The 144,179-nt window shown below is 45.5% G+C and overlaps 2 protein-coding genes and 1 long non-coding RNA gene across 4 annotated transcripts; 1 reads left to right on the top strand and 2 right to left on the bottom strand.

Moving 5' to 3' along the window:
* On the bottom strand, positions 44,334 to 56,586 carry PFDN4 (prefoldin subunit 4). The gene is made up of 4 exons (NM_001123160.1): positions 56,349 to 56,586; positions 48,879 to 48,986; positions 46,903 to 47,043; positions 44,334 to 45,271 (listed from the first exon to the last, which is right to left on the bottom strand). Exons 1-4 carry the CDS (start codon positions 56,370 to 56,372, stop codon positions 45,140 to 45,142), a joined length of 405 nt encoding a protein of 134 aa, NP_001116632.1. The 5' UTR covers positions 56,373 to 56,586; the 3' UTR covers positions 44,334 to 45,139.
* Positions 82,030 to 101,812, top strand: CYP24A1 (cytochrome P450, family 24, subfamily A, polypeptide 1). The gene is given in 12 exon segments (NM_214075.2): positions 82,030 to 82,663; positions 82,898 to 83,088; positions 84,302 to 84,395; positions 86,454 to 86,550; positions 89,138 to 89,229; positions 90,465 to 90,576; positions 91,418 to 91,563; positions 95,448 to 95,614; positions 96,665 to 96,743; positions 97,217 to 97,414; positions 97,512 to 97,632; positions 100,645 to 101,812. Coding segments are annotated over 11 exon segments (1,545 nt in total). The 5' UTR covers positions 82,030 to 82,405; the 3' UTR covers positions 97,623 to 97,632; positions 100,645 to 101,812.
* Positions 114,818 to 140,078, bottom strand: LOC106506724. Of its 2 annotated transcripts, XR_002340132.1 has the most exons (3): positions 139,438 to 140,077; positions 124,925 to 125,075; positions 114,818 to 115,575 (listed from the first exon to the last, which is right to left on the bottom strand). It is a non-coding gene; the product is annotated as an uncharacterized LOC106506724 (long non-coding RNA). The 2 variants fall into 2 exon arrangements; XR_002340131.1 differs by lacking the exon at positions 114,818 to 115,575 and having other exon boundaries at positions 124,680 to 125,075; positions 139,438 to 140,078.

The raw sequence follows: 144,179 nt of genomic DNA, 5'->3' as shown, positions 1-144,179 counted from the left end.
GAAAAAGAATGTATGTATATGCAAACCACTGCTCATGGACTGGATGTACAATGAGATCCTGCTGTGAGGCACTGAAAGCTATGTCTAGATACTTACAACGCAGCACGACAATGGGAGAAAAAATTATGTATACATGTATGTGTAACTGGGGCCCCATGCTGTACAGTGGGGAAAAAAAGGTGTGTTGGGAGAAATAACAATCAAAAATAAATTAAAAAAAAAAGAATGTATGCATATGTGTGACTGGGTCACTTTGCTGTATAGCAGAAATTGACACAACACTGTAAATCAACTGTACTTTAATTTTTAAAATTTAAGAAACAACATATTTATGTAATTTACAACTTTAATATATATCTTGATATATTAATAATATACTAACACTAGTTTTACATACACATAAAATCAGCAAAGATTCAAGGAAACGAAGCAAGATATCAGAATATCCTGGAGATTTTACCAGTCCTGCAACAAGAATTTCCAATTAAAAAGGCTCAAGCTTCAAAGAAACTGAGGTCATGATTCATTGTGAAAGGAGCGAGAGGAAACCTTGTAGCAGCTGTAAAGAACACTTTTGGGGGGATGAGTACAATGTAAAGGATCTTATCGATGATAAATGAGTCTTGTTGACAATTAAAGCTGCCTTGCTAACAGCTGGCTGGGGCATGGTGCCCACACCAGGTAACCGACATCACTGTAAAAGCTACCTGGGTTCAGGGCAGCATAAGGGAACATATAATGGGCCCCAACTTCGGAGAGGTCCTTTCTATTCCCTAGTGATGCCTCTCCATAAATCGTGCAGAGCTCTGCCCAGTTCCACTGCACCTGACTCGTGAGAGAATCAATACCTCGTGGGGATAAATCATTTTCTTAGCAGGACTCCCACTGTACACCCGGTGTTTTTGCAACTGAGGCTGCGGATCCATAACCAGTTTGGAGCTCCTGTGGCAACGTTTCCTATAAATCATTTTTTAGTAGTTACCAATCAAAGAGATAATCTAAGTCCACGCCAAGATAGCAAGAGAAAACCTTGACTTCACCAGGGAGGCAGCGCCGGGTATGGTAAGTCACCCTGTGTCGACCATCAGATCACTTGGAAGTCTCTAGATCTCAACTGTATAAACAAGCCCCAGACCCGATCCTGTGAAAGACACCGAGAAGTAAGAGATCAAACTGAGGTAGCATAACGGGAAGAGAGCCAGCTTTGTCACCTGAAGGGGCTGGCTTCCATTCTGGTCCATGAACTAGCGGAGCACAGCTTTATGAAATGCCTACACTTCTCTTGGATGGGGCTTCTTCATCTATAAAACAGTATGAAAACCAACTACCTTACAGGATGTTTGCAAGGATGAGAAAAGAAGGGAGAGACAGAGCATGTGTTGCATGGAGGCGGTCACAGGCAGGGCTCTCATCATAACCCTTGGACACGCAGCAAATATCTTGGGGGTACAAATTCGGTGCCAGGCAACAAGACAGACATTGGAGAGGATGTACAAGGCAGAGAACATCTATGTTTCAGGTGGAATGAAGCTTATATTCCAGGAAGGGAGCTTTACCTTCCACAGACAGAGATGTCAGTTGGACCCCTTCGCCCCAACCTACAATAGAAAAACTTCTTTTTTGAAACTGAGGGAATAATAAGCAAAAAATTCAGAATGATAAATAAACTAAGCAGAAGAAAAAAGACTAAAGAGGAACATACAAGGAATCTCATGACAAAGGTGGTGCTTTAGTTTTTTTTTCTTTTCTTTTTGGCTGCCTCACAGCCTATGGAAGTTCCCAGGCCAGGGACTGAATCCGAGCCTCAGCTGTGACCCACACTGCGGCAGCGGCAGTGGGTGCCGGATCCTTAACCCACTGTGCCAGCAAGGGATCCAACCCACAGCCTGAGTTGCTGCAGAGACAAGGCAAGGTGGTGCTTTACTTCCTAAGTTGGGTGAGAAGGTCAAGGTTGTCCGTTTTGTCATCATGCTTCAGAATTCAAATATATTTTGCATCTATGTTGTCCTGTGCCGTGTAGCAAAGCCAACAGTTGGCAGACCACCTGGCACATACTGACAGCCAATAAATGATATCGCCGGAGTTGAGAGGTCACCGATCTTTACATATACACGGCATTTTACAATTTATGGTGGAGTCGACTCTTTAAGGAGGGTTCACTTCTTTTTTCCAAGGATGATGATTTGTCTAAGAGCTTAACCTCAACTCTGTTTTCTTCAAATAGCTACAGACCACAGCCTAGAGCGGGGGTGAAGGGAATCCTAATTTTCATCCCATGCCACCCCCATAACTATAAATCCTAACCGCACCCCCCGCCCCCCTCTTCCCTCACTAGTGCCATCTCTCTTGCCACGTATCAGTGTTCACGCTGAACTTGGGGACACCAAGCAGAGTTAGAGAAATGGAAGAGGACACCAACGACACCAAAAAAAGGGAGGCTCCGAGGTTCCCCTGTGGCTCCGAGGGTGAAGGATCCAGCATGGTCACTGCTGTGGTTCAGGTCGATCCCTGGCCCAGGAACTTCCACCTGTGGCCACCGAGGCCAAAAAGAAAAAGAGAAAGTAAATAAAAGTTGATGGGACGATACCAGGAGGAGAGGGGGAAGGGGTTGGTTGGGGATGATTCCTGCCATTTGCTGGGGTATGGCATCTTCAAGGATGCTCAAATGCGATTAACCACCTTAGGTTAGTAAATACTATGTTTCAACTGACTGAAAGCGAAGAGAGAAAACCCTCTTTGTCAGCCGCTACCCACGTGCAGGGATCGGGCAGCAAGTGGCTGCTTGTCGTGATTAAATAAACGAAAGGCGGTGAAATAAAAACACGTGTGTCGCTTTTTATCCTAAAGGCAATCTTTCCCTTTTAGCAAGACGGCATATTCAATTACTTCCCTCAATACATTAAAATGATTTCCACCCTGAAAATAAATATTTGCTTCCGAAGATCACATTCCTGAAAATCACATTACAAGCTTGTTGTTATTATTAACAAGAATAAGTTCCAGAGCCCTTTATGCATTGCACCTGTCACCCTCCGTGGCCTACAATCAAACTCCCCTTTAAATCTCATCAAATACCTCCCAAAGTCATTGAAGAGGCAATAAACGAGGTTATGACACAGTACTCACAGGAACTAAATGTCTTTCATATATCTTTAAGTGGTTATTAATCTCCGAATTAGTTTAGAATACATTAACCTTCAAGGTAAATTAGATCAATCAGGAAAATGACTCACAGCAGCAGTCATGTTTTTGGCGGTATTGTTTTTAGATCCAGCTTATGTGCCATGATGTAGCTGTGGCACTGGTCCTATCAGCCACCATCCACTATGGGGGCCCCAAGTTACAGCAGGCAAGGGTGGGGGCCGTTGTTTGGGGTCTATTTTCCTTCCAGGTCACCCAACTACACTGGGAGACCGGATGCACAAACTTGAACATACCATCACGACCTTATCTAGTCCCCTTTGACCTTGTCAGTAGCCAGGTTGGAGTGCCTGCCCAATCATTGCCCAAGAACAGAAGAAAGCAGGAAGTAACACCTTTTTAAAAATATATCAAAGTAACTCCTCTTTAAAAGTCCCAAGTGAATGTGAAGTCTTCAACTTTTTTAGGGGGGGGGACCATCTCAAGAAAGTCATTAGAACTCTAGAAAAATAGAAATGCATGCCGATTACTTTTCTATATAAAAGGAGCCTAATGACCGGAATAAATCAGTTTTACAATTATTTGGTCTTGAGTTAGCATGGTTGGTTCTTAGGCTGATCATAACTCTGGACTCTCAATGACAGTGCTCACTAAACAAAAAGATACAGAAGTAAAACTGAGACCTGGGGAAGGCACCCTCTGAGCTTTATTTTTTTATTTTTATTTTTATTTGTCTTTGTCTTTTTAGGGCTGCACCTGAGGCATATGGACTTCCCAGGTTGGGGGTCGAATCAGAGTTATACCTGCCGGCCTACACCTCAGCTCATGGCAACGCTGGATCCTTAACCCACTGGGCAAGGCCACGGATCGAACCCGCATCCTCACGATACTATGTCGGTTCTTAACCCGATGAGTCACAACAAGAACCCCTCTTCACTCCTTAAATTATACATTTTGAAGAGACCCGGAGCCCCGAGTCTGGGAGTTGGCCTGACAATTTGTTGGTGGTTTCCTCTCCTAGAGGTCCTATGCCTACATATCATTCAGGGAGATTTAAGTCTAACAAATGTTACTGTCAGGAGCTATGTTGGTGGCTGAATGGGCACCAAACATCTCAAATATGTATTGAGAAGCAAATCACAACATATCTTTCCAAAGATTTTTTTTCTCTCTTTTCCCTAAAATCTCCATGGAGAGAAATAAAATATCAAGGAGACAAAAACTGTGGAAGAATATCTGCGGATGGTTTGGGGGACAGGGAAAAAAAAAAAAACCAACACAACTCTGTGGTCAGTGCCTCAAAGGAACACATGAAGGGATCCATTAATCCTTTGAAAAGATACAAAATGCTGGGAAAATGAGCTCAAGTTCATCGAATTGCATACATTTGCGAAATGTGAATTTTGGAAAGGTGTCTGTGTTCGTACATGATGGGCCCGCAAATAAAAACTGAGATTTAGAGCTTTTAAAAGACAGAAATGTTTAAAAGAAAAAGAGACTCGTCGTTACGGGAACACAGTTCAGGAGACAGGCGAGAGAAGGGGCCCTTCTTACACGCAACACTGATCAGCCTGAAAGAATCCTATAATCACAATATCCAACAGAGAAAAAGGCAGAGGCGCTAAGTCCTAAGTGGGAAGAGAGTGAAGAGGGGCCTTTTGCTCATCTCTTCATGAAATGTTTCTTTTTCTTTTGTAAAAACTGAAGCAGCAGTTCACCCAAAAATGAGAGCGCAATTCAAAGAGCCAGATAGCGATGAACCTCCACTTCTAGAAGATAAGCTCTCCCGTGAGTGTCTTTTCTTCCAGCTCCTCTCAAATTAGCGGCAATCGTGAGTTGGGGCCTTGCCTTATTTAACAACCAAGACGGCAAGTGATCTTGTAAGGATTTTGTTTGCGATCTAAATACAATGACTGACAGAGTGTCCCGTGATTAAAAGCAAACAGGACATTTACTTGATATAAATCATATGTTAATTGAAGGGACTTACATTCAAGGACAGGATATTATCCAAGATTGTCGTCTTTGGGCCAAAGTTCATGCTACCCTTTAACATTTGAGCCAATGAAGATGTTTTTCTATTTGTTTTGCTTCAAAAGTACACCACCTGGGAAATCAAAGCGGGCCCTGCAAGATGAGGAAACAGGCCTTGCTGGATGATTTCCTGTAACTGTTGGATTTTTCACTTTACTGCATTTGAGAAGCTTTTGTTCCAGTCTCTCTGTTTAAGGATGTTTGTACAGCAAAAGGGCTTAGAAGGTAGAGATAGCAGATCCAGGGCAGAGGGCAGATTTATTTCCTGACCAGTATAAGAAAGATAATTTCTCCCTCCAGGAAAAGGTTGGACAGGCTTGCTAGCAGCTGCCTTATAAAAGATTGGGGCTGCCTAAGCTCAGGGGTCCTCAGCTGTAATGCAAAGCCCCTGAGGGCACTCTCTACCGGGCCTGCTTCCCATCACTCCTGCAGAAAGGGAACTTTTTCTTTTGGCTCTGCTTTTTAGGGCTGAACCTGCGGCATATGGAGGTTCCCAGGCTAGGGGTCTAATCAGACCTACAGCTGCCGGCCTACGGCACAGCCACAGCAGTGCAGGATCCAAGTCGCATCTGTGACCTACACCACAGCTCATGGTGATGCCAGATCCTTAACCCACTGAGCGAGGCCAGGGATCAACCTGCAACCTCATGGTTCCTAGTCGGATTCGTTCCCGCTGCACCACGAAGGGAACCCCAGGGAAAGGGAACTTGATATGACCTGAGGGTCCTGGTGTCGGCTGGGCCATGATAATCAAAAGTCTTTTGTCTCTGACCCAGCGGGCTTGTGTTTTCTGCCAGCCTCTAAGAAGCTTCGGCAGGCTCAGTGGTTAGCTTGCGAGGAGAATAAAATCCCAGACTTTGCAGAGTTCTTGACAGCAATGAGAACCATTGCAGGACATAAAAAGGTGGTGGGGGAGGAAGACATTGTTGGCTAACCTGAAAAATGTTACTAGATCAAAAGTCCAATCTTGGGAAGGAGCTGCGAAATCTCCTGAAGGCAGGTAAACGTTCTCGGAGGGAATATCCCTGTGTTTCTCTCTGCTTCTTTCTCTGACGTCTGCAGAGCACACAGCGTAACTCGGCCCGCTCCACTGTCAGCGAGGCTCTGCACCGTGGCGAAAGGGGCTGTGCTTGAGAGAGAAACTCTTGACACCCCAAACTACTTCCTGTTCGGAAACTCGCTGGCCAAGATCAGCCTGCTCATCGGTTCCATACCAGATCTTTCAACCCTGCTCGGAAAATTAGCGCTGATGACAATAGTATCGGAGATGGCAAGGCTGGGTGAGGAGGCTGGGAAGAAGGGGGATGGGGAAATGAAGTGATGGACCGCTCACGTTAAGATGCACGGCTTGGGAGTTCCCATCGTGGTGCACTGGAAACGAATCCGACTGGGAACCATGAGGTTGTGGGTTCGATCCCTGGCCTCACTCAGTGAGTTAAAGATCTGGCATTGCTATGAGCTGTGGTGTAGGTTGCAGACGCTGCTCGTCCCATATTGCTGTGGCTGTGGCGTAGGCCGGCAGCTTCAGCTCCGATTCGACCCCTAGCCTGGGAACCTTCATGTGCCAAGGGTATGGCCCTAAAAAGAAAAAAAAAAAAAAAAGATGCACAGCTTGGTCTCTCACTCAGGGAAGGCAGTTCATGGGTAATAAATGTGCATTTGTCATCACACTGGCTGCTCACTGAGGCATTTTCCAGATTTCTGTGCCACCAGGTCACAGAATCCTAAACCATGAAGTGATACCCTCGATGAGTTTTTCTCCCACTGCAAGACTTTGCCTTTCCTCCAAAAGCCATAAATTCCACAGACGGTCAAGGGAAATGCATTCAGGGAGAGACAAGGTGTTTCTCTTTGCAAACCTGACCACGGTTCAGAAAGAGTTTCACCTTTGGCATGAGACTGATTGACCGATTGACTGACTGACCTATAGCTGATTCGTAATATCGCGTTAGGTTGCTGGTATACAGCAAAGTGTTTCATATTCTTTTCCGCTATAGGTGATGACAGGATATTGAGTGTAGCTCCCTGTGCTCTGCAGCAGGGCCTTGGTGTTTCTTTTACACACAGTAGTGTACATCTGCTAATCCCAAACTCCTAATTTATCCCCCACGCTTTTCCCTTTGGTAACCAAGTTTGAGTCTGTTTCTATTTTGTAAATAAGTTTGTCTGTATCATATTTTAGATTCCACACTAAGTGTCATAATCTCTAGGTCCATCCATGTTTCTGCAAATGGCATTCTTTCATTATTGTCTATGGCTACTATTCCTTTATGGCTGAGTAATATTCCACATGCACCACGGCTTCTTTATCCATTCATCTGTGGGTGAACATTTAGGCTGCTTCCATGTCTTGGCTATTATAGTGCTGCTATGTATCTTTTTGTTTTATTTATTTATTTATTTATTTTGGTCTCTCTCCCTTTTTAGGGCTACACCCGTGGCATGTGGAGGTTCCCAGGCTAGGGATCTGATTTGGAGCTGTAGCTGACAGCCTACGTCAGGGCCGAAGCAACATGGGATCCTAGCCACGTCCGTGACCTACACCACAGCTCACAGCAACACGGGATCCTTAACCACTAGTGAGGCCAGGGATCGAACCTGCATCTTCATGGATGCCAGTCAGGTTCATTAACTGCTGAGCCACAATGGGAACTCCATATCTCTTTGAGTTAAGAGTTTTCTATGGAGTGGGATCGCAGGATCGTATAGTAACTCTATTTTTAGTTTTTTAAGGAACCTTCATGCTGTTCTCCATAGTGGTTGCAGCAACTCATATTCCCACCAAGCGCGTAGGAGGGCTCCCTTTTCTCCACACCCCCTCCGGCATTTGGTATTTGTAGACTTTTGGATGATGGCCATCCTGACTGGTGTGTAGTGATACCTTATTGTAGTTTGGATATGCATCTGACAATTGGCACTGGACTTTGATTCTAGAAGAAACAAATCAGCTCACCCCTCTTTCTGATCCTATGAAAACCACACAGTCTTAGCTGCAGTTTCCCTGTACCCCAAGCCAGCAAATCAGTCCCAGGATTTTAAAGAACCCTTGTCCTACAACAGTTAAGGTGAGTGAAACAGGGTGACGTCTGGTACTTTTCATCTCTGTCCTCAGTCCAATTAGAAGCATGGCTCAGTATTTAAACACATCTCTGCAAAGGGATCCAGTTCATAGCTGTTTATCAAGAAATGTGTTTGAAGATATGTTAAGGAGATGAGGAAGAGGAGTGACTTCACCAAGCACTATGGAAATTTAGCAGAATTTCTGTTCCCCCACTGCCAGGTGCTGCCCGATGCCCCCACCGACCCCACGAGCCTGCTGCCGAACCAACCCATCCGTCTCCTTCCTCCTCTTCCTTCCTTCCACTCATGTCCTGCAAATTAGCTCCATCCCTCAGCTTGTGCGGGTATATCTACGTACACAACGGTACCACCAGGACAAAACCTGGGACAAAGCAGACAGTGGTGACACAGCTGCCATAAGCACACAGGCTCTGGAGGCGCTGTTTGGCATTGCCCTGGTGATACCACTCACAACCAACAAAATCTCTCTGAATGTGGGCTTTCTCGCTTAGAACAGGCAGACGGAGCAGTGCTGACCTCGGGAAGATGGAGGGTGTCTGGGCATGATAAGTGCTGGGCAGGGGCATGGCTCCTGGGACACTTCTGCTCAGGGGTATCCTTTCTGCTTCAAACAAACGATGTGAAGACAGAAGGAAAAGAACTCTGTTTTTCCATCAAGCAAACCAAAGCCTTCCTTTGCCACCGCACTCAAGTTTTGCACCAAATGAAACCATTGCAAGCAGGAGTATAGGAAGGTCTTTTTTTTTTTTTTTTTTTCTTTTTCTACTAAGAAGGAGCGGGATGCCTTCCAGTGAACCTGCTCCTTGTCTGTGTGTGGTGCCACATTCGGAGGGAACCTGCGGCTCTAAACGAACAGAGAGAACCTGCCCACCTTGTGCCTTCAGCTACAGCAGCATCCACCCGCCACCCCACCCTCCGCAGCATGAAATCCTTCAGGCACCCTGTAATTAAGAAATCCGCTAATTATAGCATATGTCTGAGAAGAAAGTGGCTGTGTTTCACGAAGGGAATGTCAACTCCGTTGGCATTTGGAACAATGCAGAACCTGTAGATGCTGACAGGCAGCTTGGCTGGTTCTCCTGGACTCAACCCGCAAGTGGCTGCATCCCAGCATCCTGGTGGAGGGAGAGGATGGCCGTGCAAGGAAAAATTCAAGGGACAGAAACCAGCGTGCTTTATTTCAGAAAATAAAAAGCCTTGGAAAAGGAGCATTATGTTGATGTAGCACAAGTGATTTCAATGAGTAGTCTGCAAGCATTTTTTTTTTTTGCATTCCTTTTTTATTTTTTATTTATTTATTTTTTTTTAGGTCCATACCTGTGACATATGAAAGTTCTGGGCTAGGAGGCAAATCGGAGCTGCTGCTGCCAGCCTACACCACAGCCACAGCAACACCAGATCCTAGCCACATCTGCAACCACACCACAGCTCCCACCCACTGAGCAAGGCCAGGGATGGAACTCGCATCCTGATGGATACTAGTCAGGCTTGTTACCACTGAGCCACAATGGGAACTCCCTAAAATTTATTGAAGTAGAGTTGATTTACAATGATGTGATAATGTCTGCTGTACAACAAAGTGATACAGTTATACACTTATCTATTCTTGGGAGTTCCCTCCATGGCCCAGCGGAAAGGAATCCAACTAGTATCCATGAGGATGCAGATTCAATCCCTGGCCTTGCTCAGTGGGTCAGGGATCTGGTATTGCCATGAGCCGTGGTGTAGGTCGCAGACATGGCTCAGATCCTGCATTGCTGCGGCTGTGGCACAGGCTGGCAGCAGTAGCGCCGATTTGACCCCTAGCCTGGGAAATTTTATATGCTGTGAGTGTGGCCCTAAAAAGCGATATATACACTCCCTTTCAGATTCTTTTCCCACGTAGATGATGGCAGAACACTGGGTAGAGTTCTCTGTGCTGTACAGCAGGTCCCTGTCGCCAGTCAGTCATTCCACATACCTCAGTGTACAGATGCCAATCCCAAACCCCCAGTCCACCCCTCCCCAACCCCACCTGTCCTCTTTGGCAATCATAAATTTTTCAAAGTCTGTGAGTCTGTTTCTGCTCTGCAATAAGTTCATTTGTATCTTCTTAAAGTTTTTTAATTAAATTTTTTTTTTCTTTTATGGCCAAGCCCAAGGCATACAGAAGTTCCCAGGCTAGGGGCAAATTGGAGCTGCAGCTGCAAGCCTACACCACAGCCACAGCCACACCAGATCCAAGCTGCATCTGTGACCAGTGCTGCAGCTTGAGGCAATGCTGGATCCTTAACCACTGAGCAAGGCCAGGCAGGGATGAAACCCACATCCTCACGGAGACTACGTCAGATTCGTAACCCACTGGCCACAATGGGAACTCCTGTATCCTTTCTTTAGACCCACATGTAAGTGATAGTACATGATGTCTGTCTTTCTCTGTCTGCTTCACTTAGTACAATAATCTCTAGGTCCAGTCGTGTTGTTGCAAACGGCATTATTTCGTTCCTTTTATGGCTGAGTAGTATTGCATTGTGTATATGTACCACATCTTCTATATCCATTCCTCTGTTGACAGATGTTTAGGTTGCTTCCATGTCTCGGCTATTGTAAATAGTGCTGCAATGAACATTGGGGTGCATGTATCTTTTCATTTTTTTTTTTACGTGAGAATGGCAACTTTTTAATTGTATTTATTTATTTATTTACTTATTTGCTTTTTAGGGCTGCACCTGGGGCATATGGAGGCTCCCAGGCTAGGGGTCCAATCGGAGCTACAGCTGCCAGCCTGCGCCACAGCCACAGCAATACAGGATCATAGCCGAGTCTGCGACCTACACCACAGCTCACGGCAACGCCAGATCCTTCACCCACTGAGTGAGGCCAGAGACCAAACCCACAACCTCATGGTTCCTTGTTGGATTCGTTTCCATTGCTCCACAAGAGGAACTCCCGTGTATATTTTCAAATCATGGTGTTCTCCACATAGGTCCTGGATCACGCGGTAGTTCTATTTTTAGTTTTTTGAGGCACCTCCCTACTGTTTTCCACAGTGGTTGCACCAACTTACACGAGTGTCAGAGGGTTCCTTTTTGATTGTACATCTACCAGTACGAAAAGTTTGAGCATGCACCCTCAGTGTGAGACCATTTTAATTTTTCAACGATCTACATGTTGTACAATGCTAATATATCATGTGCTTTATAAAGCACATACACACATTCTAAAAAGGTGAGATGAAGGATAAATGCTTTTTGGATAAACCTTGGAACTCTAGGTTTCATGCGTCGTGACAGTAAAATCCCAAGTCTCACTCTAAGTTGATTGTTTCACTACTTGTTTTCATGGCTGTCGTGTGAGCAACAGGTCCAATGATAAAGGTATACGTAATTACACTTAAATCATGAAACATAATTTTCCATCCCATTCTCCAGTTAGGCATAAATTTGTAGTGAAATACTCTTATGCATGCATTGATATTCTCCTTAATCCGTGGTTTTTTGGAAATGATATTTTAAGCCCCTTGCTCACTGTTTCAAGGTTAAAAGAGGAGTTTAACTAGGAATTTTAATTCACACCTCCACTTAAAGAGCTCCTGTAAAGACTTGGATCTGTTTTTTGTTCCTTGCTAGATCTCCTGGTTCTGAACCAGCCAGGAAAATAACAGTTACTGTATCCACATTCCTTAAACAATAAAAGTTTCAAAGTGGTCATTTTGACTTTTGTACAGAGAACGGATTTCGGTGGAGTAGGAATACAAATGCAAGAAAAGGCAGTAGGCAGTGGCTGCTGTTTTGGCAGGAAATGATGGCGTTTGGACCGGGTGGTTAGCATAGATAAAAATGGAAGGAGGCAAGCCACGTTTTGGAAGAAGACCCCGCAGAATTTAGTGATGGGGAATGAGAAAGCGGATGCCGTCAGAGAGGGCTAGCAGATACTGGCCTGAGTAACCGGTTTAGAGAGGTAGCATTCGCTGAGATTTGTAAGGGTAAAGAAAGAGAATTTTTTTTTCTTTCTCTTTCAATCTGTACCCACAGCATAAGGAAATTCCCAGGTTAGGGATCTAATAGGAGGTACAACTGCCGACCTACCCCACAGCCACAGCAACACAGGATCTGAGCCGAGTCTGCGACCTACACCACAGTTCATGGCAACACCAGATCGTTAACCTGCTGTGTGAGACCAGGGATCGAACCCGAATCCTCGTGGATACTAGTCGGGTTCCTTATCACTGAGCCACAACAGGAATTCTAAGAAGAGAATGCATATACAATATATCACAAAATTCCAATGGCTCTAGCTTAAAACTTTACCCAAAACCCATCTGTTTCTCACCAAAGTTTCCGGCACCAACCTAGTTCAAAGCATCACTGTAATCCACCTGAATCTTTACAGCAGCCTCCTAATCGGTCTTCCTACTTTCACTCTGGTCCCTCTCTAACCTACACCGCACTCAGAGGGAGCATTTTTAAAGTCAAGCCTATTGAGTTCCAATTTACATACAGTAAAATTTACCACTTTCAAGGTGTCCATTCTCATAAGGTTTGACACACACAGAGTCATGTCACTACTATGACAATAAGGTACAGGAAATTACAATCACTTCTAAACATACCAGAAGGAGAATTTTAAAACATAAATCAGATCAAGTCACTAAAAACACAAAGCCCTCTACTGGCTTCCTATCCTCCTAGGAATAAAATCCATTTCCTTTCAGGCCCAGAGTACATGGTCTTGCTGCAAGATATTTCTCTGCCCTAGACGCCTATGGTTTTCCTTCTTGAAAACTCTGCTTTAGTCAAACTGGCCTCTTTGTTATTCCTGGACATCTCAAGCCCTTTCCTACCTCAGGGCCTTTGCACTACTTCCACTGATCCTCACCAGGTAATTTCAAGGTTTTCTCCTACTTCATCGTCTTTCTGGTGAAATAGCTTACACACGCACACACACTCCATCAGGCTTTATCCCTTTAGCAGGCTTTATCTTTTTTGGGGGGGATCTTTTGTCTTCTTAGGGCCGCACCCATGGCACATGGAGGTTCTCAGGCTAGGGGTCTATTTGGAGCTGTAGCCGCCGGCCTACGCCAGAGCCACAACAATGCCATATCCGAGCCATGTCTGCAACCGACACCACAACTCGTGGCAATGCCAGATCCTTAACCCACTAAGCGATGCCAGGGATTGAACCTGCAACCTCATGGTTCCTAGATGGATTCATTTCCGCTGTGCCACAATGGGGACTCCATGGCTTTATCTTTCTTCTTGCCATTTATTCCTAATAGATTACATGCTTATTATCTGTTTGTTCCTTCTCTCTCTCCATTCCAACCTCCACTACAATGGAAGCCCCAGGTGAAGAGTGCTTATTTTATTTCCCGCTGTATCTCCAGCACCTACAACAGCACCAGGACACAATAGGAATTCAATAAACATGAATGAAAACAGGGACAGGCGAGAGGATGGATGGATGGATGGATGGACGGACAGATGGGAGCCACAGCCATCATCTGCTGTGTTCATTAACAAGGCCGATTAAGCACCGCCACACTCTTGGATCCAGTGACTGGGTCAGATAACCATTTCGAAACCCTTAGGCTGCTGAACAGCAAGTCTTCGATATTATTAAGAGTCACATCAAGGATAGTAGCTGGGGAGTTCCTGTCATGGCGCAGTGGTCAAAGAATCCGACTAGGAGCCATGAGGCTGCAGGTCCGATCCCTGGCCTTGCTCAGTGAGTTAAGGATCCGGCGTTGCCGTGAGCTGTGGTGTAGGTTGTAGATACGGCTCGGATCCCACGTTGCTATGGCTCCGGCATAGGCCGGTGGCTACAGCTCCGATTAGACCCTTAGCCTGAGAACCTCCATATGCCACGGGAGCGGCTCAAGACATGGCAATAAGACAAAAAAAAAAAAAAGACAGTAGCTAGGTAACAGGTAATCTAAACATAGTGTCTGCACCATGAAAACAGAAAGCTCAACTTCAAGTGTCTGCAAAACCAGATATTGTACCTGTGGGGGGGGGGTTTATCTTTAACACAACATGTGCATACATTTCATTTATCTGCTCTTCACAGTAACCTCTTTTGCTTTTAAATCTATTCTCTTTTAATGCTGTACTACCTGGAATTGGCACCTCCAAAAACAAACAGGCTTCCTTTCCCCAAACTGCCATAATGAGGCTCATTTTATTGAATATTTTGAAATAGCCTCCATAGCAATCCACTTAATTAGGTCATGTGGTATAGTTTGCATTCAGCAGTTCACAGATTATGCCTTTTTATTTTCCCCCAAATTATTTTTGTGGAGCTTTTAAGAAAGACATTCTGTTGGCAAAGGGCCGTTTGCTGACTATAATTACCAAATTTCCCTACCGAGGGGCCCTCTGAGCAAATATGCTCAATTCTGCCGCTGTTATTATCATTGGCCTGGTTGATTACTTCTAGATTCAGAGATGTGTAAAGTTAGGAAGATGTGTTATTTGCACAACTGTCCAAGGCACGACTATTTCAAGGAAAAATAAGCATTTTAAATAAAATAAACAATATGACTAATGACACCTGGGAAAGAAGGAAAAAGAGGAGAGAGATTTCGATCCACTCTTGAGCAGGAAAAAAGCATGTTGTGTATTCCTCGTCCACTAGCATAGATGTTGTCTGGGAGGAAAATGTAAGGAGAAGACAGCTGGGATTCGGGGGGCGTTTAAGTCAGAGCCAAGACTCCTACGGCACCAATTTCCAAACATCTACCTTGAGGCCAAAGCTCTGAGCCGAGGCCAAAGCCTTGAGACCAAAGCTCAAGTTTCTGTTGGGTTGTATTCCAGAATTACAGAAATGGACAGCTGTCACTTTCCCAACCCCCTTAAACCTCGGTGCTCCGGAAGGAAACTGGAAAGGTCCTTATTTCCCCCTTTACGACCGAACATTTACGGAGAAGCCAACAGCCTGAATCGGGCTCCCAGTTGACATAACGACTACATCCAGGTAATTAAGGCTACATCTCTAAAAAGAAAAATCGAGTGATTTATGTGGCATTTTAAAATTGGAATAGGGTCGTTGCATTTTTAGATTTCACGCTGAAATGCAAAAGGGAAAAAGTTGAGGAGAAGAGGAAAAACATGGCAGGTCATTCTGCAGTGACAGGGGAGTTACGTCCAGAACTCTCTTTAAAATGTCCTCTAAAAATTGCTCTCCCACAATCACGTTGTTGGTGAAAGTTTACATTGATAAATTCACTGCATTTCTACAGGTGAAGGTAGAGATGGGCAACTAGTAAAAGTGTGCAGGCACACACTACCGAATGAACACATTTTACTGTGAAGAGGTAGCCTTACACTTAAATTCCCAAAGGCAGTCCCACATGCATACAGTCAAGGATGTCCACTGCAAAACTGTTTGTAACAGCACCATAAACAACTTAAATGTCCATCCGTAGATGACTAGAGGAATAAATTCTGATACATTGAAACAATGTAGCTGAAAAACAGAACAAGAAAATCTCTAAGTGCTCATCTGAAAAGATATCAAAGATATATTATGAAATAAAATGAAGCAAGTGCAATCAGACAGCAAAGTTTAAGCGCCACTAGCTTCAAGTTCTGCAGGTTGACTGGTTTCAAAACCTAGTTCCCTCACTTATTCCTATGAGACCTTGGGCAAGGGGCTTCATCTCTTTCTGACTCAACTTCCTTTCTGTAAAACAGGAGTCATCATATTTACCTCAAAAATACTGACTGCGATTAAATGAGTTAATGTGATCTAAAACATCTGAACACTGGTTTATTAAACACTAAACAAAATCGACTATAATGGAAAAAATTTAAATCTTTAAAAAAAATTTTTAAGAACCACTAAACACACAGAAAACATTGTCCTGTGCGTATGGAGGTTCCTAAGCTAGGGGTCCAATCAGATCTATAGCTACTGGCCTATACCACAGCTCATGGCAACATCAGATCCTTATCCCACTGAGCAAGGCCAGGGACCGAACCCACCTCCTCATGGATACTAGTCCAGTTGACTCTGCTGAGCCACGACGGGAACTCCCAGAACTGCTTCTGGAAGGATCTGACACCTTGCTACTCCAAAGACCCGTTTCGGAATTCCCCAGGAGTGTCTTCGAAAATGCAGACTCTCAGGCCCCACCCCAGACCTGAATCAGAAACCGCATTTTCATAAAATCCCCAGATGCTTTCTGTGCTCATTCCCGTCTGAGAGGCACTGATGGAACGTAGGGACCCGGAGCCAATGACCTTGACTCTTAACCGGATGAGGGACGCGTTTCCTGGAGGTAGGGTCTGGAGCCTGGTGACCAATCCTACACCATTAGAGAAATGACTTTTCTCTTTTCTCTGGCTTGACCACCAGAGTCACAACTCACTGTTGGGCCCATTACAGTGATCTTTAAATGGCTTGTTTACGGCAGCCACTAATTACAACTATGAGCTTGGACCGAGGATAACAACCAAGCCTGGGTCAATGTCTTTGCCTCTATTCAATCGACTGTGACAGGTGCCCTCTTCCCGCATCCCCCACCTGCACTGATTGAAAGCATCGCAGCGGGAAGGCTCCACCTGCACCGGACCTGGGGCGGAGGGACAAAAGAGCACTTCCCCACCCCCACCCCAAAACGATCACTCAGACTCGAGTCAGCCATGAGTAAAGAAAATAAAGCGATTTTTGATACAACCAGGCTTGAAAACCACTTGTCCTTAACTTTGGCTACACAATAGAATCACGTCCAGGGCACACCTTGGACCAAATCAAATTCTCTGGAAGCATCCATCATTGGAGCTCCCACTGTGGCTCAGCGGTTAGGCCTACGCAGGTTCCATCTAGGCTTTGCTTGGTGGGTTAAAGATCCCATATTGCCATGAGTGTGGTGTTGGTCACAGATGTGGCTTGGATCCGGCATTGCTGTGGCTGTGGTGTAGGCTGGCAGCTACAGCTCCGATTTGACCCCTAGCCTGGGAACTTCCATGTGCCGCAGGTGCGGCCCTAAAAAGAAAACAAATAAAAATTATTTAAAAAATAAAAAACAGAACAAAGCTCCCAGGGGAATGTACTTTGCCGCTAAGGTGAAGGACAAAATCAAATAAAGGCATGAGCTCCCTGAAACATGGGCCCTTGGATGGATCAGAAAGATGACTCCCTCGGGTGAAGGGAACAACAAACAGCAAAAATGCCTGATCTCTGGACACAGGACAGAGGTTGCCTGCGCCCAGAAAAATCTCTGGACCCAAACAAAGAAGATGGCATTCATTCCCCTTGGGGTATCAGAGAAGTGTGGAGGATTTTACTTTTGAGTTTGCTTTTCTGTGGACGGTTTAACCACAAGCATGCACACTGTGCTTTAATCATGAAAAGACAAAAGAAAGGTCACCTTGAGCCAAGTGGACTTTCTGGGTGTTCCCTCCACACACCCTGTGGCCACCACCTGCACCTCTGCTCTTTCCCCCAACAAAATCGACACGATTCCCACAACTCTGTCACCTCTTTGACTCCTCCCTTGACCTGAGAGTGTCTTAAACACTCTGTAATTAATGTCACCCCTTAATTCCCACAGGAGATGCTGGCAATTGTCACCTCTCTGGTGAAGACCTCCATCGCAGCTTCCAAGATTGGAAGGTTCTAGAAACAGCCTCCTCCTAGTATAGGAAAGCTGATCTATTGAAACCGTGACCTGACGTGCCGGCGATGAATTCCTAGGCACCATGTTTTCTGTTTTTAACGAAGTCAGTTGGTTTGATCCAGCTTCCTGACTAGTCTCTGCCAGTCTGTTACCTGGGGGCGCTGGGGAAAGGGGCAGGGGTGCTGTCAGCGGCTGTCAGTGGTTCCAAAGAGCCGAACCTCTGAAGCAGTGATCTGGTCTACGCTTTGGGCCTTCACTCATTCTCTCATTTGTACAACTTCATGGAACACGTTCTTTGGGGCTGGCCTTCACTAAGTGCTCAGGCCACAGCGTTAAAACACACAACCTCAAGAGTTTACCAGCCAGTAAGAACTTCAGACAAGCAAACCAACAATTATACTAAAGTGTGATTCACAATGGCAAAAGCAGAGCTCCATCGTGGCACAGTGGTTAACAAATCCGACTAGGAAGCATGAGGTTGTGGGTTCGATACCTGGCCTCACTCAGTGGGATAAGGATCCCGTGAGCTGTGGTGCAGGTCGCAGACGCGACTCGGAGCTGGCATTGCTGTGGCTCTGGCGTAGGCCGGCAGCTATAGCTCCAATTAGACCCCTAGCCTGGGAACTTCCAAGTGCTGCGGGTGCAGCCATAGAAAAGGCAAACAACAACAACAAAAACCCAATGGCAAAAGAAAAGGTAAGCTAAGCATCTTCAACTACTGGCTGTGTAGCCTTGGGAAATCTACTTAACCTCTCTGTGCCTCAATTCTCTTGTCAATAAAATAGGGAACTTTTTTTTTTTCTTTTTAGGGCCCTACCTGTGGCATATGGAAGTTCCCAGGCTAGGGGTCAAATTGGAGCTGTAGTTGCCAGTCTACACAGCCACAACACCACCAGATCCAAGCCAATCTGCGACCTACACGTAGCCTGGGGCAACGTGGGATCCTTAACCTACTGAACGAGGCCATCGCATCCTCATGGACACTATGTCAGGGTTCTTAATCCACTGAACCACCACGGAACTCCCAAAGTAGAACTACTAAAAGCACCTGCCGCTTAGTTGTAATGAATACTAAAAGGGTTATTATTTGTAAAGTGTTTTGAACAGTGTTTGGTACATACAATTGTTTGCACAAGAAAATACATAATTAAAAAGCTGTTATGAGGAGTTCCCATTGTGGCACAGCAGAAACAAATCAACTAGTGATCAAGAGGTTCAGGTTTGATCCCTGGCCTTGCTCAGTGGGTTAAGGATCCGGCATTACTATGAGCTGTGGTGTAGGTCATAGACTAGGCTCGGATCCTGAGTTGCTGTGGCTGTGGTATAGGCTGGCAGCTCTGATTGGACCCCTAGCCTGAGAACCTCCATATGCCACAGGTGGCCCTAAAAAAAAAAAAAAAAAAAAAAAAAACCTAAGTGAAAGTTCCTGCTGTGGTGCAATGGCATCAGGACCTCTCTGCAGCACCAGGATGCACCTTTGATCCCCAGCCTGGCACAGTGGATTAAAGGATCTGGCGTTGCCATAGCCGAGGCATAGGTTACAACCGTGTCTTGGATCTGATCCCTGGCCCAGGAACTCCATACACCATGGGGCAGCCGGAAAAAAAATCTGCTATGAACAGAACAGAGAATACAGAAATAAATCCACACCATACCGGTCAGTTAATTTTTGACAATGGCACAAAAGTAATTCTGCGAAGAAAAGATTGTCTTTTTACAAATGTTGGAAAAAATGGTCATTATATATATTAAAAAACGAGATCTTGACTCACACTTAAAGTGTATTACAGTTCCCAATGTAACATTTAAAATTATTAGGAGAAAAAACATATGACCTTGCAGTTGGCCATCACTTCTTACAGGGGACACAAGAAATACAAAATCTTAAAAGAAAAAATTGATAAATTGGCTTTCATCAGGAGTACAAATGTCTGCCTTTGAAAGACTACAAACAGAATGAAAGAACAGGAGAAACTGCAAAACACACACGGGCAACGCGCGGCCAGAGAGAGGGGCAGCCGCTCCCGACCGGGAGGTGGAGGTTTTAACAAGGAAGGGAACTTTCCTACGAGGCTCGACTTGAGCTCCTCAAGCCACATCTCCACTCCCGCTGCCGGGATCTACCACACGGAAGCCCAAACAGCTCAGTCCCGAGTCCAGGCCCACCGCACTCTCTCAGGCTGCGCCCCTCGAGCAACTCTGAGCTCAGGAAACAGTGCGCAGATCCAGGAACAGGGGAGGCGGGAGGAGCCTCTGAGGGCCCGGGGCCAGCTCAGGAGTCCACCAGGGCTCAGGGCCCCTCCAAACCTCCTCGAACACCCAGAGATACGGATGGCAAATAAGCACACAGAAAATGCTCCGCATCACTGGCTCAGCAGAGAAATGCAAATTAACACAATGCTGCCATCCACACAACACCACCCATCCCACCTACTAAAACGGCTTTTAAAAAAGGGACAAAAAATGGAGCTCCTGTCGTGGCACAGTGGTTAACGAATCCGACTAGGAACCATGAGGTTGCGGGTTCAATCCCTGGCCTTGCTCAGTGGGTTAAGGATACGGCATTGCCGTGAGCTGTGGTGTAGGTTGCAGATGCGGCTCGGATCCCACGTTGCTGTGGCTGTGGTGTAGGCCGGCGGCTACAGCTCTGATTCACCCCTAGCCTGGGAGCCTCCACATGCCGTGGGAGCGGCCCAAGAAATGGCAAGAAGACAAAAAAAAAGGACAAAAAATGGACAAGTTAAGCGTCCAGGACGTGAAGCAGGTGGGCCTGGCCTGCATTGCTAGCAGGAAATAAAATAGCCAAGCACTTTGGAAAACAGTCTGGAAGTTTCTCATGAGATGAAACACTCACTTACCAAGGACCTAGCGATCCCACTCCTAGGATTTACTCAGGAAAAATGAATGTGTGTGTCCACATGAAGCCCTGCATGCAAATGCTTAGAATAGCTTTACTCATAACTTCCAAAACCAGTAAGAAGCCCAAATATCCAACAACTGGTGAATGGATAAAGCAGCTGCGGTCCCCCCCATACAATGGAATCAATGCAGTGAAAATAACAAACTACTGATACATTCAACATGGATAAATCTCAAAAGGATGGCATTCAATGAAAGAAACCAGACACAAAATGCCACTGGCTACTGCACAATTCCATTTACAGGATACTCTGGAAAAATCCAAAGGACAAGGACAGAAACCTTGCCAGGAGATGCCAGCACTGGCTATGGGGGAGGGGGGCAGAGGGCTGCCGGCAAATGGGCACGAGCAGATTTTTAGAGGTGACACGACTGTTCTTTATCATGACTGTGGTGATGACCACGTGACTCCATACGATTTGTCAACCCTGCAAAGGGTAAATCTTACTGCCTGTAAATTATACCTCAACACATCCGACGGAAAATACTAGGTAATACACGCTTCTTGCAAAAAATTAAAATACACATTAAAAAAATGAAAAGGGCACTCGTAACAGTGAGTTGATTTGGTTTTGCTACAGTTACATTTGTTGAAATAAGTAGAGCTATGCACTTTAAAAGGGTGGATGTGGCTGTGTGTAAATTTTACCTCAATAATCTTGACTTTAAAAAAATAAAAGAATGCCCTACTGAGAACTTAAGAAAACAGAAGCCACCTCATGAGATCTGGCAGCTGGAGAGAAGGCCGATATTTCATCAAAAGGTGGAGAACTGCTTATGGTTAGAAACTTACAATTTAAAGTCCATCCTGCTACCGATAGAGCCACGGAAAATCCACAGATAATTTTTTTTTTTTTACTTTGAAATGTATCATATAGTTTTGTAAGGAATATATTTGGCCCCATTGTGTCACCAGTGTTCACTGCAGGGCTGAAGAGCCAAGTGGTGAAAGAGAAAGAGAAGTCAAGCTTACCTCTTGGAATTGCTATTTGGTGGAGGGTCTTGATATATGATTTGAAATGCACACCACAGACTCGTACTGGCCCCCTGCTCTGTGCTAAGCTTTATTTATAGTAGAGCAGAGTTTCTCAGCCGCACCCCTACCGACATTCGGAGCAGACAGTCCTCTGGGTGGGAGCTGTCTTGGGCACTGGAGGATGCTGAGCAGCACTGCTGGCTGCACCCACTAGATGCCAACAGCACCCACACACCCCCGTTGTGACGTCCCCAAACGTCTCCAGACATTGCAAATGTTCCCTGGGGAACAAAATCAATGCCCTTAACCCCCCAGTTCTCTGCACCAGAGCCCTGATGACAAAGATGAGGAGACACCCTGCCTGGAGAAGCCAGTGACCTCACTACAGCCAGAGAGAAGAGGACTACTCCGCATTGGTTCACGTTATAGGGGTGTGGGGGTGTGGGTGTGTACATTTTAAATAAGCTGTGCCTACTTGGGCACACAGTTAGGTATGCAGGATTTAGAGATCCAAAGACAGGCTTCCAGAGTTTCAATCTGAGCTCTACCATCGCTGAGACAACATGAGACTTGAGCATGGGGGAGCACATTTCATTTAACCTGCATATGCTCCAGTTTCCCTGTCTGAAGATCACGGGGGCACAAAACAGAACTTTTATCAGAGGCTTGTCAAAAGCCTTCAATAAAAATTGAAAAGCTCAGCGTCTGAGACAAGGTAAGAACTCAATAAATGAACTCAGTAAATGTTCGTTGTTGTTTTAATTTCTCCCCAGTGAAGGCCAAAAGCTCTTGGAAAGTCTGTAACAGTTGTACATACTGTAGCCTATGTACAATAGATACTTCATCGGCATCTGAGAGGAGGGAGGGACTATATACATTAAAACATCAGCTGGTTACAAGTTACTCTGATCTCTAAATAAGCCTGTGAGTATCTACCTAACAGAGGGGCAGCGAGAATAAAATCTTTGACAAGCACTCAGCACTGTGCGTGATACTCATGGGTTCGACAAATTTTTCACTTGTTATTGTTGTCATTTTTGTGTTATTTTACAATGTCATCAAGAGACGATCCATCCAAGAGATCATAACTGGGTCAGGTTCTTCTGCAAAAGATATGTGATTCTGATATTTTCTTCATAGACGTAATCTTTGGAAGAGTACCAGAAAAGATCCCCAAAGCCAGTCAAGGGGCTGGGGAGGTGCAACGTCCTTCATTTAAGCTGCGGGTGGGGGGACAGGACAGACGGCAGTAGCGTTGGCATGAAGCTAAAACAGTCACCCACTCAGACCGTCTGCTTGTTTTCTGGTTTCACTGAACACCAAAGAGACAAAGAATAAGGTAGCCGGGCAAGAGAGTCTGGCCACAAACCCGGGAAACTTTTCACTCAGTGTAGAGGGCTGTCATTCCACCCAAGCCAACTCAACCCTGGACAGGTCCAGAGGTCCTGGGCTTCCCCATCTGAGGACAGCGATGGAGGCAGGGCACAGGTGGGAAGCCAGGTGGACTTACCCAGAGTGGAAAGGATGGGTGAGGGGGGCTGGCGTCTTTGCCTGTCATCATTTCTGGGTGTGAGTGGCACCTACGAAGCTGGTCTCAGGAAGAGTCAGAGGAGGGTGTTGACGGGGAGAGAGTGGAGCACAGACTTCCTTCTTGGAAAATCCCCTTGGTTCCTATTAGGGGCTGGATGTGTGTGTCCTCCCCCAAGTCATAGACTGAAGCCCCAGCCTCCAATCCCAGTTATTTGGAGGTGGGGCCTTTGGAAGGTAACAGGTTAGATGAAGCCAAGAGGGTGGGACCCTCATGATAGGCTTAGTGCCTCTCTAAGAGGAGGGGCCAGAGAGGTTGCTCTTTCTCTCTCCCCACCACGGGAAGACACAGCAAGAAGAGAGCCATCTGCACACCAGGGAGAGAGTTCTCACCAGAAACCAACCGTGCTGCAGTGCTGGTCTTGCATCTCCAGCCTCCAGAATTGCGAGAAAGTAAATTTCTGCGGTTGAAGCCACGCAGTCGATCATATTTTATCATGGCAGCCTGAGTGACCTCGAAACCTCCTCTAAGCCTCAACCCAGAAAGCTAATTCTTTTTTTATTATTAAAGTATAGTTGATTTCCAAGGTCCTGTCACTTTCTGCTGTATAGCAAAGGGACCCAGTTACACATATACCTACATTCTTTTTCTCACAGTATCTTCCATCATGTTCACAAGTGACTGGATATAGTTCCCTGTGCAAGACCTCCTTGCTCAACCACTCTAAATGTAAGAGTTTGCAACTACCAACCCCAAACTCCCTGTCCATGCCACCCCTTCCCCGCTCCCTCTTGGCAACCATGAGTCTGTTCTCCATGTCTGCAAATCTGTTTCTGCCCTGTGGAAAGGTTCACTTATAAAAAGCTAATTCTTAAGGATTCTTTTCTTAATCCAACAGATGAGAGAAGGGCCCTCAGTTATGTGCCTTGTTGAGCCCCTACTTTTTTCTTCGTAGCCCTATTACCAGTAGTAACAGGTTAATATGACATACATGTGCTTGGGAGACACTGAGGGGCAAAGATGGATACGTTACACCACGAAGGTGAGCAGCCTCGCTTTGCCCTTCCCCAACTCCTGTATCAGATGCTGTTTCCATACTAAACGTCAAATTCTGGGTCAGATTTGCAGTCTTCGGTCTTACTTCCAGAGCTCTTGCCTTGATCCATTTCATCCTGCCTTGCAATTTCCGTGTCACCGCCGTCATTAGAATTCAAACCCCTGTTTCTTTCCTTGTAGTCCTGTCCCTCACCTTTCTTTCCCCTTATCGAGGTGTGGGGAAGTCCTTCTGGCTTACTGTGATTCAGCGCACATTTTATGCTATAACCCGAATGGCCTGTCTCGTGGCCCATCAAACATGCACTGTACCTGTGCTTTCACCACGAAAGAAAACAACGTATTTATAAATTAAAATGGAGTAACTGTGGTTCAGGCATCCAGAGGGCGTGGATGTGGTTTCGGACACATTCCTGCATCACCCATCACCAAGAACCTGAATGTTCTGAACTCTATCAAACTCAAGGACACCACCAGCCTCTCTCAAAACAGCATCTGCCAGCAGCTGCCAGCTGCAACCCAATGGTCTCAAGGTCTCCCCTTGTAACTATGCAACCATTTCGGACCCAACCAACCCTTACTTAACCATCACCCTTACTTCTTACCCGCTGCAATTATAATTCTTGATAAACAGCTCAAGAAACCAGCTGTAATCTTGCCGCATTTGCCTTTATAAGCCTCTCCTGTTTTGTAGTCCAGGGGAACACAATTCAAGGGCTCTTCAATCTGTGTCTCCGGGGCTACAGGCCTTGGTTTGGCTTGAATAAAACTCTTTTCTATTCCTATTATAGATTGTTTATTGATGATCTGTACAGACAGAATGAATCTTCGATTTGATGGAAATTATGAAGAAGGAAAAAGAAATCCATGCTAGTTTTGCTGCTGAACCTCCAACTGGAAAAGTCACAGCCACAGTGAGTGCAAAGCATTTAGTTAAGATGGAAAAGGCATTAACTTTGTACAATAAGAGAGTATGAAAGACCACATTTACATAACTTTTATTACAATGTATTGTTACAATTGTTCCACTTTGTCATTAGTTATTGTTGTTAATCTCTTCCTGTGCCTAATTTATGAATTAAACTTTATCATAGGTATGCAGGCATAGGTAAAAGCATAGCTAAGGATGAGGTTTGGTACTATCTACAGTTTCGGGCATCCGATGAGGGTCTTGGAACAGAAGGAACTCGTGTAATGCCTGGGATTTGGCTCTGTAAGGGGAGCCGACTTTCCACCCAAGTATGCTAAGTGTTTATGCACCTCGTACTAGAGCTTCGGAATACCTGAAGCAAAGCTGATAGCGTTGAGAAGATAGATAAATCTGCAATTATAGTCAGAGATTTCAATACCCCCTCTCAAAAACTGATAGAATAAGCAGACAGAAAATCAGTAAGGATATGGATGACTCGAGTCAATTATCAACACCCCAGCCCTAATTGACATAACAGAACACTCCACCCAAGAGGAACAGAATACACACTCTTTGCAAGGGCGTATGGAACATTTCAAGGACACATGGAACTTCTTGCAGAAGTCAAGGGGAAAAGAAAAACTCCAGACGGTCCAAGCCTGAGCCACTACGGAGACGTGTGGTTTTTTACAGTCCAAATAAGCTCATTTCAAATCCCACTGCAGTCAGGCAGAGATTAACAAAGCAGTGATCACCTTTAATAAAATAAATATCAGATAATGAAGGAGATAATGAAGGAGACTTAAAAGAGAGATGAAGAGGCACCCAAGGAGGAACTCCGCCAGCAAGCTCATCATCCATTCCGAAAGGAGGCAGACAAACCCTCTCATTATAATTACAAATAACTTTTCATTTTTTCTGATTTAATGTATTCTTTAAGAAGTCATTGCATTCCTAGATATCCAATTACACAAATGGCTCTATGAAGCATCTTAAAACCCTTTCAAGGTTTGGAGTGCTTAAGAAAACTCAGTGCAAACATTCAAAAAGAGGCTGGTACACTGGTGCCTGTAATTCTTGGCTCATCATATTTGTTAATAGCTCTATGTTTCTTGTTTATTTTACAGAGGGACTCAGCCCAATGGTATACATACAGACTCTTTGCATGTGCATGTGTATCTGAATTTGAATGAACTCTGCCCTTTGAAGATAACCATTTGGGCAAAATTAAACGTGAAGATAATAAGTTAAATCTCAAAAATAGACATTTATGTGCAGATCACTTTTTGTATATTTTTTCCCACTCTCTCCTAGTCAATTTCCTCTCATCAGCTCACCGTGGTCCTCTGAAAATACGATCAATTTCTGCTTTTTGTCTTACATCAATATGTCTCACACAAAAAAGGTAAATTGGTTTGTCTTATGAACTCTACATCAATAACATTAAGCTGTGCGATATAACACCCTCACATTCTGTTTAAATGTGTCATTTAAAAGATTCTGTTATCAGAGTTCCCATCGTGGTGCAGCGGAAACGAATCCAACTGGGAACCATGAAGTTGCGGGTTCGATCCCTGGCCTCGCTCAGTGGGTTAAGGATCCAGTGTTACGGTGAGCTGTGGTGTAGGTCGCAGACGGAGCTCGGATCCCGCGTTGCTGCGGCTCTGGTGTAGGCCGGCGGCTACAGCTCCGATTCGACCCCTAGCCTGGGAACCTCCATGTGCCTAGGTGCGGTCCTAAAAAGACAAAGAAAGGACCAAAAAAAAAGATTCTGTACCATTGAATCTTGAATAACTAGAAAATATAATAAAAATACAATCGCATTTGTGAGACTGAGCCAATGATGGACAACTGAAAGCACTGGATTAGAAGGTAGATGTGTTTTAAGAACATGACAATCACTGTTGCCTTTCTGAACTTTCGGTGCATTTCTGGGATTGTCTGTGGATGCATCTCAAGGGTGACGGGGAAGCCATACACACCCATCTGTAGGTTCCTCTTCCCTTTCCCCTTCTCCCTGCTTCCCTACAGGCCTCAGCACATCAGCATTTCTAAGCAGACGGTGCCAACTCCTCCCCCTCCTCCTCCGCCCTCCCCCACCTCGTCCTTCTTTTAAATTCACATTTTCGCCCCGGATGACTTTTCATTTCCTACGCTCTTTTTTGGCATTTTAAACTCTGTTAAGGGTTTTCCTTAAACGTTAATGCATTTCATTTGCAGGATAAAATAAAGCAATTTCACCATCTTAATGAATAATTAGTGACTTAGAAACAAGCCTTGAAGTTAGTGAAAAATTCACTGTGAGGCAGTGAAGTGATAAAAGCACACTGAAGCATACACTTTGATGCACTTTAAAGAAATCATCATAGACTAATAATACGGTATCTCCGAGGAACAGATCAGACTGACAGGAAAATTACTTTTCAGGAAACAAAGTAGTTATGACATTTATAGCAACCTTTACAAAGGTTTGTAGCTTAAGAGAAGGAGGAAATTAATTCCATTATTTCCATGTGCCTTATAAGTAACCTCAATCAAAAGGAACGCACGCGTGCACACGCGCACACACACACACACACACGTTTCGAAAGAGGAACACATCTCCCTTTTCTCCTAAAAGCATAAAGAAGAATGAATAATTTTCCAGCAGCTCTTACTCCTTCCTTTCCTAGAAAAGTCAGACTCTGAATAGAATCAAAACCACATTCATGTGCCAAAGTGAAAAATAGTACAGTTGCCATGTATCTGCCCATTTCTGCGGCGTTTTCATCTCTATAACCCGCTTTCTATAAAACTAAACACAACAGTGTCGCTTCCATTCATTGTACAGGCTTTGTTCATCCGTCAGACGTTTCCAAGTTGCTTCCTTTCAATTTCCCTTCAAGATCCTTTATTTGTGCAAAGCTACAAAGTGAATCTTAGGAAATTGGCAGTCATTTCTTCCACGGGTGAACCCACAATTGTTTCATTCTTTTCTCTTCCCAAAGTGTAACTAGAAGGCACCAAATAATAAAAAGTCTTTTCAAATGAAATCAATAATTCAGCTAGTCCTTTAAAAAAAAACACTCAAACTGGGTCAAAATGGTTTGCTAGACAGAAGAGAAAAAAAAAAAAAAGTCAATCCCATTTTGAAAACTAAATGCTCCTACGGTCAACACTGGAATCTTATAGACATACTCATGGTTTAAACTAGGTTCTTCGGTTCCCTTAGAGATTAAACTGTCCCGTAACACAGTCCTCTCAGAAAGAGGGGATGGGCAATGTTCTGAGATGGTCCCCAGAAAGCCCAGCTCAGGATTTTCCAGTATTTCTTCCCGAAGGTAACCCCTCCCCCTTGAGTGTGAGAAGAACTCACCGGTTGCTTCTCATGAACAGAACATGGCAGAAGTGATGAGAGGTCATTTGCTTTTTTCTTTTTTAGGGCCGCTCCCAGCATATGGAGGTTCCCAGGCTAGGGGGACACAATGGAGCTATAGCCACCAACCTATACCAGAGCCACAGCAACGTCAGATCCAAGCCACATCTGCAACCTACACCACCGCTCATGGCAACGCCAGATCCTTAACCCACTGAGTGAGGCCAGAGATCAAACCTGCGTCCTCATGGATGCTAGTCAGATTTGTTTCCACTGAGCCACGACGGGCACCCTTGGAGGTCATTTCTGAGATTCAGTGACAAGAGCCTGTGGCTTCTATGCTGGGTGTCTGTCTGTCCCTCTCTGTCTCTCTCTCTGTCTCTCTCTCTCTCCCTCCCTCCCTCTCTCTCTCTCTCTCTCTCTCTCTCTCTCTCTCTCTCTCTCTCTCTCTCGCACCTTTTGCTCTGGGACAAGCCAGGTGCCATGTTGCAAGGTAGACCAGTGGAGAACCCATGGGAGCGTGTGGACAAGATCTTCTAAGGCCTGACAGTGGCCATCTAAGTGAGCTGGGAAGCAGGTCTGCCCCCAGCAAGCCCTCTGCTGACTATACCCCGGCAGATGACTTGGTAACACTGAGTGAGGCCAGGGATCAAAGTGAGGCCTTTGATCTTGTGGGAGATGCTGAGCCAGAGGCATCCAGCTGAGCCACAGCTGACCCTCAGAAACCATGAGATAATCAACATTTGTTGTTTCCAGCCACTATGTCTTAGTGTGATTTGTTAGCCAGCCATAGATAACTAATACAAGGTGTAACTGAGTCCCTTAAATGACATCCAAGACGGGTCCACCCTGTAAAGGCTTCAACTGAGAAGTGTGTCGTGGAAAGCCAAAGTGTGGTTAGTCACCGAATTGGTTTCCAAAGGCATGCAATTTTGTTAGGGATTCGCTGCCTTCTGATGCCAAGAATTCATCTCTTTTTTTTTTCTCGTTTCAAATGAGATATAAATATGAGGAGAGAGAAAGTTGTGAGGCACTTTAAAAGGTTAAACAAGAAAACTCAGGGATAATTATGAAGACTACATGTCTGCCGTGGGCACAGTCCCAGAAAAAGCAGGCAACTCTTCTTTTGCAGGCATATAAAAAAGGACTTGCTGGAATAGCTTATTTTAAGCGTAGACTTGTATAAGAAAATGATGAGCAAAAGAAAGTACACAGAACAAAAGCAAGGATCAAAGTGAGGCAGGGCTCACATATTTATTCTCCGTCGAAAATGGAGTGGTTGTGGAATTTGTAAGATACTTCGAAGCCTCATTACTTTGAAACGAGCAGCCACCATGGCCTCCCTGACACCAATTCCCACTTCTTCGGATAGCATCTCCCTCCCTGCTCTCAGTTCATGGACCAGGGTGTGGCTCCATCTGCAGCTCCACCCCAAGCCCCTCAAATGACACCCCCAACTCAGGTCAGAGATGGGCGTGTGACCTGAGCTGGTGCCGTCAGCATGAATCTGTTTTTTGGTGAGTGCTCCCAAGGCTTTAATTCTCTCCTTGTGGCAAGAGCCTGGAAAGACAGGAAGATGGAGCCACCGAGGTCATCTCTCCGTGATGACAGAAGAGCTGGGATTGGAGATGCTGGGTACCACGGCCTGGAGTCTTAGAATAAAGCCAGTACAGAAGATGCATGGAGACTAAATCCAAATGACATTGGGTAAGCCCTGAATCCAGCCTGCCTGCAGCCACTCCTGCCCCTCAATGTTCAGTTATTATGCACCAATAAATTTTCTTTTTAGCTTCAACCAGTCGGAGGAGACATTTGGGGCTGATTATTTGGCTTTTTTTTTTTTAAGACCGTATTCAATAGAAAAGTATCTTAATACCTTCAGGTACAAACAGTTAAAAAAAAATATTAGCTTCTTTCATTTGATGGAGATCCTAAAGGGTTGGCGTGCTTTGGGTTCGTTTTCATCAAAAACTCATCAACATCTTCATTATATGCGGGATCTGCTGCTGCCAGCCAATGCAACGATGGAAGTGCATCTTTTACAATCACCGTCATTATCATCATCACCATAACAAGCACAGACCAAGGACTTGACACTGTGCAGGTTCTGTGCTAAGCATTTTACACCTGTTGTCCCATGATTCTCAATTTCTCTAGAAACAGGAGAGTAGTTACAATACAGACTCGAGAACCCAAACGCCTCGGATTGAAGCTTTTTCTTTTCCTGCCAATCTCTACCCGCGTGACCTTGTTTAATATCTCTGTGCCTCAGTTTCCTCATCTGTGAAAACGGGACTGATGCGACGGCCTTCCTCATAAAGCTGTGAGGACAAAATAAGGTCATATCCACAAAGTGCTGAGTGTGATGCTTGGCACATATAAAACACTGCTTCTGAAAAACTTCCGGTTTCCAAAGGAGACAGCTTGGGGGGTGGGGGGATGCACTGGGGGAGTGGGATGGAAATGCTATACAATTGGGTTGTGATCACTGTACAACTCCAAAGGTAATAACGTCATTGAGTAATTTAAAAAACAACGACAACAAAAAACCACTGCTTCCGTTAACTTTCCTCGTTTCTCACCACCATTCAACCATGTAGGCATGGCTATGGTCATTTCCCAACAGAGAAATTGGTCTTTATCAGTCTCTACAGAGGTCTTTTGGGATCCCACCAAGACAGCCATTTGGGAATTTGGTTCTGTATTTACGGAAGCAAAATTCTGCAAGAATAAGGACGCTGACACTCTCACTTTTGTTTCTTGCACATTCCCAAACACAGTCTCCTGCCAGTGATTGACAACAGGACGTGGGCAAAAAAAAATGAAAAAAAAAAACATATACAAAGAATGTAAAGGCAGCCAACTGCACAAGAACTGTGGCCTGAGAGCCAAGTATCCTGGGACACTGTATTAGTTATCGACGGCTGTGTAACGAATATTCCCAAACCTGAGCAGCTGATGCAGTGTACAGAGATCACCTCTCCAGTTGCTATGGCTCAGGGAGTCATCACCTAGCTTGGGGCCTCTGCCTCAGCATCTCTCAGGAGGCTATAACCAAGGTGGTGGCGGGGATGGGGTCTCATCTGAAGGTCCCACTTCATGGACCACTCAAGTTAGCAGGATTTAGTCCCCAGGGAGACTGGCCTGAGGGCCCCAGGTCTTGACTGGTTGCTGATGAGAGGCCTCCCTCAGTTCTTTGCTCAGCTACAGCTGGTTTTATCAGAGCAAGCATGTGAGAAGCACCAGAGGAAAAAAAAAAGAGAGACAGACAGACAGAGCATCAGTAAGAAAGAAGGCAAGCAAGATGGTAGCCGCAGTCTTTAGTAGCCTACACAGAAGGGACATCCTATCACTTCTGCCCTATTCTATTCATCAGAAGCATGTCAATGGGTCCAGCCCATATTCAAAGAGAGAATTACACAAAAGCGTGAATACCAGGAGGCAGGGGGCACTGAGAGTCGATCTGGAAGGCTGCCTAGCACACATATGGAATTGAAGTAGATTTTGTTTTGCTATTTGACCCTGACTGTGTCAGCCATTCTGTGCCTTGATTCTCCTTTCCATAAAAGCTGTATTATAATTCTCCACAATCCCTGTGATTCTAGGAGGTCTTGAAAAGAAAGAGTAAGCACACTTTAAAGGCACATTTAAGTTCAAGACAGCTCTGCAAGCTCACCTGCAAAAAATTTTAAAAAGGTTTTAACCTTTCCCCCCTTTGTTAACACCCCATCTCACAGACTTCTGTGTCAAGGACTGCAGGAAAGAACACACTCGAAAGTGCCACTGGCTCTACTTCCTAAGGCCAGAGGAGATTTGAAGAAAAAAAAAAAAAAAAAACTGGTTGCTGCACTTTTAAGCCTGTCTGCAGCATTTCAGAAAACGGGAACATGAGTCTCCAAAATTTAATTGAAATGGAGAGTTTTATTAGTTTACCCTGAAGTGTCAATAAAAAAATGGTGCATGGCAGATGGTTTTTCTGTGATCGCAACAGCAACCCTGTCTGGAGGTTAATAACCCTTTTGCTTTCTTGACTTTTGGGTGAACACTCTCTAGTGGTCTTCAAGATTGTTTCAGTGTTTTCTTGACCATTATCACAAAAAAAGTCTCTGTCTGTCCACTACTACCTTTTCATCAACTGAAAAAACTTCATACACTTTTCTTTCTTGAGCAATGCATGGAAATCTCCTTTAACCCATCCTATAAACTAAGACCTAAACTAAAAGCACATGTAAACAATTTGTGGATGTTGTAAAAAATATCCCTGCCATATATATTTATTAACTTTTTCTTTGGGTGGAAGTTAGGGAACGCGTCGCTGAAGGGTGTCCAAACTCCGGAGGGAAAAACTCCAAAGGAACGAGGGGATTTTCTTTTCTACTCTTAATTAAAGGGCTTTTGTCACTGCCCCCTGCTAATGCTTCCTTTCCTCTAAGAACTGGCTGGGAACTGGGGTTTGCAGATGTTGGCTGTTTGTGCCCTATTGTTCTGCTCCTAATGGCTGTTGTGTTTTTGAGTAATTGGGCAATATTTAAAATTGGAAGATTTCACACTGAAAGAAATTCAACTTCTGGCTTTCGTTGGACCATCAGAAGCTTCGGCACCTCTTGCCCAAATTCCAACATGGCGACAGCTGGCTGGTGCCAAGGGTCGTTTGTGCCTTTACAAGGGGCACATCATTGTCACTGTCATTGCCCCCTCCCCACCTCCCAAGTGTTCTAACAACTAGAGTGTTCGCCCAAAACGAAAGACGACTAGACATCCCTCTTCCCTAAAAGCCTCGGGGACTTCTAGAGAGTTCTGCCACCTCTCAACAGGGCAGTGGCTCCTCACCCAGCCCACTTTGTGCCTTTACGGCAGCGCCAGAGGAGGGAGACATCTGGGCTAGATCCAGGCATGGCATTTGGGGTCTGAACACCCCTTGGCTGGGGTAAGAGTTATCTCATTCATCATGACAAAGGCCAGAGGCATCAGATGATTGGGTGGTGGCTTAACCCACTCTCTTTGTCTTCACAATGGCTTTGCTGCTGGTCTCACATTCATCTGTTTTCACATCACTTGGTCCTGGGAGCAATGACGCCCGCCACTCTTGATGGAATAGGAAGGTGTGTTGTCTTTGTGCTGTCTTGGTTTTGTGCTAATAGCCGCTATAACACTGAAATTAACCCGTATTTTACACTTAGCCATTGGCCGGCGTGGCACATCGTTGTCGTGAAGAGACAGAATGAAGATGTGTGAGCACCGTATTAAGTGTCATGTAAAATTCAGAACTTGTGCCGGCGTTACCACAGTCCCTCCTGTCCCCAGCTCCTCTTTGTGTGTTTGCTTTTAAAGACCTCCATAAAAGGTTACAAGCACCAGTCACCAGCTAGGAGCTATTCAAATCTCATGGGCAAGCTCCATCTATGTTGCTTGAGGGACTTTTTTTTTTTTTTTTTGCCTTCAGTGCTTTTTCAAAGGCCTTCCAGAATGGCTCAGATTCGATTCAAGGCAAATGGATCATTGACCATCTTCAGGGAAGCATGGATCCTCCGTGAAACTTGCTGCTATCGGTCTCCACACATTTACACTGGCTCCAATAAACTATTATTTCACCTGAAACTAGGATGGTGCATTTTGAAAGCCTGGAAGCGTGACTTTTCATTTACAGCAAGGCCTATTTAAACTCTCACGTTTTGCGGCATTTCATCACTTCCTTTCTTCCCACCCCATCCTAAACCAGATAAAAATGCCACAAAATACCATTTCCGGGAATTGCAGTCTCTCTCTCTTGGATTGCTTTCTGCTTGTTCATTACATCAAAAAGTCTTCACTATCATTTGAACTCAAATGTCATTTCATGCTGATGGCTGAATCTTTTATGGTAACTATGGCAATTTTAAAAAGAAGAACCTCTTGCTGTCAAAAAAGAATTCTGTCTTCAAGTGTGTTTTTCTCCCTCACCCGGTGAAACCTGCCATCTTCGTCACTGGCACTGACAAGCCCACCTGCATTCAGCAGAGCCCACGTCTCTGCTAGGCCCAGTGGGCATGACGCCTGGGGCCCACATGGTAACTTAGGAGCCCATCAAACCTTTTTCATTTCCTTTAAAATCAGAAGGGGAAAAAAAAAAAAAAAAGGATACAAACAACTTAATCAGAAAAAATACTGAATGCACTAATCTACCCTGGGTGGCATTTGTCTTTATGCCAAGGCAGTCATAAAATATACTTTTTAATGTCTGACTTACAGAGGAAGAAGTTCAGAAGGCAAAAGTGCTCAGCGACCGTGAAAATCATTATGCAGCACTGCATTCAGGGTAAGTGCAGAAGTCGCTTAGAATCAATCCCACACAATAGAATTCACGGTCAAAACTGTGCAAATGCAATGTTACTTAGTTATATGGCTTGGAGCAACCACTTTGCGCCTCCATTTTTTCATAGGTCTAATCATACTAGACAATATTTATTGAGTGTCCCAGGCCTGATGGGGAATGCTTAGTGTTGCTATCTAATGCAACCTTTTGGCCCAGCAGCCCCAGGCGACAGTTCTTGTGCAGCAGCTAATATAACTGTCAGGACACAACGATCACATGGAGCTGCCTGCAGTGGCCTCAGCTGGCACTTACCCACAGTGTAGCTTCATGCAAGGCCACCCCCCACCCCCCTGAGCTTTCTCATCTGACAAATGAGGATCAGAAAAGATTCAATGTCACGGGTTTTGCAGAGGGTACGTTAGTTAAGGGGTGTCGCAGGGTGACTGTGGTTTAGTAAATGCTCCCCAGTAGGACTTCTTATTACCCTTCTCTATAAGGTGACCTTCCCCTCCCCCCCACCCCATTGCTAAACTGCATACAAATGGACTCACATAAAAAAGACTCTTCTGTGTCTGGCTTCCTTCACTCAACATTATGTCTGGGAGAGTCATTTTCTCACATCATAGCAATTTGCTCTTTTTTATTGCTGTGTCGTACTTCATGGAATGAATAGACCACAGTTTATGGATTCATTTTCCTGCTGATGGAACCTGGGTTGTTTCCAGGTCTTGGAGATTAAGAATAAAGTCACTATGGGCATTTCTGCATGTGTCTTTTGGCACAAACTCACATGTCCATTGGATCCCTACCCAGGAGTGGAATTGCTGGGCCATAATGAATATGCACCACAAGGGGGCACCAGACTTCATAGCGGGTGGGGCTGAGAACATCAGAGTGAGCACCATGGTCCCTGACTTCGCCTAAGGAGGAAGACACACCGATGCTGCACAGGTAACTCTCCACGTCTTGTCACGAGACATGTTTCCACAATATTGTCTTAGCCTCTTTGCTGAAAACTCCATCTTGTCCTGCTTTACTCTACCCCATCTTCCTGCTTGAAAAATAAGTCTCAGTGATGGTCAATGACTTATGCTTAAGGACAAAGGCATAAGCCATTCATAGGGTCAGCTGAATGAGGACAGAATGCGTTGGTCTAGGCACAACCGACCTGTGCAGATTGGCACGCCGTTTGCACAAGCGTGATATGTCCTCAAAAGAATAAGAGAAAGAGGAACCTCATGGCCAAGTGCTAACGACCAGAATATGCATTAGCAAAGAGAACCAAGGGGCAAACCTAGGCACACAGGGTTGCCACAAATAGGCATGCCATTGGTGGAAGCACAGGGAGGATTCTCTGAAATGCTATGCACAGATAGCTCACTCAAATGCTAATGATTGTTAAATGCCTAAAGGTCAGAGTAAAAGCTTAACCATCTACCAACTAAGTGACTTTTAAAATAATAAAAGACTTATAGAATAATTTTTAAAAAATCCTATATCCTCCACCTATAGCCCCCTCCTCACTTGACGTCATCCCAAAGAGCACAAAAAAAGCAGTGTGGCTTCTTGAGGCGGTGCTCCTGGTCCCTGAGACCTTGAGTCCCCTGGTTCTCACCTTTATCTAAGATAAATGTCTCTGTGTCTTGTTTTAAGTTAACTTTTTTCCTTAAGTTTCACAGCACCCATTCTTCAGCCCCATCCTGCTGAGCTGGTCTCGGCAATGTCTTAGCTGCAGATGCTGCAAAGGAGAGGCGTGTGAGCTGGAAAGGTCCTCTGGGGGGATTTGATCCAGTGAGGGAACAGGTCCAATGATGGCAGGGCCCATGACAAACTTGGGGAACTGGGACAAAGCCGGTGTGGTTAGTGCAGTGTGGTTAGTGGGGGCAGTGAAGAGGGAGGCAGGGCTCAAGCCCAGCCGGCCATGGAAGGTGCGTTCCTTTCCACTACTCTCGCCAAGGATATTAACGGGGGTGGGGATGGAGAATCAGATTTGTAGTTTAAAAAATGTATCTGGCCACTGGGTTTTTTTAAAAAAAAAAAGGATAGAAGGGCATGTGTCAGAAAGAATGAAAGCAGGGAGCCCCATTAGAAGAAACGTGCAGCAGCCTATGTGAGCGACCACGGCCACTGGGCCAAGGTCACAGAGACCAAGATGGAAACATGGACCAAATCAGGAGTCATCCTGGACACAGGTTACATCCTGTTTGGGGGCCGGCTGAATTTAATTATGGTTCTTTTGCCACCGCCAGCTTCTGTAATTTGGACTTGGTGTGTTTTGAGTTAAAAGATTTAAAATCATCATTAACGGATCATTAATTAAATGCAAGGGCTCTTCAGGGCAACCATTGTCCCCCGCCATCACATCCTGAGGACGACCGAATTCGGTTTCTTAGCACATCTGCTCGCCTGCATCTGTGTCATCACCAGCTTTAGGGACATCAAGCAGACAGACTCGACCAGTAACGCCACTGTTACGCCAAACTGCCATCTGACTGTGAATGGTAGATGTGGTAGCACAAAATAAATGAGAAATTACAACTCGTATTCACTGCCCCATTCCAACGGAAATGACCCTTCCCCATGCACCCAATATTATCACGCACAAGATTCCAGATGTTTCTCGGGCACAGCCAGAGACCGTCTCTCATCTCACTGACGTGGGTTCCCGGTGAGAGGGGTCTTTTAAGACGCTTCATAGACCAAGGCCATCCCTATTCTGCTCTCCAGTTCCTACCCATTTTGAGCGGAAATTCTGAATTCGAAGTTACCTACGGGCTGGCCTTGGATCAGGGGATTGCTAGAGGATTCTACACTTGCACATCAGTATGGCGACAACGTGGTCAGGTGCACAGAATGAAGCCCCACCGCCTGGATTTGGGTCTTGCCTCCTCTACCAAAGGCTGGAATCTTGCCCAGGGCACGTCAGTTCTCTGGGCCCCCGGTTCTCCTCCATAGAAAGGAGGCAGGGACAACTACCCTGTGTTCTGCACAGGCTGAAAGGACTACGGTAACGTATGTAAAGTGCCCAGACGCTGCCTGGCTGCTTGGATGTTGACTGGTTATCATCAGCTGCTTTCTGATTTCATTTCATTGGATTGAGGTTACCTATTAAGTTGCTACGAGACTTTCCCCTGTGAATTCGGCTCCTGCATTTGCTCTGAAGCAGGCACTGACGTTGCTACTGCATTGCTCAAAGTCAATGCTCAGTAGGGGAAATTTTTTTTTTCAGGGTTTAATCTTCTGAAAAACATTTCTTTTTCTCTCTCCTGAGATACTGGCATACACAATCTTTCTAACGTGGTATTACTCACCATTTTTCTTTCTTTGCCTTAATTACCAGAAGCTCAGGGCATGTGACAAGTCAATGTGCAGACTCTGGACCAATTTATTGACTTGTGTCTTTTTGACACATTTCTTCTTTCCCTCTTCATTTAATGATTTGTTTGCATTTCACACACACACACACACATACTTTTGAGGGGCTATCTGAAAATCTTTTTCATCAGTAAAAGGACACACATCAAATCAGCAAACAAAAGAAATCTCAGAAGTATGGTTTGTGCATTCATTAACAGCCTATATGCTAAGTGAGCAGTAAGACTTGGGGCAAGTTGCTTAAAGCTCTACAAATCTTTTTCCTCTTTTCCATGAGGGATGATAAGAGAATCTACGCTAAATGGTTACTGTGAGAAAGGAATGAATACTTCAAAAGCATTCAGAATAGCACATAAGCCCTCACTGGTTCTTGGTATCATTAGAATTATTCTCAGACATCAGAAAGCAGGCTTTACAAGAGGACTAGTTATAGGAAATACCTACAGACAAGCCCCACTTACTGTACTCCAAACTTTTTATATCAAACCTTTAAGTCAGATTTTAAGTTCTGTCTGTGCAAATGTGATCTTTAATACAGAACTGTGGTTTTAGCTGGTACAGCTTCTCTACCTTTAAAGATGGAGAGTTGCAATGCTCCATTTCAGGTCAAGTAGCCCCCACAAAAAATGGTGAATGTGATGCAGCTAAGTATCGGTCACAATTTCACGATACGCACTTTTTTTTTCTGGTTTACATTTCTGCCGTAATAGAATCTTATTAAAAAAAAACCAACAACCTTATATTGTGAACGATCCCATGCCATCATGAAGGATGCATGTTGACTATACACCACCCACCATCCTGCCTCGTGCCTGTGCCTTCCCAACACATCTTCCTCCCTCTCGGTAATTCCCACTACTCTTAAGTTTTTCCTATCATTTCCTTCTCAAGGAGGAGCTTTTATAAAATGCACCTTGAATTGTGCATTTTTCTGGCTCTCAGTTCCTATAAACACCATGTCATCCTTTTCCTTCGCATGGACGCTTCCCTTGTTCTGTTTGTTTGTTTGTTGTTTTTTTAGGGCTGCACCCGCGGCACAGGAAGATTCCCAGGCTAGGGGTTGAACCCCAGCTGTAGCCACTGGCCTACACCAGAGCCACAAGCGCTGGATCCGAGCTGCGTCTTCAACCTCCACCACAGCTCACAGCAACGCCAGATCCTTAACCCACTGAGCAAGGCCAGGGATCGAACCTGTGTCTTCATGGATACTAGTCGGGTTCGTTAACCACTGAGCCATGATGGGAACTCCTCCCTTGATTTTTTTTCATCACTTTCTTTCCTGGATTCCTTCCTATCTACTTCTATGGGAATATATATAGTCTTATATATTCCCTGGTCTTAAAAACAAAAACAATCGCCCAAAACACCAAAGGGCATCAAATGACTATCTCCCCCCTCCCACTGTGAACCTTCTTGTAAAGATACTTTTCACTTCTGCCTTCAAATCTCAGTCGCCCACTGCTTACTCTTTCATCATCTGTTTACCACCAGCCAACACACACCTCCAGCTCCCCTCACCCCCAAGTGAGGCAGGAGAGGGGGTGGTCAGTCTTCTTCCAAGATTCCCTATCTTGTTACTCTTGCCCCTGCTATAACTGCACATTAAGAATTCTAAGTTGGTGTCTGGTTTCTTCTCCCACCCCCGCAGGGAGGAAGTTCCTTGAACCAAGCCAGTTCCTCAGCTGAATCAGAATCACCTGGACAGCTTGTTCAACCAGGAGGGTCCACCCCCAGCTTCTATAAATAGTTCTTGAAGGCAACCATTCTATCCCGTCATACCCTCACATCATGCCCCATGGAGGAAACTATTTTTCTGGGTTTAGCCCTGTGAAAAACTCTGCATCTGGCCCTCACAAGGCAGCCTGCCTCCTCTGCTGGTTCCCCTGCCATCCGCCTTCCTTCCCAAGTCCCTTTCTCTCCATGACAAGCCATCTTGGCTGCCCAATGTATAGCTCACGGACTAGCAACACCAGAATAATCTGGAAGCTTGTGACAAATGCTGAATCCCAGGCCCCAGCCCGAACCCAGGGAACCGGAATCTGCATCTTAACAAAATCCCCAAATGATGGGGATGCCCCTTAAACATGAAGAAGCACTTCTCTAAGATGAAAACGGTCCTAAAATATACGTCCCTGGTCATGCACGGAGCGGAGACAGACCGAAGCTCACGCGGAATCTGGGCAGCAGGGACGCAAATGGAGATTCCCGCCTTTCTTCCACGGAGAGGTACTCTCTGGGCCCCGACGGCGCTCCCGAGACCTGGACCCAGGAAGGGTCTCACCGTAGGCCGGGATTCCCAAATCAGCTCTGGTTCCCTGGGCCTGGACCTCGGCTGACCTGTCTTCCAACTTTAGCCGTTTTTTGGCCGCCACCTGGGGGTAGCTCTCCCGGAGGCAGCAGCGCCGCAGGGCTCGCTGCCCTTCTGGTCCCAGAAAACAGAAGTTTCGACCCACCTTTCCAGTAGCCAGTTGCACATCTGCACAGGGTTGGCGACCGAGCAACTCCAAGGGTCCAAACTCCTGCTCTTCTCTCATCCTCTCCTAGCGCGGGGCAAACCAGACACTTGCAACTTTGCTGCCTTTGCTGGTACAACCAGCTTCCCCGAGTCGCAGAGGGGGGCGTGGGCGGGGCCAGCACGTATGCAAATGAGGCGAGTGGGCGGGGCGGGCAAGCTGGAGATCGGTTCTGCCCAATGGGCGAGTGGCTGAAGATGGCCCCTGGAAATGTGGTCCCCATGTTGCCAAACTCTGGATTTTCACTTGAGATCGGATTTTATTGTGGCAAGAAATTCAATTTTTTTTTTTTTTTTTTTTTTTAAGTATGAGAGCCAAAGAAAACCTGCTGCAGGCTGTGCTTGGCTTGTGCCCCAAACCAAGTTCTCTTTGGCTTTCTCCTCTGCCTGCACCTTAATGGCTCCAGTCCCTGGCAAGACCTATATCTCTCCTCTCCAGTCCCAGCTTCACTTTCTTTCTTTTCTTCTGCCAACTGGGTCGATGCGCCGAAGAAAGTGCCATAACATCTGATATTCCTTCCCCATCACTTTATAGTAAAACCCTACAAAAAACTGCCAAATTATTCTAAAATACTGTTCCAAGCATATGTACCACCTTTCTATCCAAAGCCCCCTGGCCTCCAGCTGACAAAATTCTATCTCAAAAGACACCCCATCCCCAGCACCTCCCTCAATTAATTAGTCTTGCTTTTGAGTAGAGCTCTCAAGGCTTGGACAAACCTAATGGTGGTTGTGGAGATGGAGAGAAGCAAATTTGAGAAGTATTTTAAAAATGAAGTCAGAGAGTTCCCATCGTGGCACAGCAGAAACGAATCCGACCAGGAACCATGAGGTTGCCGGTTCAATCCCTGGCCTTGCTGAGTGGGTTAAGGATCTGGCGTTGCCATGAGCTGTGGTGTAGGTCGCAGACTCAGCTCTGCAGCTATAGCTCCGATTAGACAGACCCCTAGCCTGGGAATCTCCATTTTCTATCAATGCCTGGAAAAGATGCTGCGTGTTGTACACATGAGTTTGCAAACTGGTAGCCCGATGGTCAAATTTGTTCTACAAATATCTTTTGTTTAGCCTGCACTGCTTAAAGAAAAAATGTTGTTTCACATGTTCTAAAAATAATGATTGTACATAAAAAATCATGATTCCTAAAAAAAAAAAAAAAAAAAAAAAAGTTAGTGGTGATAAGCTCACATCAAAACTGTGTGTGGCTGGCTATTAGCTGCCTCTTCAGATACAGTACCTTCTGTTCACAGCCTTCACCCAGCCCAGTGAATTTACTACTAATAAAAATAAGAACAGGCTTATGGAAGCTTTTCTTAAATTGAATTGAAATGGGAATCAAATGCTTGTGATGTCCTTTGTAAATCTACCTCACAGGTAAATTTTTTTAAAAAAAGCTATAAAGGTCGGAAGGATGTCTAATGCATTCCCCCGCCCCTGCCCCACTTGGATGTTTGTTTTCTTAGATTAATTAGGCTTATTTGCTCAGGTGCTGACAAACTTTCCATCCTGGCCAGTTATATACAATTCAGTTTCTGGCACATAAGTCAGATGAGCCTTAGTTGTTAAAAATCTCTAACTGGGAGTCCCCGAGTCGTGGCTCAGTGATTAACGAACCCAACTAGTAACCATGAGGTTGCAGGTTCAATCCCTGGCCTCGCTCAGTGGATTAAGGATCCGGCATTGCTGTGAGCTGTGGTGTAGGTCGCAGACACAGCTCGGATCAAGCATTGCTGTGACTGTGGCGTAGGCTGGCAGCTGCAGCTCCAATTTGACACCCAGCCTGGAAACCTCCATATGCCTCAGGTGTGCCCCTATAAAGACAAAAGCCAAAAAAAAAATTTCTAAGTGGTTCAACTTTAGTCACCCTCTGCTAGAGCTTCCAGCTGGCCTTCCAGATGCATCCATTTACCTCCCCTTTGGCCCTGAAAGACTGACTTCTATGGACTACCCTGGGGTTCTGGCTGCTACTGGTCAAGGGTGAGCACCAGCTGGATTGTGGTCTCTGAGAATGAGTCTCCCAGCTCTACTGTAACCAAGCAGGACCCTCTGGGGCCTTCCCAAAATAGACCTCCACTATGTCCTCTGCCTGCCTTCTGTCTGTAGAAAAACTTTAGCCAAAGAATAAATTTAATCAGAGAAGTGAGAAAACACAGAAAGGGGAACAGAAAGCAAGACAAAAGAATAATAGTTTAGCCGTTCAACAACGTCAAAGACCTTTAGCTCCTCCGCAAAGGCTGTAGATTACATTCTGAGCCCTGTCTTGTAAATTGCAGATAGCAAAATCCCTACTGGGTGGAAGAAGTTGACTGCGCGCCGCCCACCAGCATGTAGACCCCAGGCTGGCTGGAAACAGAAGATGGATGACGCAGACTCCCAATGACCTCACCACCCACCAATCAGAAGAATGTTCGCGAGCTGATCACACCTGCTCCTAGAACACAGGAAGACTCCTCACTACCCCCTCCAGGGTGGACAGTTTTGAGGGCGCTAGCTTGCTGCGGGCCCCTCTGCTTGGCAAAGCAATAAAGCTCTTCTTTCCTCTTCACCCACAACTCTGTCTCCACATGTCTATTCTGCACCAGTGAACAGAGTCTAAGTTCCAGCAACACGACCACTGCAGGGTATCTGGACCGGCTATGCCTCTCCTCAAAGGAAGGCAGCCCTTCCCTGGCTCCAGAGTGAAGGTGTGGCTGTTCCCTCTCCTGGTCTCTGGTCTCTGTGGGTACAAAACACTCCTAGTGGTTACCCTCCACCTTTGAAACCTTGGCTCCAATTTTCTGCCACTTTTATCTTTCTTTTTCTTTTTTTTCACTATTTTAGGGCTGCACCCACTGCATATGGAAGTTCCCAGGCTAGGGATCCAGTTGGAGCTACAGCTGCTGGCCTACACCATAGCCACAGCAACACGGGATCCGGGCCGTATCTGCAACCTACACCACGTGTCTGCAACCTACACCACAGCTCATGGCAACAACAGATCCTTAACCCACTGAGAGAGGCCAGGGATCGAACGTGCGTCCTCACGGATACCAGCTGGATTCATTTCCACTGCGCCACAACGGGTACTTCCTTCTGGCACTTTTCTAATTTGAGGGTGTTCTCTATTTCCTGCTACAACCTGATTAATGCATTTCCCCAGTCTCATACTTCTAACTGGACATGCAGAAGAAAAAGAAATATTCTTGTTAACAGTCCCTGTCTAGAATTTGAATGTCACCATTTGGGAAATTTTGCAGCAATTCAGAAGCCTCCCTTTAAATCATGAAGAGTTTTTAGAATGACAAACCCTATCTTTAAGCCTGAATTGTTTCTGAACGCTTAACCAAAAAATATATAGGCAATGTTTAGCCTTGAAAGTTAAAAAAAAAAAAAATGACATTTCTTCTAAAATTGTGGATATTTAATCCTAAAAATAGCCTCATTTTTTGTCTTATGATCTTTCCATTGGCATATCAAAGGCATACCCAAAGGTATGTCAGTGCCATCTGCTGGAAAGTGAATACAGTTGGGCCTCCTAAATGCCAAAACCTTTATCTTTTGGGGGGGGGGGTGGACAGTAGGGAGTAATCCTACTCTTTATTTAAGAAAAATCCTTATTTTTAAACACACAGCTGCTTAACCCCCACTAACATAAACCCCAATGAATTACAAAGCACTAAAATAGAGTCTAAAACTTACAATTAAAATAAAACACTAAACATCTTTCTATTGAGAGAATTCTTGGTTTCTACCATGTTCTTCTGGTCTTCTGCTCTATGTGTGACGCTGCGCCTGGGTCAACTTATCTCAGCATCATTTGTTCTATTACCAAGATCTATGACACGGATCTGTATGAGAGAGATACATGAAATATATGTTTAGATGTAATACATGCTACACATATGTCGATCAAATATATACATATGTTTTAGTATATGACAAAGTTTTACTTCTAAAGTGAGTACAAGGAGACAGATGTAGGACTGAAACTTTCTGTGGTGCTCTCAGCATCTCTAAGTAGCAACTGAAATAGACACAGATAAACAGCATGACACGTTCAACGGTTCAATTTTCTTATAAATAAAAACTGCACAAATACTCTAAATGATAATAGAGAAACATAAAAGAGTGCGTAACTGATTTTAATAACATGACATAAAGCCCCTACACTTGATATAAGTGTTATGCAAAATACATCGATGAATACTGTCTTCTTTTAAAAATATAAAATAAATAAGCAAGACATGTGAAAATAGGCAAGTTTCCATTAAATAAATGAAAAATTTAAAAAAAGTTTTGCTTTCCATATCATTTGAAGAAGGGAAATTATCATTTTAAACAATATTCAAGTTTATTAAACAAATTAAAAAAAGTATTATAAAATGTTTAGCTCTCGTCAGCTTCAAGGTTTATGTTACTCCCAAATTTCGCATATAACTGAACTTTCAGATCTGCTAACACCCGCTGGATTGATGCCACTCTGGATTCTAAGGCGTCAATTTCTTCTTGCAAATTTTTCTGGAAAAAAAAAAAAGAGTTTAAATTGATTCGACTCAATTGGAGATTTCTGAGCATCTGTGGGCGAAATAATATTTGGAAGGAATTTTAGGTCAAAAACTTTCTAAACTTGGACAGGCAGCTAAATAACAGTGATCATTAAATCTAAACCAAAAGTCTGAATGTGGGCATTTTTCATGCGTGATCTGTATTTGCTTATGATAGAATAAATCAAACTTTTCTCAGTTTTGGCTGACTCAAAAAAACAGACCAGATAAATGTAATTCCCAAATTATCATATCCTAATAAAGAACCATATACATTTCGGTAAACAATTTATCAAGGGCCTGGCTTCTGACACAGCCTCTTCCAACTTCCTACAAAAACAACTATGAAACTAGAGGAAATGATAAAAAAATTCACACGCCCACCAATAATTAAGAATAACAACTTATCATTAAAATCTGGCAGACATTCTCCCTAACTCTGAGGCCCCTGGAGTCAGACGCTGAAAGAGCAGTAATGAGAGCTCTTTATGAAGGTGCAGCGTTGCCCCAGGACATGTGTGGAATGTTAGAAATTCCTCCCTGACTGGGATCAAAAAGGATTTTTCCCAAAGATGACAAAGAAAAAAATGTAATCACACAAATAGCATACTTACCCATTAATATCAGAAACAAAAAAAAGAATGCCTAGTATTGACCACATTACTATGTTAGAAATCTGGCCGAAAGTTCTCAAGTCTGGCCGACAGCCCCCAGATCACCTGGCAGGTAGTTCAAAATGCAAATTCCAGAGCTCTATTCAGGCCACCAGAATTTAGAAATTCTTGGCGTTGGGTTCAATAATCTGATTTTTTCATAAGCCAAAGGCTGTCAATGAATCCATCCTCCGACCCAGTGATTACATTTCCCTGATTATTTCCTTAAAAGAACTCACTAAATGTGTGAACAAAGATTTTGGTGTAAGAATGCGCACCACAATATTAAGGAAAACTGTGAAAACAGATCAACGTGACGACAGGACAGTAGGCTGAGGCAGGGTCCACCAACATGACACTGATTAAAAACGGTCATGAAAAATGATGTTTTTCAAGCGCGTGTGGCTGGCTGCCCCAGAGTAGGCTCCCAGGGAGAGATGTGCTGGATAAATGAACACTAAATGGAACAAGAAAATATTCCTACTAGGATGTTAACTGACTGAAATGCGAAGCAAAAGGACATAGAGAAAGAGGAAGAGAGAATATAACAAGAAACAACATGAAAATGTTTATTAGGGATGATTATCTCTGGGTAGTGGGATTATGGGTGCTTTTTTTTTCTGCTTGATAATTTTTCTGTACTTTCTAAATACCACTGACTTAGAGCACAGGTTCTGGAGTCAAAAATCATTTCCTTTGTCACTTTGAGAAAGTCCCATCACTTCTCTAGGCCTCTAGGCTTCTTCACCTCTAAGCTGGGATTCGCAGTACCTATTCCATGGCAGCCTCATCAGGATGAAATAAAAACATGTTTACAAAGCATTTGGAGCAGGCCCTGGACGTGGTAAGAAGCCTGCAGCCCTCGTTTTCCCCACACCCGTCATTCTTTATAGTGTCAGGAATCCCCATGTAAGAGTCAGGCTTCATCGCGCAGGGAAAGATGTCAACGTACCTTGGCTTCTTCTAACATTTCTTGAGTTTCTTCTTGAGAATGGCTAATGAAAACATCACCGATCTGATAAGGTATCATTAAGCAGTCGTCATCGGCAAGCATAATGTCCTCACAAGCGTCTTCTAAATTTTGGAGTTGTTTCTGTAAACACACAAGTGAACAGCACGGAGAAATGCATTCAGCCTACACGGTTGGTGGGATGTAAACGGGAACCACCGCTATAGAAACAGTGCGGCGGTTCCTCAGAAAACTACATATAGAACTAACATGTGAACATAACCCAGCAATCCCACTCGGGAGCATGTGTCCAACAAAACTTCCCCTGAAAAAGATACATGCACCCCTATGTTGCCTGCAGCACTGTTCACAGTAGCCAAGACATGGAAACAACCTCAATGTCCATCGACAGAGGACTGGATTAAGATGTGGTACGTATATACAATGGAATGCTATTCAGCCATAAAAAAGAACAAAATAAGGAGTTCCCATCGTGGCACAGCAGAAACGAATCCAACTAGGAACCATGAGGTTGCGGGTTCCATCCCTGGCCTTGCTCAGTGGGTTAAGGAGCCGTCATTGTCACAGACGTGGCTCGGATCTGGCGTTGCTATGGCTCTGACGCAGGCTGGCAGCTGTAGCTCCAATTAGACCCCTAGCCTGGGAACCTCCATATGCCGCGGTACGGTCCTCAAAAAACAAAAGATTAAAAAAAGCGGAACAAAATAATGCCATCTGCAGCAACATGGATGGATCTAGAGACTCTAGTGAAGTCAGTCAGAAAGAGAAAGACAAATGCCATATGATATCACTTATATCTGGAATCTAATATATGGCACAAATGAACTTATCTATAGAAAAGAAACAAACTCATGGACACAGAGAACAGACCTGCGGTTGCCCAGGGGGAGATGGAGGGGGAGGGAGTGGGATGGACGGGGAGTTTGGGGTTAGTAGATGCAAACTATTGCGTTTGGAGTGGATAAGCAATGAGATCCTGCTCTATAGCACAGGGAACTATGTCTAGTCACTTGTGATGGAGCACGATGGAGGATAATGTGAGAAAAAGAATGTGTATATATGGGTGTGTGTGTGTGTGTGGTGTGTGTGTGACTGGGTCACTTTGCTGTTCAGCAGAAATTGACAAAAAACACTGTAAATCAACTATGATAAAAAAAATTTTTTTAAAGAAATGTATTCAAAATTCCCTAACAGAAGCTAAAAGCCATTGGTGACATCAAGCTAAAGTTGGTGACATCAACTCTCTGAGCGGCCCTTTCACAACAGTATTATCACATTAAAATAAGCCTTTCTCCGTTCTTAGATGGCATTGTGCAAGGCAGCACTTAAGAGCTCACTAACCCACTGTCCTCTAGGAGGTTCCAGACCTGCCATCAGCCCTGCAGGGACAGCAGGGGTTGGGGGGCCTCCAAGGCCACTCAAAGCGTCTGCTGCTTTGTGGAATGCTGCCTTCCTAGAGAGGAATAACAACAAAAGCTTGGCTTGATGACAGGATGAAAGCAAACAATACCAAAAATCCCACTCCTCAAATGCACCTGCACTGGAGTTTGGCTCCGCAGAGTCGCCTGAAGGAGGCTGGACACGAGGCCTCTGGCGGACAGGCTGGGCCGGGGCAGCAGCCCGGTGTTCAGGGTCTGAGGGGCCGCGTCCTCACCGCGGAGGCCGCTGGCTCTGGGATCAGGGGACGGCGACAGGAGCGCCATCACCAGCCAAGTCCTCCGAGACGTGGTTCTGGGATCTGCTCCTGGACCCTCAGCCCAGGGTCGCCCCTCAACCATCTGTAGGGTGTTTCACCTCTTTTACCCACTGTCCTCCTTCTTAAACTACCTAGAGCGCGTTACGACAAACACAACAAGGAGCCCAGAGAGCTATAACCATATACTGCTGAATTTAGGTTTAGTAAAGCCATAGTGTGAAGAATTTTTATTTTTCTTAAGTAAGATCTGTATTTTCAATACCTTTTTTACTTCTATTTCTTCCTTCAGCTCTGTGATTCTACTTGTATTCCGTGCAAATTTGTTTATCTTTTGTTGATCTTCAAAAGTAACATTGACGTCTTCCGCAGCCTGAAAAAAACATTTAAATTTTTCGTAGAATTTTAATGGAGAAGTTATTGGTTAGCTTTTAATATAACTCTGAAACAACTAAAGAAACTATTTGCCCTCGGGGAGTCCAGGAAGGGGTACAGAATAGCACACACACAGGCCTTACTAAGTTCCTGCTCCACGAGCTTACTATTTGTTCATAAACCTATACCCCCTTCTGATACTCCATGGAATTAATGCCTAAGCTGCAAAAATATGCTAAATATAAACAACAATTAAGTCTTGGGAGTTCCCGTTGTGGCACAGTGGAAATGAATCCGACTAGTATCCATGAGGATTTGGGTTCAATCCCTGGCCTCGCTCAGTAGGTCGGGGATCCAGCGTTGCCACAAGCTGCGGCGGAGGCTGCAGAGGCGGTTCGGATCTGGCATTGCTGCGGCTATGGCTCAGGCCTGCAGGTGCAGCTGTGATTTGACCCCTAGCCTGGGAACTTCCACATGCCACAAATGCAGCTGTAAAAAGAAAAAAGTAATTCATTTTTTTATTAAAAAAAGAGTAAGTCTGGAATCAAGTCAGTCACCTTTGGGCCAAGTGGAATTTCTCAATTCTGGAACATTCTTTCATCAAGATAACCAAGGCAGCAAAAAAGGTGTGGTAATTAATTTTGGCTAATGCCTCAGCCTAGCTTATTCTCTCAGAATTAATACTTCTTTATGCTTATTGAGGTTATCAGAAACCTGCCTGTTTCTATAATTTTTTTTTTTTTTTTTTTTTTTTTGTCTTTTTATGCCATACCCATGGCATATGGAAGTTCCCAGGCTAGGGGTCAAATCAGAGCTGCAGCTGCCGGGGGCAACACGGGATCCAAGCCTCATCTGCGACCTACACCACAGCTCACAGCAACACTGGATTCTTAATCCACTGAGCAGGGCAAGGAATTGAACCTGCATCCTCATTAGCTACTACTCAGGTTCATTACTGCTGAGCCACACATCGGGAACGCCTATTACTCTTAATCCAATTGATATGCTGGCTTGAAGGTCACTATGCATTTCAGTGACTATATTCCATATATACATAGTAAAGATTTAAGTTTATTTTAATGTAGACATTATTTACGTGTCTTAATTATGAAAAGCTGTAATTCACTGTGAAATGATAAAAACTGAGAATTTTTAAATTATGTGATTGAAGTTCCCTGGTGGCTCAGTGGGTTAAGGATCCAGCACGGTCACTGCTGTGGCTCAGGTCACTGCTGAGGTGTAGGTTCAATCCCTGGCCTGGGAACTTCCATATGCGATGAGCGTGGCCAAAAAAACCCCTATGTGATTAAATTTGTAAATAAAACCAGAGTGCTTCGATGACAAAGTATCTATGAAATCACATAAACAATAGCTGCCATTTACTGAGTACTTACTATGTAACGGGAACTCTCCAAGCACTTTCAGGCCTCTACTCATCCTCCAGTCAATCTTAATAAGTAAGATCATTAGTACCACTGTTTTACAGATGGGGAAAGTGTGGCACAGAGAGGTTAAGTAATTTGCCCAAAGCCATACAGCTAGTAAGCAGTAGATCTTGGTTTCAACGCAGGTAGGTTGGCTCCAGAGTCCAGATGCGTCCATGAGCTCTTGGAAACTAAAGGCAAAAGTGTGTGTGTGTGTGTGTGTGTGTTTACACACACAATCATGCATGTCTGGAAGATGCAGCAGGAAGTACTTGGCTTTTATCAGATTCTCAAAGGAGGACCATGTATTTTAAAACATTTATTTAAAATACTAGACTTTTGACTTTCCCCTCAGTTATAAAACAAGAACAAGGGCATTAGATTATAACTTAGGGGAAAGAGATATACAGATATGGGTTCAACAAAGACTATCTTTGGCCTTTTTTTTTTTTTTTTCCTTTGCTTTTTAGGGCTACACCCACGGCACATGGAAGTTCCCACACTAGGGGTCTAATCAGAGCTACAGCTTCCAGATTACGCCACAGCCACAGTAACGCAGGATCCAAGCCATGTCTGCACCCTATACCACCGCCCATGGCAACACCAGATCCTTAACCCACTGAGCGAGGCCAGGGATCAAACCCACAACCTCATGGTTCCTCGTGGGATTCGTTTCCACCGCGCCAGGATGGGAACGCCCATTTTTGGCTCTTTTGCCAGTAGCAGTACTGGTTCTCAAGGGCCACTACCCATCCTTTCAGCTGGTCTCTCATGACCAATGACATACGATATGCACTTTTATTTCTTTTATGTGAAAGACAACCCGTTGTCTCAAGCAATACGGAGCTTAGTGGTCAGAATATATAAATGGAGACACCGAGAATTTCACCCTCCACTCGCCCAGGCTCTCAATATCCAATAAACACGCATCGGGCCCACCATCAGAGACCCGGTAGGCATCTTGAAAAAAACGCCTTCATACCACAACATGTACACAGCTTTGAATGTTCATCCTTGTGCAGAATTCTTACAAATACGGCAGCTGGGAAACACTGAGCTGCCACAGAAGCCAAAGGAAAGTCCATGTGCAGATATGCTGGCACCCGAGCCACTGGTCTAGACAGGAACTCACCCTCAATGCTCCAAGCAAACAGGGAACCTAGAATTCTGGAGTTCTTGTTCCTGCAGTATTTAAATACTGAATCCTTGAGAGCCTGAATATGTCTTTATAGAGGCACTTGTCACTGTCAGCCTTGAGCGGGGTACTCTTGCTGAAAGTGCCCAGCATCGGGCTTGCCTGAAGCACAACTGACCCTTAAGCCAGTTTCTCAATTTGAATCTAACATGTGCCATCAGACTCACTGACACATGCTTTCTACAAAGTTGCAGGGTCTGGCCACCTGCCTTCTATCTTTCCAAAGCAGGCGTTTCCTGTTGCAGCCTCACCAAACACGGCCCCGAGCACACACTTGGGCCCTGGAGTTAATTTCCCACTGGGGTTAAGGGCTAAAGTCAGAGTGTGCGGCAAACAGGCCCTGGGTAAGCTGCGTGCCAAGCAGCGGAGTGCTGTTTACAGCGAAAAGTGAGAAGTCAGCACCCTCCGTGACTAACAGCCCTGGCTTCCGTTTTGATCTCACTGATCGAGACACTCCTACACGGCTGGAAGCTTGATTTCAGCAGGGAGGGAGTAATTCTTACATTGGGGTGCACAGCCTTTGAGAGGTCCTTTTACCCCCTGAAATTGTATGTAAAATGATGTGTTTTATGTGTGCATTCTTCTAGAAGGGTCTTCGTGGCTTTCAGCAGATTTTGAAGGTTAGGAACTCCAGTTTTTTTTGGTGGGGGGAGGTTTTTGGTCTTTTTAGGTCCGAACTTGCAGCATATGGAAGTTACCAGGTTGGGGTCGAATCGGAGCTGTGGCTGCCACCCAGCCATGGCAACGCCAGATACGAGCTTCATCTGTGACCGAAACCACAGCTCTCAGCAAAGCCAGATCCTTAACCCACTGAGCGAGGCCAGGGATCAAATCCAAGTCCGCATGGATACGAGTCAAGTTTGTTACTGCTGAGCCACGACAGGAACTCCCAGAACTCCTGCTTTAAGAGAAGCCAGATGCAGTCACTACCACTCACGAGCCCAAAAATCACTCCAGGTGGAAGGCGTCAGTTCGCAGCACTCCAGGCCACAGAGTGCAGGACAGTAAGATGGGACCCCAGGCCGAGCAGCAGGAACCTGGGCAAACCGCTCAGGTCTCTGGAGCCACCTCAGGCTTGTCATTCATGTGCCCTCTGGGGAGGCCATGCCCACCTGGCAGAGGTGATGAAATAGCTCCTCAGGTAGGCCCAGGGCGGGGAGTCACCTTTCAGTAAACCACAGCTGAGTGCTTTACTTCCTGAATAATATTTACCAAAAATCATCACAAAGAACACACTCAGATCTACAAGACAATCCTGCTAGGTCTGAGCGAAACAGGACTGCTCAAGATGCAGAGCGAAAATGAAAATTCCCCTGCATGGTGCCGGCCCCCTTATCTAGGGACTCAGTAGCCCAGGGGGTCATGGGAGTAAAGTGACCCCTACTCGGCTGCCCCGTCCTGAGTTTGGCCACTACCAACAGAATCTAGACTTGGCTTCTAAAAAACCTAGAAGGAAATTCCAGCCAATTTTAGTCAGCTTCTATCTTGATTTTTTAAAGGTTTACCCAATTTCTACGGTATGAAATTTTGGATTTTTGCCATTTTTATTCACCTTTCTAGCGAACAGTCACTCCACTAATGAGTTAGGGAGTTCCCGTCTTGGCACAGCAAAAATGAATCCAACTGAGAGCTATGAGGTTGCGGGTTCCATCCCTGGCCTCACTCAATGGGTTAAGAATCCGGTGTTGCCATGAGCTGTGGTGTAGGTCGCAGACGCGGCTCGGATCTGGTGTTGCTATATCTGTGGCGTGGGCTGGTGGCTACAGCTCCGATTGGACCCCTAGCCTGGGAACCTCCATATGCCATGGGTGCGGCCCTAAAAAGATAAAAAAGACCAAAAAAAAAGAGTTAGCATGTCCTAGATGCAAGGCACTGTGAAGAGAAGTATCCCTGAGGCTGGCACATGAACACTGGCGAGCTTACATCCAGGAGAGGAGGCGGCAAAAAGCCAGGTTGTTTGGTAGATGGTGATAATGCGATGGGGGTGGATGGAAGTTCCTGAGAGCTGGGGAAGGTCGAAGGCGGCTTCCCTGAGAAATCAGACCGTGGCTCCCCTCGTGGCCAAGGACTAGACCTGAGAAAGCAGAACTCTGGAGATGGCCCTGGACCACCTCCACTCCCGAACAGAAAATGTCAGGAGCTGTTGGGAGGTCATGCGTTGTAAGGATAAAGCGCTCCAGGCCGCTAACAATTTTCATCGCCTGCAAAGGGCTACCACCCCCGTGATGTTTCACTCTCAGCCACTGGCGCGCCTCTGCTTTCTTCTGAGATGAGGCAGAGGAAAAGGCCCGTGTGCTAACCCACCGGGCACTGTCCACGACCCCAGGCACCTTTGCAAGATGTTTACGTGCGTCCTACTGAGAAAAGGAGGAAACACTCGTGTGTTTTGGCCGCCACCGACCCCTCTATAAGCTCTTTCACCATCTTGGTGCAACCTCCCCCCGCCGGCTCTCTGTCATTCTGGTCACGCTTTGATTTGATGCACACGGGGCCTCTGTAAGAGGTACTCCCTTTCTAGAATGTCTCACCGCCTTTCCGACCTTCTCTTGCTCTCACGAGATCACACCTTCTCAGGAAAGCCTTCCCTGCTCCCCAAGCAGACCTTACTCCACCCTCTCGCTCGTGCCCTTCTTGCATTGCTCTTCGCTGGACCTGCAACTTGTAGTTCTCTGTGGGACTACTGAGTAACAGCTGCCTCTCCCCAACAGCACAGGTTCTCCAATGCTATGAGAAGATCAGAACTTCATTCCTGCTCACCATTCTCAGCTCCATCACCTAAAACGGAGACAGGGAGTTCCCACTGTGGCTCAGTGGGTTAAGAACCTGACTTGGTTTCCGTGAGGATGTGGGTTTGATCCCTGGCCTCACTTGGTGGATTAAGGATCCGGCACAGACGCAAGCTGCAGTGTAGGCTGCAGATACAGCTCGGATCTGGCATGGCTGTGGCTGTGGCGCTGGCCAGCAGCTACACCTCTGATTTGACCCTAGCCTGGGTGCTTCCATATACCATGGGTGCAGCCGAAAGAAAGGAAGGAAGGAAGAAAGAAAAGACAGAAAGAAAGAAAGAGAAAACTGAGACTGTGTCACAGCACATACTCAAAAAGTTTGTTGAATGACTGAAAAAATGTGGGTGATCAAAAAGTTTGCCATCAGGCCCAGGGTTCAAATCATTCCTCTACCACTTCCTCAAGGTTTACTTCATCTCTCTGGACTTCAGTGTCTACATCTGTCAATTGAGGGTGAACCACAACTAGTATCTTGCACAGACTTAAAGGCTAACAGAGGGGCCAAGTTAAATACAGAATCCAAGCCAAGTGAATCTCACAAGGTCTCACACTGGTTTGAAGCACCTTGGCCCTAAACCCTATCTGGCACTCAATTAAGACTCTGTGGTGGACAGACCAGCAGGGTCAACAACTCATGACTTGGTTTGCCTGGGGCTTCCCCAGTTTTTGCACGCCCCCCCCCCCATCTCAGACAAACTGGGATGGACTGGTCACCCTACACCGAGATCAGGCGGCTTAGATTACGAGGTGCTGTGAAGCACAAAAGCCATGGAAGCACGTTCCCACGTGGTCTTACAGAGGAACGAAAGGAAACACACCCAAAACCTACAAAGTAAATCCCTTCAGCCAGGGGCCTCCCAGCAGACACTAGGGAAGCTGAAAACACAGGCTCTGGAGGCAGAACGCCCATGTTTATTTACTCAAATCCTAACTTGCCTCTTGAACTTCCTCACCTGTAACATAAGGATTAAAAACAGCATCGCCCTAAGAGGAGCGTGAGACTAGAATAAATAATGCACTGCAATGTGCTTAGTGCCCTGCACAGAAACACCAGATGCTATTTCCGGACTCTCTCCATTCCATTTTCCTTTTCTCTAGACAGCTCTAAGCATCTGGGTGGACTGACCTGTGTTCAGGAGTTCTGCTTGCTTAGTAGAATAAAAGGTGGGCTTTGGGAAAAACACAATCGAACCTGAATTTGCACCCCAGCTCTGCTTATTAGCTGAGTCACACTGAAGTCACTAACTGCTCTGTGTCTTAAGTTTCTCCAGCTGTAAGATGGGAAGAAAACGTGCCCTTGCTAAATTGCTGGAAGGATCAGAAATAGTCAACCGATGGCTTCTGGGCCGCCGGCCGCTCTTCCATACACTTGTTTTAGTCTGGAGGCGCAGGAGCATCGAGCGTGGAGGTCGGTGGCTCAGGCGCCCTGGGCCAGTGATCCCGGGGATGCGGGGTCCTGCCCTGCTTCTTACGGCTGTGTGACCTTGGGCAGGTGACTCCACCTCTCTGGGCCTCAGCATCGTTGCTTCCAAAGGAGGGTACCAGTAGCACCCATCCTTGGGAACTTGTGAGGGTTAAACGCGATAACCCAGGTACAGCGCCCAGCGTTACGGCCAACCGCAGTCCATCGGACCCTTCGGCTTCCCACACCGCGAGGACAAGGCCTGGGGGGCGGGAGCCCCAGACTCTCCAGGGCCATCCTCAGCACCGCCAGAGGCGGCCCGGAGTCCTCCAAGGGTCCGATCCCGGGCCACCTCGGCCCGGGACCCAAAAGCACCCCTGGGCGCCGGGCGCGGGCAGGCCTCGCCCGGGAGCCGCCCTGAGGGTCGGGAGCCTCGGCCCCGGGCCCCACGCCGTGCTTCAGAGCTGCGCACCCCCAGCACTCCGGGGCCAGCACCCCGCGGCCGAGCCCCGCCGGCCGGCCGAGCATCCCGCACCCCGAGCGCCCCACTCACCGCCTTCTTCATGGTGGCCGCCATCTTGGGACTGGACTACGGCGCGAGGCGGGGAGGGTCCGTCAAGGTGCGCCTCGGCCCCGCGCCCTCCCTCGCTCCCCGTCGGCCCAGGGCTCCCGCCAAATACAACGCGTTCTCTACATTCCTCCGACTGGGTCTCAGATCAGTGATTCCTAAGGTCTGGGACTTGGGGAGGACATGTAACCTGGAAATACTTGGTACATGCCAATTAAAGGGAAGGGCGACTCCCTGTGGGCCGACAGAAACTGGGGGGGTGTGGCGAGCGGCCGCAGCTCCAGCAGCCGGCAGCAGGGGGCGCCGAGCAAGGCGCGGCAGCGAGTGGAAAAAAGGGAAGTTCCTTTCCTTCAACTCCACAAGCCTTACAAGAAATCCACCTCCCTAAAAAAGCTAAGAACGAATGACCTTGCTAAAGACATATCCTTGCTCAGATAATTCAGATGGTACAAAGAAGGAAGTACTCCTAGTAGTTATTTAACAGCATTATTCAGCAATTACTGTGTATTCTAACGTGTGCTACCCAATTCTTAATTGTTGTTTTTTTTTTTTTCCTCAGGATCCCTCTACACTCTTAAAAATTTTTGAGGATCCCGCAAAGAACCCCTTTCCTATATTCATCGATATTTATCATGTTAGAAATTAAAACAGAATTTCAATGCCTTTATTAGTTTAAAATAATAAAAATCCTTTCCACATTAGTGTAAGGGACATTTTTAAATGACCATATTTTCCAAGGGGGCTGGGAATTGAGAAGGGCATAGTTTTACATTTTTGCAAATCTCTCTAATGTTTGGCCTAATGGAAGCTTAGATGCTCACAACTTCTGCATCCAATCTCTTGCAATATGTCGTTTAATTGACATAGATGAAGAAAATCTGATCTCGCAGATATGTAGTTAGAGAAGGGAGGCCCTCAGAGTCCGTGAAGAAATCTCCAGGACCGTAGGGGTTTGAGAATTGTTCTAGACAAGTCTCCTTTCTCAAAGTCCCAATTCTGTCTTTGGGATGTGGGGCTAACAGGGCCATATAGCACCCTCTGCCCTCCCTACCAAAGCACTTAGCCCCACGCGGCGGTGCTGCCTGTTCTGTCAGGGTGCCAGCTCCAGACTCCAAGCCCTTTGCATGAGGCCTTCCCTGTGCCCAGCTCCCAGGAGCTCAATATGTATTTGTTGAATGAAGACCTTTTTTCAGGATTAAATCTTTTCACAGGATCTGGTCCATATTGGGAGCTCCATCAATGACCCTCATTCATTTAAAAGCTCACAAACTAGCAAAATTTAAAGGCCCTGCAGAGGGAGTGAAGGGGAAACAGAACAAATAAGTGAAAATCATTATGAATGGTGCCAAGTGCATGAAGGGGGAAATAAATGAGGTGCTGAGACAGAGAGGCGCAGAAGTTGGTGGCCCGGAGGGGCTCTTTGGAAATGCTGGCTGGGGAGGGGGAAGGAGAGGAAAGGAGGGGTCTCTGAAGCCAGAAGAGGGGGCCTGGGCTGGACCAGCAGCTCGAAAAGGCTGTCTTCCTAAGTTCAGGCTTCTATACTCCTATGGTCAGGGGAGGACGGTCTGCCTAGTTCACAGCCTTCTTCCTGGGTCCTCATGTGGAGGAGAGGTCAGGGAGCTCTCTGGTGTCCTCCCCCCCTTTCCTTTTGCTCTCGATTTGCCGAAGTTCCGGCCAGGCATCCAACCCACGCCACAGCTGCAACCAGAGCCACAACGGTGACAATGCTGGATCCTTAACCTGCTGAGCCACCAGGGAACTCCTCTGGTGTCTCTTTTATAAAAGCACTAATCTCTTTCTTGAAAGCTCCGCCTTCCTGACTAGGCACCTCCCACACACCCCACTTCCTAGTACAGCCCAGGGGATTGTAGGATTCCAAGGTCTGAATTTGGGGGCCAGAGTGGGACACAAACTTGCAGACCACAGCAGATGTTATGGCTCCAGGCTGAATCTTCTGTCAGTCCTCGGCTTTCCCGTGGTCCTTACAAGACAGCTATTACTTCCTCAGGCATCACCTTGTCATCCTCGAGGTGCAAAGGCAGAGAGAGGAGGGGCCCCTTTTCTCTTACCTCCCCACTTCCGCATCACAACTCATTGTCTCCATCTCTCTCTCTCTCTCTCTTGCTTTCTCCCTCTCTCAAGGACCACATTTCCCAGAACCTCCCAATCCCCTGGCCTTTAGGTCACCTCGCAGCCGCCTCGATCACCCGCCTCAATCATTGGCTAGAGCCACAGCATTGGTGATTACATTAAACAAAGATGACTCATTCCTCCAGGCTGCAAATAAGGCCACTGAAATAGAGCACCGGGCTGGGCGTCCAAACACAAGGAAGAAGGAAGGAAGGGTTGTTGGATCAGCCGCCAACAGCACCTTCCCCTTGGGAGTTCTGTGGCATCAAGTGGGGCTGTTCACAAGGGCTGGGTCAGCCTGGGGCTGGGCAGAGCCTTAAGCGATGGGAGAGTCTCTTTTCAGCCAGACTGAGGGTCAGTGGGCAGACCCCGCACCCTTGGTGCTGACCTGGCTCGCTCAGGTTTTGGAAGTCTTCCTTCTCACTCCCTTTCCCGCCACCCCCGTCCTTCTTGGCTGCCCAGCCCACAGTGTCCTTTGAGCTAATCTCTCTCCCTGCAGTAAAACCAGTTCTGCAGGACTTTGGGAGTTCCCATTGTGGCTCAGCAGTAACCAACCCGACAGGTATCATGAGGACTCGGGTTCAATCCCTGGCTTCGCTCGATGGGTGAAGGATCCAGTGTTGCTGTGAGCTGTGGTGTGGGTTGCAGACACAGCTCAGACCCCATGTTGCTGAGGCTGAGGTGTAGACTGGCAGTTGCAGCTCCAATTCAACCCCTAGCCTGGGAACCTCCATATGCCGCAGGTGCCTCCCTATAAAAAGGGGCGGGGGGAGGGCTTTGAAATCTACTAAGCATCCTCTCTTTCCTTAATATTGAATACTTCCAAGCTTTGCTTTTGTTTTCTTTTTTTTTTTTTTTTTTTCCCTCCAGCTTGAGACTGTGCCGAAGGAAGGAAGGAAGGAGGGAGGGAAGGAAGGAAGGAAGGAAGGAAGGAGCCTGGGGAACAAATCAAACAATTGGAGACTGCAGGTCAGGAAGGAAAATCATTGCTAAGCACCTGAAGATACTATCCCCAAGGAACTAAAGGATGGGCTCCCTTATGCCTGGCTGCCCACTGACTGGATACAAGACATGGGTTGTTTGTTTTGTTTTTGGTGGTGGTGGTTTTGATCCATACAGTATTTTTAAAAAATTGAACCAACATTCAAAATTTAGGAGACGTCACTCAACAGCATGAGAGTTTTTATTTTGCTTGTAAAAATCAGTGTCCTGGGGACCTTCAGCCTGCATTCCTGCAGGCCGGTAGCTGCTGGTGCTGATGAGACACGGCCCACTTAGCTCTCAGCCCGTCTCCAGGGCCCCCACAGGTCCCCACCTGCCCCAGCTGTGTGCGTCACCTGTCAGGCCCTGCATGTATAGAAACTTGGTCACCCTCAGGCTTCTGTTCTCACAGATCTAAATGAGGAGGGTTGTGTGTGCATTTGTTAGAGATCCGTTCCATGCTAGATGCTATTGCAAAAAACAGCAAGGTGCATTATCCAAGGGGCTTCGCCTCAGAGAGCGCACCTGACATCCCCCAAGTCAGAGCACCTGGAGCTGCCGCCTCAAGACCAGCACTGAGGGGTCCTGGGAGGAAGGGTTTGTGTCCTGATAAAGCTTCTGGAACCCACGCCTGTTGACTCCATCAGGAAGGGCGGGTGCTAGGCAGGAGGGCTACAGAACTGAAAAAACAGACAAAATTCCCCGTTCTTGTGCAGCTTACATGCTAGTGATGCGAGAAGACTATACTCAAAATATATAACTGTATTACTCAGTATGTTAGAAGGTAAGTGTTACTAATATGTGGTTTTCACCGCTATAACAGGAACATGTAAAATAATAATAAAAGACTCTAACTATCAGTATGAAAACTCCATGAGCAAGACACAAGGATAGAAATGGCCAGGATGTTGGGGTGGGGAGTGGGGAGGGGGTGGATTCTTATTTGAACTGACAGGAAAGCTACGAAATTGTCCAGACAAGCCTCAGCTGAATTTAGATTCTGTCACAAGCGATCATGAGCTCATTTCATAGCAATATGCGCAGGAGAGCCCTCCAAACCCAGCAACTCCTGTGCCAGGCCTCCGATTCAAAGACATCAAAGGGATGTCTTAATGGGATCACCCGCCCACGGGGGACGGGGGGAGAGGCAAGAGGCGTGAGAGCAGAGAGGAGCCCCCCGCCCCGCCCCGTTACCACGTGGTAATTTAGTCATCGCCTGCAGGGGGCGCCCGAGGACCTTGGTTGTTTTCCCCAGACGCGGGTCCCCTGCGGTCACTGTATGCCAAAATACCAACAGAGCTAATTTTTTAACTAAAAAAAAAAAGTCTGTCTTTAAAATTTAGAATAAATATATTTTAAAAGGGCATTTAAACGTCTCTGACTTAAAAGTGAAAACCGATTCGTATCCATGAGGATGCGGTTCCATCCCTGGCCTCGCTCAGTGGGTTAAGGATGCAGTGTTACCTTGAGCGGTGGTGTAGCGGCTGGGATCCCGCATTGCTGTGGCTGTGGCGTGGGCCGGCACCTGCGGCTCCAATTTGATTCCTAGCCTGGGAACCTCCATTTGCCGTGGGGTGAGGCCCTAAAAAGTCAAAGGAGGGAGGGGAAGAGGAGGGAGGAAGACCAGTTTCACTTGCAAAAGGAGCAGATCTTAAGCAAAGCTCCACTCCAGGAGGCCTCTGAAGACTGAGACTTGATCAAAGGGTGGAAGCTAACAGGCAAAAGGGATCTAGGCATCTCCGTTGCTGGGCCCCACTTCCTTGGAGAGGAGAGAAGCCCTTTCTCCCCGGCTCCCACTGTGGAGGGCGTGGCAGCAGGTCCCAGCCCCACCTCCAGCTCCCCACCCCCTAAATGAATGAATGAAGGTGTTTGAGTGAAGCCCCTTAGGTGGCTCCATCCACCAGAACTCAAAGCCGCTAGAAGTTCCCCTTAGAAACCAGAAATCCAGATTTTTTTTTTTTCTTTTCTCTTTTTTGGCTACCCCGGCAGCATTTGGAAGTTCTAGGGCCAGGAATGAACTCAAGAAGTTGCCGCAGCAAATTATGATCCTTAACCCACCCCTCAGGACAGGGGAGAGCCAAGCCGTGTCTCCGCAAAGACAAGCCAGATCACTAACCCATTTTGCCACAGCCGGAACTCCCAGAAATCTGGATTTTTTAATGTGAAGTCTCCTGATGCTGAAATCTTCATTCAAATTTATTTTCAAATAAATTCTTGGAGTTCTCATTGTGGCTCAGCAGTAATGAACCCGAATGGGAACCACGAGAATGCAGGTTCCATCCCTGGCCTCTCTCAGTGGGTTAAGGATCCAGCATTGCTGTGGTGCAAGTCGAAGCCTCAGCTTGGATCTGGTGTTGCCATGGCTGTGGTGCAGGCTGGCAGCTACAGCTCCAATTTGACTCCCAGCTTGGGAACTCCCATATGCTGCAGATGCAGCCCTAAAAAGCAAAAAAATAAAAAGTCAATCAATTCTAAACATTCCGTATTACCTACCATATAGAGAGCTCAGACCACCCATCCATTTGTGATGTCTGGTAAGCCTCCCCATGGGCACATCTTCTGGAATGTTCTTAGGACCAACTTTCCCATTCTAAAAGCATTTTCATGGATCAGGGACACCATCTCTTACTGGAAATCGCCTCCCTCGGCTGTCTGAAGCCACCTCCTTGCTGCTTTGTGCCATGATCACCAGAACTTCCTCTGTGTTCCTGCATAAATTCCCCAAGGGGCCTTTAGGTCTAGCTCAGGACTGAATACATCCCCTAAAGCCTTCCTCACTTCCTGCTAACCTCTTCCATCTTTAGATCCTGCACTTGTTTCACGATGCGGTGCTTTTCTAAGCTACCACTGTATGGGCCTTACCTTCTCTTGAATCTTGTACTTCTTTGGAATCTTCTTCGTGGATAATGAGATCAGTTTGGATCTGGCCAAACAAGTCTGTAAAGGCTTTTATCACACCCCTGTTTGAAAGTTCTCACTGCCTTCTCATTGCTCTTGGGGTTCGATTTGCTCACCGAGGTCGAACCTCCTCTCAGACCTCATTTCATACTGTCTCTCCCCTCACTCCCTGTGCCCCATCCCCATGGCCTCTGTTCCGTGCTGCCTGCTCCCTTCTGCCTCGGGGCCTTTGCACCTGCTCGTCCTGCTGCCCGGGTGCCCTTTCTCCTGATATTTTCCTGGCTAAATTCTCCTCCTCCTCCTCAACACCCAACCTCTGTGTCACTCCATCAAGGAAGCTTTCCTGAAACACAGCCGCCCCCCAGGGAGAGCAGTATCCTTCCTTTTAACCACCCTTCTAGCCCTCCCCAGCACATTTCCTTCCGAGCTCTGTCTCCCCTGCTCTCCTGGGAGCACGAAGGGAAACAAACCATACCTGTTCCTTCTGTAATTGCAGCACCAGCAGGGAAGTAAATGCTTGACAAATATTAGCCAAGGAATCAATCAGTAGGTGTATGAATGAGCAACTGTGTATTTAGGAATTCATACAGTAGCTGTGAATAACTTCATTCAGTAACAATGTACAAGAGTACAGAGAGTATCTCTCTCTCTCTCTCTTTTTTTTTTTTTTTTTTTTTTTTTTTTTTGGCTAATACTGTGTGCCTCACATATTGTGATTAGGTGGACAGAGCTGAATAGATTTTTCCTCCAGGTGGCGCTGTGACTCCAGAATCCGACTTTGCACTTTTCTCCGCAAACCTCTGAAAACGCCACGGTTCTCATCTGCAAAGCAAGATTGCACAAAAGCAAGGAAACCTCTCTGTCTTTGGGCCAAAACAGAATCACCTCTCGCAAGTTTGAAGTCTTGCTGGGAGAAAAGCGTCACATTTTTCCAAAGCCCTCAGAGTGTATGCATTGTTTTAAAGGCCTTTATAAAATAGTCCTTTTTAAATAACTGTTCATTTCGAGTACATGCTTATAGCAATCTTGATATTGAGCAAGGAGTCAGAACTTGTTCTAAGGAGCCGTCACAACATATCTTCAAATTAAAATATAAATTCCTGAGTGCGATTCATTCCATGAGGGTTCTTCCAGAACTCGGGATGCACCCGGAATGGAGCCAGGCAGGCTCTTCACACAGATGCTCTTCATGGAGGGACCTGCTTTGTGGTGCAGTGGCATCTGAAGTCTTTGCGACCACCCAATAGCTCTTGAATACTTTTCGTTATAATAGGGGAAATTTCCAGGTCACAGGTGTCACGGCTCCATCCTAGAAGTCAGAACTCAGTTTCCTAGCATCCCTTACGTTAGGAGGCAGGGCTGCGGATTTAGGTCCAGCCAATCAGATGCACCAGTGGGAGACTCGGCTCTAAGATACCAGTGAGAGGAGGGGCCAGGTACCTGGGGAATCCATTCCTGGTGATAGGAGCAGCCTGGCAGAGGAAGCAGGGACTCTCTGAAGCAGTAAGGAGGCAGTCCTAGTGGGAGGTCCTGGCCTTAGGGACTCAGGCCCAGAGGTGCTGAGATTGTAGCAGCCAGCAGTCCTGCAAGGTCATTTCAATGTCGTCCCCAGATGTCTGCCTCTACCTCGGATTCCTCAGCCCTCACACCTCTGTGTGCATTCTGACCCCTCTTTCAAATTCTTCATCTGCCGCATCTAGGACAGGGGTTATGTTATTTGCCACAAATAACCTAAAGAGACATTCTGTTTAGGTAAAAGTTATTCCTTTGTTATCTGTAAGTTCTGCCAAGACAGTCAGGAAGGGATGGAAAGAAAATGCCATAATCTTCTTTAGGCTGTTGTGAGCGGCTGCTGTCATGCCAGCTCCAGAGATGAAATTCTATCCGTAGGAAAGAGTGTCTTTACCATGTTGCCACCGCACACAACAATTACATCCGTGGCTGCTGCGCTGACTCTCGAGGCTTTTTATCCTATAAATCACACACTCAAGTAGCCTACAGGCTGCATGTGTGTCAGATTAGACCTTAATGAAGAGACAGGGGCTGAGGGGATATCAAAACCACACACAGCCAGTCACGTGCCTCCACCTCACAACCAGCCCCCGCCACCACATAATCATCAGCTAGTAGGGGGTGCGCGTGTAAATGGAAAAAAAAAATCAAAGAGAGGTGATACTTCAGCAGGTGCTTAATGCTTGTGAAGCCTCAGAGGGCATCATGATTTATCTCTTTGGAGAAACCTGGTTTGTTTCTGGGGTTAAGCAGAGGATGAGATGCAAGACGTCAGGGCAGCCATCGCTGCCAGCCAGTGATGTCTCTTTCGTCTTTCTCAGAGCAAAATACTTTGCAGGCACGGAGGCTGAAAAAAGGAATAAAAAAGCAACCCCTGTCCTCATGCTCATACATGCCTGCTGGAAGATGCTTAGAAATGGCTAGAAAGCAGCTTAAAGAAATGAACAAGCACGTTTATTGTTTTAAAAAGAATTGTACTTCTGGCCACCTATCCTGAGAAAATATGTCTAAAACCAGCAATAGACTCTTTGTATATGAGTGGTTATTAAAGTAGTAAGTTTATTAAAATGAAGCCTAAGGATCCCACCCATCAGAAACTCAGAGTCATATGCATTTATCACAGGGCCAGTTTTGAGAAGTAGTGACATGGAAAATCATGCTGAAAAACAGGGTGCAAAATTTCAATTCCAATTTTATTGTTAAAAACATATCTGTATAGGAGTTCCCGTCGTGACGAAGTGGTTAACGAATCCGACTAGGAACCACGAGGTTGAGGGTTTGATCCCTGACCTTGCTCAGTGGGTTAACGATCATGCGTTGCTGTGAGCTGTGGTGTAGGTTGCAGACGCGGCTCGGATCCCAAGTTGCTGTGGCTCTGTCATAGGCCGGTGGCTACAGCTCCGATTGGACCCCTAGCCGTGGGAGCAGCTCAAGAAAAGACAAAAAGAAAAAACCAAAAACCAAAAACCAAAAACCATGTCTGTATAGATACACTTGGAGCAATATAGAAAAGAAACATTAAAATGTTACTATATAATTGTGCTTTTCTATCTAGGTGTTAGGGATTAAAGGGGACTTTTCACTTGCATCTTTACAATTTTCTGTATTTTCCAAGTTTTTGAAAGTGAGCATGGATTACTTTCTTTGGACTGTGCTCGTGGCATGCAGAAGTTTGGGGGCCGGGGATCAAACCCGCACCACAGCAGCAACCCAGCAAATTAAAGCAGTGACAACGCCAGATCCTTAATCCCCTGAGCCACCGGGGAACTCAGGTGAAGATGGAAGGAGAGGAAATGGGGCCTGATTTTGAAAAAGTATGCCCCGGCTCAAACCAAGCTAAGCTGACTTTCCTCCTTAACTTTTCAATGACGAGTCAACAAATTCTTTATTTGCCTATGAAACTTTGGTTCAGTTCCTTGTGATTTTGAAACACAAGACCATTAACTGATACATTCTGGCTACATTGATGTCTTAACAGAGCCTGGGACAAGAGCTTGCTACTTACAGGAAGTCCATTTGGAAAAGCGATGCTGGGGAATGAGAGGGCGGGGCTCAGAAATTTTACAAAGACAAGGATGGACAGCTGTTCAAAGGACTGGTCACCAAGCTGGCTCCCCTGTGGGCAACTGGAGATTATTCCTCCTGGGGACCCTTTGGAGAAACTGTCCCATGTGTCTCAGAATTGATCTCGCCACAGAGATGGCACTTATCCACCCCTCCTTGCTTGGTCAAGGGGTGCCCTAGGGTGTCAACTCCCTGGCACTGTATGATTGTTCTTGCTTCATAATGGCTGCAGGAGCTCCCTATACCCTGTAGCCAACAGCAAAGCTCCAAGAGGGGAGGCAGAGCTGAGGTAAGATGCACCTGTGCAGAGCTCATTGCCAGCTCCATGGCCCAAGAGAAAGGACAAGTCTAGGAGAATTATGTCAAGACATTAAAGATGCTCAACGTCCCTATTATCAGTGATCAGCAATTGGTCCATGAAGATTGGACTCCACCATTTTTTTTTTTTAATAAGCCTGGGGGGAAAAAAAAAGGGGCTGAAGCTGCTGGAGCCCAACCAGGACATAAATATTGATATCTCCCACCACTATTACGTAAGATGAAATAATCCCCTTTGGGAAATTTCCTGGATTAAAGTCTTAGGGAATTGTTCTGCTGAAGCACTGAGTCAGACCAGGTGTGTGGGAGTAGCAGCAGGCTTTTCCCCGAAATGGATGGATGGCCCCGCCACCTGGCATCACCGGAAGAGCTGATTCTGGATCTGGCAAGTGAGAGCAAGGGAGGTGAAGTTTAGATCAGGTGAAGAAAAAGCTTATTTTTCTCATTTCAACCCAGAGTTTCAGGAGGGGAGGGAAGAAGGAGTAATACCTGCCTGATTCACTTATTCATTGGTTCACGCACCACGTGTTTATGGAATATTACCAGGACCGGCGACATGCTTTGCAGAACACAGCACAAAACCAAAAGGGGGAGGGGAACCCCTTCTTCCAACGTTGTTAAGGATTTCAACAGGGCAACAGCAAGGCGTTAAGCCAAGTGTGGGGATCTTCTGAACAAGGGCCCCTGTGTGACTGCACATGTGACCCTGAATGTCACCTACGGGTCACTGCGCTGTTTCAGGTGTACGCTGGCAAATAAAATACACGTGGTACCTGTCTCCATGGAGCCTCAAGACCAGGCTAGGATTCACACTGTTCTTTCTCTCAGGATCCTCCTGGGTATCTTTCACTATAGCATTTGCTATACTGAGTTTGACTGTAGTCATTAAATGCTTTTTCATGCAGACTCTTGCCTAGACCTCTGGAGTGCAAAGGAAGCATCAGTGATGCCGTCCAGTGCAGGGGTGGCAGGTGGCTGTGTGTCGAGGGATGCTGGGTGTCTCTAGTACACACGCTGGTCTCCAAGGAGCAGCTTCCTAATGGATTGTCAGGTATAATTTAACTATTAGCAACAAGGGATGTATAATCTGATTTATGACCCAACTGCCGAGTACTCCGTGGTTCCATGGAGTTCCTAGCTCACACGCGGGACCTTTCCATCCCTTCCTTTGGCCTTTAGACTGAGCACTTAACATGACTACCCGGTCTGCAGAGATCTGAGGCTGTTGTGTCCAGGGCTGCTGAAATCCACGACAGGCACCCGCTAACATTTCGGATGGTCCTCATTTTCAGAGGACATCTCTCGGCAGCTTGGAAAACTTGCCAAACACCAAGACCTGCCCAGAGGACAAGAGCTGCCAGAACAAGCACCCGCCCGGGCTGGTTCTCCTGAATTGAGAACAAAGAGCAGGTGCCGCCATGGGAGGTGTGAGAGGGCTCAGGGACAGGAAGTCCCATTCGTGACTCAGGTCTTCTAAGTGGAGGACTTCCTGTTCCCATCCGCCCATGGGTAACACTGTTTACATGACAAGGAATTTTTATTTCCCTTTGCAGGGTTTTATGAATTGTTCGTATCACGTTCTTACCTGTGGACACTTTCACTTTAGCCTATGTTTTGATGTGTTCAGTAAGTTAATGATTAAAATCGCAAGAATCCTCCTCGGAAAATCTTTAATTCCAAAGGAGGCTTCATCTGATGGAAATGCTGTGAAGCAATTCTATTTAAAATGTGACAAAAGAAAAAAATGAAGTCCAAAGATTTCATTTCATTAAAAAAAAAAACCTCTAATGCATACTTAAAGTATAATGCTTTATATTGAAGACAATTCACCATTAAAGAGTAGATTTTTTTTTAATTTCAGAAGTGATTCCTTTTTTGTACGTATCTTAAATAAAAGTTTTCTTTTTAAACAGTTTCCACTGTTTTTTCTGGGTGATGTGATTACAGATGATTTTTGTTGGCTTATTGTAACCTTTGTAGCATTTCCTAACTGTCAGGAATGAGCTACGAAAGCTTTGATTCTTTCCCTGAATCCCAAGTAAACCTTTCTCCAAAATCAGTGATCACATAATAAGCAGATGATAAAGCAAATATTATCCACCTGTGCTCTAGGACAACTGCTCTTCAGACCAGAAAGGAGCTGCCTACTTGGACCGACATGTGGCGATAACACTGTTTTCCCGAGCAAAATAAACCAGCTTCAAAAGCTTCCAAGCTACCTAGACCAAAATAAGGATATTTAGCTGAAAGCATCTTAAGGAAAAATACTTACTCACTATAAACCCACCTCCATCGAGTTATTTCCTCTGCCTTGGCCCCCTAAGTTTGGGATAGACTCTCGGGAGGTGAAACTGGCAGGTCATCGGTGCCATCTGCAGAAACTCATTTCTTTCTTTCTTTCTTTTTTTTTTGCTATTTCTTGGGCCGCTCCCGCAGCACATGGAGGTTCCCAGGCTAGGGGTGGAATCTGAGCTGTAGCCGCCGGCCTACGACAGAGCCACAGCAACTCGGGATCCGAGCCGCGTCTGCAACCTACACCACAGCTCACGGCAACGACGGATCCTTAACCCACTGAGCAAGGGCAGGGACCGAACCTGCATCCTCACGGTTCCTAGTCGGATTCATTAACCACTGCGCCACGACAGGAACTCCACTCATTTCTTCTAAATGAGAACCAGAATGACTTTTGTAAACAGGCATGGGTCTCAAATTCAGATGCCCAGAGTCCCCACTGTGGCTCAGCAGGTTAAGAACCTGACACAGTGTCTGTGAGGATGCGGGTTCAATCCCTGGCCTCACTTGGTGGCATAAGGATCTGACGTTGCTGCAAGCTATGGCGTAGGTTGCAGGTGGGGCTCAGATCCAGCATTGCGGTGGCTGTGGTGTAGGCCTGCAGCTGCAGCTCTGATTCAACCCCCAACCCAGGAAATTTCATATGCTTCAGGTGATGATGCAAAAGAAGAAAAAAAATCCATTTAGATGCCAGAGAGAGGTCCAAAATGAATAATCCACTCAGCTGCCTGAGAGATAGAAATGTGGAAGCGATGTGAGACTTAACGTGAAAGCAAGGATGCTATTCAAATATTCTGCTGGCGTTCAAATGATACCAGCCCAGCACCACTTTGGGTCACTGTGAGGTAGCTGCGGGTTTCTGGTTTGGGGTCCTTACCCATCCCGAGCTTGGCCCTCCAGCCACACTTTTGCAAGTCCCTGTGAACCCCCTTATGAATTAGGGTAGCCAGAGCCAGCTTCTGTTGCCTACAGCCCTAAGATTCTAGATGCTGCCAATCCACAAGCCCAGTGTCCACCAGGCCTGCAAAGGGGAGCTGTCAGGCCATCCAGGGCCCTCGGACATTTCTGCTCTCTGCTCAGGTGCTTCGACCCTTTTTATCTCTGAAAAACCTCCTTCTCCTCTTCGTCAGTTGTGGGAGGGGGGCAGAGAATGGTCTCCCCATAACTTCTGATAAAGAAGATTGGTTTGCACTCATGATGGGTGGGCTCTTTCCAAATCTCAAAGCAATGCTTCAGAGGAAGAATCCAAACGCCCCGCTTGGATCCACTGTTCACTCCTCCGGGTCAGTCTATGGCCAGCAGCCATTGTCATGCTAGACCATTGTCATGCGAGGCCATCATGCCTGCCAAGAGCCCAGGCCTGTGGGATAAGGGAGAAAAGCCATTTCTAGACAGTAGGGCAGAGACGTGCCCCTTCTTAGGCTGGGCAAACACTGCCACAGAAATCCACTTCATCCAAGACGCCACTGTTACTTTTTTTTTTTCATTCTTTTTTCTGTTTACAGTCACACCTGCGGCATAGGGAAGTTCCCAGGCTAGGGGGTGAATTGGAGCTGCTGCTGCTGGCCTGCACCACAGCCACAGCAACGCCAGAACTGAGCCACTGCTGTGACCTACACTGCAGCTTGTGGCAGCGCCAGATCCTTAACCCACTGAGCGAGGCCAGGGATCGAACCCGCATCCTCACAAACATTAGGTTGGGTTCTTAACCTGCCGAGCCAGAGTGGAAACCATTGTTACTTTATAATGATTTTTTTCCTGTGATCTTTCTGCTCTCCAAAATGTAACCCCAGATAATTTCCCTGCCTGTTCACATTTACCTCCAATATTTTTTCCAAGCTTTTCCCTAAACTTGTATCATCTTAATCAATGTGTCATTAATCCTTCCTACTTTTCCAGAGCTTCCATGAGGGACATGTTTTCCTGGAAGCATTTGTACTGCCTCTAACATCTAGCTTTCAACACCCCTCACTTTCTTGTCTTTCAACATGGGCTTCCCTGAGTCATGATTCTGGGAAGCTCTGCTTTGGGGTCTGAGGTCACTGCCTGGTACCTGGCAAGTATCTCTTTGTGTGTTTCACAAGGTTATCGGTCAGCAGAGACCATAATTTGGTAAATGGTGCAGAAGACAGTTTTCTTTCTCTCTTTCTTTCTCTCTCTCTTTCTTTCTTCCTTTTTTTGGAAAATAGTTTCTCAATGTTCATTGGTAAGTAAAACAATAGGGGACAGTCACTTTAGAAGGTGGGCTTGGTCTTTTGTGCCTACATTCACTGTCTTAATTAAAATATCCTGGTTCATTTTATCCGATCTGAGAAAAAAGGATTTGGTCCATTGACATAGACATTAAGATAACAGAGGGACACAGAAGAATACTGAGTTGGGGATAAAGGGTAAATTTGCTTGGAGGAGTCCTTGCTGTGGCTCAGCCATAACAAACCTGACTAGGATCCATGAGGACACTGGTTCCATCCCTGGCCTCTCTCAGTGGGTTAATGATCTGGCGTTACTGTGAGCTGTGGTGTAGGTTGCAGATACAGATTGGATCCCACGTGGCTGTGGCTGTGGTATAGGCCAGTGGCTACAACTCTGATTTGGCTCCAGTCTGGGAACTTCCATATGCCGCAGGTATGTCCCTAAAAAGATTTAAAGATTTTTTTTTTTTTTAAAAGGAAATTCGTTCGATACTGATACAGGTAGTTCTTAAACATTTGAATTTCACATCCCAGTAAATTTTTCAAAGTGTGGATCGTGGTGCATTAGAGAGATGCCAGCTTTTTATTTGGTGGAGGAAGGACACGAAACCAAGGAAGCCTAAATGTAAAATCAAAAACGTAAAAGCAGACTCTGCCATAAAAAAGAAAAGAGCAGAAACAGAATAAAAAAAATCCTTCCCAAGAAAGTAGGGTTGATAAACTTGTTTCAGTTTTCAAAATCCCAGGGCACTGAAGTAAATCTTTCCAGTGAACCTGCATGTGGAATCCACTGTAGGACACAGTCTACTTTTCCAGAGTGCAGGTTTTCATTTTTTTAGTTTATTTTTATTTATTAACTTTTTGCTTTTTATGGCCACACCCGTGACACACGGAAGTTCCCAGGCTAGGGGTTGAATTGGAGCTGTAGCTGCCAGCCTACACCACAGTCACAGCAGCATCAGATTCGAGCTGCAAATGCAACCTACACCACAGCTCACAGCAACACTGGATCCTTAACCCACTGAATGAGGCTGGGGATCGAACCTGCAACCTCATGGTTCCTAGTCAGATTCGTTCCTGCTGCGCCATGACGGGAACTCCGAGTGTAGGTTTTTAAAAGAGACCAAAGGACACCAGTTCCCTTGGGATTCTTTCCTCCTGCAACCTCGGTTTTCTGCGGAAGAGAACGTGTTCCCCCACCTGAATGCAATGTCTTCCTGTGTATGAAGTTCTAGCCAGAAGCCGAACAGCGCCCCAAACTACCTACCTGCCATGTATGTCATGTGCCAATAACACTCTAAGTGGCATCCAAACAACCACACATGATCTTGGCCATGTCTCCCTTTTCACTGACGAGGAAGCTGAGGCTGGGAGCCGTAAAGCCACCTGCCCGTAGTCAGACAGCGTAATGAATTCTGGAGCTGGGGTTTCTACCCGAGAACATCAGATGCCCAAGCCTACCTGCCAGACAATTACTTTTCTCCTTTAAGTTCAGACAACGGTGTTGACAGCCAAGCGATACACATGTTTTCATTTTAGAGAAGAGATATTTTTATTCAACTACTCATTTTGCGTTTTCGACTCCAGACTTGAGACTTCAGAGGAAGTCAGTTGCCCTGTGGCCCGAGTCATCTACTTATTCTGTTGAATAACAAAATATCTGAATCACTTAAGCTTCATGTAGAAAAAGCACAGGAGGCGCTCTCGTTGGGATTGAATGGTTTTGAAGCTGAGTCACCGGCGCAGGCAGCAGGATAATGTATTTATTTATGTTGGCGAGATGAACAGAGTGGGAGTGTTATGTGAGTAAAAGTGAATGGACAGACCCTCCCCTCCCTGGGACACTGCCAATGGTGAAACACTCGAGGGCTCAGTGATCACAAGTCACAGAGCAGGGTGGTGGGGAGGGGGTGGGGGGTCTCTTGTTCATTTCACAAAATGGCTATTTATTTCAATAACAAATAATTTCCCTCCATCCCCATCCCCTTGAATACCTTTCAAGTCTGAATTCAATTTCTCTCCAGGCACAGGCAGCCTCGAGCTTGCATAGTGGAATTCTCATTGAGTTCTAATGAGTAGAGACTCTGCTGGCCCTGAAAACATCCCCCGAGCTTCTATGAACGCCTCAAATCCCCTTACCAGGAGGCCCACAATTAGAGAAAGGGCTTGTTTGAGGATACTCTGGGGAGAGAAATCAATTCACAATGAGATCTATAAGCACTATCAGATCCTTTTCTAAGGGCTGATTTTGATGAAAGAAAGGATAAGAGCAGGGGTGTGCCCAAAACATGATAAAAACATGAGAGCCAACATTTATTTTATATTGATTTCCAGCCAGCCAGGCACGCTTCTGGGTGCTTTACAGGAATTAATTCACCTAATCACTTGAACAGACTTAGAAGGTAGGTATGATCCATGACCCATGTTTTATAGATGAAGAAACCGAGACACAGAGAGTCTGAGCCACCTGCCAAGGTTGCACAGCCAGGAAGCCGGAGAGCTGGATGTAAACTTGGGAAAATGTGTGCTGACCAACCTCACTGGGTTCCAGAGTCCAGTCTCTAGACAGGTGTCACGTTATTGGCCAGCGGTTCCCCAGACTGGCTCCCCCTTTGGCTACCCAGAGGAATTAACTAAATACTGATTTCGAAGCCCCCTCCCCAGAGTCTCATTGTGTAGGTCTGATGGAGACGCCGGAGTCAATGCCAACAGAACAAAATCCAATGCTGCTCAGGCACTTCTGGGCATCGCTTTCCTTTGGAACGAGGGACACATAGTACCTGATTTGCTGGGAAGGCAGCTTCACTGTAAATGTCCGCCTGTCCTCTGCCTATGATGCTGCTGTGGACTTGCTATTTATGCTGTGGGTTAAGTAAGCAGTGTCTGGTTTCAAAACGCCTGTAGGGTGAATTTGTGGCTGGGCTGCCAAAGGATTGGAGGCCCCATAGGGACTGTGTGCACGTGTCCCCCATCACGTGATGGGGGAAGGTTGGGGTGTGTTTGTTGAGGGTTCCGGAGGGGTGTGCTGTGAGGGAGGGTGTGAGGCATGTGTGGTCCTTAGGGTGTACGCCCGGGGGTGTATGTGTGCCTTGGGGAGTACGTGTGCCCTGTGGTCAAAACAGGTTTCCTATGTTAAGAAAACACACTGGGTTGCTGACGTGGTAAGAAATCTGAGCATCTCAGATGCCGAGATGCAAGTTGGGATGTGTCATCTTGCCATAGGAGACCTTCAGAGGGCCTCAGAATGTGACTCTGGCACCAAGAAGCAAAAGCACAATTTTGGCTACCATGCATCCTTTACACAGTCACTGTTCCGAACAATCCCTGTTGAAACATCCTGTCACATAGCTGACCCCTCCCCCCACACCCCTGCCCTCCCTGCTCCCAGCCCTGCCATCCTTGCAGCTGCCCAGCAGGGAGGCCAAAGCGAGAACCCAGAGTCAGAACAGAGATGCCCGTGATGTAAGGGACAGTGAGTCTTACAAGTCAGAGGTCAAGGTCCTGGGGCGACACCCCTCAGTGTAGGGCCGATGGCAGGCAGGACACAGCAGCAACCTTCTCTAGCAGAGGAGGAGGAGGCTGTCAGGTACAGGGGCGTGATGTCCAAGGGCTCCTGGCTTCCCAGGGGGGCTGGGGCCAGGGCCGCTGTTTGCTGTGGATGAGGGAACATACTGGAGCTGATTCATTCCAAGGGCTAGAACGATTGTTAGCTGGGGCTCGGGGTGGGAGGGGCAGCCGATCCTGCAGGTGGTTACTGACTAAACTTTCCACTTAGAAGGGGAGGCGCTCATGCCCATGAGGTGTGAGTGAGGCAGGGCTGGGTCGGACAGCTGGATGCCCAGAGAACAAGAGAGCAGTATGAATGACACGCATCCTTTTCATCCTGAGTCTCTAGCAGGGAGGAGCTTTCGTGGCGATGACCTCCTTTCTAATAGGTTAGGGAACTGGATTTTCAGAAAATCCCACACAGGAGTTCCCATCATGGCTCAGCAGGTTAAGAACCCAACAGTGTCCGTGAGGATGTGGGTTTGATCCCTGGCCTCTCACTGGGTTGGGGATCCTGCATTGCCACAAGCTGTGGTGTAGGCTGCAGGTGCAATTCAGATCTGGTATTACTGTGGCTATGGTGTAGACTGGCAGCTGTGGCTCCAGTTTGACCCCTGGCCCCAAGAACTTCCATATGCCACAGGTACCACCCTAAAAGGAAGAAAAAAGAAAAGGAACGTCTCACACAGCCAAGAAGCAATAGAACAAAGACGGCGGCCCAATCCAGAGCCCATATTTGTAGCTACCACCTGTGTTTTCCTGAACTGCCTGAGGCCAGAAAGATAGACTTTCCTAGTTCTGGATGATTTTTCTAAGTATTAAAGTTAGGAAGGTGAGATAACAACATACCGTTGAGGATGACCCTATGAGCCAGGGGTCAAACCCAAGCCACAGTGATAAACTGAGCCATAGCAGTGACAATGCCAAGTCCTTACCCACTAGGCCACTAGGGAACTCCCTACATTAATTTTTAAATGGAAAAGCCTGTTATTCTAGAGGAATCTGAGTGTCCATGTAAACACCCAAGATCCCAAACGAGTCTATCCTGTTGCAGTGGGATTGGACTCTGATCGCTTCTTCCTTCATGCTGTAAACATCATCACTTGACATCTCCCAGAACTAGAATGTAGGAGGTTGTGTGGCTGTTCTCTGTCGGTGGAAAATCAAGTAATAAGATCTAAATGGTGAGGGTTATTTGTCATTTGCTGCTACACAAGGGCTGCTGAAGTACTCTGCTAGCTAAACTTTTTTTTCCCCCAAAGATAAAAGGATCCTTCTAGCGTTTTCTTGTTTTCAAATTGCTCACGGATGCTGGCATCACCTGGATATCCACTTCCATTCTTCCTGGCGTTTCCTCACCCTGACGCTGGAGGTACTTTCCATCAGTCCTGTTACAGGTGCCAAACCCTGTACACCCTTGGCGGTTCCCATTAACACTCTGGCAAAACATAATCAGAGCTCAGTAATCCGAGTCACCTGCCATAATAAGATATGTCAAGGCAGGCTCCTGACAAACAAGAGCAAAACAAAAGGTACTTCGGGTCCAAAATAATGAGCAATAATAATCCTGTCGTGGAATTTCCCCGATTTTCACTCCGATGGAATTAGCCAAGTTATATCACGCAAGAACGCATAGAATGGAATAGCTATGTGATGACGTCATTTTAAAAGTTGATTATGATTCACTTAACAATGGTACATACATGGGACCAATGGAATTTTTCAAAATCAATCGATGGTGTTCATTAGCCAGCTTGACTTGACTCTGGACCAGATAGTTACACCTCGATCTTCCAAAATTAATAGTAATAAGAATATTAATAATAATATAGCAGCTAAAACTTACTACTGAGTATTTACTATGTAAAAAATATTGTTCAGGAATTGCCGTTGTGGCTCAGCGGGTTGCAAACCCCAACTAGTATCCATGAGGATGTGGGTTCGATCCTGGCCTCACTCAGTGGGTTAAGGATTTGGCGTTGCCGTGAGCTGAGGTGTAGGTCACAGACAACGCTTGGATCCCTCATTGCTGTGTCTGTGGCATAGGTACAGCCCTAAAAAGCAATATATATATATATATATACACACAAACATACGTACACACACATACGTACACACACACACATATTTCAAAATATTAACTCATTTAATCAATTTCTCCATTTTTATGTGGAGATGATCTATTATTTTAAAGAGGGCACATCTTCCACATACAGATCTCAACTTCCCCAGACCTTTTGAAAAAAGAAAAAATGAAATAAAATGTCCCTTTACACATAAGGTTTGTAGTTAAGTGCAGTCACCAGAACCACAGAATCAGCCAAACTGAACAAGTATAACTATAACACATAAGGCATTTAATCTGACTATTTGGCAATAAATTATTTGACAATTATTTATTGAGCACCTTGACTAATTTGAACATAGTTATGATAGGATGGCGTAGGCACAGGTAGTTATGGAAGTCCTAATAAAGGATCACAGGTAGAGAGGAAAATCTAGGGGACTTTGGGAGATCACCGTAGTTAAAAAATTGCTCAAAAAAGCCATCAGAAGGAGGCAAGCTTGCTTGACTAGTGGAGGAGTGAGAATGGCCTCGGGTCACTGGGTGGGGGATGGGATGAGGTCTGCATTCAGATTCAGACCAAGGGCAGGAGTTTGAGGACCGCCCTTCTGCTGATTTGAATGCACACCTAACCAGACACCAGGAAGGAGCTACTACTCCCAAAAGGAAGAGGAGGTCTTTTCCAACTCCCACTCCCCTTGAATGATAAAACTGTAGCCCACCGGATCCTCGGGCAGAGCTTCCTTGTTTGCCCGCTTGCATCTCTCACAAGCGTCCTATCTTAATAAATCTATTTCTGGCCCATCACTTTGTCTCTTGCTGGATTCCTTTTGGGCGGAGACATGAAGAGCCTGAATCTCAGTGAGTCCAGACTCTAATTTAAAACCATGGGTTCAAGTCCCAATCTGGGTTTAGGCTGGGTTTGAGTCCCACTTTGTGTTCTGGCTAGGTTCAGGCCGTTAGTGCTGTCAGTTTCAGTAAAGAAGGGGACATGACAGTCTTCTGCCTTTAGGGACCTGGCCTGAGGCAAGCTAGAACTCAAGTTACAAGATAAAACTGCAATGTTATAATGACATTTGAGAGCCGCTATCATTAGTCCCATTTTACAGATGAGGTCAAGGTGAACTAACTGGGTAATATGCAGCAAAGTCGATTCAAAGTCTGGCTTAAACTCTAAGAAATGAGTTTGCTCACATAGAGTGGGAAATAGTACTTAACAAATTGTATTTTGAGATACAAGATATCTGGCAGGCACACAGTAGCTCCTCCATAAATTATAATTTGTAGTAAGAGTAAAATGACTCATAAACTTGAGTGTATAGCCTATGGTTTTCATCTCCTTAGAAGTGGAGGTGATCTTTTCACAAGCTCTCCCCATGTCACTGCATTTTTCAGGCTTTGAGATACATTTTTTCAAAGTACAATTTTATCCTAGATAATTTCCCAACAGGGTGAATCATCAAGCATTTACATGGACCAAATGGATGTTTGTGAAGATAGTGATTGATGGTGCTTTACCAGATATTTCAAATATATCATCTTAACCTTCCTGAGACATAGGTATAGTAAACCTCAATTTTATCAATGAAGAAACTAGGCTCAGAGAGGTTAGGTAACCTGCCTAAAGCCACACAGCTAGGGAGGAGTAGAGTCCTGCCTTCCACCCCAAGCGGTTGAGACCCAAGCTATAATTTTCATCTCACAGAATGGCTTCCTCTATGACAGGCAAATAAAACCCTCCAGAATTTAACCACAACCTCTTCCTAAGAAAACAAAGAATGGTATTGATAGAATCTTTCTCTTTTCACTTGGAAATGAGGAAATTGTCAATAACCAATTGCCTATTATGGGCTTATTGGATGCAGGCCAAAGTCAATGACTCTGTGTCACATGTCTAGGAGAGACAACAAGGGGACCATGTAATTTCAAGGAGGTTTTTGTCTAATTAGGCAGAGACAAGTGTAACAGAGATTTATGACTTGCATTATTTGAAAGCCCAATCCCTGTTAACTCTTAATAATGTTAACAATAAATGTTTTATTTTCATTTATTTATTTTTTGTCTTTTTGCCATTTCTTGGGCCACTCCCGCAGCATATGGAGGTTCCCAGGCCAGGGGTCCAATCGGAGCTGTAGCCACCGGCCTACGCCAGAGCCACAGCAATGCAGGATCCAAGCCGCGTCTGCAACCTACACCACAGCTCACGGCAACGCGGGAACCTTAACCAGCTGAGCAAGGCCAGGGATCGAACCGGCAACCTCATGGTTCCTAGTCGGATTCGTTAACCACTGCGCCACGATGGGAACTCCAACAATAAATGTTTTAGGGCCTTTACTATATGCCAGGGCCTTCCAATGCTTTGTCATCCTCAGAAAAGCCCTACTGGGTAGGTACCTTGTTATCAGCACTTTGAGAAGGGGAAACTAAGCCTTTCAGAGATACAAGTCAATTACTGCTGGTTGATCTGGCTCCTGAGGGGCTGCATGGGATTTGACCAGCATTTCTTTGCTACTCCTTTGGCTTTATTCAACTATATAGCTTCCTAACTCAAAATTAAAATATTCGTTGCACACTAGACATTTATGTTGCCTCTGTTGTATGTAGTGTGCAAAACCCAAGGCATGCAATTCACTGTTATGGGTAATATTTCCTGAGCCTTTTACCCTGCTAAGAACTCTAGATGTTCTTTTTCCCAGCAACCCCGTAAGGCTGCCTCTTTTCATTACTCCTATTTCCAGGAGACTTGATTTTTATTGTGCGGTTGGTTCTGACACCTTTTAGTCCACAGATGTGAAAAGTCCTCCCAGGTTCCACAATCAGAAAGTGGATGTGGACACACAGGCAAGTTCAGCCAGAGCTTTGAAGCACAAAGCTGTGTCTTAACATCTGATGCATTTGAGCGTTTGTCTTTCAGCACAGAGAAATCAGCCGGTTGCCCCCTTTGGGACCCTCAACCTCACCCTCAACTCTCTCTCTCTCTCTCTCTCTCTCTCTCTCTCTCTCTCTCTCACACACACACACACACACACGCTTTTATCGTCCGTGGTTGCTTGGTGTGAGGGCTGGAGTATAATTTTCCATTCAGGACTTGGTAAGATTTCCCAGAACCAAACAGAGGGCCCGGGCCTGTCTGGGTAAGGATGGAGGGCATTTACGAGGCGCTTCGAGATCTCTCATTAGTAATTCCCAGCAACTCCCTGTCCCAGTGACTCACAGAGGCCAAGTCATGAGCGAGGGAGGCCATGTGGGGAAGAGTGAGTCTCTGGGACCAGCTCAAAGTAGTCATTTTGCATTTGGCTGCACCTCGTCACCCGTGGGTATGTGTTGATGGCCACACAGTTTCAAAGAGCCGGTACTGCCTTCCTCTGCAATCCAGACTTCCTCCGCTGGACACGAGAAAAGAGTTTCCCTGAAATAGGACTTTTCTTGCTGGCTATGAGGAGACTGATGATTGCCTGTACTTTTAAGCATCTCCTTGGAGTTTATGAAGCAACGTGGAGCGAAACCCATGTGAAAACCTAGCAAATCTGAAACTATTTTCCTTTCTGCTTGGGTACACCTGCAGAAAGAGGGAGGAAAGAGAAAACAAGGGGGGTGGGTGGGAAATAACTCAGTGGCTGACATAGCAGTAGACTTAACATTTCTTGAGCACTTATTATGCGCCAGGCACCGTGCCAGAAGCAAGGCACAAGAGGTGCACTGAAGGGCTCTTCTGCTTGGGGCTGTTTATGGATTAAACCATCACCAGCACATCAAACAACACGTGCCTCTCACAGCCTCACACCTACTGGTCCCACACATCTTCCCATTTAAGGAATCTCTCCAACATTCGGAGAGATTCCTGGCTTAATCATAGGTGATATAAGATAGCGTGTTGTATGTGGATGCACATAGTAAGGGCTAGAATCAGGAAATCTGGGTCTGACTCCCATACCAGCCCACAATGAGGGCTGTGACATAGGGCAACTTATTTCTCTCTCTAAATTTCAACTTTATTCTTTCTTTTTTTTTTGACATTAGGCTGAAGTGGGAAATTCTGCATGAAATGTCTAGCTTAGTGCCTGGCTTATCACAGGCCCTAGAAAGCTTACATTTATATACTATGCAACATATGGTATATAATGCTATGTAACAATGATATACAAGAGCTAGTACATATTACATATAGTATATAATCTATAGCATATGCTATATCATACATATTACATAGGTATATAGAGATACCTATATAGATATGATACATCACATACAAATTGTATTCATGTATTACATATACTTTCAAAATATATTTTACTTTTATTAACATTGACAGCCATTAACCTTTAATCAAGACAACTCTGAAATGACAGAGTTCACACTGGACTGCAAAAGGTTCTCAAGGAACGAGCTAAAAGTTTACAATCAACTGGCCAGGGAAGGATTTAACAGGAGGGTGAAAAATAAAGCAGTCACGTGACTGAAAACCTTCCGAGGAAACAGAACTTCGCTCACCTCCCTGACTCCTGGTAGTTCTTGGATGGGAGCAGAATGGCAAAACATGAATCACTCTAAAACAGCAAAAACCTCCAACTTCTCTTCCTCACTTAGGACAGAGTTCTACTCTCGCCAGCCACGAGGACTCTAAGAAGAGTGTGTGTGTGTGTGTGTGTGTGTGTGTGTGTGTCTGTGTGTGTGTCTGTGTGTGTTTGTACTCCCGCCGCCTCCAGGCACTTGCTTAAGATGGACTTTGTCGGGGTGGGTGGGGATGGGGCGGGCAGCAGTTCGATGCTGCAGGTGCCCATCTTTTGCTCCAGGTGGTCGGTATCCAAAAGGAGGGACCGGGCAGATAGGCGCGGACGAAGTGGCGCGTCCTCACCTGCGAGCCGAGCTTTCCCCGCTCATTCCCTGACCAGCTAGAGAGGAAACGACCCTCAGGTGGAATGCTGACTACGGACTGTTGTAGGCGCTTTACCTGCATGCATTCATTCATTCATTCATTCACCTATTCCTTCATTCAGAACCAGCAAGAGGGAGCGGCTAGGCAGGAAATTCTCCAAACCCAGCCGGTCCTCTTGGCCCCGGTGAAGACCCGAAGGTTAACTCCCCTCTTCGGGGGCTGTTCACTAAGTCTCAAACCCTCCCCACCTTGGGAGGTGCAGAAAGGCAACCTTCCTCCAAAAAAACAAAAGTTCCGTCCGGACTGGCAAAAACTGGTTTCAGGAGGCGCGCGGGCTCCCAGGCCCCCGGCAGGCGCCGGCACCCTCCGGGGGGCCGCACTCGGAGACCTCGCCCGCCCGGCAGCGCGATTGTGCAAGCGCGGGGCTGCAGCAGCGGCCGCCGCTGCCGGCTGCTGGCCGCCGGGGGAGGGCGGGGAGGCGCGATCGGCGCACACCCGGTGAACTCCGGCGAGCGTGCCTTCCCCGGGGTTATCTCCGGGGTGGAGTCCGCGGCGTTCCCGCCCGGAGAGCGGCGCACCGGTCACCCGAGGCCTGGGCGCCCTCGCTCACCTCGCTGACTCCATCCTATCCCCCGCCCCGGGTCCTGCGTCCCTCCAGGCCTGGCCAGCCGCAACCCACTCCGCCCCACTTAGCGTGCTCATTGGCCACCCAGGGCCTGCCCTGACTCCATAAATACATGGTCCCCGGCATGGAGCAGGGAGAGGGACAGGAGGAAAGCGCGGCGCCGGCAGCATCTCCTCTACCCTCTTAGACGCCTCCACTTCGCGGCTCCAGATTTGGAAGTCAGACTTGCAACCTACAGGCGGACTCGCCTCCTTTCCTTTCCTCTTCCAAGAGACATCCGACTCCCTGGGGCGCTCCTCAGCCCCCGGGGCCAGCGCTCGGCGAGCATCGCTCCGTGAGGCCGCCGCGCGGTGCAGCGTTGAGCATCCTCGCCGAGGTCTTTTTTGCTGTCTGTCCCTCTTCTGCCCTCTCCATCACACCTGCTGCTCCTTTGGCCTCTCTTTCCCAGAACTGTCAAGCCCCCAAAGCTCGCCGGGCTCCTTTTTAGCAACCTCACTCTTCCCAGTCCCTGCACGATCCCTAGCGCCTGGTGTACCTGCTGCCATGAGCTCCCCCATCAGCAAGAGCGGCTCCCTTGCAGCTTTACTACAGCAGCTGCGCAGCCTGGGGCAGCCCCCCAGACCCGTGACATCTACGGCTTGCGTGCCCCGACGGTCGAAGGAGGTGCCTCTCTGCCCAATGGAGCAACCCGGCGAGACGCAAGACGCGGCCGCCCTGCCGGGTCCCACCAGGTGGCCACTGCTGGGCAGCCTGCTGGAGATTCTCTGGAAAGGGGGGCTCAAGAAACAGCACGATACGCTGGTAAATGCCTCGTCGCACCCCAAGTCCCTCCCGCTCCCTGCCTTGTTCTCCACATCCTCCCCGAAGCGTGGAGCTGGGGCGCGCGGTGCACGGTGCGCTCAGGGGTCCCAGCTCCAGCGGTCCCAGCTCCAGCGGTCCCCGGCCCCCCGGGAGGAAGGAGGCGGGAGGAGGGAGAAGCGCTCTCCTGACCGCAGGGGATGCGCCCTGACCTCGCACCTGCCCGGCTCGCTGCAGGCGGAGTACCACAGGAAGTATGGCAAGATTTTCCGCATGAAGTTGGGTTCCTTCGACTCCGTGCACCTGGGCTCGCCGTGCCTGCTGGAAGCGCTCTACCGCACCGAGAGCGCGCACCCCCAGCGGCTGGAGATCAAACCGTGGAAGGCCTATCGCGACTATCGCGAGGAGGGCTATGGGCTGCTGATCCTGTGAGTCCAAGAGGCAGGATGGGGGCTGATTGAAAATTGCGCTTGAAAATGGGGAAGGGGCCGGGAATTAGGGTTCTCTGGAGTTGAGCTCTTGTGATGCAGGCGAACGCAGAAGCCACTACCTGCTGTTGTCACGGGCTTTTGCATGGACTAGAGGGGGTTCAGGAATAGCTGTGTTGCGCATCCAACACTGGTTTTCTCTCCCTGGCACCTGGACTGGGCCAGGCCTTTCCATCAAAACGCAATAAAAGAAAATAAAAATTATTACAAATTGTGGTGTCCAGACTCTCGGCAGGATGAAGTTCTGAAGGTAACATGCCAGGCAAACGTGTTATACACACAAAATTAACCCCTAAACTTCTGTGAACCCCTCTTGGAAGTTCAAATGCCAGACGTTAACTCCTTTTGCTTTTGACAAGGACCTTCCCTTGTAAAGGAGACTGGGGGAGTTAGGACATAGACCACCTTGGGAAGCTGGCGTGAGATGGGGTGTGGTGGAGGTTACATTTTAGGAGGGAGAAATCCTATGATAGGATATGATTCCTTGGCGTCTCAGTTGTTAGCATGGAACAAGCTAGCACTTTTTACCCCCAAGCTGTAATGCCTAAGAGCTGTATTTTTCAGGATGTAATTATTAGAATTAAAAATCATATTAAGGCATGGTGCATCACGGTCTGTGTTGTCAGCTCTAGGGCAAGTGCAAAAGGATTCACGATGAGAACGGGCTTTTTACAATTCCAGGGAATCTCTGATTATATGTTACTGGAAGACAACGGCAAAATTCTAAATTCGATGTTCTGTGAATGTGCTTTTCAACCCAATTCAATAGATTGAAAGATGAAAGGTTTTTTTTCCCTCAAACTGATCTGAGTGGCTGGGGAGGTAGGTGTTGAGATGCCCACTCTTACTGCTGGGATCTGAGGCCACTGGCCTCCCCATCCAACCCCAGTAAGTGCACCTGAAAAGCCCTGAACCCAAATTATCTGGGCTTCACTTTTCTGGTGCAATCTTAGGCTGGAAGAAAAGGTGCTTATTCATCACATTGTCAAACCAACCCCAAATATTCCAATGCTAATCATCTCTGGGCATTTCTTGGCTTGATTCTGTGTTCATTTGATTATATAGTTTATGCAGTCGCGGAGCTGGCGGTCCCTCTGCTTCTTCATTCTTTTCCTTTCCGTTTGTTCTAAATATACTTCTGCTTCTCTCCCAGGGAAGGAGAAGACTGGCAGAGGGTCAGGAGTGCCTTTCAAAAGAAACTAATGAAACCCATGGAAGTTATGAAGCTGGACAACAAAATCAATGAGGTTTGCAGACGGGGGTTAGCTTTCCCGGTTCTCTTGGGGATGGAGGGATGTTAGTGGCGCTTCAAGTCACAGCGACAAAGTGCAGGGAAAAAAGGAGGCATTTTGGGTGATTCAGAAGCCTTTCTCTTCTCATTCCTCTCCACATCCTCCTCGCCCAAACCCTTATTCCTCCCTCTTTTTTTTTTTTTTTTTTTTTTTTTGGCTTTTGTCCTTTTAGGGCCGCACCCACAGCATATGGAGGTTCCCAGGTTAGGGGTCTAATTGGAGCTGTAGTCACCTACCTATGCCACAGCCACAGCAACACTGGATCCTTAACCCATGGAGCAAGGTCAGGGATCGAACCTGCAACCTCATGGTTTCTAGTTGGATTCATTTCTGCTGCACCGTGACGGGAACTCCTCCTCCCTCCTTTGCTTTCTGTTAAAGTAATATCATGATGAGTCTAGGAGCCTAGACTTTGACATTCTGCAACCTTGGGTTTGAACATCCGCTTCCCACCCCTTAGCTATGGAATCTGACTGTATCATTTAACTCTCTCAGTTTTCCAGTCTCTCAACTACACGTAACCATTCCTACTCCCTAGGTTTACTATGAGGATTAAATGCGATAATGCGATAAAAATTCCTCAGTGATGACATTAGAGCTGGGTTTTGCAGGATGAGTAGGAGTATGCAAGCCAGAGAAGGTAGAGAAAGGCGTTCAGGTAGAGAGATTAGCCTGCTGAAAATATGGAGGCATGAGATGGTGTGTTCAGAGAACAGTATGTTCAGTGCAGATGAACTAAAGCTTTGTCTGAAATGGTGCAGGGCAGAGTGCAGGTCTTGATAATACTTTTGTGCCATGCTAAGGTACTTAGGCATTATCCCTTAGCCAGCAGGGGACCAAAGGGGGAGAGATATAGGCTTATGGTGACCTTTTTTTCCTTCCGTTCACTCTGGCTGTTTATTTTGAACTGGTCCCACATAGGATCTTACAGGTGAAAGATTGCAAACCGAGAAGCCTCCAAGGGCCAGGTGATTCATATAAATGTATAAGGCAGGCCCAGTAAGGAGTTTAGCAAACAGAACTCTTTCCAGAGGGGACAGCTGCCCAGGTCTGGCCAATGCTTGCCACGTGGCAATGCAGACCCAGTGTCCACAGACCTAGTAAGTATTACTAGGTTGATGACTAGTGGAAAAGTCATGTGTTCATGTGACATCTCTGGCTTTTTTTGGATGGTAACAAATTCAAAGTGCTTTTCAATGTGCTGTGTGGACAAATTAACATGCCTATTAGTTCCATCGGAGAATTCTGTCGTCGCATATACCCTGGTCTAGACCCCAGCATGGCCCCTTATCTGTGATGTGTCCGAGAGAGAGAGTGCCTTCGTCACTCTGTGAGCCCCAGTGTTTTCACCTGTTACCCAGGAAATGGGGAAAATGACAGAGCTCCTGACCTCCCGAGGTTGTTTCTAGGATCAGCTAAGGTAATACACTTCCGACAGCGCTTGGTTCTACACCAACCTCATTAAATTCAAAGCATTCATCATCTAAAACCCTGGTGGAAACTAGGGACCTTACAAGACCTGCCCAAGGTGACAGAGCTCTTTAGTGAAGGAGCTTACGTCCAGAATTTACAGGTTTCCCGGCTCTCAGCTCAGCACCCTTCATACCACACTATCCAAGAAGGAAATGTTTGCCGGCCCAGCTGTGGAGGTGGCAAGTCTCAAGACGGCCAGAGGCCTTGAGATGTTGTGCCCACGGGGACCCTGGCTGCTTTGTGGTTTAGTCTCCATTCTGATTAGAAGAAATGTTTTCCTTTTCTTAAATTTAGATCAAAAGCTGAAACTTAAGCTTCAGGGAGGCTGCTGGGAGAGCTCAGGAAGTAACCCAGGACAAGGGTGGTGGGGCAGAGATGAACTTCCAAGTGCAAATATATAATTAGTGATGATTCAGAATGAATAACCTTATGGGCAGTGAATGTACAAAGTAGCAAAACCTGCAGCCAGCTTACTGAGCTTGGAATTTGTGTTTTCCTTCAGTGACCGACGGGGGTCTTTTGTGATTTTTTTCTTTTAAGGTCTTGGCTGATTTTATGAGTAGAATAGATGAGCTCTGTGACGAGAGAGGCTGCATTGAAGACTTATACAGCGAGCTGAACAAATGGTCATTCGAAAGTAAGTTGCCCTTACCATTTTGGTCATTTGATTTTGAAGGGATTTTGCAAACAATTGTGGCTCTGTCCACAGCTCCTCAGTAATCATATACTATTGTTGACCAGGAAAGGCCATTGCAGCCCTCTTAATGCTTTCAGGTACTTGAGTGATGCTTTACACTCTGGATTGTTTATGTAGGCATTCAACAAACATTGACTGAATACCTGCTATGTGCCAGGCACCGTGCTGGGGACACAGCAGTAAAGGTAACAGGCAACATCCTTGATCGCATGGAGCTCAGATGGGGTGACAATCAATAAATAAACATATTTTAACATACACTCTGGCAAAGAGTAAGGGAGTCATGAAAGAAGATAGGTTCCCAGATGAGAGACCTTTGCTTGGGAAGGAGACACTTGAGGTGAGGCCTAAGGAAGGCAAGAAGCAGGCCACCCAGTATTTGTGGGAAGGCTGGACAGAGACAGGAAGTGCAAATGCCCTGGGGTAGAAGCTTGAAGGATGTCTCTGACGAACTCCAAGGATGCTGTGTGAGTGGATTATAAGGAGAGGGGGAAGAGGAGGTGAGAAGATTAAGCCAAGGCCTGAAGGTCCCTGTAGGAACTTTTACTTCGAGTCAGATGTTGAGCCATGGAAGATTCCAAAGAGAAGGGAGCTTAATCGCTGTCCTTAAGGACCACGCTGGGCACAGAAAACAGCCCTGCCTTGATGTGCTCACCGCCCAGTGGGGATGGAGGCAGGGGAACAGGGCAGTTTCAGTAGAATAGTGAGCACTTGACTCCTGGGGTCCAAGGCTGGGGGAGAACCTGGGAGGGCTGCTTAGCTGAGTGCAGTCAGCAGCTGCTCCAGGGAGGGGGTACCATCTCAGCCAAGAGCTCAAGGACGAGTAGGAGTTTGCCAGGTGAAAGCGAAAGAAGGCAGAATGTTCCAGGCAGAAGGAACAGATGTTGAGTGCCAAGCAGGGAGTTCGAATGACTGGAGCATGTCATGGGCAGAGGATGGCCAAGGCTTATCAATCTGTGTTGACCAGGGAGGACCAACAGCTTTGAGCCCAGAGTCCTTGCTTTTAGCAGGAAGGTGGCCTGGGCTGATTCGCAGGAAGAATCTCACTTGGCTGCTCATGTGAGGGATTAGAGAGGGTGCCCCAGGATGGAGGTTCCTGTTCTGACCTGTCTCCCCATCAGATCAACCTCTTTTAAAGCCATGGACACATTAAGCGTTCCTGTCATGGCTCAGTGGAGACGAATCAGACTAGCATCCATGAGGAGGCAGGTTCGATCCCTGGCCTTGCTTAGAGGGCTAAGGATCTGGTGTTGCTGTGAGCTGTGGTGTAGGCCAGCAGTTACATTCCAATTCACCTCCTAGCCTGGGAACTTCCATATGCCGCAGGTGCGGCCCTAAAAAAAAAAAAGTTGTGGACACATTACACATTTAACATTGAAAGTTGGCACCTTAGAAAGCTCCGTGCCAATAAGAAATCCACAGAAGGTGTCAAGGGAAAAGGAGCAAAAACAAGGAATGATTATAGAGGAGAAAGAAAAGTCTGTGTTTTGGAAATTGTCCACTGGAAATACCCAAATTAAGGAGTATCAAATGCATTCCTTTGCAAGTCAAAGGAAACCTGACCATGGCGGTTTGCAAATTACTGTCCAGCATCACGCGAAGTCTCGAGGAAGCCAGTCCACAGCTGGTACTCAGTGAGGTCCCTGAGGACCTGAGCCTGTTGCCTCTTCCTCCTCATCCACCCTGGCCTCACCTCTGCATCCTAGGCAAAAGCACGAAGGGAAGAGGGAAGAGCTAAGCCAGCTGTACTTCTCTCCTTTATCAAGAAAGCCAAAATGTTTTCCTTGGGTCTCCTTGGCCAGATGTAGGTCCTGTGGCTCTTCCGGCTGCTACAGGAAGCCTGGAAAATCGAGGAACAGAACTGTCTTAGATTAACCCTGATTTGTTGCCTCTGGATTGATATACTGACCACCTAAATAAAAGCAGGGTTCTCCTAGGGAAGGAATGGGAGCGAGTGAGTATTGGGGAGGCCATTAACAATGTGTGACACCCTGGGTAAACTCTGAGAAAAGCACCACATTGCCGGAGAGGTTCATTCATGTATAAAAATGGCTGCATCTTCACAGTGCCTTTTCTTTCTTTCTTTCTTCCTTGTGTGTGTGTGTGTGTGTGTGTTAGGGCTGCACCCTTGGAGGCATATGGAGTTTCCCAGGCTAGGGGTCAAATCAGAGCTGTAGCCACTGGCCTACGCCAAGGCCATGCCAGATCCCAGATCCGAGCTGTGTCTTTGAGCTACACACCGGATCCTTCACCCACTGAGCGAGGCCAGGGATCGAACCTGCATCCTCATGGATACTCGTCAGATTCGTTTCCGCTGAGCCACGATGGGAACACCAACAGTGCCCCTTCTGATCAGGAGGCTCTGAGTCATTGGACCCGGAGATCGTTTCTCACAGATGTTTGCTTTTTCTCTGTTCTACGAAAAGACCTTACTTTTATGAAACAGACTCAAGCCTCTCGCAGCCCGCTGATCATAGACTCCGATGCTGCTGTGTATGGTAACCGTGCGTCTTATTTTCAATGACAGGCATCTGCCTTGTGCTCTATGAGAAGAGATTTGGGCTCCTTCAGAAGGATGCAGGGGAGGAAGCCTTGAACTTCATCACGGCCATCAAAACAGTAAGGGTCTCCTTGTTCCCAAAGAGCGGTTTTCCTTACTAAGCACTTACAGAACTTAACAAACGTGCAGCACAGTGTCCCCACGAGTGCCACCCACACGTATTTTTCTTACAATAGTTAAGTGTTCAATTTTAACATGTGTTTTCATGAATGAAAGCATCTATGCACTTATAATAGAGAAGCATGTTAAATCATGGTCAGACAAGGTGAAAGTATTTTCTATTAAAGGTCAGTTGATTAAAATACTGTTTTTAGGAGTTCCTACTGTGGCACAACAGGATCAGCAGCGTCTCTGGAATCCTGGGACCTAGGTTCGATCCCTGGCCCAGCACAGTGGGTTAAGGATCTGGCATTGCCGCAGCTTCAGCAAACACCCGTAGGCTGCAACTGCGACTTGGATCTGATTGCTGCTCTGGGAACTCCCTGTGCCGTGGGGCAGCCAAAACAGAAAAGAAAACAAAACAAAACTGGTCTCTGAGGTTAAAATGGAAAAACCTCAAAAAAAAAAAAAAAAACCCCAAAAACAAAACTATTGTTAAGAGAGTCTGAAAATTTTCTTTTTCTTGTTTTTTTGTCTTTTTTTTTTTTTTTTTTTTTTTTTTTGGCATTTCTTGGGCCGCTCCCGTGGCATATGGAGGTTCCCAGGCTAGGGAAAATCGGAGCTGTAGCCACCAGCCTATGCCAGAGCCACAGCATCGCAGGATCCAAGCCGCGTCTGCAACCTACACCACAGCTCACGGCAACGCCGGATCGTTAACCCACTGAGCAAGGGCAGGGATCGAACCCACAACCTCATGGTTCCTAGTCGGATTCGTTAACCACTGCGCCACGACGGGAACTCCCTGAAAATTTTCATATTAAAAATATCTGGATTGTTTAGGTGTATGTGGCGATAGCAGACACTGTGAAACTGGTTTTAAGAATGGCCAAGGTTTGGAAATGAAGGGAAATTGAAGTGGATTTGAGATTTATAGCATTCCTTTCTTACTTGTTGATGTTGAGATCGTAAGATGAGATTTTTTAATTCAACACACCCAGTGGAAGAGCCTCCCAAAGATGATTATCATATGTCATCGGAAGGTCCGGGAGGGACCTGGAGCCCCGGGGGGAGGGGGGTCCTTGACGTTCCGACCTTCGGGGGAGCAAAGGGCGCGGTTGCTCCGAAAGCCTCTCTTGCAGAGCAGGAGTCGTCTTTGGGAGGAAGAAGGGCCGACAGGGCGCTTGTGTCCCCACAGATGATGAGCACGTTCGGGAAGATGATGGTCACCCCCGTCGAGCTGCACAAGAACCTCAACACCAAGGTCTGGCAGGCCCACACGCTGGCCTGGGACACCATCTTCAAGTCAGGTAGTGTGGCCACAGGCGCCCAGCAGCCCTGTCCCCGAGCTGTGCCCGGAAGGTCAGGAGGATCTTCTGTCTTTGGATGGCGTTGCTCCCCCTGATTCTTTTGGGCTTGGCAGACTCAGGAGTTCGGGGATCGCCCCGTGCAGGTGAATTCTCAGGAAAAGGCAGGAGGTAGTTTTCTGGCGTCCTCTTTGGGAGCCGGGAGTGGTCGAAAGCAAGAGCCTTGGCGTCAGAGGATCCCACTTAACGTGACTGCAGACCAGCCTTAGCATCAGTAGGCAGCTTGTTAGCAATCAGACTTCCAGACCCACCCCGGAACCTTTGAATCAGAATCTGCATTTTATTTTATTTTTTTGTCTTTTTGCCTTTTCTAGGGCCACTCCTGTGGAGGTTCCCAGGCTAGGGGTTGAATCGGAGCTGTAGCTGCCAACCTACGCCAGAGCCACAGCAACACAGGATCCGAGCTGCGTCTGCAACCTACACCACAGCTCACGGCAACACCGGATCCTTAACCCACTGAGCAAGGCCAGGGATCGAACCCGCAACCCCTTGGTTCCTAGTCGGATTCGTTAACCACTGAGCCACGATGGGAACTCTAGAATCTGCATTTTACAAAGATGCCCAGGGGATTCGTGAGAAGCCCTGCTCATGTGGGCGGGCACTGGCCCATCCTTGTCCATTAAACGAGGCAGTATTACTGTATGGAACAAATGGTCAAGGTGTGAAATGGCCAGAAAAGGCCCTTTGCGTGCTGCAAGGAGAATAGCACCCAGAATTCCCCTTCGTTCTTTTCCTCATCCGAATTTGCAACTGACTTCCTCTCCCTTTCCCTCTTCCCCAACAGTCAAATCTTGTATCGACCACCGGTTAGAGAAATATGCTGAGCAGCCCAGCGCGGATTTTCTGTGTGATATTTATCACCACAATCAGCTTTCCAAGAAGGAATTGTATGCGTCTGTGACAGAACTCCAGCTGGCTGCGATAGAAACGGTAAGAGTGGCCCCGGCCTTCGTGCACCCGTCAGTGGGCTGTGAGGTCTTTTCGATGATGCATTTGACGTGGTCATCCAACTCGCCCATTCCACAAGGATTGACTGAGCATTAGCTTCGCAAAAATAAAAAGTCTCCCGTGAGTCTGTGGGGACCCAGTGCACAGCCTTGGTGCTTAAACAAATGATAGAAAAATTCTTGCAACTATAGCTATCTGATCCCTGGCCCAGGAACTCCGTATGCCATGGGGCAGTCGAAGAGGGAAAAAAGAGAGAGAGGGAGAGAGAGAGAAAGAAAAATTCATGTGTTCTAGAGATGTAAAAAAATCCAGAGCAGGATATCAGCGCCATGACAAATGTGCAAGCTGCTATAGGAATTCAGAAACAGGAACACTTTACACCACAGCGAGGTCGATAATCTAGGTTTTTAACTATTGGATATATTTTAGGTAGTTGTGCATATTAGCCTGAAATGCCATAGTTCGCTGTGGTTGTTATTGAGTCTAAAAATATTGGAATCCTCTCAGCTAGCCCAATAATATTTTTTTCTGCTTAAAATTGTTAGCAGAGGGAGTGTGGGGAAACTTGCATTCAATTTAAATGAACAGCTCATTTTAAATACCACAATTCTGTCTGCAATATCCTTCTCGTAGGTACACAGTGTAGCCAAACACCAAGCACAAATGCTGATAAACATTTAGGTGGGTTTCATCACCTTTGGTGCGTTTTTTTGAGCTCTTATTGAGTGATGAAGTTAATATTCCTCACAGGCCCAACACCTGCTACACCTGTCACCTCGAAGAAGAATGTACACCAGCTCATTTCTGTGCCGTATTTCCCCAGTTCTATAATGTTTCTGGTCTGAACAAAAAATAGGGTTTTCTGCAGCAGGGAATAGAAAGATTCTAACTTCTCCTCATGCTCCAGAAGGCTGTCAAAAGTGGGAATTATGGGAGTTCCCTGGAGGCCTAGTGATTAAGGATCTGGCCTTGTCACTGCTGTGATGAGAGTTCGATCCCTGGCCCGGAACTTCTGCATGCTGGAGGCACAGCCAAAAAAAACCTGGGAACTTATGTCAACTCATTTACTTATTAAATCCCTGAGCGGCTCCTTAGAGTGACAAAACCAAAGCTTTCCCCCTTATGCTTTTTTTCAATTGGAATGTGGGCTCCATGACAGTGATGACTGGGTTTTGTCCCCTGCCGCATTCCTAGGGTGTAGAATAGCTGTTGGCCCATAGTAGGTGCTCAAGAAATACTTGTTCAATAAATGAAAGAATTTAGGCACTATTGGGTGTCTGCTCTGTGCACTGTTCCAGGTGCTTAAGACAGCATCATGAACCTCTCCCCCTCGTGGAACTTGAATGGTCATGGGGAATGGTCAATGCAATAGAATCATTTCAGACAGTGCTCCAGGACAGGCAGGAAGCTGCCAGGGTAAAGTAATAGAGAGATAGGGGAGGTGGTCCCTTTCTGAGGATGTCATCCTGGAACTGACCCTGGAATCAGGGGCAGGAGCCAGCCAAGGGAAAATCTGGTGGAAAAGGACTCCATGTAGAGGAAACAGCACATGCAAAGGCCCTGGGGCAGAAAGAGGGGTGGACCGGGGTACATGTGGTCAGAGTTGACACTGGGGAAGTTGATGGGACCTGTTAACCAGGAGCCTTAGGAAGGTGTTCAGGTTTATTACACCTGTGATGGGAAGCTCTTGCTGTGTTTCAAACAAGGGAGTAACTTGATCAAATTGATGCTCTGTAAAGTTGGGCTCTGGCTGGAGGATGCAGGATGGACTGGCAGAGAGAGGAAGGAAGCAGGAAGGCCAGCCATGAGCTAGGTCTGCTCCGCAGAGGTCAAGCGGGATACTTGGTGCCCAAGAAGTTTTTCAGGCCATTTCCCCTTCATTCAGCCTCACAGGCCAGGGCCGTCTTACAAGGCTTTGGTGAAAGCTACAGTTATCTGCCTTTTGGAAACTCTGTTTAGTACTTGCGGTAAGGGACCCACTGATACAGTTCAAATCTGTTTCTTTTTTAGTCCTGGCTATTCTGAAAGTCACATTTGGAAAATCAGAGAAATTTGAAAGTGGATCTCATTTGGTGGCTACGCCCTCTTCCTGTTTTGTCAATTGGACTCTTGTAAGAATGACATCCAGGTTTATTTGCAGCTGAGGCTGCCAGCCCTCTGACATGAAGAAGGCTGCTTGGAGGCATCTTCTTCCAAAAATAATAAATACCATGGGCACCAAAGTGTCCTGCACTTTGCTCATTTCTGTGCGTGGCACATAGCACTTAGCAAAAGCGTCTTCATGTCTGCAGAGAGAGGACACAATGACCATTTTGATGGGAATATTTGGCTTACATTAGCCAAAAATAGGCCTAAAAAACAAATATATAAGACGACCAGTGGTGAATATCATGAAGCTAAAAGCTGCACTGCTTATTTCTGCCAATTTTTTTTTTTTAATTCTCCTTGCCTTTGGAAAGGAAATAAAGGATGTCACTTAAAAGACCTTGAGTCAAAAAAAAAAAGTGTAGGAGTTCCTGTCGTGGTACAGTGGTTAACGAATCTGACTAGGAACCATGAGGTTGTGGGTTCAATCCCTGGCCTTGCTCAGTGGGTTGGGGATCCAGCGTTGCCGTGAGCTGTGTTGTAGGTCACAGACGTGGCTCGGATCCCGCGTTGCTGTGGCTGTGGTGTAGGCCGGCAGCTACATCTCCGATTGAACCCCTAGCCTGGGAACCTCCATAGGCCATATGCCGCAGGTGCAGCCCTAGAAAAGACAGAAGAAAAAAAAAAGAGACCATGAGTCTTTGTCAGAAATTATGGCTGTTTCCTTAAAATATTAAACTTGATCCTAGAATTTCTTATTTGGGCAGTGGCCCTCTCCTATCAGGGCCCTTTGCTTGAGCCTGAAACCCTGGGTATAAATAATGCCTTTTTATTTTGTGGTACCGTCGGAGGGTGTGGCCAAAAAACCCCCACAACTTTCTTTTTAAATCCAGAAATGCAATTTCTTGTGCATCAGCACTAAAAATTTTTTTTTAACACAATTTTTATCAGCAACTCCTAAGGTCTCTGTCTGACTCTCCTGGGTCAATTTCCACATTATCGTTATTTTGTGTGTGTGTTTTTAGGGCCACATCCGAGGCATATGGAGGTTCCCAGGCTAGGGGTCGAATTGGAACTACAGCTGCTGGCCTACACCACAGCCACAGCAACACCAGATCCGAGCTGCATCTGCAACATAACACCACAGCTCACAGCAACGCTGGATCCTTAACCCACTGAGTGAGGCCAGTGATCGAACCCACATCCTCATGGATGCTAGTCGGGTTCATTAACCACTGAGCCACAATGAGAACTCCTAATTTTTTTACATTAAGCCGTTTAAACTTATTTTTTATTTTGAGATAATTATAGATTCACATGCAGTTCTTGGGAAAAAATAAGGGTGGATTCCTAGAATCCTTCACCCAGGTTCCCCCCAGTGGTAAAGTCTTGCAAACCATGAAATGTTATCAGGACCTGAAAATTGATATTATTGCAATCGTGGCTATCTGATTTTCGTTTCACTGGTTTTCCATACCCTCCCTTGTGTTAAGTTTTTGTACCAAGGTGTATTTTGTGTCCTAATGCAGCTGAGGATTGGAAGAATTCTACTTTGGTTCCTTCAGGAAAGAAGTATTATTAATCAATGTGTTTTGTAAACTAAATCTGTCTTTTCATCTATGGTCTTTGTTTGAGGCACAGCCAACAAGGATAAGTGCAAAAGCCTCAATAATGTATATCTGCAGAACAAGGTGGAAGGCACTGCCTTTGGTGTAGATCATACTGGTTTTAAGGCAGTTTCCTGGCAGAAAAACTCAAGTTCATGTCCATTGGGTTTTCAGACAGCAAACAGCTTAATGTGGATCCTCTACAATTTATCCCGTAATCCCCACGTGCAACAAAAGCTGCTGAAGGAAATTCAGAGTGTACTGCCTGAGAATCAGATGCCGCGGGCGGAGGATTTGAGGAATATGCCGTATTTAAAAGCCTGTCTGAAAGAATCCATGAGGTAAGAACACGTGCCGCAGCCAATATGCATATCTCAGAAAGCTGTCCTCTTCAGGACACAATAAGGGGTCCCCCTTCTGCAGACAAGCTCCCATGGTTGATTCATAAACATTTATCAAACTGCAAAAAAAGGGGGGCCTCAAACCCTATTCTGTTCTTATTATTCATTTCCTGAATCATTTGGGCAGATTCTATTAAATCTGGGAAAGCCATAGTCTTCCCCTTCAAATTGATGATAATTATAATAATACTCTAATGGATGCTATAAGCAATAATTAAGATGAGGGGCATGATTGAATGATATGAGATGAAAGCTCAGCAAGGCACCATATTATTATATAAGACAGAGACATCTTTGTTTTTGAGCCTCTATATAAAATGTTCTCTGAGGAATTCCAGTTGTGGTTCAGTGGTAACAAACCTGACTAGTATCCATGAGGATGCAGGATCGATCCCTGGCCTTGCTCAGTGGGTTAAGGATCTGGCATTGTCATGAGCTGTGGTGTAGGTCACAGGTGCGGCTCAGATCTGGCATTGCTGTGGCTGTGGTGTAGGCTGGCAGCTGTAGCTTGCATTTGAACCCTAGCCTGGGAATCTCCATATGCCGCAGGTCCGGCCTTAAAAACCAACAAACAAAAAAGTGTTTTTTGAAAATTCTTTTTCTGGAAAAACAAAACTCACAACATTTTAGGATTAGAAGGGAATGGCTTTGCCTTCATAAAGGGTGGATGGAAGAAACCTAAAGCAAACAACAAGCTTGAGGGCAAAGCTTGAAAAACATACCCATTGGAAGTCTAGGCTGAAATGGCAAAACCACTACCCACAGCTTTGAAGCAAGCTTGTGCTTGGGGATATAAATGACATGATAACACAAGGAATAAAAGCGCGAGGTGTAAATACTGGGAAGAAAGAGACAGAACTTCTTTCTGAAGAGGTGGGATCATGTTCCCATTATTTATTTACCCAGAAGCAATTGCTTATTTAACCAGAAGCTGCATTCTCCAGAGCTTGGTCGGCGCTCATCTTAACAGCTCTGATGTTGTGTTTTCAGGCTTACACCGAGCGTGCCATTTACCACACGGACTCTTGACAAGGCCATGGTTCTGGGGGAGTATGCTTTACCCAAAGGAGTAAGTAGCATTTGTACAGTCTGTACCTTACAGAGCTTTGAAAGGTACCCTTCCCACATACCCATCAGATCTCCCTCTACGTTTGTACTGGGAGAGCATTCATTTTGGAAATATGTAGGTTGCAGTGTGTAGTTGCTATGTTGCCTAATATAGTATTAGGAATAATGGGGACAGAGAGACTGGATTCAAGTATAGCCTTGAGTGAGTGACATAACCTCCGTGAGCCTCAGCTTTCTTATCTGGAAAATGGGAATATTAATACCACCTACCGCATGGGATTGTGGTGAGAAGGTGATGCAGAATTGTAAAGGTCTTGACCTGCTTATTCCCTGGCACATTTCAAGCACTCAATACATGTTGGCATAAATTGGTGGGTTACTTTCACATGCGTAAGGTGATTGCGGTTGAAAATGTTGCTAGTCAAACGTTTTCTTCCGCTTACTACGTGCTTTGTGTGTCTGCTATGTTTTTAGACCGTGTTGATGCTAAACACGTATGTGTTGGGAACCAATGAAGAAAATTTTGAAGATTCAAGTCAGTTTAGGCCCGAACGATGGCTTCAAGAGAAGAAAAAGATCAACCCTTTTGCCCACCTTCCGTTTGGCGTTGGGAAGAGAATGTGCATTGGTCGCCGATTAGCCGAGCTGCAGCTCCACTTGGCTCTGTGCTGGGTAAGACCCTGACCAGATCTGTGCTGCTGTGTTCTGGGCTCTTCCTCAAGGTGGGAGAGAAGGAGGAATTCTGCTTTTTTGTTCTTCTGTTTTCTAGATCATCCGCAAATATGCCATCGTAGCCACAGACAGCGAGCCTGTCGGAATGCTTCACCTGGGCATCCTGGTACCCAACCGGCAGCTCCCCATCGCATTCTGCCAGCGATAGGAGGCCTCAGGTGAGCATCTGGGGCACAGAAAATGGCCATTGGCCATTCTCTCCCCACTGCTGACTCACTGGGTGACCTTGAGCAGTTGCTTAGCCTTTCTGCCTTCGTTTTTCTTTTTCCATTTATAAAACGGGGACCAAAATTGTGTCCATCCAGACAGTTGATGTGAATGCAAAATACTCAGCCCAGAGCCTGACATCACCTAAGTGCTCCAAATGCAGGCTGCTGTAATGGTTTTTGCTGTCGAGGTTGGGGCAGGGGCAAACTTTTTCTGTAAAGGACCAGTTGGCAAATAAATATTTTAGGCTTTTAGGTCTCCCTCGTGTCCACGTAACTCCACCTGGGTACAGCCTCACACAATTGGCCACTGACTAGGGGTGGCTGGTGTATTAGTTTTCTATTGCTGCCATAACAAATTCCTAAAAAACAACTACTTAGAAATTACTAAAACTTGTGTTAAATGACACATTATTATCTTAACCATTCAGTAGGTCGGAAATCCAGCACCACGCTAGAATCACAGTGTGTCAGTTGGCAGAGCTGTGTTCCTTCCAGGAGCTCTAGGGAAGAGTCTCTTTCCTTGCAAATTTCTCTTGTTGGCAGAAGTTCGTTTCCTATGATTGTAGGACTGAGGTTCCTGTTTTCTTGTGTCCGCTGAGAGCTATTCTCAGCTTCTAGAGGCCACTGCATCCCTAGGTTCAAGACCTCCTCCTCCATCTTCGAAGCCACCAAAGAGAGTTGAGGTCCTCTCCAGGCTTCAAATCCCACCTCCTTCTGTGTATCTCTTGGCCAGGATATCATTCAGAATCATCTCCCCATTTGGAGTATCTGTTGTGGCTCAGCAGAAACGAATCTAACTAGCATCCATGAGGATGCAGGTTCAATCCCTGGTTTTGCCCAGTGGGTTAAGGATCCGGTGTTGCTGTGAGCTATGGTAGAGGTTGCAGACGTGGCTTGGATCCTGCATGGATCCGTAGGCCATTGGCTACAGCTCCGATTCGACCCCTAGCCTGGGAACCTCCATATGCTGGGGGTGTGGCCCTGAAAAAAAAAAGAAGAAGAATCTCCCCATCTAAGATGCAGAAACTCAATCATGCCTGCAACATCCCCTTTGCAATGCAAAGTAACATATTCACAGGTTCTGGGGATTAGGATCCAAGCATATTTTGAGGGCCGTGATTCTGTCTACCAAGACTGTGTTCCAATAAAACTTTATTTATAAAAAGAGGAGGTAGCACATGAGCTAATAAAAACATAAAAATCCATGAGGAAATTGACTTTCCATGCAGCCAGGCCTGACCCCCAGCACCTCTGGGGATTAAGAATGGGAGCTTGGAGAAAACCCAGACCCCAGTCAGGCTGCACTGGGTACTTTAGAGCTGGCTCCAAGTATCCAAAGGCAGGAAATTGCCTACAACTGAAATGACCTCCCTTTCTTCCAGTTTAAAACTCCAGTGTCACTGCAAATGGCATTATTTCATTCTTTTTTTATGGCTAAATGTCATACTAAGTGAAGTAACACAGACAAAGACATATCATATGAAATCACTTCTATGTGGAATCTTAAAAAATGATATAAATGAATTTATTTACAAAACAGAAATGGACACGCAGACAGAGAAAACAAGCATGGTTCCCAAAGGGGAAAGAGGGAGGGATAAATTAGGAGTTTGCGATTAACAGATACACACTGCTGTATATAAAATAAGCAACGGGAGTTCCCGTCGTGGCTCAGTGGTTGACGAATACGACTAGGAATCGCGAGGTTGTGGGTTCGATCCCTGGCCTTGCTCAGTGGGTTAAGGATCCGGCGTTGCCATGAGCTGTGGTGCAGGTTGCAGATGCAGCTTGGATCCCGCGTTGCTGTGGCTTTGGTGTAAGCCGGTGGCTACAGCTCTGATTAGACCCTGGGATCCTCCATATGCTGCGGGATTGGCCCTAGAAATGACAAAAAGACAAAAACAAAAAAAAAAAAAAACCAAAATAAAATAAAATAAGCAATGAGGACTTATTGTATAGCACAGGGAACTATATTCAATATCTTGTAATAACGTATCGTGAAAAAGAATCAGAAAAGGATATGTACCTATCACATCACTGTGCTGTACTGAAACTAACACAACATTGTAGAACAACTATACTTTAATTTAAAAAATAATTCAAAAAAAAAAAAAGAGAGGGTAGTTCTTGGGCCACAGGGCCTTGGTTGACAGATCCCTGGCATGTAAGTGTGTGTATTTATCAGCCTGTATTAAATACACAGTAATGGTTTTCTGCAGTGTACCATTCACTGCCTTTTCGGACAATATGGGAATTCTCATGCTACCTTCGTAACTTTCAGCATATCCACATACCAGCTATTTAATTGCTACTAAATTATTCCTTTAAATTAACAACAATAAAGTATACTTTAGCCTTATGCCCAAGCAATAGTTTCCTTGATGAAAATGTATTATTTCGTCATTTCCCCTAATCCACAATGAAATGAACTGTTAATTAGTGAAGTCATTAAAAAGGCAGCCTGGGAAATCGCTAATGTCATCTAATGTGGAAATGGAGCATTTCCAACATACAGCTTTATAGAATTACATGTCCCTGGTAAAACTCAATCCCCATCACCTGGCCCTTTCAGCAGCCTCTCCTAGTGTTTGCCTAGAACTAGTGCTCTTTGCTAACCGCACCTTAAGGTGTATTTGCTGATAGGTGGATTATTTCTGGAAACATGCAATGAGAGATGAAATTTTTGAATGAGACCCAATGAATTCCTTCTTGAGTGTCTGGTACCATTAGGCCACTTGTCAAATTCTGAACATCCCAACAGGTTGAATCCAGGAGGATAATAAAAGAATTCCAGCTTCATTTCAAAACTCCTAGTCTTCAGCTGGGACAATGGGCACAGTTCTCCTGGTGAAACACAAGAGCCCAGAGCACTTCTGGTTTTAGCACTTAGTTTTTGCTAAAAATTCCTCTTGTTCAGTTGTACTTTTCTGATGTATAATTGGAGTATACATTATTTTCCAGGCATTTTATTACCAAGACCAAGAGCGGCAGTTTTTACCCTCCTGCAAGAATGAAGCTTTTGGCTTCTGCATGACCAGAAAGCAAACATCAAAAATCAGGACCTGAAGCAACATACACAGAACATTTAGGTTTATACCCTTCCTTCTGTACAATTGTTCCGGAAGCTGTACTGTCCATAGAGATAATGGCATTCATCAAGATTGTATCTGACTCAGGGAAAGCGGATGGAGTGTTGGAATACAAGGCGTTCTGCAAGATCCACTGCTGGCTTACACGTAACTGACGTCAGCGCCATCCTGACTTACGCAGAATTGCCTGGTTGACCTTGGTGTCTTCCACGACAGAATAGGGAGGTGAAAGTCACTAAAGGTTTCTGTCTCTGCCTTACCAGAGTCTCTGCTCGACTCTCCACTTCTTAAAAGTTTACATTTCGCAAAGCAAGACCTACTCTAGCTAGATGGTCCGGACTCGGGATAATATTGGCAATCCATTTACTGTAACTCTTTAATATAATATTTGGGAAATACTGCTTAGTAATGTCAGCAAAACTAAATGTTGGTTAAACTTATCTGATCCCGGGAGTTCCCGTCATGGCACAGTGGTTAACGAATCCGACTAGGAACCATGAGGTTGCGGGTTCGATCCCTGCCTTGCTCAGTGGGTTAAGGATCTGGCGTTGCCGTGAGCTGTGGTGTAGGTCGCAGACGTGGCTTGGATCCTGCATTGCTGTGGCTGTGGTGTAGGCCAGCAGCTACAGCTCTGATTGGACCCCTAGCCTTGGAACCTCCATGTGCCATGGGTGCGGCCCTAAAAAGACAAAAAACAAACAAACAAAAACTTATCCGATCCCTATGAAACTATGTTTTTTCCTATTTTGAAATGGAAACATGATTGGGAAATTAGAGAATGTGTTTATTTCAGGAAGTATTCTGATGACGTCAAAACCTCCCATCTGGAGTTCCTGTTGTGGCACAGGGGAAACCCATCCTACTAGGAACCATGAGGTTTCAAGTTCAATCCCTGACTGCATCAGTGGGTTAAGGATCTGGGGTTGCTGTGACCTGTGGTGTAGGCCAGCAGCTGTAGCTCTGATTCAACCCCTAGCCTGGGAACCTCCATATGCCTCGGGCACAGACCTAAAAAGCAAAAAAAAAAAAAAAAAAAAAAAAAAAAAAAAAAAAAACCACCTCCCACCTAAGATTACCTTAATGATTTACTGTGGCATCATTGTGTTCAAGGATCCTGAAATTCTTTAGCTATGGTATTGAGTCTGTTTAGTCTATGGCATTAAGGAGTGGATCAACCATTTTTAAATTGTGTGTTGTGCATGTGTATTCTAGTGGCAATTTGTTTATGTCATTTAAATACCATGTATATATGGTATTTGATTTAGGATCTGTAGTTGGGGCAATGTTCTAAAGTTCAGTCACAGCTTGAAAATATTCGGTGGCTTCCCATGCCTTAATTTTCCCAGCTGCAGAATGGGCTGGTTGTAAAGCAGGCATACATGATAGATGAACTACATAACCCATGTGACGTGGTTTGAACTCCTTGGGAAAATATGATTTCATAAATGGGAAATGTGTATAGATTTATGCACTACTTGTAAAACTGTCTTAAAAATCGTGTTTACGTTCAGTTTATTTGCGCATGTTTTTACTACTCATTTTCCTGAAAGCATACTATATATTTCTGTATATTTGGTAAGGATTTCCCTTTTAGGTTATATTTCTAGACTACTTCAGAAGTGTACATTTGTATCTTTATATTTGAATAAATATGTATATATATATCGCTAAAATAGAAATGTGCTTTCTCCCTGTTGTGAAATTCTTTTTAGAGTTATAAACCCACGTGTTGTCAGATTTCATCCATGTATCTTCTTTGAATTCTCTGAGAGTAAGAATAAAAGTTTTAAAATATGTGACAGATGTTTCGCCTTCACTGCATTTGTTACAACCAACGTTAAAAATTCAAACTTTGGGTGTTCCCGTCGTGCCAGAGCAGAAACGAATCTGACTACCCATGAGGACACAGGTTTGATTCCTGGCTTCACTCCATGGATTAAGGATCCGGTGTTGCCGTGAGCTGTGGTGTAGGTCGCAAACACCGCTCAGATCTGGCGTTGCTGTGACTGTGGTGTCGGCTGGCAGCTGCAGCTTGGATTCGATCCCTAGCCTGGGAACCTCCATATGCTGAGAGTGTAGCCCTAAAAAGACAAAAACAAAACACAAAAAAACCCCAAACTTTGTCTCACTGGAAAATTTCTCCTATGGCTATTTTACAATATAATATTGCAATATTTTTGGCAGTTTTACCAAAAGACGATCATTTGAAGGGTAAAATAATTTTCCCTTGTTTTCTGCTTTCCTTCTATGTGCACCTCCCCCACCCCACCCCGCTTCACTCGGGGCCCCTGCAGAAACTGCCAACTGATCTCTATCTTGCTTTCTTCCAGACTGTTCTTTGTCCATGGGCCACATTGATCTTTTCAAAACACAAGACCGATCATGTCCCAGCCTTGCTTCTGTGTCATCCCATTGCTCTTACATAAAGATTCAAATCCTTAAGCTGGCAGTGTCTTGTAAAGGACAGTCCTACTGACCTAAAGGCCCCAGCCCACACAAGCCACACCCTGGATACCTCCGAGCCGCAGCCACATTGGCTTCTGCCAGTTTCTTCTATTTCAACACTCCCTACCCTGAGTTTTTGCACCTGCTGTCCTTCCTCCTGCCATCTTTCCTCCTGGCACCCTCTTTCTTCACCTCACTCCTCTCCCATGCACCACTCAGAACCCAGCTCAAACTTCCTGGCAGAGGTCTTCCTGGATGATCAAAATCCCATAGGAGCAGAGACTGACTCCCTCCCTCTCTCTCTGTCATGTATACATACACATATGTGTCATAATGGCATAGATGTCTGTATATCCTATGTCATGGTCTCTTTCTCTGGGGAGGCCCGTCCATGCTCAGAGCAGAGGGCTACCTAGGCTAGAGGTAGCACAGGTGATTCCAACAGCCTCACTCACTGAGGACATAGAAGGAAGATGAGGAGTTCCCGTCGTGGCGCAGTGGTTAACGAATGCCACTAGGAACCATGAGGTTGCCGGTTCGATCCCTGCCCTTGCTCAGTGGGTTAAGGATCTGGTGTTGCCGTGAACTGTGGTGTAGTTTGCAGACGTGGCTCAGATCCCGTGGCTCTGGCGTAGGCTGGTGGCTACAGCTCCAATTGGACACCTAGCCTGGGAACCTCCATATGCCGTGGGAGTGGCCCTAGAAAAGGCAAAAAGACAAAAAAAAAAAAAAAAAAGTGAGTGCTCAGCATGTTGCTGCCTTGTATGCGGTTCTAGGAGTTAAGGATGTGCCTTTTTCATAAGACAAAGCCTCCAGACCTGAGCTAAATACTTCATGTTGTTTTCACCCAGAGGAGCAGAAACCTCTTCTGGCTCTGGTGGGAATGCTAGCTGGGTGGACTGGTGAGTGATGACACTTGGTCTTCACCAGGCACCTTGTGGCTGGTTTAAGGGATTCGAAAGTGAGTTAACTCTAAGCAAATTTTGCATTGCTCGTTGGACTTGAGAACTCAGTTCTCTAATGGGCCTCCTCTTTAATGAAACACACATGAGTTCCAGGTCCCATAAACACCACCTTGCTGTAGGGGGAAAAACAAATTTGGAGTTATTAACTGCTCTCCTAGCTGTGTGACTTGAGGATTTTACTCAACTTCTCTGAGCTTCAGCGCTTCAATAGAAGCTAACATATCTCGCATACAAGTATCCTTACGAGGATAAGAAAATCTGACATGTGCCTAGCTCATTGCTTGGCTCTGGGCAGGGGCAGCGTCAGAACTCATATTTCTGGATCAAAGGGGCAAAAAGGAAACAGCTCCCCTTATAGGGACAGAGCGTGTCAAGTGACATGTCCTGGGCCCACCTGGGAAAAATAGGAGACAATGCCAACACCTGGACATATAATTAGTTTTACCTGCTTGTGCAACAGACCCTACAAGACTTGAGATGGGGGATTGGTGGGGCTGGGGATTCACACTACTTTTAAAAAAAATCTCTTCGGAGTTTTCATGAGACCGATAGAGAATTACAAGGACAATGAGAAATACGATTTGTTCCATCAAATGCCTAGCGACCCAGGCTCCACTCAATTATATTACCTACACACCTCATTGTCAAGCTCTGTTTTGCATCCCCTAGAAATTGATTCCATGTTCCCTTTGGTATTCAGAGACTCTCACTGGATTTCGGTCACCAACTAAAATATCTGATTAGGGCACCTGACAGCTACTGAGTGTGTTCAAGGCTCTTTCCCATACCTTCTCTCAATGAAACCTCGAATAGCCTTGCCAGGGAGCTGGGAACCTTCCCATTTTTTTTAAATAGACTCGGAGACATCAAATATCTTGCCCCGGGAAACACGAAGCAGAAAACTTAGACTCAAACCCCAATCTCTCTGACTCCACAGGCCTTACTCATGTCTCTATCCTTCATGGCATTCAAAGAACTTGCAAATTAGTCCTTCAGTTACTCTATCAGCAAGTATTTCGTAAAGCCTGCTGAACAATTTTGGTTCACAGCCAAGGTTGCATTTATGATTCAGCCTAATGTATTGAGCTTTCTCTCATCTCCTGAATTGGACATTGACCGAAATGACATAATCATTTATTGCTGTCCATGATTGCTCTGTCCTGCAGAATCTCCCTTTATCAGCAACAAAATATTTGCAGAACCCTTAATTATCCGAATGCCTCGCACCTGGGCCTTCCCAAGCAGCCTCAACTCCCAAGTGCTGATGCTCTAGAAGTAATTAAAAGACTTGCACAGTGGATGCTTTTTCCTCCCAAGTTTGTTTTGCTTTAGTGAAAATGAGTGTGAGACACTTTTTGCATATGTTGAGCCGAAAGGTGAGGTATGAGGAGGAAAAAGGTCTGGAAGTCAAAATAAGCAAGAGTTAGGAGTTCCCGTTGTGGCTCAGTGGTAATGAACCCAACTAGTATCCATGAGGACGAGGGTTCGAGTGGCTGCCGGGTAGGCCAGCAGCTGCATCTCTGATTCCATCCCTAGCCTGGGAACTTCCATATGCATGCAGAGGGTATGGCTCTAAAAAGACAAAAAAAGAAAAAAAGCCAAGAGTGGTCTGCACAGACTTTAGTGATCAATGCTTGTAATTGTCCTTTCATTTGCATTTGTTTTCTTTGTATTATTTATTTGTCTTTTTCGGGCTGCACTTGTAGCATATGGAAGTTCCCAGGCCAGGGGTCGGACTATACCACAGCCAAAGCAATGCGGGATCCAAGCCACCACATCTGTGACCTACATCGAAGCTCACAGCAACGCTGGATCCTTAACCCACTTAGCAAAGCCAGGATCAAATCTGCGTCCTCATGGATACTGCTTGGGTTTGTTACTGCTGAGCCAGTATGGGAATTCCTTTTTTTTCTTTTTAAAAAGGTGATTTCTTCCCTCAGTTCACTGGTACCTTCTTTAGTTATAATTGGCCCTGATCTCTTTACACAGGTGACATAAGCCAGAGGCCAGTCGATGTCTTCAGGTGTGGGCCAACTGACTGGTGACAGCCACCTACGATGCACTATTGCAAAGGATTCTACAACTGGGCTCAGACACAGTGGAAAGAGAAGCAGGCTGGGGGGAGTGTGGTTTTCTTGCAACTGGTGCCCATCCCCTCAGGCGTGAGGCTGGTCCAGAGGCCAGAGCAGACTTTCTGGAAGGCAAGGCCTGGGCCCAGGGGGGTTCTGGAGCTGTTACCTGCCTACAGATGGGTGGAGCTTGGTCCTGGGCCCCTCTGATGGGCAGGGCCAAGTCTAGAAGTGGCTGTGGGCTCAGGGGGTCGGCAGCCTGTCTGCATCCTGGTGAGCTGGTTAATAGCCTGAGGCATCCAGCACTGGTACCTATAGGCTGCCAGGTGGGGCCAGGTCTGGCTCTAATGAGCTGGAGGGAGGCTTCCGCCATGGCGGCCACCAGCAGCCAACAGCATCCGCGTGGTAGAAGGAGCTCTCAGGGATGCCTGTCACCGCGGCCTGTGTCCCCAGAATGAGCCACAGCTGTCCCCCTGCCTCTCCGGGAGACTCCGCAACACCAACAGGTAGGTCTGGCCCAGCCTCCTATCAAATGACTGCTTTTGCGCTGGATCCCAGTGCACAGATGCTGCGAGTCCCCTTTGAGCGCAGGGTCTCTGCTTTCCCCTGTGCCGTGGGCTCCTGAAGTTACCCTGCTGACGTTCAAAGCCAAAAGCTCTGGAGCCTTGTCCTTCGGATGCAGAGGAGCCTGGTGTGGGGCTCAGAGGTCTCACTGCTGTGGGAGAGCCTCAGCAAGGTGATCATTCTCCAGTTGGTGGGGACTTGACTGGACGGGGAGCCCACCCTCTTATCCATCTCACTGTGGTTCCTGCTTTATGGCTTTAGTTGTGGAAGATCTCTTCTGGTAGGTTCTGGTCTTTCTCATTGACGGTTGCTCTGTAGATGGTTGTGATTTGGGTGTGTTTGGAGAGAGGTGAGCTCAGGGTCTTTCGGCTCTGCCTTCCTGGCCCCCTCGGCTGAAGGGTGAACACGCACCCTTCACAAGTCCTCTGCAGGGCAGTTTGGGGAAGTGTGCGAACAGTTCTCACCACTGATAATTGTGTTTACAAATGCCTTCTGCCATACTAATTTTTAACAATTTCTAGTGGTATTAAATTTGCTTGTTTGGTTGGTTTTTGTTTGTTTTTGGCCTGGGGCATGTGAAATTCTTGGGCCAGTAAATTTGCTTTTTTTGCTCCCTATTGTAGTTTGTTTAATAATCTCATTCTTCATTAATCCTGCAGAGGCAAATTGTACATTTCAGGTAAACCAAGACTGCATTATCTTACCCAAATTAATGAACATTAAATTTTTTAACTCAATGAATTTTATTACATGTATAGTTGTACAATGATCATCACAACCCAATTTTATAGCATTTCCTTCCCAAACCCCCAGCCCATCACCCCATACCCCAACCTGTCTCCTTTGGAAACCATAAGTTTTTCAAAGTCTGTGAGTCAGTATCTGTTCTGCAAAGAAGTTCATTGTGTCCTTTTTTAGGATTCCATGTGTGAGTGATACGATGTTGGTGCCTCACTGTCTAACTAACTTCACTTAGCATAATTTCTAGGTCCATCCATGTTGCTGCAAATGCCATTATTTCTTCCCTTTTAATGGCTGAGTAATATTCCATTGTGTATATGTACCCCATCTTCTTTATCCTGTCCTCTGTCAAGGGACATTTAGGTTGCTTATATCTCTTGGCTATTGTATACAGTGCCGCAGTGAACACTGGGATACATGTATCTTTTCAAGTCATGGTTTTCTCTGGATAGATGCCCAGGAGTGGGACTGCTGGATCAAATAATAATTCTGTTTTTAGTTTTCTGAGGAATCTCCATACTGTTTTCCACAGTAGTTGCACCAATTTACATTCCCACCAACAGTGTAATAGGGTTCCCTTTTCTCACACCTTCTCCAGCACTTATTATTTGTAGACTTTTTGATGACAGTCATTCTGGCTGGTGTAAGGTGGTATGTCATAGTGGTTTTGATTTGCAATTCTCTAATAATGCGTGATGTTGAACATCTTCTCATGTGGTTTTTTGCCACCTGTATGTCTTCTTTAGATAATTGTTTGTTTAGATCTTTTGCTAATTTTTTGATGCGGTTGTTTGGGTTTTTTTGGTATTGAACTGCAGAAGGTATTTATAAATTTTGGAGATTAATCCCTTGTCAGTCACTTCATTTTCTCCCATTCTGTGGGTTGTCTTTTCATTTTGTTTAGAGTTTCCTTTGCTGTGCAAAAACTTTTAAGTCTAATTAGGTCCCCTTTGTTTATTTTTGCTTTTATTGTCATTACTCTAGGAGGTGGATCTGAGAAGATATTGCTGTGGATTATGTCAGAAAGTGTTCATTCAGCCTATATTTTCCTCTAAGAGTTTTATAGTATCTGGTCTTATATTTAGGTCTTTAATCCATTTTGAGTTTATTTTTGTGTATGGTGTTAAGAAGTATTCTAATTTCATTCTTATACATGTAGCTGTCCAGTTTTCCCAGCACCAGTTATTGAAGGGGCTGTCTTTTCTCCTTTGTATATTCTTGTCTCCTTTGTCATAGATTAGTTGACTGTAGGTGGGTGGGTTTAATTCCAGGCTTTCTATCCTGTTCCATTGATCTATATATCTGTTTTTGTGCCAGTACCGTATGGTTTTGATGATGTAGCTTTGTGGTATAGTCTGAAGTCAGGGAGTCCGATTCCTCCAGCTCCATTTTTCTTTCTCAGGAAGACTTTGGCTATTCTGGGTCTTTTGTGCATCCAAACAAACTTTAAAATATTTTGTTGTAGTTCTAGGAAAAATGTCCTTGGTAGTTTGATAGGGATTGCATTGATTCTGTAGATTGCCTTGGGTAGTATAGTCATTTTGACAATATTGATTCTTCTAATCCAAGGGTATGCCTTTCCATCTGTTTGCGTCATCTTCGATTTCTTTCATCAGCATATTATAGTTTTCAGAGTACAAGTCTTTTGTCTCTTCAGGTAGGTTTATTCCTAAGTATTTTATTCTTTTTGAGGGGATAGCAATTGGGATTTCCCCAAAATTTCTCTTTCTAATCTTTTGTTGTTAGTGTATAGAAATGAAGTTGACTTCTGTGTATTAATTTTGTATCCTGTGACTTTTCCAAATTCATTGATGAGCTCTAACAGTTTTCTGGTAGTGTCTCTAGGATTTTCTAGGTATAGTATCATGTCATCTGCAAACAGTGATGGTTTTACTTCTTCCCTTCCAATTTGGATTCCTTAATCTTATAGCTAGGACTTATAGTTCCAAAACTATATTGAACAATAGAGGTAAGAGCAGATATCCTTGTCTTGTTCCTGATCTCCGTGGGAATTCTTTTACCTTTTAACCATTGAGAATGACATTATCTGTAGATTTGTCACATGTGGCCTTTATTATGTTGAGGTATGTTCCCGCTATGTCCACTTTCTGGAGATTTTTTTTATCATAAATGAGTATTGGATTTTGTCAAAAGCTTTTTCTGCATCTATTGAGGGGATCATATGGTTTTTATTCTTCAGTTTGTTAATGTGGTATATCACACTGATTGATTTGTGGGTATTGAAGAATACTTGCATTCCTGGGATAAATCCCATTTGATCATGGTATACAATCATTTAATGTATTGCTGGATTTTTTTTGCTAGTATTTGTTGAGATTTTTTTGCATCTATGTTCATCAGTGATATAGGCCTGTAATTTTCTTTTTTGGGGGTATCTCTGTCTGGTTTTGGTATCAGGGTGATGGTGGCCTCACAGACTGAGTTTGGGAGTGTTCCTATGCAATTTTGGGGAATAGTTTCAGAAGAACAGGTGTTATCTCTTCTCTAAATGTTTGATAGAATTCACCTGTGGATTCTTCTGGTCCTGGACTTTTGTTTGTTGGAAGTTTTTTAATCACAGTTGCAATTGCAGTACTTGTGATTGGTCCATTCCTCTTTTATATTTCATCTTGCTTTAGTCTTGAAAGATTGTACTTTTCTAAGAATTTGTCCATTTCTTCTAGGTTGTCCATTTTATTGACATAGAGTTGCTTGCAGTAGTCTCATGATCCTTTGTATTTCTGTGATGACTGTTGTAACTTCTCCTTTTTCATTTCTAATTTTATTTATTTGAGTCCTCTTTTTTTCTTAATGAGTCTGGCTAAGGATTTATCAATTTTTTGTTTGTTTTTAAAAAGAAATTAATAGACTTTATTTTTATTTTTTTACTTTTTATAATGATTTTTATTTTTCCATTGTAGTTGGTTTGCAGTTTCTGTCAATTTTCTACTATACAGCAAAGTGACCCAGTCACACACACACACATTCTTTTTCTCCATTATCCTCCATCATGTTCATCATAAGTGACTAGACATAGTTCCCTGTGGTATGCAGCAGTATCTCATTGCTTATCCGCTCCAAATGCAATAGTTTGCATTTATTAACCAGGATTTATCAATTTTGTTGATCTTCTCAAAGAACCAGCTTTTAAGTTTCATTGATTTTTTTCTATGGTTTTCTTCATTTGTATTTCATTTATTTCTGCTCTGATTTTTATGATTTCTCTCCTTCTGCTAACTTTAGGTCTTGTCTGTTCTTCTCTCTCTTTAGATGTAAGTTTAGCTTGTTTATTTGAGCTTTTTCTTGTTTCCTGAGGTAGGCTTGTATTGTTATAAACTTGCCTTTTATAACTACTTTTGCTGCATCCCATAGATTTTGGATTGTTGTGTCTTTGTAGTCATTTGCGTCTAGGTATTTTTGAATTTCCTCTTTGATTTCTTCAGTGATCCATTAGTTGTTTAGTAGCATGCTGTTTAGTCTCCACATGTTTGTGTTTTTTGCGGTTATTTTCTTGTTGTTGATTTCTAGTTACATAACGTTGTGATCGGAAAAGATGCTTGATATGATTTCAATTTTCTTAGAAGTTATTGAGGCTTGATTTGTGGCCCAAAATGTGATCAATCTTAGAGAATGTTCCATGTGCACTTGAGAAAAATATGTATTCTGCTGCTTTTGGATGGAATGTTCTATAAATATCTATTAAGTCCATCTGATCTAATGCATCATTTAGGGCCTGTGTTACCTTGATGATTTTTTGTCTGGATGATCTGTCCATTGTGTTAAAGTCCCTCAGTACTATTGTGTTATTGTCCATTTCTCCTTTAAAGGTTGTTAGCAGTTGCCTTCTATATTGAGGTGATCCTATGTTGGGCAAATATACATTTACAATTGTTATATTTTCTTCTTGTATTGATTCTTTGATCATTATGTAATGTCTTTGTCTCTTATAATCTTCTTTAAGGTCTGTTTCATCTGATATGAGTATTGTTGCTCCACCTTTCTTTTGATTCCTGTTTGCATGGAATATTTTCTTCCATCCTCTCACTTTCAATTTATATGTGTCCCTAGAAGTGAAGTGGGTCTCTTGAAGACAGCATATATATGGGTCTTGTTTTTGTATCCATTCAGCCAGTCTATGTCTTTTGGTTGGGGCATTTAGTCCATTTACATTTAACGTAATTATTATGGTATGTTCTCATTGCCATTTTATTAACTGTTTTGGATTTTTTTTGTTGGTGGTGGTCTTTTTTCTTCTCTTCTTCCCTTGTTCTCTTCTCTTGCGGTTTGATGACTATCTTTGGTGTTGTATCTGAGTTGCTTTTTCTTATTTATGTGTGTATCATGGATTTTTGGTTTGCAGTTACCCTGAAGTTTTGATATAGGAGTCTATATATGCACAAGATTGTTTTAAGTTGTTGGATCGCTTTACTGCAAGTGCATCTCCAGTATCCTGCACTTGTACCCTCCTCTTCTCATGATTTCTGATTTTGGTAGCATATTTGTATGTGGATGATTTCCTATATTTACTATATATACACCTTTACTGATGAGCCTTGGCATTTGTAATATTTTTGTTTCTAGTTGTGGCCTTTTCTTTTCCACCTAGAGAAGTTCCTTTAGTGTTTGTTGTAAAGCTGGTTTAATATTGCTGAATTCTATTATATTTTGCTTGTCTGTAAAGCTTTTGATTTCTCCTTCAAATCTGAATGTGAGCCTTGCTGGGTAGAGTAATCTTGTTTGGAGGTTTTTCCCTTTCATCACTTTAAGTATTTTGTGCCACCCCCTTCTGGCCTGCAAAATTTCTGCTGAAAAATCTGCTGATAACCTTATCAGGGTTCTTGTATGTTATTTGTTTCTTTTCCCTAGCTGTTTTCAATGTTGTCTCTTTGTCTTTAATTTTGGTCAGTTTGATTAATATGTGTCTAGGGGTGTTCCTCCTTGGGTTTATTTTATATGGTACTCATTGCACTTCCTGGATTTGAGTGAGTGATTCCTTTCCCATGTTAGGGAAGTTTTTGGCTATTATCTCTTCAAATATTTTTCCTGTCCTTTTCTCTCTCTCTTCTCCTTCTGGCACCCCTATAATACAGATGTTGGTGTGTTTAATGTTGTCCCAGAATTCTCTTAGACTGTCTTCATTTCTTTTCAATCTTTTTTATCTTCTGTTCTGCATTAGTGACTTTCAGCAGTCTGTCTTCCACCTTGCTGTTTGTTCTTCTGACTCCTGTATTCTGCTGTTGGTTGCTTCTAATGAATTTTTTATTTCAGTTATTGTATTTTTGTATATCTCCTTGCTTAATCCTTAAATCTTGTATTTCTTTGCTCATTGTTTCTTGTAATTTATCAATCTTTGCTTCTAGTTTATTTCCAATGTCTTAAATCATCTCGTGTGTGTGTGTGTGTGTGTGTGTGTGTGTGTGTGTGTGTGTGTGTTGTCTTTTTAGGGCCACACCCACAGCATATGGAGGTTCCTGGGCTAGGTGTCTAATCGGATCTACAGCTGCGCCTACGCCAGAGCCATAACAACACCAGATCTGAGCCATGTCTGCAACCTACATCACAGCTCATGGCAACAGTGGATCCTTAACCCACTGAGTGAGGCCAGGGATCGAACCTGCAACCTCATGGTTCCTAGTCAGATTTGTTTCTGCTGTGCCATGATGGGAACTCCTTGAATCATCTTTAAGATGATTCAGTCTAAAGTCTTTTTCATGGAGGTTGATAACCTCCAGATCACTTAGCTGTTTTTCTGTGTCTTTTTTTGCTCCTTTATCTGAGTATTAATTCTCTGCCTTTTCATTTTGTATAGATTTTTGGTGTGGTCTCCTTTTTGCAGACAAGAGTTGTAGCCTCTCTTTCTTCTGATGTCTGCCCCCAATTGTGGCTGAAGTTGATAAGGGGGCTTGCTGTAGGCTTCCTGATGGGAGGGACTGGTGCCTGCCCAGTGATAGGTGGAGCTGATTCTTATCCCTTTGGTGTGTGAGGCTTTGTCTCTGGGGTGAGATTAGAGGTAGCTGTGTGCCTGAGTGGATCTTTAGGCAGCCTGTCTGCTGATGGTTGGGGCTGTGATCCTACCTGGATTATTGTTTGTTGGCCTGGGGCTTCTCAGCCCTGATGAGTGGGGCCAGATTTTTCCAGAATGGCCACCCCTAGAGGAACATATGCTGATGATTATTCCAGAGACCTTTGCCTCCAATGTCCTTCCCCCACAATGAGCCACAGTCACCCCTGTTTTCCCAGGAGATTTTCCAAGAACTGCAGTCAGGTCCGACCCAGATTCCTATGGAATCTCTGCTTTGCCTGGGATCCAGTGCACATGAAAGCCTGTGTGCAACTTTCAAGAATGGGGTCTCTGTTTCCCCCAGTCCCATGGAGCTCCTGTGCACAAGCCCCACTGGCCTTCAGATGCTCAGGGGGTTCCTTCTCCCAGTGCCAGATCTCCAGGTGTGAGGACCTGACATGGGCCTCAGAACTCTCAGTCCCATAGGTGAGTCTCTGTGATACAGTTATCTTCCAGTCTGGGCTGCCCACCTGGTGGGTATGGGGTTGCTTATATCGTGTAATTGCCCCTCCTACCATCTTGATGTGGCCTCCTCTTTGTCTTCTGGAGTAGGATATCTTTTTTGATAGTTTGCATTCTATTTGGTTAAAGGTTGTTCAGCAGTTGGTTGTAATTTTGTTGCTTTTGTGAGAGAAGGTGAGCCTCCAGTCCTTCTACTCTGCCATCATAATCCCATCTCTCCAAGTACATTTACTTTTTAAATAAATTGATTTATATTCTAAAGGGGGTGATGATGGTAAGTGCATGGCATTTCTTGAAGCATACAAATTAGGCAACAATCATGAAAATGGCACAAGAATATCTGGAAATGAGGGACTGATGGAATAACCCTGTGATGAAGGCGTGAGTAGACTTTCCATTTAATGAATGAGGAAACTGAGGCTTGGAGATTAATACATGCTTAAATTTCTTGGAACTGCTGTGTGATGGGACCAGATTTGAACCCAGGAAGTCTGGCTAGGGAACCAAGAAACTCAGGTGGCCTCTAGGTTTCCCACTTCCTGGTAGTGACATCTTTATATAACCCTCTTTATATAAGTATGGGTGATACCTGTACCTTCTAACCAACAGACCATGTCAAAGATGAGTAGGCAGCTCTGTCAAAAGGCCCACATGGCAAGGAACTGAAGGCAGCCTCCTATGAAAAATGGAAGTCCAAAAAGGGACCTAGTGAGCCCCAAATTAACCATCAGAACAGTTTCACGAATTATTACAATCTTGTAAATCAACTATACTTCAACAAAACTTTAAAAAAAAAGAACAGTATCTTGCACTAATTTGTCCAACAAATATCTGTTCCATCACACGCTGGTTAAAGATAAAGCAATTCCATTCTCACATTGCAAGAGTTGTTCCTCATTCCCTTCTGGAAATTCTCTGTTCTCCACGGTGTAAGTCACTAGGGAGACAGGCTCATCCCACCTTTTCAAGCTCGGGTTGATTCCTGTCCTTTAACACTTAAATTGTAGACAATGATTAAACAGTATTGTCCTCAAATCAGACATGTTTAAGATTTTTAATTTAGGTGCATTTTGACTGTGGGGAAATCCCATGTGTGCATTATCTTACTTCCACTTGAAAATGAATAAAATGAAAGTCAGGGGAAAACCATGAAAGTAAGAAGGGAGGCACTGATGTTTTTGAGACAGTGAAGTAGATTCTGGTTTTCATTAAACAACAGAAGCAGGTTATTAATAAAAACAAGCAACTAAATTCACACGGCCACAAAAATGAGCTCAGAATTGCCTTCCAGAGATACACTCTTGGCTAGATCAGCGCCATAGACACAGCAGAAGGTGTTGCTGTTGTGTTCTTAATGAAATTCCCAAGACGAATTCCATCCCCTTTTTTTTTTCTTCTTCTTCTTCTTTGAGTTTCCGGAGAAAGGTGCTGAGTCTGACTTTGGATGAGCATTAAGTCAGTTTGCCAAAGCTTTCCAAGTTTCCCTAGCAAGTGACCTGGAAAAAAATTCATATTAAGACTTTAAAAGTCTACAAGTGCCGGAAGAACTTAAAATGGTTAACTCATCAACTAGCACAGAATGAACCTGGGAGAGCTTGACTAATATGTTCCTTGTTGGGACTAGAAAAAAAAATCAGAAAACAACTAGATTCGAGGAGAGGACAATCCATTTGTGTAGGTCAATATCAAACTTCCTTGGTAATCAGTGACTCTGGTAGTTATTTGTGTTCTGGCAGATCTGAGAAATCACATTTTATGCCTAAATTTCTAAATGACTTTGATCAAGAGAGCTTGGAAGGAGTTCCCTTCGTGGCTCAGCAGAAACGAATCTGACTAGCATCCATGAGGACGCAGGTTCGATCCCTGGCCTTGCTCAGTGGGTTAAGGATCCGGTGTTGCCATGAGCTGCGGTGTAGGTCATGATGCGGCTCAGATCTGGCATTGCTGTGGCTGTGGTGTAAGCCAGCAGTTGCAGCTCCAATTCGACTCCTGGCCTGGGAGCCTCCATACGCCATGGGTATGGCCCTAAGAAAACAAAACAAAACAAAACAAAAATAGAGAGAGAGAGAAAGGTCTCAGAAGTTGAAAATCACACTGGTCTTCTCAAATGAACTGGGTGACTTGCTTTCTTTTCCTATTTTCAGAAAAGTATTGGGATTATCAGTACCTTAAAAGTTATATACACGTATACAAGTACATAGGACTGTAGACAGGACTGACTACATAACTTTCAGGGCCCAGTATTAAACAACAATGAGGACCCTCTTGTTAAAAAAACATTAAGGAGTTCCCATTGTGGCTCAGTGGATTAGGAACCTGACATAGTCTCCATGAGGATGTGGGTTCCATCCCTGACCTCACTCAGTGGGTTAAAGATCAGGCCTTGCTGGGAGGTGCAGCATAGGTCGCAGATGCGGCTCAGACCCCGCGTTGCTGGGGCTTGGGTGTAGGCCAGCGGCTGCAGCTCTGATTCAACCCCTAGCCCCAGAATTTCCATATGCTGCAGGTGAGGCCCAAAAAGAAAAAAAAAAATTAAGAGTTTCAAGATAGTGGCCCAAGGCACTAAACCAAGTGCCCATCTAAGCTTGGGGTCCCCTGTGACTGCCCATGTGAGATGGTCCAGCCTTGACGGCCATGGAGGTGAATAACCACCGTGTCAATTGCCTCATTGATTATGGGTTTATTCAGATTTTCCTTTTCTTCTTGGGTCAGTTTAAGTAATTTACATTTTTTTTCTCTCCAAAGCTTGACGGAGGTTGGAGAACTGCCTTCCAAGAGGGCACCTCCTGGGGCAGCCACTTGCTGGCCGTTCGGAGGGAGCCTTAGTTCCTCATGGCACAGATGACTCCACAGTTTCTTGTGTACTTATAGCCCAGCTGACCTCTCCCAGGGAAAGCTAGGCAGAAGCCACATTTTCTTTTAGGACACATGCCTGGAAATCACACTTGTCATTGCTGCAATAGCTTATTGTTTCTAGAGGTCTGCCCTGCTCGGATCAGGAGAGGCTTGAATACCACCAAGGCTTGAATACCATCGCTGGCCGTCTTGGAGACGGATGCCACCATCCTAAACACAGAGCACCTGGGAGTGAGGATGATGCAAATTGCCATCATCGCATCATTTGCTAGAGTGCTTACTGGGTACCAACAAGGGAGTCAGGACTCTGTATACATTATTTTATTTTATTTTTATTTACTTATTTACTTTAGGGCCACACCCATGGCATATGGAAGTTCCCAGGCTAGGGGTCGAATCGGGGCTGTAGCCACTGGCCTATACCACAACCACAGCAACGCCAGACCCAAGCTTCATCTGCAGCCTGCACCACAGCTCATGGCAAAGCTGAATCCTTAACCCATTGAGCAAGACCAGGGATTGAACCCACGTCCTCATGGATACTAGTCGCCTTTGTAATCTACTGAGCTACAATGGGAATTCCCCATTATTTCATTTTAAATGCAACAGCAAAAAAGTCATTACTATAACCGACCCCAGGATACAAATGAATAAACAGGTTTGGATAAATTAACTTGCCTTCCCTTGCAGACAAAACTTTTAACAGAATTATCTAAACTAACCTCGGTGATTCAGGGTTCTCAGAATCAGCATTAGTGACACTTAAGGCTAAAGAAATCTTTGTTGTGGGGGTGCTGTCCTGCGCCGTGTGCAATATTTAGTTGCATCCCTGGTCTCTATCTGCTGGATGCCAGTAGCACCCTCTCTCAGTTGTGTCAACAAGAGATGTCACCAGGCACTGCCAGATGTCCCCTCAGAGAGGGGGAGAATCGCCGTGGTTGAGAACTCCTGTTTTAGATCTTTCACTAGAATTTTTCTCTGTTGAGATGCCGTTTAAGTCTAATGCAAAATTTCGAGTGTGAGATGCAAATTCCATTCTTTGAAATGAGAATTAAAAGGCGCATGCATTCATTCCACAAACATGTATTGTCTCCCTAGAGACCTGTCCACACAACTGTGAAAACACCTACCCTGGCAGCCATGAACTTTCCAAGATATGTAGGAATGAGTTATTAATGGCTGGAGATTAAAATCTGCACTATGGATTAGCAATGGAATAAAGAATTGTCTTATCCAGTCAGTTAGGCTGACCAAATTAGGAACCCCAGGAGTCATTGAGTTAATTGTAACAAAGGTGTAGTTGACAGCATGCATTCCATTTACCCAGGGCAGAAGGAATTTCGCTTGCCTTTGAAATAAAGTTTAGGGAATGTGTGGATTTCCACACACGTGTTGAAATGGCCTTGGGAAACTGTTCATGACCAATGTACCTATTTGTAATACAGATAGTTCCCAGGGATCTTGTCTCAGCCCTCGGAAAGTCAATTGAGAAAAATGATTTGTGATGATGACTTTACTGCTCAAAACACGTTGTTGGTCATTCAGTTCTAAACAAGAGCTTTGTGAAAACACATTTGTCTTCACAAGTTATGCATTTTTATCTGTTGTCGAGTAACGAGGTGGCTGATTAACTAGGTACAAATGTAATCCCTACCCCAACACTATTATCCATTCGACATATAGATGGAAATCTCTCAAGTTTCTAGCAATTTCTGGCCTCTTATAGAAAGTCAAGCCATCAAACAGAATAAGGGCTACATGCTCAGTCTAGCTGTTGACTTAAATTTTGAACACCATGAGAGCTGGGGTTCAGGCAGACTTGCTCTTAGCTACTTTGCCAGAATCTAGCCCAGTATCTGGTACACGGTAAGTGCTCAAAAACCTTAGCTGAAAAATGAATGCTCTTTAAAAGGTCACTTAGCTTCATTTCCTAGGCGATCCACAAGAAGTGTAATTCTGGAATGGATTTGAAATCCTATAGAAAACATGTAGATTGTGTTCCAAATAATCTTTTAACACCTTTGATTTAAATACCTGAATCATTAGCTCATCCTTTGACTTTGAGAGTTGATTAGATTTTGCACTGGGGTTGAACTTAGATGCTCCTATCAAGCTGGCCCAAATGCTTGACTCATAGCTCATCTGAGGATGAAGGGGAGCCTGCCAAATTTTACCCTACCAAAGAGGAATTTTTTTTATTATTATTACGGGTCTGAACTTCTGGCATCCTGAATATGCATTAGCAGGGATCACCCAGACCATCAAATTCACTGTCCCTCCAATCAAAACTGATGGCAGGCTTGCTCCCCAGAAGTGTTAGCAGGGCACCACACCGTTATGAGACACCTCAAGGAGTAGCTGCATTCTGCAGGAAAAGGTCAGGGGCAGACCAGATGGACTGAGAATTTGTGTGGCCATCACTGTGTTTGTTTACAAGGCATCATCACAGTTTAATTTTCACATCAATCGGAGCAGTGAGATAGCATTATCTCCACTGTTCAGATGAGGAGTTAGAAGCTCAGGAAAGTTAAGGAGGGTGCCACAGGTCACAGAGCTAATGAACAGCAACTGTGGTCTTTGAACCCACCATCCTTATTGACCCCAGGGCCTGGGCTCACAGCCACTCTGATTTATGTTTTCAAATGACTATCTGAAAAAAAAAATCAAAAGAGTAGACACAACGTAAGTTGGGGTTTATTCTGGAAGGTATAGAAGATAAGCTGCCGGTATGGAGTCTTTCCCACACTGATCAGAGTAACTTCTGTGACCAATAGATATTGTGAAATTGTGGTGTGTGATTTCCAAGGCTAGATCATAAAAGACTTTCTCCTTTCACTTTGTACTCTCTCGGGACACTCTCAGGGGAGGTGGGGGGCGGGGACCACACGCCAGCCAGCATGTCATGAGGACACTCAAGAAGTCCTATGGAGAGGCCCATGGACAAGGAACTAAGGCTTGGAGCCAGGAACCGGGACTAACTTACCAGGCCCCCATGAGTGACTCAACTTGGAAGTGAGCCCCCAGCCCCACTCATGCCTTCAGGTAACTATCGTGCTGGCTCACACCTTGAGTGCAATCTCATGAGACCCTCTGACAGTACTGCCCAGTAAGCCACTAAATGTTTTGGTGCCATTGTTACACAGCAATAGATAGCTAATACAAAAGGGAAGATGGTTCCAAGGGAGGGATGGTGATGATGAGCCATGAAACTAAGATGGGAAAGGAAGGAAGTGAAGAAACATGGGGTGTGCGGTTGCATGGATAGAACTGAATAAAATCACAACTCCTTACCTGTGTCTGCACAACCCGACTGCTGGTGCACTCTCACATAAACTCTTCCCCACGGCCTTGGTCACCAAGTACAGCCACACGCTGATTCTGCTGCTGCTCTTGGCCCTTCAATAAACGAAGCTCATTCCTGCCTGAGGACTTTTTGCAATTGCAATTCCCTTACTTAGGACACGCTTCCTCCAGGCCATTGCATTGCCGGCTCCTTCCGCTCTTTAGGTCCCAGCATATGAACCACTTCTTCAGAGAGAACTGCCTCTTTGCCCATCCCCTTATTCCACGAAGCTGCTCTCTAACTTCACCCTATTTTATTCCTTCATATTCCTCAGCATTATCTAAAATTATTTTATTCGTTTGCCTACATATCTCCTCGACAAGAATATAAGAGATCAGAGACCTTATCTATCTTGCTGACTGCTGGGTGGCCCAGTGGCTTACATAGTGCCTTGGCCACAGCAGGATTGTCATACAAAGCTGCTGCTGAATGGATGGATGAAGAGAAGCAAACAGAATGGCTTGAATCCTGATTTTCACAAACACTACAAGTACCGACAACAAGGAAATGCCAGGCAGAGGGTAACTTGGGAACACTGACAAAGCAGCAATCACAAAGCAGGACAAAGCCACCTTCAGCCTCAGAGGACTCCAAACCGCCAATCGTGACTCAGCTCCGGGAAGGACGCCAAGCACAAGGAAACCAGATCCCAGCTTCTGCAGAGAAATGGTGCTCCAGCCACATGAACGAGGTTTCAAAATGTCCCTTTGTGTCCCTCGCCCCAAGGAACGAGGTGGGAAGGAGTGTCAGATTTAACGAACCCTCCATCCCTGCCCTGTACCTACTCCTGTCTTGGGAAGCTCAGAGGCACCCACTTTCAGTTCAGCACGACTTCTTTGCCCACTGAAGATGGCCCTGTGGGGAAGTCAATGTTATCCAATTTCATAGGACACATTACGGCTTCAAAGGAAATTCCACCAAAACGTCCACACACTGTCCTAGGTTCCACCGTAACTGGACCCTCTGAGCCTCATGGTCACATGTTAAGGGCAACTAGAGCCACAGGCAGCCTCGCCCCAATTATGAATTTACAAGCTGTTGACTTGCCACATGCAGGCCTTTTCAATTGTTAAAGGCAGACCCAGGAAAACGTTGAATTCTCTGCCCGACTGCGTGTTGCACATTGTCGACAATTGGGCAATGTCAGGCTTCAAAGGGCTTGAAACCCAGCGGCGTGTCTGCATGAATCACTAACCCTTCAAAGCAGATCCCAACACAATGCAGAGCCGTTAAATGCCTGGGTCGTGTCCTAACCAGGAAAATAAATTCCTGTTTTGAAAGGGAAACCATTTTCCCTTTTTCTGATGAATGGCATAGGTTTGTGTTTTGAAAATTGCTGGCAGAGCAATAATGAATTTATCTTCATGTTCTTATTATAATTCTTAATAAAAGTCTGATTTATGTGGCAGCTTTATCAGCCCGCAGACATTGTGTGTAGCACCTGGAATGGCTTCATTTCATCCAAGCTGAAACACAGCTCTTGGGATGGGTCCCAAGAGTCACTTAAGTGGCGTAACCAATGCTTAGCATTAGAATTTGAAAAGAGCAAACACAGAAATGATGGTTAAAGGAAATGAGGAAATATATCAACTCAGATCATCTTCTGAGCAGAAGATTTACAATGTCTGTGGGCTTTTTCTCTTCCCTTTAAAAATTTTTGGTTACTGTTTTCTCTTAACTGCATGATGTAAGTATTTATCTCAAAGAGCTTTACCAAAAATCTTGGTTCTTTTTGATAATCAAGACCAAGACTCATCTCCCGAAGAGAAGGTCCCCTTCTCAAAACTGGAGCCATCCGACTGAATCCTTCTGTTTTTCAGTGGGGAAAAAAGGCCATGCGAGAGCTCTTCGTGGTTTTCAATGGCAGTTCAGGGCTTTTGTGAGGCAGAGAAGGCCTCCAAGAATAGAAGCGAGACGGAGCAAGAGAAGAAAGAGAAAGGAGAAGATGCAGGACTCGAGAAAGGATGCCCCCTGTCGAGGGCTTCTCTGGGTGCACATCACCCTCACTCACCTCTTTGCTTTCCAACCAGACCCATCTCTGCCCTCCTCTGTTCCTGAGAGGCTGACCTCCAGGGACCTCCTTCTCCTTTCATTTGGCTGCAGCCAACGCGAGTCAAGCATCAGCAGGAAATCAGAGGAGGGGAACGGAGAAGGATCAGCGTGTCGCTCCTGTCACCCCTCCAGCCATGTGTCCACACCTCGTTTCAGTACACTAGGTTACATTGCCTCCCAGGAAGCCCATTCTCCCCACCTCAGCTTCCCCTGGGCATCTGCAAGAAATCGCTCTCCTTCTTACCTCTTAAACTAAGTCCTTAGCACAGGTAGTGTTTTGAGAAGGTCCCTCAAGTCAATGAAAGAAACACGTGTTTGTTTCTGATAACCAGAGGGAATATATCCTATCAGGTACTCCAGCATGAACCATGTCCCCTAAACAAAAAAAAACTAAATCCCTTTTCCTACAATGGCAGGTAAATAACACACGAAGTGTCAAGCTAGTAAGCTAATTTACTTTTTTAAAGAGAACATCCTACCAGACAGAAGAACTTTAAGCCCTGATAAAATGACTTCTAAGAAGGAAGAAAAGAGATTTGGTGAGAAAAAAAAAAAAAAAAAAAAACACTTAGAAATGAAGCCAAGGTTGATAAACATATATTATTCATGAAGCATAAATCTACTTGGCTAGAGAATGGTGCTCGCAGAATCTCTTGGGGCCCAGGAATAAGGATCATTGGAAAAAAATATTTCTCCTATGAAATTGTTCAAGTGATTATTTTTAGAGAGTGTCAAGATAATTGTTTTGCTTTGATTACTTTAATCAGTATCACGGCAAGCAATTTACCACTTTTCAGATTCGCATATTCTTCCCAAACTGAACTATAATTTTCTGTGAAACTTTCACTGTGGTTCTTCCATGTATCTTGTCAGCTTCTAACATTTCAAAAATTACAGCGTTTCTACTTTACTCTTTTCATATATAAAGCGGCAGGTTTTTCTTTGAAAGGAATTATTGAAAATGAAATACGCTTTTTTTTTAAGGGAGAAAACTGACCTAACTCTACCTTTGTTACCTCCGTCTTACATGAATATCTGCTTAAAGGAGAACTGAAATGTATTCAATTCAATGATTACTTCATTTACGGAAGGAAATGTAGCGGATGTATTTGGGGGAGGGGGAGGAGTTCCCGCTGTGGCTCAGTGGGTTAAGAACCCACCTAGTATCCATGAGGATGTGGGCTCCATCTCTGGCCTCGCTCAGTGAGTTAAAGCATCTGGCACTGCCATGAGCTGTGGTGCAGGTCACGGATGCGGCTTGAATCTGGCCTTGCTGTGACTGTGGTGTAGGCCTGAAGGTGTAGCTCCGATTCGACCCCTAGTCTGGAAACTTCCGTATGCCACAGATGCGGCCCGAAAAAGGGAAAGAAAAAAAGAAAGGCATAAACCAGAAGCCCAAACTTAAAGGCGGCGACTAGATCCACCTCCGAGAAGCTTCAGTGGAATCCGAGGGCCCTTCTCTGAACCACACACACAGACCAACATACCAACTCATCGCTCAAGCCAAGAGCAAACGCAACCACCAAAGAGAAACCAAAAGACTGTGTGAATTCCTCTGCTGAGCACGTTACGGCCAAAGCACTTAAACCAAGGCTTTCAGGAGCACCCATGAGATATCTTCTCCCACCCATTTTGGCCCGTAGCCCAGTTACCGCCCCCCCCCCGAGGTCAGTTATGGCCCATGAATCGCCATCCCCAACAGGGGTTATGGTAAAATCACCGGGTGAACTCATCAGGAACTTTGTGTACAGCAAAAAATTAAGTCTGAAGGAGGAAAAGTGTCCCACGTGGATGGGAGCCCAAATCCCCCCTCACAGGCACTTGCTCCTGAGCTACATGACCTGCTCTCCCACCAGCCGCCCCGCAGCTAATATTGGATTTGAACTCCAAGGTTCACCACATCCAGACTTTGGAATAGTTTATTATCTCATGCTGGTCATTCTGAGGAAGACTAATAAAATAACCAATTACAAACGTGATCAAGGAGTCCCCGCTGTGGTGCATCAGAAAGGCATCTGACTAGTATCTATGAGGATGCGGATTCCACCCCTGGCCTCGCTCAGTGGGTCAAGGATCCAGCTTTGTGGTGAGCCATGGTGTAGGTCACAGACATAGCTCAGATCCTGAATTGCTGTGGCTGTGGGGTAGGCCGGAAGCTGCAGTTCCCAGGTCAGCCCCTTGCCTGGGAACTTCCACATGCTGCAGGTGCAGCCCAAAAGGCAAAAAAAAAAAAAAAGTGGTGGTCCATTGGCCAATAGAAAGTGATGGAGAAAAGGAAAGAGAAATCTGAAGAGAAAGAAGATAATTGCCTGGGGAAACAATTGTATAGATTTAGCACGATTCTCTGGGTTGAATTTTTTTTTTTTTTTTTTGCATCAGAACAAATAAGCATCTAAAGGCTTAAAATGATTCTGATTTGACAGTAATGCGATTTCTCCGGAAGAGAAGGCTAATGATAACCTGCCACACACAGGACTCTCTGAGGCTCCTTCCCAAAGCCAGTTCTCATCTGCAGTCAGCTGAGACAGTGGGGTAAAGTCCTGGTGTCCCGGGCTACATCTTAAGCACAGATTGGGGTCACCGCGGAATATTACGTGAATATCCTGGAACTCCTCGTGTAGGGAACGTGCCGCATATAAACCAGCTCCCCCAAGGATATCCATGTAAGTACATCCGGAACACGGAGATTCCTTTGCTCTTTCCTTCTCTGCCTCCTTCTGCACGCCTGGGCCAACTCCAATACTCCTGCGGGGACAGGAATTTATTCTTGACTTAATATGATGGGTGCACGAGATGCAACAGGCAAGATGAACCTCCCTCCACTGTCTCAGGCGCCTCAGCAACCAGCTCGGTAAACACCTCCAGACCACACCACCCCTTTCAAAGCCCCCCCTGGCTCTCATCTCTGCAATTTTCCGCCAAGCTGCTTCCCGTTAGGGACCCTTTGGAAGACGTGTTTCCTCCCCCTGTCTCCTCTGAGTGTTCCCACTTGCAGGCAGATAGTGACAACTGAAAAACACCCAGTGTTTTCTGTGGCATAGAAATGAGAAGGCACTAGTTTGAATTCTCATTTTTCTCCTCCCTTCTTCAAATGCCATAACCCTTCCCAAACCCCATGCTGTTCAAGACGTGACCAAGACCGTCACATCGTCACGTTTGTGACTCTCTCCCCTCAAAATAGAGATGTGCCAACTACTGAGAGTTAAACTTGGCTTGACCCATCTCACCAGCCATTAACACACGCACATACTCTGGTTTCTCTCATAGCACATAAATCGCTCACCTTTGAAAACACACACACACATTCTTCTTTTCCTTGATTCAAATTTCTGAACTACTTATTTAAGAATAAGCAAAATTACCAATGATACGTTTAAACACTAAAGACACGAAGAGAGGCGACCCCGTCGGTGTGCAGCAGGAAATGAATCTGACAAGTATCCATGAGGTCGTGTGTTCGATCCCTGGTCTTGCTTGGTGAGTTGAGGATCTGGCGTTGCTGTGGCTGTGGTGTACGCCTACAGTTGAAGCTCTGATTTGACCCCTAGCATGGAAACTTCCATATACCACAGGTGCAGCCCTAAAAAGCCAAAAAAAAAAGACACAAAGAGTATATAGTGCATTAAAAATAATTACAAGCTTGAAACCAACATGAATCTGAACAGCCTTATATATCAGAAAACTGGCCCCTAAAGAAAAAGCACAGCCTCTCTGTGAAGCAGGTACGTTACATGATCCCGTTTTACAGATGAAAAAGCTGAGGCACAGGCAGGAGTAACCTATTCCAAGATCAGTGACAGGACTGGGGACCCACCCCAGCAGGGGGACCCCCAAGCTGCACACTAAAGGCTAGGCTCTGATGCCTTCCTACAGAGAGGAGGCAAATAGGAGGATGCATTGGGGGTTTCTATATGCCCCAGTGCTGTGCTTGGGTGGGGAGTGGGTGGGGGGGTGAGGAAAGCAGACACGGTCCCTTCCCTGTGACAATGCCAGGCTGGCGGGAGAGCAGGACATCCACCCCAAGTCCCTGACCAGGCGTGGCTGGTGCCTGGGGCCGTGAGTGCCTGAGCAGTGGCTTTGTTCCAGTTAGGGGCACGCGTCTGGTCATTAAAAGTGCTCCTACAGAGACCCTTCAGTGTGTTGTCCTCCTTTGAGGGTGACATTTCTAAGAGCACCCGATTTACCCAAATTCGTGTCGTATTTATTTATTTATTTATTTTTAATGATTTTTATTTTTTCCATCATTGCTGGTTTACAGTGTTCCGTCAATTTTCTACTGTACAGCCAGGTAACCCAGTCCCACACATATGTATATGTATATATATATATATATATATATATATATATACATGATCACGCTCCAGCATAAGTGACTAGATATAGTTCCCTGTGCTATACAGCAGGGTCTCATTGCTTATCCATTCCAAAGGCAATAGTTTGCATCTATTAATCCCAAACTCCCAGTCCATCCCACTCCCTCCCTCCCCCTTGGCAACCACAAATCTGTTCTTCAAGTCCATGAGTTTCTTTTCTGTGGAAAGAGTCATTTGTGCCGTATATTAGATTCCAGATATAAGTGATATTATATGGTATTTGTCTTTCTCTTTCTGACTTACTTCACTCGGTATGAGAGTCTCTCGTTCCGTCCATGTTGCTACAAATTGCATTATTTTGTTCTTTTTTATGTCTTAGTAGTATTCCATTGTGTATATATACCACATCTTCTTAATCCAGTCATCTGTCGATGGACATGGAGGTTGTTTCCATGTCTTGGCTATTGTGAATAGTGCTGCAATGAACATACAGATGCCTGTGTCTTTTTCAGGGAAAGTTTGGTCTGGATATATGCCCAAGAGTGGGATTGCTGGGTCATATGGTAGTTCTATATTTAGTTTTCTAAGATGCCTCCATACTGTTTTCCATAGTGGTTGTACCAATGTACATTCCCACCAACAGTGCAGGAGGGTTCCCTTTTCTCCACATCCTCTCTAGCATTTGTTATTTGTGGACTTATTAATGATGGCCATTCTGACTGGTGTGAGATGGTACCTCACAGTAGTTTTGATTTGCATTTCTCTAATAATCAGGGATGTTGAGTATTTTTTCATGTGCTTGTTGGCCATCTGTAGATCTTCTTTGGAGAAATGTCTATTCAGGTCTTCTGCTAATTTTTCAATGGGGTTGTTGAGTTTTTTTGCTGTTGAGTTGTTTAAGTTGTTTGTATATTTTAGAGATTAAGCCCTTGTCAGCTGCATCTTTTGAAACTATTTCTCCCATTCTGTAAGTTGTCTTTTGGGTTTTTTTTTTAATTGTTTTCTTTCCTGTGCAAAAACTTGTCAGTTTGATTAGGTCCCATTGGTTTATTTTTGTTTTTATTTCTGTTGCCTTGGGAGACTAACCTGAGAAAACATTTATAAGTTTGATGTCAGAGAATGTTTTGCCTATGTTCTCTTCTAGGCATTTGATGGTGTCTTGTCTTATGTTTAAGTCTTGAAGCCATTTTGAGTTTATTTTGGGCATGGTGTGAGAGGGTGTTCCAGTTTCATTGATTTACATGTGGGTGTCCAGTTTTCCCAGTACCACTACTGAAAAGACTTTTTCCCATTTTATATTCTTGCCTCCTTTGTCGAAGATTAATTGACCATAGGTGTCTGGGTTTATTACTGGGTTCTCTGTTCTGTTCCATTCGTCTGTATGTCTGTTTTGGTACCAGTACCACACTGTCTTGATGACTGTGGCTTTGTAATATTGCCTGAAGTCTGAGAGAGTGATGCTTCTGGTTTGGTTTTTGTTCTTCAGGATTGCTTTGCCAAGTCCGGGTCTTTTGTGATTCTATATAAATTTTTATATTGTTTTTTCTAGTTCTGTGAAAAATGTCATGGGTCATTTGATAAATTCATATCATATTTAAAGCACATGCTTAGGGAGTTCCCATTGTGGCTCGGTGGTAACAAACCCAACTAGTATCCATGAAGATGTGGGTTCCATCCTTGGCCTCTCTCAGTGGGTTAAGGGTGCGGCGTTGCCATAAGCTGTGGTATAGGTGGATCCTGCTGAATCCAAGATGTGGCTTGGATCCCTCATTGCTGCGGCTGTGGTGTAGGCTGGCAGTTGCAGTTCTGATGTGACTCCTAGCCTGGGACCTGCCATATGCCGCAGGTACGGCCCTAAAAAATAAGTAAATAAATAAAGCACACACTCAGCTTAGAATTTCCTTTTCAGGGTCTCAGAGCACACGGGGAAACTCCTCCCACCTACTCTGAGGTATTTGCAACAGGGGAGATTCCTTCCTTCCCTTCACAAGTCAAAACTAGTGTAGCGCCCCGTCAGCCAGGTACAGATATGACCTGCCTAGATGTACCAGGTGTATAAAATCAGAAACATCACATACATGTACTCTGAAAACCTTGGGAATTGTTTAGCCTTAGAAGAGCCTCAGGAGTGCATTCGTATATTAATGAGGCTCTGAAATATATATTCCCCTAAAGGCTTTCATCTCAGGTACCTTAGGGCTGATTGAATTAGGATCTGATTTTTTTTTTTTTCACAGCCACATGGAAAAATGGATGAGACCTGGAAAAAATTATTTATCACTTGTGAAAAAGAAAGATCAAAAGACATGTGATTGATGTTTAATTAAATACCTAGAAAATGTAAAACTATGTTGATAATTGCTATTCAAGTTAGTGCCTACATAGTACGTGTGTGTATATATGTGTGGGATAGGCTTATACGTGTGTATAATAGAAATATGACTTAGTGTGTGATGTGGTTGAAGTTAGATCTGTAATGGTTTGTGGTAGAACATCCCAGATAGAAGAAGATTCTGACTTTGAAGGAAAGAAAATTGTGAAAAAAAAAAAAAAATGGGGGTAGGGGCAGCACCAAAGATTTAACTGCATTTTGGATTAGGCTTCTAAAGAACAACCAAAAGTGGTTATCTGTTTTCTGCTCAGCAGGTTTTTAAAATATTTCTTTACATTAACTGTCCCAAATGAGCAGCCACTATTTCACAGCAAGGGGGCCCCTGAATTCCTGTCCCACCCACAGCTGTTGAATGACAGTCAATTCCTCTTCAAGACTTGAGCCTAACTGGCATCTTCCAAGCCCTCTTGGGTTCTGCTCTGGCACCGAGAGACAGAGACAAAACCAACAGTGTCTTCTTGCCTGACTCTTTGGCAAGAAACAACTTGACTTCCCTTCCCGGTGAGGGTGAGGAATGTTGCCCAATGAACCTGGTAACCTCCCCTCCCTCCAGCTGGTCTGGGTGATTCAGCAGGAGACCTGCCTGTTGGTTCTCCTTTTGCTTTGCCTTTTGATGAGTCTGGACACAGAAGCGATTCAGAGGGCTCCCTCTGGAGCTCCTGCAAGGAGCCCGGGAAGACTCAGGGTTGGAGGGGCTACGGGGGCTGCCTGGGGAAGGTCCTTTCTGCACAAACCTAGCTGGCTTCCGCGGCTCGCTCCCTTTCTTTCCCTCAAGGAACCGGAGGATGAATCACCAGCTTGAAAGACCCCATTCTTTCCTCCCTCATAAACAAAAACAAAATGTTCAAACCCCATGAAAAAGTTCCCTCTGACTCTGTTTACCTCAAGGCTGACGGTGGTTTGCATATGTCAGCACACTTTCTTCGTCTCTGGCAGGGGTTTCCTAGACCAAGGTTCTAAGCCTGCAGGGGTGATCTAGGAACCCCAGAAAGACCATCAATCCTTGGATGTGTGTAGGCAAGGATTTGGGAGGATAGGGTTTGTAGCTGGGGGCTCAGAGTTAAGAATCTCTGATCTCTCTGAACCGACTGAGCTGGAGGAGCCCATCCCTCTTGAATTTGCACTTGAAACCAGGCATCGTCTGGGTATTCGTTTAACCCTCCTGACCCACTTACGAGCTGGCATTGTGATTCTCATTACCACCTTCCTACCAACCTCAGATGAACCAACAAATAAAAACGGCACAACCGGGAATCAGACACAGGGCTCTGGTTCCAGCACTCATGTTTCTGACCATGCCCAGCGCTGCCCCCTGAGGGAGAAACTGTGAAGGAAAAATAGACCCAACAGAGAAGAAAGAGTGAACGATCTGGGCTATGTGTTGATTAAACTACCAGGTGTTTTTTAGCAAACTTTCCTGTGCTTTATGGGCACAGCTTGTGTAAAATCTTCTGGGCAAGAACTGCCGACAAAATTCATCTAACACCCTTGGAATTGTGTTTCAATGTCCCCAAAGATGCTCTCTCTCTCCCCACCATCATTTCACAGGGAATATATGCTGTCTAGGGACACACACACCTCAGGATATGGGCTTTTATAAGCATCCACCTTTAATGAGATAAGCATTGTCCACTGTTTGCATTTCTCTCTCCCAATGCGAAGTGATTCGTAGGTGCAGGTTATGAATTTAGTCATGCTGATCCTGGTCATAGGTTTTGATGGACGGAGTTGGAGCTCTGGGTAATCAGATCGTTCTGTCTGTGCTATTTAATGCTTGAAAGCAAGATGCCTCTAAGAACATTAGCAGTGGAAGTGTTAGTAGACCTGGTAGTATTTATACCATATGTGGACTTGGCATGTGCATACACATGCATATATAGTAGTCCATATATGGACTTTGTTTACGGGCCAGATACTATGCTAATAATACTGCTTGTATATTTTTTAATTTTACTGGATTCTAGTTGCCTTAAAATGTTGCATTAACTTCTGCTGTACAGCAAAGGGATTCAGATATACATATATATTTTTTCATATTCTTTTCCATGATGATTTCTCATAGGATCGTGAATATGTTTCCCTGTGCTATAGGTAGGATCTTGTTATTTATCCATCCTATACGTAATAGTTTGCATCTGCTAATCCCAAACTCCCAAAGGCTGTCTTTTTAGGGCTGCACCCACGGCATATGGAGGTTCCCAGGCTAGGGGTCAAATTGGAGCTATAGCTGCCGGCCTACACCACAGCCCCAGCAACGCCAGATCCGAGCCACATCTGCCATCTATACCACAGCTCACGGCCAACACCAGATCCTTAACCCACTGAGCGAGGCCAGGAATCGAACTCGTAACTTCATGGTTCCTAGTCGGATCCATTTCTGCTGCACCATGATGGGAACTCCATGTTTTATATCATTTTATCTTCATAACTTTCCAAGGGGAGATACTGTTATTACCTTTTTCGCAGATAAGCAACAGAGGCAACGAGAAGTTGAGTCAGACATTGACTAGAGCCACACAGATGATAAAGCTCAGAGCCATGAAAGACACTGACGCGAACCCGTCGCTCTAAAGTTTTGCTTTTGCTGCCTTGTGTCTTGGAAGTGTGTGTGTCGTCTAATTTGTCACTCACCTTTTCACAGATGAAAGCTCAGATTTCTATCTCCCATTCTTTGATTAAATGTCTCCTCTCTTCTAAAGTGTTGGAGGCACAGCAACGATTTTAGCTTTTCTTTGGTAGACAGTGTCTGTTTAACGACTTTAGTGATGGCCATCTCTTTTTTTTGAATATAATTTTTTTCTATTTTTTTAAATTGTTATTTCCTCACTACAATTGATGGGTATCCTAAAGTAAACACATGTGTTTGTTAAAGAGGAAAAAATTATCATCTGGGGCAATTGCCTTGTCTTAAATGACCGACTTAACCCGAAACTGAAGTTCATGGGGGTTACAACTCATGTCTGACTCACTCTCTGGGTTTGCTTGGAAATCCAGGAGAAAGACTTTACGCCCCGCTGGGTATCGTGCGGCAGTTTTTCTTGTTGTTGCCTTGAAGATGCTGATGCCTCAAAGATGCTCAGATGGAATCAAGGCGTAGAAGCAACAGGGCATGAAAAATCAAACTAGCCTCCTGGTCTCGTTCCAAGTGCAGAGGTGGAAATGTTTCCAGTGGCTGCTTTCATGAGGGAAGGAGGGGTATTGGGGCATTAAAGATTTACCAAATTGTATTTTTGGGAATTCTATTTTTGAACTTTTGCTGAGCAAAACCTTCACACCTCATGAACCCGGACTCTGAACATCCTCTCTCTAGTTTACTATAAAAAGAAGATTCTTTAATAAAACATAGGGTGAGGTGAGCGTTTAAAAATTTCTTTAGTTCTCACTAGCCTTCCTTGTGGTTCCTGTATTTCTGGCTGAACAAGCCAAAGCCGGTAAGTGGTAGGGAAGAAACACAAATAAAACATTGTCTTTATGTGAGGTCCCGATTCAGAAAGAAGAGTTAAAGAAATTATCACGCCAAGGGTTCCCGACCTAAATAAACAGTGTTGTCTTGGAAGAAAAAAAAACACTGCCCGGCTGGAAGTGAGGGGGGAATGCTGCTGTCAGGAAGTGTGTGGGGTGCTGGAAGTTTCTGTAACACAAGTCACAGGCAGGCAGGTTTTGAACCAAATGTGGACATCAGAAAGGCTTTCTTTGGTTTAAAACATGGTGTGTTTTAAACGTTTGAATTGGTCAACAACTTCCAAAAAGCGGGAGATTTCATGCCCCAAACTGGGACCTTTCCTTCTCTTTGACAGTTAGACCCGGCTCCTGGGGGCCTGCTTCCTGCTCAGCAGGTGGTACCGCTGGGGGACTGAATCGGCTCTGAAGAGGTCAGGCCCTCGCTGGATTGCCCTGCTCTCCACCCATCCCTGTTACCTCCCACCCGGTCTGTGTCACTCACTGAAACCCTTGCCCCGCTTTCTATGCAGCCGGGTTTTTAGCATGTGTTCGGGGCCGTGGGCAAGTCCTCTATTTAACTCCAGTCCCCATTTATTTACCTCTGGAGCAACAGCAAAACAACAACAACCACAACAACAGTTGAAAAAGTAAAAGGCTCTCTGGTTTCCTTCCGCTGTGAAATTCTGTACGAGGAGAACCCTTCCTCCAACATATTTCATGTCCGGAAACACTGGCCTCGGCAATTACCAGAGCTCAGTGCCCCTTCCATCTGCTTCTCACTGACCAGCAGTCCCAAAAGAAGGAAAATTATTCCATCCTGTAGATTTTGTTTCATTTTCCCAATTCTTAGCCCCACGCATCCTCACTGATGTGTATTTCGAGTGAAACCGCTATGAAAAAGCACCTTCCCTTTTGTAGCGTTCCTCTCCACTGTTAAAAAGCAGATATCCATCAAAGACCTGCCTCACGAGTACGAAAGGCTGGGTTTTAAGTCTTTCCTTTGAGATGCCCCTGAGCCTTCCCACTGTCAGTGTAGGATCTGGGAACGAAGATCAAGCAAAGTCCCCCAAATGCCCTCCCACCCCCACTTTCAAAGCATCCTGGGAGATCACCCCCAATCTGTTCAGGCACGCAGACCCCAGGCAGCTCAGCACTGATCAAACACGCAGTGAGAGCATCAGTGGTCCCAGCAGAGTGAGCTGCTCAGCTCATTTATTCCACCAGAAAAAATCACTGCAAGCAACACAGCGTCATGTTTAGGGGCTCCGCTTCCTGTTCCAAAGATGAACAGATAGAAAGCCTTGATCCCCTGCTCGCACCCTTCCAAAGTTTTCTCCATCAGATGGTAAGAGCAGGATGGTTGTAAGAGCTGAAAACAAGTAGGCATGCAATGCACTTAGCTTAGACCTTGGAATATGGCTCATCATCCTGATAAGGACAGCGATAATAATAACGATATTTACTGAGCCCTTAGTAGCGCTAGGCTCTGTTAACTGTTTTATACCCATGATAACATTTAACCCTCACAACAGCCCAATGCAACAAATCCTGTTATTACCATGCTTTTTTTTTTCTTTCAAATAAGAACCAATAACAGACTCAGAGTTGTTCAGTAATTTTCCCAAGTTCACACAGTAATTGTTAGAGCCAGAATTTGAATCTAACGTTTGCCATCCTAACCACACTGCCATTTACACATTTAATGTTCATGAAAACTTTAGATGTGGATGCTATTGGTTGGCCCCCTTTTACAGATGAGGAAACTGAGGCACTGACCACTTGAGCGACTTGTCCCAGGTCATCTAGGTCAGGCAGTCTCTTATCCACTGCCCTGGGGGCCAGACACCAGGCAGAGTCCTCTGTACATGGCTCCTTTTGATCTTTGCAAACACTGTAAGAAATGGGTTATCACCCTGTGTTATAAATCAGGACACCTAGACTTGAAGACATGCCATAAATTGCTTCTACTGACACAGCAATCACATGGGGTTACTGAGATTCAGCTCTGGCGGTGGCTGACCACAGAGCTGGTGGCCTGAACTGTCATAAAACCCAATGGCCTCCTCCCTGTCTTGATGGCCAAGATCTCAAGTGTCCTCTTCCATGGCTTTTTTTTTTTTCTCTCATAAATTCAAAAAAATAGACTTCTCTAGATGTGGCCTCACCCTGGACTAAACTTTAATCTCAGGAACTCATTTAAAGGTCACAGCTCCCAAACAGAGGTGCTGGGGGTCTGCCAATGATTGCCAGCTGAACTTCATCCCTCCACAACTCCCTGGAAAGTCACTGGGTTCATGTATTGCAAAACAATCAGAGACATCTTCTTCCAGCCTCTTAGGCAAACAAACAGAGCAAAAACTGCTTTCACACCAAATGCGTCCTCAACTCAGAGAACCAAGTTCAACCTGGTTCTGGAAAACTCTTCATCAGAGCATGTTTGGTACCCAATAGCTAAGAGATTGATCAGGTATCTTTATAAACGTACCTAAAAAAAACTTAGTTTTCCCCCCTAAAATTTAAAATAGAAAAGATCAGGAGTTCCCGTCGTGGCGCAGTGGTTAGCGAATCTGACTAGGAACCATAACGTTTCGGGTTCGGTCCCTGCCCTTGCTCAGTGGGTTAATGATCCGGCATTGCCGTGAGCTGTGGTGTAGGTTGCAGATGCGGCTCGAATCCCGTGTTGCTGTGGCTCTGGCGTAGGCCGGTGGCTACAGCTCCATTTAGACCCCTAGCCTGGGAATCTCCATATGCCGCGAGAGCGGCCAAAGAAATAGCAAAAAGACAAAAAAAAAAAAAAAAAGAAAAAAAAAGAAAAAAAAAAAAAAGAAAGCAAAGATGAAGAAGGTGACTTAGCTGCACAAATGATCTTATATATAATATGTAATGCATTTGAATAAAGATATATTTGGATGCATTTAAAAAAAAAAGAAAAGAAAAGATCAAGAAACTCCAAGGTGGATAAATGCTCAGATTCAGTCTGTTATCGTTGAGGGTTGGTTCAGGGATCAGAACCATGAAGAGTAATCTAAAAAGGAGTTTCTTATGGGACGGGATCTTAATCTGAGAGTGGGGGCAGGGTAGGGACTCAGGCTGGGGCGAATTTACTTCTCTCTTCTAAATCGGGTGCAGATTTCTCTTGCAAACCCCAACTGGAAATACGCAGGAGAGCAAATCCGAGGAAATGTCCTACCTTAGCTAGAGTGACACAGTGCAGATCTACCATCCATCAGATGGGATTCCATACCTGAAAACGACTAATAGAAGCAAATGCACTGTTTCATCCATCCTTTTCACTCATTTCACCAATATTTAGCATTATTTACTAGACACAAGGGAGACACAGGTGGACAAAATGAGGTCTTAGTTCTGCTGAAAACCACTTCTTCTTTCCCCCGGATACTGGCTTCCCTGCTTCCTTTGGGAAACACCTGTCCCGTCTCATCGATTTCTCCAGAAAAGTGCCAAAGTGGTCCTTTTCAACGTGGATCCTTACTCTTACTCTGTCACTCCTTACTCTCAACCTCCCACTCCAAAGACCTCACCGCAGACTGGAAACCCTCCACGGTCTGGCCTTGGCCACCTCCTGGTTCTCATTTCCTCCTCAGCCCGCTGGTGCCCTCTGCCCCAGCTCGCACCCGCACCAGCCTCCAAGCTGTTCCTCCATCACACCTGGCCAGTCCCTGCCTTCAGGTCAGTGCACTGCCCGTCCCTCCTGCCAGGACCTCTCCTCCCCAGAGCCTCATGGCCCTCGTCCTCACTTCTTCTTAATCTCCCCTCCAGTGTCACCTCCTGAACCAGGTCCTCTCTGTCCCCACGCATTGAACCTTCTAGGATGCTCGCTCTCCACGAACCAGCTTCCTGTCTCCTGAAGGTGACTCACAGTATACATGCATCTCCTCGGTCTCCTCCCCTGCAGAGGGCACTCTGGGAGGGCAGGGACTCTGTTTTATCCAGAGTGACTTTGTCCCTGCCTAACTCTCTGGCCCATTTCCTGGTTTTATTTCCTTCATAGCGCAGTTCACGGTATGAATCAACCTAGTAATCACGGCACTTGCTCGTTTACTGCCATCGCTCCCTGCCATAAGGCCAACCCTGGGAGCGATGGGGGGTTGGGCAGGGGGGGACCTGCAAGGTCTAAAACCAGGGACCTTACGCAGGAGCAGAGAGGGGCCCTCTCTGTGAGAGACCTGCTCAAAAGCAACTTTATGTTCAAGGAAGCAATCTGGAAATAAAATTATTCCAGTGAATTGCATCTTAGAAATTTTCAAGCACCACCTCACCAAGCCATCAAAATTGACCTCGCCAATCGAGGGGCTTCCTGAGACTACACACATGACAGGAACACATCATTACGCATGGAGTTTTCCTGTTCAAATGCTTAACCTGAATCTAATCAGGAGGAAGCAATCAAAAGCAAACCCAGGAGTTTCCGCTGCAGCTCAGCAGGTTAAGAACCCAACTAATATCCGTGAGGATGCAGGTTCGATCCCTGGCCTCACACAGTGGGTTAAGGATCCGGCATTGCCACAAGCTGTGGAGTAGGTTGCAGGTGTGGTTTGGATCTGGTGTAACAGTGGCTGTGGCTGTGGTCTGCAGCTGCAGCTCCCAATTCAACCCCTCGCCCAGGAAATTACATGTGCTGCAGGTGTGGCCAAAGAAAGAAAGAAAGAAAGGAAGGAAGGAAGGAAGGAAGGAAGGAAGAAAGAAAGAGAAAGAAAGAAAGAAAGAAAGAAAGAAAGAAAGAAAGAAAGAAAGAAAGAAAGAAAGAAAGAAAGAAAGAAAGAAAAAGCAAACCCAAACTAAGGGTCATTCTACAGACGAGCTGGCCTGCACTCTCCAAGCCTCAAAGCTGTCCATGTCTGAAAACACAATGAAGGGCAAGGAACTATTCTAGAACAAAGGGAACTAGAGAAACATGATAAGACCATGTATGACCCTGGATCCCGGGTCAGAAAATTAAGCACTTTAAATAGCATTTGTGGGTAGAGGGCAATTAGGAAGATTTGAATATGGACTAAACTGATGGCAGCTTTGTATCAATGATACATTTTCAGAATTTGGTAATCTCTCGAGCTTCTGTGAGAGAATGCTCTTGTTCCTGGGCAAGGCTTATTGAGGGTGTTAGGAGTAAAAGAGCATGATGTGAGCAAGTGGCTCTCAAACGACTTAGCAGAGAAACAGGTGTGCATATATTAGCACGTAGAGTACATAGTACCGGATCTACAGTTTATCTCAGAGAGGGAGAGAGCAAATGTTAACAAATTGAAGAATCTGGGTGGAAGGTAAAAAAGAATTCATGGTACTACGCTTCCAACATTTCTGTAGTTTGAGATTTTCAAGGTAGAAAGTTGAAAAAAAATTTCAAGGCACCTGGATCGATGAATGGATAAAGAAAATGCAGTATGTACATACAGTGGAATATTATTTGGCCTTTAAAAAGGAGGAGAGCCTGCAATTTGGAACAACCCAGGGGAACCCTGAGACACTATGCTAAGTGAAAGAAGCTAGTCACAGAAGAACAACTTAGGCATGATCCACTGACTTGAGGGATGTTTGCTTGTTTGTTTGTTTGTTTGTCTTTTTTTTTTTTAAGGGCATATGGAGGTTCCCAGGCCAGGGGTCCAATTGAAGCTATAGCTGCCGGCCTACACCACAGCCACAGAAACACAGGAACTGAGCCGAGTCTGTGACCTACACCGCAGCTCACAGCAACGCCAGATCCTCAACCCACCAAGTGAGGCCAGGGATCGAACCCGTGTCCTCACAGATACTAGTCAGGTTCATTAACCGCTGAGCCACGACAGGAACTCTGACAGGAGAGATTTTAAATGGTCAGACTCATAGAAGCAAACGGTGGTCAGGTGCTGGGGGAAGGGGGAAACACAGAGTATGAAATTTCAGTCATACAACTAAAAAAATTTTAAAATAATTTTAGTAGTTCCCGTCGTGGCGGAGCGGAAACGAATCCAACTAGGAACCATGAGGTTGTGGGTTCAATCCCTGGCCTTGCTCAGTGGGTTAAGGATTCGGCATTGCTGTGAGCTGTGGCGTAGGTTGCAGATGCAGCTCAGATCTGGGGTGGCTGTGGCTGTGGTGTAGGCCGGCAGCTGTAGCTCCAATTTGACCCCTAGCATGGGAACTCCATATGCTGCAGGTGCAGCCCTAAAAAGCAAAAACTACCTACCTAACTAAATAAATAAAATAATTTAAAAAATTTCAATTGTGTGGACTTCCCTTGTGGCCCAGCAGGTTAAGGATCTGGTGTTGCCACTGCAGCAGCTGGGCTCACTGCTGTAGCATGGATTCAGTTGCTGGCCTGGGAACTCCCACAGGCTGCGAGCACAGCCAAAAAAAAAAATTTCAATTATGCAAGACGACTGAATTCTGCAGATCTGCTGTTCAACATCAGGTCTAGAGATAACATTGTATTTATACACTTAAAACTCTGGTAAGAGGAGGGATCTCATTTTAAGTGTTCTTTTTTTTTCTTTTTATGGCCACACCTGTCCTCCCGGACACAAGTTGGGTTCTAAACCCACTGAGCCACAATGGGAACTCCTTCATTTTAAGTGTTCTTGCTGCAATAAAATTAAAAAAAATTTTTTTTCTTTTAACCCAACCTACAACAAACCCACCCAGAGAGGAGAATTGTTTTGAGTTTTCATCTGGCTTCCTTGGAATGCAAGTTCTTTAATAATCCGGATAGCGCTTCCTGCCTTTGCTGAGTCATTCCATTGTTTAAATGTCAGTTCATGGTCCGTAAAATGTTTCACATGTTACTGTGCTGAGTTGGTAACTTACACGATATTGTGTACGGTGTTATCTGCTTTAGATTTCATATATATATTTTAACACACTGCCTCACTTAGTCACACACACACGTAGTCACCCACTGGTCTGTCCCCACTGACACTGATCTCACCATGAACTCGATGCCTCTCTGTCCCCGTTGTCCACTCACCTCTCCTTGGTGAAGTCACAGTTTAACCGGAAGGTCACACAGCTCCTTGGCCTCTCTGAACCTTCCTTTGGTAGGTCAGTAATAACCCCAAGCACCTGCTTCCCTCCGCAAGCCTCATCCAGGCTTGTGTGTGACTAAGTGAGGCAGTGTGTTGATTGGTTGCAGCAGAAAGATGGAGGGGTCAGGGAGGCAGGGATGCTGTGGCCCTGATCTTTAGCGCTTGCCAACCGCGTTACCTCCCTGCCCCCTTCCCCCCCGCACCTCCCATCCCCTGCGTGTGAAGGCATCGGCTGCCAGGACAGCTCAAAGAGTTGACACAGACCAAGAGGAAGCCCTATGAAATAATTAACTCAACCCTGACTCCACCTTGCACTCGATGACCTCTCATCAGAGCCCAGCAGAAAACAAGTTCTAAGACTTGGAACTGAAACCCACAAACCCCAAGCCTTTTACAGAAGGTTCGCAGCGGGAAGAAAACACTGTTCTGAAAAATGCATGTCGGGGCATAAGTGCTAAGCGAGTTGCGACTGCAAAACAGACAAAGCAAGAGGAGAGAGAGCAGCCAAGAAACACGATTCTAAGTTCTGAAACAGGAGTTCCCCTTGTGGCTCAGTGGGTTAGAAACCTCACATAGTGTCCGTGAGGAGGCAGCTCTGATCCCTGGCCTTGCTCAGTGGGTTAAGGATCCAGTGTTGCCACAAGCTGCAGCATAGGTCACAGATGCGGCTCAGATCTGGTATGGCCATGGCTGGGGCATGAGCTTGCAGCTGCCGTTCCCATCCTCCCTTGCCTGGGAATTTCCATATGCGGCAGGTGCAGCTAAAAAGCAAAAAAAAAAAAAAAAAAAAAAGAGAGAGAGAGAGAGAGAGCATTGAATTGCCCTGATTTCTTTTCAGCAAACCTAGTCCCCTATTCCTTCTTTCCAAGAAATAACGGCTTTCCTGAATTCCTGAATTTCCGATCCATCATTCCAAATATGCTTTATATAACAACCATATATGAACGTATTCATAATCAATATACGATGTCATTTGTAGGTTTCAGGCTGCATATATCTTTCTGTAATTTGCTTTCTATTCCACATGGCTCCTTTGAGATCCTGCCTTGCTGATGCAATTCATTCGAGCTCCAATTCATTTAGTTTAGCTTTGGTGTAAGAGTGAATGACTTTAGCCCAGTTTGCTGCTGGACCTTCAGTTTGATTCCCTTTTTGACCATCTCCCATCCTCCATCTGTTACCATTCCTTGTGCACATGTGTGAGGGCTCCTCCAGGCATCACGGAATCGCTACGACATAGGGATGCCCGTCCCCATCTTGACCTGATGTTGCCAAGTGACCCTGCAAAGTGGGTGCCATCCTGGCTCCCACCTGTACCCACTGCTGCACCTTTCAATATGACTTTATTCCAGATGTGTGGTCCACATTCAACTAAGTAAATGCCTTTGATTTGCTGCAGGAAGAAAACTATATAAACATATAACTGAAAACAGCATCACGGAATTGGCCCATCATGGCTCAGTGGTTAATGAACCTGACTAGCATCCATGAGGACGCAGGTTTGACCCCTGGCCTCGCTCAGCGGGTTAAGGATCTGGTGTTGTAAGCTGTGGTGTAGGTCAAAGACAAGACTTGGATCTGGTGTTGCTGTGGCTGTGGGGTAGGCCGGTGGCTCCAGCTTCCAATTTGACCCCTAGCCTGGGAACCTCCATATGCTGGGGGTGTGGTCCTAAAAAGACAAAAAAAAAAAAAAAAAAAAAAACCATCACTTTTATCCCTTATCCCACCTGCACATAATTACATTTACATTTTATATCAAAAGCACTCACCTCTGAAATAACATAACAGCTTTCCAACACATATGACAACATCGTGATAATAATACTTATCTTAAAATAACAGATAACATATATTGAGTATGGACTGGATGTCAGGAACTTTCTGCATTCAATAAATGAACTCACTGAACTCTCACCACCACCCTTATCTAGATATGATAATAACGATGAGCCCAATCTTGCAAAGGATCCAAAAAAGCTTAAAGTTCATAAGCAACTTGGCCAGAACCACACGGCGAGGTACGGGTGATGGTCGGAGGCGGACTGTCCTCCTATAAGCTGCAGAGCTTCAGAAAATGTACCGATTCTTCCTCTATTTCCTCACCTGTAAAAAGGAGGAAAGTAATTGGACCATCTCATAAGGATGGACCCGGATAGTAGAATGCAGGTAAAACCAAGAGTCGCAAGCACCTGGTGAGCACTTCAATAACTAGGAGCTGTCATTATCTTTCTGTGTCTTAGTTCTAGCATTTAAGAATATTCCAGATAAAGTGAAAAGCTAAAACTGGAGACCTCTGCTGTCGCAAGTGTCCTTAAGGGCTTCAAATAATTCTGACCACCGTCTTTTCGTCTCAGTGTGTCTTTCTCAGTGCAAGATGGTGCTCACTTGATGGCCTATAACCATCCTCACTAGTTGTTCCAAACACCATTACTATAAAAATCCACAGGAACACGTGGTGCCGTTGAATGTGTATGGTTAATAGATGCAAACTAGGAGTTCCCGTCGTGGCACAGTTGTTAACGAATCCGACTAGGAACCATGGGGTTGCGGGTTTGATCCCTGGCCTTGCTTAGTGGGTTAAGGAGCCAGCGTTGCCGTGAGCTGTGGTGTGGGTCGCAGACGGGGCTCGGATCCCGCGTTGCTCTGGCTCTGCTGTAGGCCGGCGGCTACAGCTCTGATTCGACCCCTAGCCTGGGAACCTCCATATGCTGTGGGTACGGCCCTAGGAAAAGGCAAAAAGACAAACAAACAAAAAAATAGATGCAAACTCTTGCATTTGGAGTGGATAAGCAATGAGATCCTGCTGTCTAGCACAGGGAACTAGATCTAGCCACCTGTGATGGAACATGATGGAGGATAATGGGAGAAAAAGAATGTATGAATATATGTAACTGGGTCACCTTGCCGTACTGTAGAAACTGACAGAATGCTGTAAACCAACTATCACGGAAAAAAATTTTAAAAAGAGAAAGAACTGCATAATTGCATAGGCTTCCAGAGATAAAAGGGAAAGAGGCTTTGCTTTACCAACAACCCAAAGTCATAATTAGAAAAATGTCATTGCTCTAGAGAGCGAGCCATTCTCCAGGATCCAAATATTTGAACCACAGGATTTCAGGTCTAGAAGAACTTCAGAGATGATGTGGTTCCAAAGTGTCTTTCCAACAAGTTTGGGATATACTGTCTACTGCCCTCCATCCTGAAGATCTATCGCCTACATTGGCACATTAAAGGCTCTGAGAAGTCCTGTAATGATTAATTTTTAAGTCTGTTTCATTTGCTTAGTATTCATGTCCCTAATTAATTGGATCACAGCATATTTTCATTACTAAGACGCTGGAGCCCATCCTTGAGAACCAATACAGATTTCATTCACCTTAAGGGCCAGTGATCTAAGGAAAGTTTATTTTACGCATAAGAAGACTGAAACCCAGAGGCAAGAGGCAGACAGTGGACTGTGATTTCTTTCATCCTGCACATTTTGCTTTCTGGAGATAAGAGCTACTTCCCTAACCCTCCCTCCATCCCACTGCCTGAAAAAATGTCACACTTCTTACCGAAAATGTCATCTGTGTTTACAGTCTATCACTTTTTCCCCTGCTTTTCTTTTTTCTTTTCTTTTCTTTTCTTTTCTTTTTTTTCTTTCTTTTTTTTTTTTTTTTTTTTTTTTTTGTCTTTTTGCTATTTCTTGGGCTGCTCCCATGGCATATGGAGGTTCCCAGGCTAGGGGTCTAATAGGAGCTATAGCTGCCAGCCTACGCCAGAGCCACAGCAACGCGGGATCCGAGCCGCGTCTGTAACCTACACCACAGCTCACGGCAACGCCGGATCATTAACCCACTGAGCAAGGGCAGGGACCGAACCCGCAACCTCATGTTTCGTAGTCGGATTCGTTAACCACTGCACCACGACGGAAACTCCTCCCCTGCTTTTCTACACCAGTGATATAGTCACCATCTATAGGCACCTACTAAGCACCGAACTAAAAGGCTTAAACTATTAATTTAATTCGGACAGACTGAGGTTATTCCCCCTATTTTATAGATGAACTAACAGGTTTAATGAGGAAACCAGCAGAGCAGGCACTTGCCTCTTTGAAGCCCTGCTCCTTCTATGCATGGCAGTAAACTAACCTAGCCTGTTTATCAGTGATGGGTAAGAAGGCTGACAACAGAAGCTCTAGAAAAGGTGAAGGAATTTTACCATTTAAATTCACTATTTTCGGAGTTCCCGTTGTGGCGCAGAGGAAACGGATCTGACTAGGAACCATGGGGTTGCAGGTTCGATCCCTAGCCTCACTCAGTGGGTTAAGAATCTGGTGTTGCCGTGAGCTGTGGTGTAGGTTGCAGACTCGGCTCGGATCTGGCATTGCTGTGGCTCTGGCGTAGGCCAGCAGCTACAGCTCCAATTAGACCCCTAGCCTGGGAACCTCCATATGCCATGTGTGCAACCCTAAAATGACAAAACGACAAAAATAAATAAATAAATAAATTCACTATTCTGCCCAGCAAACAGAATAGCATCTCAATTTACAGGTGAGGTAGAGGCCCAGAGAGAATAAGCCGGTCTCAAGATTTCACGAAAGTTAAAGGCACAGCCTAGCTCTTGCTCCAAAGTTCCTTTTCCAGCATGACAAGGAATATCTAAGTCATAGCATCCTGTAGTGGAAGCAACTTGAGTTTGG

Source organism: Sus scrofa, chromosome 17, assembly GCF_000003025.6.
Source record: "Sus scrofa isolate TJ Tabasco breed Duroc chromosome 17, Sscrofa11.1, whole genome shotgun sequence".
NCBI lineage: Eukaryota > Metazoa > Chordata > Mammalia > Artiodactyla > Suidae > Sus > Sus scrofa.
Note: the sequence above shows the minus strand (reverse complement) of the source record. Positions and strands in the feature narration are given on the sequence as shown.

Bases quoted from the DNA above. Each gene is read 5' to 3' on its own strand.
- PFDN4 (NM_001123160.1), bottom strand. From the start codon at position 56,372: ATGGCGGCCACCATGAAGAAGGCG. The intron at 48,987-56,348 runs GTGAGTGGGGCG...TGTTTTTTTCAG, and splicing joins CGGCCACCATGAAGAAGGCG to GCTGCGGAAGACGTCAATGT. The intron at 45,272-46,902 runs GTACGTTGACAT...TTTTTTTTCCAG, and splicing joins AAATGTTAGAAGAAGCCAAG to AAAAATTTGCAAGAAGAAAT.